This window comes from Piliocolobus tephrosceles, chromosome 3, assembly GCF_002776525.5.
Source record: "Piliocolobus tephrosceles isolate RC106 chromosome 3, ASM277652v3, whole genome shotgun sequence".
In the NCBI taxonomy this organism is placed as follows: domain Eukaryota; kingdom Metazoa; phylum Chordata; class Mammalia; order Primates; family Cercopithecidae; genus Piliocolobus; species Piliocolobus tephrosceles.
In genome coordinates, this window is record NC_045436.1 from 161181274 (window position 1) to 161301849 (window position 120576).

At 39.7% G+C, this 120576-nt stretch overlaps 1 protein-coding gene across 1 annotated transcript; it reads left to right on the plus strand.

Annotated features, from left to right (window-relative positions):
* Nucleotides 1–35962: 35962 nt before the first annotated feature.
* DHX15 (DEAH-box helicase 15) lies at nt 35963–94079 on the plus strand. Its single transcript, XM_023223020.1, has 14 exons — nt 35963–36238; nt 43860–44295; nt 49679–49872; nt 64694–64853; nt 66177–66395; nt 71745–71912; nt 78848–78934; nt 79866–80015; nt 80945–81053; nt 81599–81790; nt 84718–84840; nt 88800–88990; nt 91812–91981; nt 93513–94079. The coding sequence occupies exons 1-14, from the start codon at nt 36168–36170 to the stop codon at nt 93628–93630; spliced, it is 2388 nt and encodes a 795-aa protein (XP_023078788.1). The 5' UTR covers nt 35963–36167; the 3' UTR covers nt 93631–94079.
* Nucleotides 94080–120576: the final 26497 nt, after the last annotated feature.

Sequence of the window (120576 nt, forward strand, 5' to 3'; positions counted from 1 at the left end):
GCATCTTCAAATGAAAAACAAAAACAAAACAAACAAACAAAAACAACAATGCAAGATCCTAATGTAATTGAAAAATCAAGGGCTGGGCACAGTGGTTCACACCTGTAATCCCAGCACTTTGGGAGGCCGAGGTGGGCAGATCACAAGGTCAGGAGACTGAGACTATCCTGGCTAACACGGTGAAACCCCGTCTCTACTGAAAATGCAAAAAATTAGCTGGGCGTGGTGGTGGGCACCTGTAGTCCCAGCTACTCAGGAGGCTGAGGCAGGAGAATGGCGTGAACCTGGGAGGTGGAGCTTGCAGTGAGCCGAGATTGCACCACTGCACTCTAGCCTGGGTGACAGAGCAAGACTCTGTCTCAAAAAAAAAAAAAGAGAAAAAAGAAGCAAGGAAAGACAAATCAAGGAAACATGATACTAACAGAGGAGACCACCCCTCCTATTGTCTTATCCCCAATTTCTACATCCAAAAAAAGAAGAAGTAAAAACTAAAAGGCAGAAATGAAATCCACAGGCAGAGAGCCCAGCACTGCTGGTGCCACGCCCTAGGCCTGGTAGTTAAAGATCAACCCCTGACCTAACCAGTTATGTTATCTGTAGATTCCAGACATTGTATGGAAAAGCATTGTGAAAATCCCTGTCCTGTTCTGTTCTGTTCCGATTACGAATGCATGCAGCCCCCAGTCACGTACCCCCTGCTTGCTCAATCGATCACAGCCCTCTCACGCGGAACCCCTTAGAGTTTAAGCCCTTAAAAGGAACAGGAATTTCTCACTCAGGGAGCTCAGCTTTTGAGACGCAAGTCTGCTGAAATTCCCGGCTGAACAAAGTTCCTTCCTAATTTAACCCGGCGTCTGAGTTTTGTCTATGGCTCATCCTGCTACATTTCTTGGTTCCCTGACTGGGAAGCGAGGTGATTGGCAGACGGTCGAGGCAGCCCCTTAGGCAACTTAGTTAGGCCTGCCCTGTGGAGCATCCCTGCAAGGGACTCCGACCAGCCTGAGTGATGTGGATCCAAAGAGTGCTCCCAGGTAGGCAATTGCCCCGGTAGGACGCCTCGTCAGAGCAGTGTATGGCAGGCCCCCGTGAGGATCAACACAGTTGCTGAACACCGGGAAGGAGTTGACACTTGGAGTCCGGACATCTGCAACTTGGTAAGTCTGGCCTTTGGAACTTGCCTACTCCATTGGAGTGGAAGCGTGGCCTGATCACCCACGGTGTGTCTATACCGGCACTTTGGTTTTTGTTTTTGACTTGACTTGGATTGCTTGATACTTTGGTTTTGGTGTTGACCTGGTTTGGATTTCTTGATACTCTGATTTGGGTTTTGATTCTGGTTTGGTGTAAACTGCAAAAGTGTGTGTGTGCCCTTTTTACCCGTTCTTTGTTTTGTGGTGTGTGTGTGGTGTTAGTGTGGTGTTTTTTCTCAAGGAAGCATGGGTCAGTCATGAAGTAAGCCCACCCCACTAGGAACTATGTTGAAAATTTCAAGAAAGGATTTAAGGGAGATTACAGTGTTACTATGACATCAGGAAAACTTAGAACTTTGTGTGAAATAGACTGGCCAGCATTAGAGGTGGGTTGGCCATCAGAAGGAAGCCTGGACAGGTATCTTGTTTCAAAGGTATGACACAAGGTAACCTGTAAGCCAGGGCATGTAGACCAGTTCCTGTACATAGATACTTAGTTACAGCTGGTTTTAGATCCCCCCCACCCCCGCTTGAGAGAACAGCAGCATACGTGGCTGGCAGAGGCAAGGAAGGACCAGCAGAGAGAGAGAAGAAGAGACAGAGAGGAAGAGACAGAGAGACAAAAAGGGAATCAAGGAGCGAGAAAGAGAGAGAGAAGCCAGATGTGGTGACTCACATCTGTAATCCTAGCATTTTGGGAGGCCGAGGTGGGCAGATCACCTGAGGTCAGGAGTTTGAGACCAGCCTGGCCTACATGGCGAAACCCCATCTCTATTAAAAATACAAAAATTAGCTGTGCGTGATGGCAAGTGCCTATAATCCCAGCTACTTGGGAGGCTGAGGTGGGAGAATTGCTTGAACCTGGAAGGCGGTGGTTGTAGTGAGCCGAGATCATGCCACTGCACTCCAGCCTGGGCGACAGAGCAAGACTCTGCCTCACAAAAAAAAAAAAAGAGAGAGAGAAAGAGAGAGGCAGAGAGAGAAGAGACAGAGTCACAAGGAAATTCAAAAAGAGAGACTGAAAGTCAAAGAGAGAAAGAAAGAAAGCAAGAGAGAGATATACAAGTAGTTAAGAAAAAAAAACAGTGTACTCTATTCCTTTGAAAGCCAAGGTAAATTTAAAACCCATAATTGATAACTAAAGGTATTCTCTGTAAGCCCGTAACACCCTAATACCACTTTGTTGTCACTGTAAATAACGGCGTATCCCAAAAGCACTGAGGTCACGGATAACCAATAGCCTTCCTATCAAAAATCCTTAACCCAGTAACCCGTGGATGGCCCAAATGCATTCAATCTATAGCAGCAACTGCTTTGCTAACAGAAGAAAGTAGAAAAATAACTTTTAGAGGAAACCTCATTGTGAACACACCTCACCAGTTCAAAAACATCCTAAGTAAAAAACAAAGACAAACAAACAAACAAAAAAGGCAAAAAGGTAGCTTACTAACTTAAAAATCTTAAAATATAGGGTTATTCTGTTAAAAAAAAAAAAAAAAAGATGATTTAACATTAACCACTGAAAATTCCCTTAACCCAGCAGGTTTCTTAACAGGGGATCTAAATCTTAATTACCATACAAAGATCTGACCAGACCTAGGAGAAACTCCCTTCAGGACAGAACAATAGATGGTTCCTCCTGGGTAATTGAAAGAGGTGGGGGTGGGGGGAAAGCCATCTATACCAATTCTAAGTTAATTTGAACTAAACAAGATCTTATTAATAGCAAAGGATAATTGAAATCCCAAACTTACAAGGTTTTTAACAAAAGTAAAGTTTGCTAAAGTTAACAGTGTAACATGTATTACAGTAACTTCTAATCTTGTGGCCTTAGACAATCTCTAGTCCACAGACATAAAGGAAGTTTGCTTTGGAAAAGAATGATTATCGTCTTCAGAAAAAGGAAAAAAAAGGTGGGGGCAGAATTTATGTTAAAAGAATGTTATATGGTAAATTCTTGTTCTGAAATAAATTAACTGGTTGTTTAAAGAAAGAAATATTTGTAATAAGGAAGTTGAGGCATGTCGAGGAATTGTCTGCGAAAGTCGTGAAAAAAACTTATAAAAAAAGAATTTATGCAAGAAATATTGTATGATTTAAAAGTAATTAGGTCTCCTGAATGTAAAACTATTGTTTTACATACACAGCTTATGTACAAGGTGTATAAGGAAAGTAAAACATACCTCTGGTAAAAGGATTATAAGGAGGCATAACAATGTGGATTTTTACCTACATTAAAACATAAAAAAATGGCCCGGCGCGGTGGCTCAAGCCTGTAATCCCAGCACTTTGGGAGGCCGAGATGGGCGAATCACGAGGTCAGGAGATCGAGACCATCCTGGCAAACACGGTGAAACCGCACCTCTACTAAAAAATACAAAAAACTAGCCAGGTGAGGTGGCGGGCGCCTGTAGTCCCAGCTACTCGGGAGGCTGAGGCAGGAGAATGGCGTAAACCCGGGAGGCGGAGCTTGCAGTGAGCTGAGATCGGGCCACTGCACTCCAGCCTGGGCTACAGAGCGAGACTGTCTCAAAAAAAAAAAAAAAAAAAAGTAAAAAAAAAAAGATTTTTTTTGTTTTGAAGGTTTAAGCAAGTTTTGTTTTGTTTTGTTTCTTTTAAGGAGTCTTGCTCTATCACTCAGGCTAGAGTGCAGTGGTGTGATCTTGGGCTCACTGCAAGCTCTGTGTCCTGGATTCAAGCCATTCTCCTGCCTCAGCCTCCCGAATAGCTGGGACTACAGGCACCCGCCACCACGCCTGGCTAATTTTTTTTTTGTATTTTTAGTAGAGATGGAGTTTCACTGTGGTAGCCAGGATGGAGTTTAAGCAAGTTTTAAAACATTAATTGTAAAGGAAATTCTGTGTGTAAACATACTGGCTAAAGTTAAAGGGGTATCATCCAGTTTTTCTGTGAACTGAACATTAAAATAAAAACACAATGGGTTTTTCTTAAAGCACTAACCTGCTCTTTAACAAAAATTATAAAAGGTTAAAAAGAGTCTGTAAAAATCTTACTTTATGGTCCGACATTAAAAATTGAATACATATGTCTACAAGATTTTATTAAAACGAAGTTTAACATTAATAACACACTAATATAAAGGTGAAATTTAGCTTATCTGGTATAAAAATCATACAGAAAGCACTGTAAAATATAAAATGGTGCTTGGATTTCTTTGGTCTAAAAACTAATAAAAATAGGTGCTAAAGGAAATTATTCAGTAAAAAGGCATCAATGACTATAAAGTCCACTGCTGATGTCCCCACATTTAAAACAAAAGGTCAGTTTCTTAAAAATTATAAACTTGGTTTAGCACATGTACCACCCCTAGAATTTCCAGTAAACCAGCACCAGTGTGAAGGTCACACTCTCATCAAAGGGTGGAAAGAAGGAAAATTCGAGCCAACCTCGGAAAGACCCTACCTTGTGCTGCTAACCACCGAGACTGCTGTTAACACAGTGGAAAGGGGATGGACTCATCACACCCGAGTCAAGAAAGCACCACCCCCTCCAGAGTCATGTGCCATAGTCCCAGGGGAAAACCCTACCAAACTAAAGCTAAGAAAAATTTAACTCCTTCATCTATTCTATTACTCTTTCTTCTTTCCTTGCTCTATTGCTGACCATCTAGTCATTAACATAACCAAGTCAACTTCTCCTCAAACTATTGCATTTAATGCTTGCCTTGTTATACCCTGTGGGGACTTGCCAAGTCAAAGACAGCTCTCTGCTTCAGAAAAGTACCTCTGTCCTTCCTGTCTCCTTAGAGTGGGCATTAGTAAATTGGGACCGTTTAATCCAGGGAGATTTCGATAAAGACCCCAGTGACAACCAGTATTCTTGCCCCCCGATGTAAAACTTTTATGCTGTAGTTGGTCCAACATTCTGTGGACCACTAAAGAGCAAGGATGGAATGCCCCAACCTGTTTTTGTAATTTCCTAAAATCATACATTCGTTTTACTAGAGGATCATAGAAGTTAAAGATTTAAAACAAATGTTGTCAATTAAGACAGGATACCAAGATGCAAATGCCTGGTTGGAATGGATCAAATACTCCATATGCATATTAAACAAAAGCAAGTGTTATGCTTGTGCACATGGCAGTTCCAGAGGCCTACAGTTGACCAGGTGTGAGCTGCATGGTAGCTGTTTTCCAGGATTCTACAGCCTGGAGTAATAAGTCATACCAAGCTCTCTCTGCTATATCCTGAAGTCTGGCCCCTTGCAAGTCAGCCCCCGAGGGTCATCCAGCTTCAGTCTCCCAAAACTCAGTTCACCTTGTGTCTCTCACGACAGGGAGAAAACTTAACGTTCCTTGGAGACCTGAAGGGATGCAGTGAGCTTAAGAATTTTCAAGAGCTTATCAGTCAGTCAGCCCTTGTTTATCCCTGAGTGGATGTGTGGTGATATTGTGGTGGACCTTTACTGGGTGCTCTGCTGAATAACTGGAGTGGCACTTGTGCTTTAGTCCAGTTGGCTGTCCCTTTCACCCTGGCATTTCATCAACCAGAGGGAGGAAAAATAAGGCATCATAAAGTGAGAGAAGCCCCTAATGGATCTTTCAACTCTCACATCTATTTACATGCAATTGGAGTCCCATGGGGAATACCAGATCAATTTAAAGCCCAAAATCAAATAATTTTGGTAGGTGACAGTTAATAAAAATGTAAATTTTTTTTTTTTTTGAGACTGAGTCTCACTCTGTCGCCCAGGCTGGAGTGCAGTGGCCCGATCTCAGCTCACTGCAAGCTCCGCCTCCCGGGTTTACGCCATTCTCCTGCCTCAGCCTCCTGAGTAGCTGGGACTACAGGCGCCCACCACCTCGCCTGGCTAGTTTTTTGTATTTTTTAGTAGAGACGGGGTTTCACCGTGTTAGCCAGGATGGTCTCGATCTCCTGACCTCGTGATCCGCCTGTCTCGGCCTCCCAAAGTGCTGGGATTACAGGCTTGAGCCACCGCGCCTGGCAAAAATGTAAATTAAATAAACTACATCTGTTACAACCAACAGCAACAAGCTTTTCGTGAGTTAAAAGAAAATGCTACTGATTTTTGTATGTTGATTTTGTATCCTGCAACTTTACTGACTTATTTATCAGTTTTTGACTAAAAGTCTATTTTGTCTGATACAAGTATAGTATTATCCGATGGTTTAAAAGTGTGGCACTTCTGCCCTTGCTCAGTCTCTCTCCTGTTACCATGTCAGACATGGCTTGCTTCCCCTTTGCCTTCCACCATGATTTTAAGTTTCCTGAGGCCTCCTCAGTCATGCAAAGCTGTGGGTCAATTAAACCTCTTTTCTTTATAAATTATCCAATCTGAGGTAGTTCTTTATAGAAGTAAGAAAATGACTAATGTAATTGCTTTGGGTAATATGGGTATTTTAATAATATTAATTCTTCCAATTCATTGATACAGGATATATTTCCATTTATTTGTCTTCAATTTCTTTCACTAATGTTTTAAAGTTTTCATAAATAGTTCAACAGTATATATAGTTCACTTCCTTGATTACATTTATACTTAATTGTTTCATCCTTTTTGTTACTATTATAAATGGGATTGTTTTTAATATCTCTTTTTCTAACAGGACATTTTAAGGACATTATCTGTATCTCTTTTTTGATCCTTTATTGTCAGTATGTGAAATTCCAGGGAAGAATCTTGTTTTTTTGCTCATTCAGATTGTTGACAAAATTTGGTTTCTTGTGGTTGTAGGACTGTTTCCTTGTTGGCTATCAGCTAAAGGTCATTCCCAGTTTCTAGAGGTCGTGCTCATTTCTTTGCTCATGGCTCCTTCCTTGATCTTCAAAGCCAGCAGTGCTGGGTTGGGCCAATCTCTTGCTTTGAATCTTTCCTACCTCCTCATCAATCACATCTCCCTGACTGACTATTCTGCCTTCTTCCATTTTTCTAGGTCCATGTGATTACATGTGCCCACCAGCATAATCTGGGAAAACCTCTCTATCTCAGAGTTTGTGACATGTGACATCAATTCCTTTTTTTTGTTTGTTTGTTTTTTGAGATGAAGTCTCACTCTGTTGCCCAGGGTGGAGCACGGTGATGCAATCTCAGCTCACTGGAACCTCTGTCTCCTAGGCTCAAGTGATCCTCCCACCTCAGCCTCCTGAGCAGCTGGGACTACAGGCATGCACCACCATGCCCAATTTTGTTTTTTTTTAATTTTTATTTTTTGTAGAGACAGGGTTTCATCATGTTGCCCAGGCTGGTCTCTAGCTCATGGACTCAAGTGATCCTCCCACTTCAGCCTCCCAAAGTGCTGAGATCATAGGCATGAGCCACTGTGCCCGGCCCTGTGACATCAATTTCATCTGCAATTATAACATAGTATTACAGGTAAAACACTAGGGGATGAAGATCATAGGCCACAATCTTGCCTAACACACCTGGCTTCTTAGAAACATTTAAGATTTTTTTTTTCTTGAGACATTGATTTTTCTTGACTTAAAGGACGTGGTTTGGATGGTTGGTTCTTCTGTCATTTTTGCTGGTTTTGGTGGTTAACACTTCTCAGCTGTCTGTACTGGCAAATGAAAGAATACAAGAACACCAGGGTTGGTTCTCACTCTACTTCTCTATGTGGATAAAGTCATCTCACCTACTTGCATATTTTTAAATACATCTTTATGCTGATGACTTCCAAATTTACATCTCCAACCCTAAGATTAAACACAGCTGAGTCCTTGATATCTACTTTTGGATGTCTAATAAGCATCTCAAATTTAGTATGGCCAAAGTAGAGTCATGATTCATTCACTTCAACCCCACTCACCACAATCCTCCCCATCTCAGTAAATAGTTACATGATCCACCCAGTTGATCAGACATCCTGTATTCTTCTCCTTTCCTTCTATTCTCAAACCTTCTGCTGAGACAATACATTGCCATGTCCTATTGTCTCTTCCTCTAAAGTATATCCCAAGTGCAACCACATCTTACCTGTTTAATTGCTACCATCTTAGGTTTAGTCACTGATTTAGTCTACTCAGGCTGCTATAACAAAATATCATAGACTGAATAGCTTGTAAACAACAGAAATTTATTTCTCACAGTTCTGGAGGCTGAAAAGTCTAAGATTAAGGCATTGGCAGATTCAATATCTGGTGAGAGCTTGCTTTCTGGTTTACAGATGATGCCTTCCTCCCATGGTAGAAAAGGTGATGAATCTCTCTTAGGCTTTTCTATAAGGGCATTCATGTAGGCTCCATCTGCATGATCTAATGACCTCCCAAAGGCCCCACCTCCTAACACCGTCATGTTGGGGATTAGGTTTCAACAAAGGAATTTTGGGGGCACAAAAACATTCAGACCATAGCTATCACCATCATTTCTCATCTGGATACTTCAGTAGCTTCCACTTTTTCATTCTTTCCTCATAGTTGACTCTCTAATGCCAGCTGAAGTGACTTACGGAAAAATAAAACAGATAATATTGCTCCCTTATTTTAAATCCTCCAATGGATTCCAATTGAAATTAGAACAAATCTGAAATCCTTACAATGACCCATGAAATCCAACACTATCTGGCTCCTGCCTCCCTCACTGACCTCCTCTCAGTTTACTTCATCTTGTTCACTACCTCCATTCATTACAACCTTTTTCATATATTTCATAGGTAGAGATGAGGTTTTGCCATGTTGTCCAGGCTGGTCTTGAACTGTTGGCCTCAAGTGATCCTCCCATCTTGGCCTCCCAAAGTGCTGGAATTACAGGAATAAGCCACTGTATGCCACCTATATTTTACACACTCACACTCCTTTTCCTCTTTATGCTTGCTTTTTTGTCTGCCTGGAGTTTCTTCCCCAGTTTTTAAAAAAACCTGATTTCATTTTGTCTTAGCTCAATGCCATCTTCTAAGAGAATCCCTCCCTAAACCCACTTTCAGTGCAGTCCTTCACACCACCAGCACCTCCAATCACTTTCTATCATACTGCCCTATATTATTTTTATAGCACTCATTAATATATTAAATTATCCTATTTGTTTATTTACTTGCTTATTGTTTGTTACCCTCTACTAGAATTTAAACTCCATGAGCCCAGGAATCTTCTTTATCTTTTTCATCATTATAGCCTTAGCACCTGGAACTGTGCTTAATATATAATAGGTGCAAAGTAAGTATTTCTTGAATGAATGACTGAAAACATAAGCCTTTCTCTTTTTTTACTTTTTTATTTTTGAAACAGAGTCTCACTCTGTCACCCAGGTTGGAGTACAGTGGTGCAATTTCGGCCCACTGCAACCTCTGCCTCTGAGGTTCAAGCGATTCTCCTGCCTCAGCCTGCGGAGTAGCTGGGATTACAGGCATGCACTACCATGCCCAGCTACATTTTGTATTTTCAGTAGAGACGGTTTTGCCATGTTGGCCAGGCTGGTCTCAAACTCCTGATCTCAAGTGATCCGCCGGCCCTGCCTCCCAAATTGCTGGGATTACAGGCGTGAACTACCACACCCAGCTGAAAACATAAACCTTTCAAACTCTCTGACAACTCATCCAGAATTTGTTAGGAGGTTATTCAAATTGAAAATGAAGAAACCAACCCCAGTATTTTAAGTTGGGCTTCTTGGGAAGCAGTCTTGGAAACTGAGGTTAGCACACAGAAAGTTTATTGTGAAAGACTCCCAGGATTCACACCAAAGAAAAAGTCAATAAAACGGTATTGGGCGGAGGATAAAGTTTGGGTGTGATGCAGAGTCTCACTCTGTCACTCAGGTTGGAGTGTAATGGCGCGATCTTGGCTCACCGCAACCTCTGCCTCCCAGGTTCAAGCGATTCTTCTGCCTCAGCTTCCTGAGTAGCTGGGATTACAGGCATGCACCACCACGCCCAGCTAATTTTGTATTTTAAGTAGAGAGAGGGTTTTTCCATGTTGGTCAGGCTGGTCTCAAACTCCAGACCTCAGGTGATCTGTCCACCTCGGCCTCCCAAAATGCTGGGATTACAGGCATGAGCCACCGTGCCTGGCCAATGCAGTTATTTTTAAAAAGCCTAAGCTGATTCCAAAGGGAACTCTAAAGCTGGGATAGCCCTCTCAATTTGGCCCAGATTATGAAGGGAGGGGCCCGGGCATATATTCCCATAATGATCAGTCATTAGACACAGGCTGACCTGGGGAGGGGATGTGTCCTAGAGTGAGGTAGCTCTCTCCAAATGAGGAAATTCTTGGAGAGGCTGACAACTGAGGGCTGTCTGCTGACAGCACTCCCTGCAAATATGAGGAAATCAGTCCTTCATTCTTGAAGGAGGTCTGGGTGGCACATTCCAGGATCTATTACAGTCCAATCTTTGCATTGCCTAGAGTCACTTCTTCTCCTTCTTGCTGCTTCTTCATTTTATTTTTTGAGATGGAGTTTCACTCTTGATGCTTAGGCTGGGCTAGAGTGCAATGGCTCCATCTCAGCTCACTGCAACCTCCGCCTCTCAGGTTCGAGCAATGTCTCAGCCTCCTGAGTAGCTGGGATTACAGGCACGCACCACCACGGCCAACTAATTTTGTATTTTTAGTAGAGACGGGGTTTCACCATGTTGGTCAGGCTGGTCTGGAACTCCTGACCTCAGGTGATCCACCCACCTTGGCCTCCTAAAGTGCTGGGATTACAGGTGTGAGCCACCGTAACTGGCCTAGAGCCACTTCTTTGTATAAGTTTTAGGAACAGCTTCTCCAGAATGCTGGAGCACCTTTTCCCTGGGGAAACCTAAGAGAATGAAGGTGAGTGGGATCATCCACAGATAGCACTGCTACAGTAGATTTCAGTGCTGCAGTTAATACTCATTGTCTCCCTGTACTACTAGTCATCTATTTGACTCCTTAAACCTGGCTAGCACCTCTGCTGGTCCTGGTGGCTTATTTGTAAGTATGACTCAGACCATCAACTCCTAAGGATCTGAGTCCCTGGTCACCTATGTCTTTGTCAGGCTGTGGCTGCTACACTTGTCTGCTTACTATCAACATTGCTCCACAGAATACCAAGGTACTCAAATAGATCACCTGGTGGAAAACATGTTTTTCCTTCTTGCCCTTATTGTGTATCAGCAGCTTTACCTCCTCCTGGTGACGGGGGCCATTTGCTTCTGCCAGAATGGTAACTCTTCTTCTTGTCCTGGCCTTTTGGTGTGAGAAACTTCAAGAACTCAGGTCACAATCTTTGTGGATGTATTCCTTAAGAACTTGGACTCTTAATTGTTAAAAACTCAGAGTTTTGGCCAGGTGCAGTGGCGCATGCCTGTAATCCCAGGACATTGGGAGGCTGAGGCGGGTGGATCACAAGGTCAAGAGACAGAGACCATCCTGGCCAACATGGTGAAATCCCATTTCTACTAAAAATACAGAAATTAGCTGGGCATAGTGGCATGTGCCTGTAGTCCCAGCTGCTCAGGAGGCTGAGGCAGGAGAATCACTTGAACCCAGGAGGTGGAGGTTGCAGTGAGCCAAGATCGCACCTTTGCTCTCCAACCTGGCAACGGAGCAGGACTGCGTCTCAAACAAACAAACAAACAAACAAACTCGGAGTTTCAAGAATGGAAAGCACAAATTCCTGAAATGAATCATTGGGAGTGAAGGAAAATAAGGGTATTCTCACTTTTACTCCTCGATTCCTAGACCTATGTGTTCTACCTACAGGGGAAATAGCACCATGTAAAGGTCATTCCTTTAGAAAGTGCACTGCATTCTGAGGGATGGCAAGCCATCTCGTAAGGCACTGTCTCTGATCTGGTGCTTCTGTCAGGACCAGTTTCTTGCTATGTGATACGAATATTGAATCTCGTGGTCATGTTCCTGTTTCTGTGCCTCCTTTAATACTAAATGAGTCCCTTTGTGACACAATAGTATGTGGGATCTCATATTGATGACGGAGGCTGGCTGCTACCAGTTGAATGACATGTAGTTTTTTTGGTTTGATTTTGTTTTTGTTTTTTTAGTGCCTCTTATGTCATGGATGCTCTGATGGGCCTTAACATCTGAATAAAGATTTTTACACTTTGTGCTCACTTCCATAAGTTCATTTACTTCCATATGTTCATAGGCCTTGTTGCCTGCCAATCTTCCAAGTGTTCACCTTCCAAGACCTTCCAAGACCCTAGTCAAGCTGTATCATAGTGCCCATGAGTCCCTGAGTGTCTATTTAACTGCAGGGCCACTTTTCTTTTCACACAAAATGACTGACCAGGTGGACTTCCTGGAATACTACTCACTGGGAGGATTTTCCCTTGCCACTACCTTTCAAGACTATCCTGAGTGGGGCTGTTGTACAGCCATCATCTATATCTAGCTTGTACCAATATACCAAGTTGAGCCATTTGTGAATCAAGCTCTTACATCAACTTGTCATTGTAGACCCTCATGTAGTCACGGATGTGAGCTGAGCAGTGATGTGGTGGTGAATATTTAGCAAGTAGCCTTCTGAAAAGGAGAAAAAAAGACCCAATTTGTAGTATTAACTACTTTCCATTCTGTAAGTACTTATGGTGAATTTCAGCCTACCAACGTGGCATCAACAGGCTTGCAAGATTCCTGAAAATTTAACAAGAAACTCTTATGAACTGGTACAAAGCTGCTCCCACATATTCCCAGAGCTGGGGAAGACGTACTGTGTAACAGTGGTGGATGACATGAGCTACCTGCATGCTACCTGCTCACTCGGCTTGCTTGTGCCCTCTGGTTTTATTGATGTTGAATCCTAGATGTTCCTCTTCCATCTAGACCCATCCTAATTTATCGCTTGGTGGGTGTGATAAAGCCTAGCTCATGAGAGGTAGTTTTGGTGTCTCCATAGTGAGGCACTTGTCTCTATTAGGGCCCAGTTGTATTCCAACATTTATTTTTTGGAAGGTGTATAATTCTCTGTTGCCATGATATGGCTTTTATGCAGGATCTATGTTGTGATTCTTCCATTAGGGCTTGTCATAAAATCCACATGTCATCTTTTCACAATACTGACATTCCTCATAGCATAGGGTCTGCTGGATTATGTAGTCCAAGAGGCCAGCTGCTTGCCCTGAAGCTTGGACTTGATGTGGAATCCTTTCCTGCCATGGGTCCCATTGAAAAATAGCAACCATTATGTCATCCAGTATGTGAGCTGGAAGTGTACTTCTGGGAATACATTGCCTACAGAATCTGAAGAGGCCTACCTAGCACACAATGTGCTTCCATTCTTGTGATGGGAACTACAAGATGTAGTAATTTCTCCTTTACTTTGTAGGGGATGTCCTAACATATCCCAGACAGTTCTCCAGACTTTTCAAAATTTACCTATGCAGTGTGCTTCTGAATCTTTAAGGTTTATTTCCATCAAGAGTGCCTGTGAATTATCAAGGCCTTCAACGTCCTGGCCACTCTTGTTTATTTGGTCCAACTAACATGATGTCATCAATTTCCTGGACCAGTGTGCTATTTATTCTGCAGCACCTCCAGCTGGTCCATGTCTCTTCAGATTATGTTATGACAGAGGACAGCAGAGTTAACATAGCTCTGGGACAAAGCTGTAAATGAACATTGTTGTGCATTCCAAAGAAACATGAATCATTTCTGATTCTATGTTTTATAGGAATAGAGAAAGAATGGATTTGCCAAATCATTGGCCACATATCATGTACCTGACTCCATGCTTACCTGTTCTAACAAAGATAGATCTAGAACAGAAACTGTAATTGGAGATACTGTTAAAATAATAGGTCAGGTCTTTGATAATCCACTGCCATTCTCCACGATCTGTCTGAATTTTGCAGAGGCCAGATGGTTAATCTAAATGGAGATATAATGGGAACCATAGACTATTTGTCTTTTAGGTCTTTAAGGAGGCAACCATTTTAATATTTTTTCCCAAGATGCTTTATCATGGTAAAATATACACAAATAATAAAATTACCATTTTAACCATTTTTAAATGTACAGTTCAGTGGCATCAAGTACATTCACATTGTTGTGTAACTGTCACCACCATCCATCTCCAGAACTTTTTCACTCTTCCTTAACTGAAAATCTGTGCCCATTAAACAATGATGCCCCATTCCCCCTTTCTCCTCAGCCCCTGGCAACTACCATTCTACTTTCCGCCTATGAATCTGACTACTTTAGGTAGTTCAAAGAAGTGAACTCATATAATATTTGTTCTTTTGTGTGTAGTTTATTTCACTTAGCATAATGTTTTCAGGATCCATGTATGTTGCAGCACAAGCTTGATCAACCTGTAGTCTGTGGCCCACATAAGGCCCAGGACAACTTTGAATGCGGCCCAATACAAATTCGTAAACTTTCTTAAAACATTATGAGATTTGTGCATGAACCTTTTTTTTTTCCCAGCTCACCAGCTACTGTTAGCGTTAGTGCATTTTATGTGTGGCCCAGGGCAATTCTTCTTCTTCCAATGTGGCCCAGGAAAGCCTAAAGATTGGACACCCCTGTTGTAGCATGTGTCAGAATTTCATTCCTTTCTAAGGCTAAATAATACTCCATTTATGCCTATAGGACATTTTGTTTATTCATTCATCTGCCAGTGGACACTTTGATTGTTTCTCCCTTTTGGCTGCTGTAAATAATGCTGCTATAAACATTCTTGTACAAGTATCTGTTTTTTGAGTCCTTGCTTTCAATTATCTTGCATATATACCCAAATATAGAATTTCTGGATCACATGGTGCTATGGTTTGAATGCCCCCTCCAAAATTCATGTTGAAATGTAGTTGCCATTGTAACAGTATTTGGAGGTGGGGCCTTTAAGAGGTGTTTAGATCACGAGGGCATTACTCTCATGAATAAACTAATGCTGTTAGTGCCAAAGTGAGTTACTGTGGGAGTTCAGCCCCTTTTTCTTTCTGTCTCATGCCCTTGTTTCTGCCTTTAGTCTTCCAATGTGGGATGACCCTTGCCAGATGATGATGCCATGTTCTTCAGCTTTCCAGCCTCTAAAACTGTAAGTCAAATAAACTTCTGTTCTTTGTAAATTACCCAATCTGTGATATTCTGTTCTAGCAGCAGAAAATGGACTAAGACATAAAGTAATTCTATTTTTTAATATTTGAGGAATCTCTATACTCTATATATTTCCACAGTGGTCAGACCATTTTACATTGCCCCCAGCAATGCACAGGTTTCCAATTTCTCCACACCCCTTACAACAGTTGTTGATTTCTTTCTTAAAAGAATAATAGGCGTCCTAATGGGTGTAAAGTGGTTTCTCATTGTGGTTTTGATTTGCATTTCCCTACTGATTAGTGATGTTGAGCATCATTTTATGTATTTATTTGGATATCTTCTCTGCAGAAATGTTTGTTCAAGTCCTTTGTCCATTTCCAAATCAGGTTTTTTGTTATTTTGTTGCTGAATTGTAGGGGTTCCCTATATATTCTGGACATTAATCCCCTATCAGAGCTATGATTTGTGAATATTTACTCCCATTCTGTAGGTTGCCTTTTTACTCTGTTGATAATGTCTTTTGTCTCTTCATGAAGAGACTTTCATGAAGTACAGTTTGGGAAGTTTACAGACTTTATTCCTTGAAATATTCTCTCTTCCCTTTTCTTTCTCTCTTCTCCTTCTGGAACTCCCATAATGTGTATATTGGTCTACTTGATGGTGTGGCAGGCAGACCAGGTTTCCATTAGCAACAAGAACAGTAAGTTTCCACTAACCCTTTACTAGAGTTTTTGATGAATGCTGAAGTTAAACGTTAAAGAACTAGAGAAACTGGCGCCTCAGTATGAGGCTGGAATGAGAAAACAAACACATTAATACCCTGCCTGGGTTTTCTGATACCCTAAAGAGTAATAATAGCATTCTTATACATACACCTCACACCAGGACCCACTTAAGATTAAGAAACTTTCCAAGACTCTAGAGAAAGCTTTTCAGACCTGCGACCCTAGTTAAAGATTAGGTATAGATTGAATGAAACACTCCTGTTTGTAGTTGCAATTCCATGCATAGTATGGAGGAAGTTAATATTAAGATAAGTTCATATTTAACTTGTGCACTCATCAAAATTATAGTAAAGGTTGCTAATGGAAACCTAGTTCATCACAATCCCCACTGTCAATTTTTACATGATTTCTATCATGTTAGTTAATTTTCCCAAGCACTGATTTGTTAAAAGATTAGTACAAGAGTACAAACTATGACGTGACAAACTAAGAGAAAGTCAGCAATGTATTCTCTCTGGCTACTTCCTGCTGGAGAGGGTCATTGTCGGGGGCACTGGAATAGAAGATGTTTATTTGGCATCAGTAATGTTCTCAACTTCGGGGACTCAAAGGCAGTGCTTGTTGAAACATGATCTTATGAGCTCAAGGAATGCTTTGGAACAGTATACAACAATATACAACAATACAATGGCCAGGCGCAGTGGCTCACGCCTGTAATCCCAGCACTTTGAGAGGCCAAGGCGGGTGGATCACAAGGTCAGGAGATCGAGACCATCCTGGCTAACATGGTGAAACCCCATCTCTACTAAAAATACAAAAAATTAGCTGGGCGTGGTGGCAGGTGAGTGTAGTCCCAGCTACTTGGGAGGCTGAGTCAGGAGAATGGTGTGAACCCAGGAGGCGGAGCTTGCAGTGAGCCAAGATCGTGCCAACGTACTCCAGCCTGGGCGACAGAGCGAGACTCCATCTCAAAAATAAACAAACAAACAAAAAATGTAGTCCACAACATAGTGTTATACTTATGCCCAGGAGGAGGACACCTAAGACAACAAGAATTTTCTGCCACAGGAAGGTCCCCATCAAATCAAGATGCTATCAGTTCATTGAGAGACAGTGCAGGACTAGAGATTGCCTTGATCTGTTGGTGCATATCCTTAAAAGCTAAAACAATGTTTCCTGAGTTATCAGGAATCAGTTTTAACTGCAGCTCAAGGAGGAACCTGTGATCATTTGAAGTTTTCTTTATAGGCCATTCTGAAATATTTTTTCTAGTTTCCCCAGCCATCTGCAACCCTGTCCATGGTTTAAGACCTATAAAGAAACCTAATCTCTTCATTGTATGGGGGAGACCCACCAAAGCAGTGCCTTGGTGCTAGAGAGGGGTAATAGACCACAGACCCAGCATGAGTCTTGCTGTAATCTATTTGCATAGTCTTATGCCTGTTTGATATGGTTTGGCTCAGTGTCCTCACCCAAATCTCATCTCCAATTGAAATCACCATGTGTCGAGAGAGGGACCTGATGGGAGGTGATTAGATCATGGGGGTGATTTTCTCCATGCTGTTCTCATGATAGTGAGTGAGTTCTCACAAGAGCCGAGGGTTTTAAAGTGTGGGAATTGCTCGCTCTCTTTCTCCTGCCACCTTGTGAAGAACATGCTTGCTTCCCCTTCACCTTCCGCCATGATTGTAAGTTTCCCGAGGCCTCCCCAGCCATACAGAACTGTGAGTCAATTAAACATCTTTCCTTTGTAAATTACCTAGTCTCAGGTAGTATCTTTATAGCAGTGTGAGTCCGAACTAATACACCATTGTAGGAAAAGGTTAGGAGTATAGAAAGAAACAACAAAAGATGAAGTAAGAAAAAATACTATAAAGAAAAATCCTATCATTTTTTGAACAGAAATCTTAGGCCTCCAAGGGGTTCTGCCTCCTATTTGGCTATCTTGGGGTCCTCTGTTGTGAATGTTTCTTTTGGCAGGAACTTCTTTACCGTGTGTAGTGGATCCATGGCTTGATGCCTGCCAGTTTCAGTGCTGAACTGGCGGTTAGCAGCACCATTAGGGCCCTTTCCATTTCTCCTGTAGCTGCTGGGTTGGGCCTGTTCCCATCTATTCTTTAGCAGTACTTGATCACAGGACTGGAATGAGTGGTGTGGCTCTGCTGAGTTCATAATGCTGTTGCTGAAAGCAGGCTTATGTAAAACGTTAAGAAGTTGTCCCAAGTGAGTAACACAATGTTTAATGGCTGACTTTTTATTAAGGGGCACCCTAGTAACCCAAGATGGATTAGCAGTAAAGGGTCTCTCATATATCATTTCATAGGACTTAACCTAATCCCACATCTGGGGAGGGCATTCTTACCCAGAGCAATGCAATGCCAAGTACCTGAATTCATTTTGGTTGAGTTTCCTGGCACAGTGTGGCAATAACTGTTTCTAGTGTTGGATTTTCCTTTCAGTCTGTCCAGAAGACTGTGGTCTCCATGCTGAGTGTAGTTGCCAATTTATTCCAAGTGCCTTTTTTACTTGGAACAAATGCAGGGCTCTTGTAAGGATGATCAGTTCCGCCTCTGTGCATAGGTTCCTAGTGGTAAAGTACTGGCTTCTGTGACCTCTGAAAAGGTTACCATGATATATATAGCATTTCTTTTTCTGTTGGTTACCAGGCTGCTCCCATCCATGAACAATGTCCAGTCTGCATATGGCAGGGCTGTGTCCTTTAAATTAGGGTGACTGGAAAACACCTTAGTCAATAATTTGTAAACATTATGCATAAGTTCTTTTGGCTCTTCGGTAGAGGGAAGTAAAGTAGCTGGGTTCAAGGCTCTGGTAATCTGCAATTTTACTGTGGGTTCATCTAGGAGTGTGGCCTGGTATTTGCTCAATCTGCCCACTATCAGCCGGTAGCCTCCCTTTTGTTCTACTAACACTAGTACTTGGTGAGGCACATAGACAGTGACAGGCTACCCCAAGTCAACTTTAATAGTAGGCAGGTGGCAGTGACCCCCCTTGAACAGGGGCCAGTCTTTGGCTACATTATTCAGTTGTTTAAGAAACTGAGCCTACTGATAGCAATATGTCTCCTAATTTCTGTGTAAGGATCCTCAGTGTTAGACCCAGTCTCTCATGCATGTACAGTTGAAAGGGCTTATGAGGATTTGGGAGCCCCAGGAATAGGGTAGAGGTTAACTTACATTTCAGTTGTCCAAATGGGTGCTGGTGTTTTGCTCCCAGTCAAAGGCATCATTGTTAGCTCCCTTAACAGACTGTATAGTGGCTTCATTGGTAGTTCATAGTTAGGAATCCAGATCTAACAAAACCCGGCCATGCCTAGAAATCCTCTCAGCTACCTTCTGGTAGTGGGTGCTGCAATGGAAGCAATTGCATTTTACCTTTCCACTGTTAGAGCTCTGGTTCCCTTCTGTAAGAGAAAACCTAAGTATGCCACAGTTTGTTGGCATATTTGAGGCTTTTTGCTTGAAACCTTATACCCACAGGTTGCTAGGTGGTTCAGAGTTTTAATGGTATTATTCCGACATTCCCATTCAGGGAGGCTAGGTATTAGTAAATCACCCACCTACTGTAACAACACACCATTTTCCAATTTTTAATTCTTTAAATTTCAAGCCAAGTCTTCCCCAAATATATTTGGAGAGTTTTTAAATCCCAATGGGAGCACGGTCCAATGATACTGAAACCATGTTGCGACTTCAAGATCTGTCCATTCAAAGACAAACAACAGTTGACTTTCTGTGTCTATGGGTATGCAAAAGAAAGCATCTTTTAAATCCAATACTGTAAACCATTTATAATCTCCAGGAAGAGAAATGAACGTAGTATATGGGTTAGCTACAGTGGGATGTATGTCCTCTACAATATCCCAATTAGGGTCCCTGTGGGGAATTGCTCCATCAGGATCTGTGTTGTCTGAATTTTCATCATGAAGTCATTGCGCCTCTTGCTTCACTTTATTTAAAACCAGCTGCTGCTCATCTGCAGCGAGCATAATGTTTAGGAGAGCCTGCACATCTGCCCAGGTGGGCACTGGGTAGCAAATACAGTGGTATTACAGGCCCAATAATGTTGACTGGAGCTCCTTGCTGATTGACTCCTACTGAATATTGTTATAGTGGGAACTGCCCTGCTCCAGACTCAGTGACTCCCTGGCCAAAATTAGTACCTTGCCTAGTCTTAGAGGGAGACCCTAGCCCTGCTGCCTTCCTATACTCTAGGGGTGGCATTCCCTCTCTTTCCTGAGCTGCAGCAGTAGCTACTGTGGGGTTTAGGGTATTCATTAACTACTCACTAAGTTGGGTTTCAGAGGTTTTTCTCTTCCTCCCCTTGTGAGTCAGGACAGACTTAGCAGTGCATTGCACCATTAGTTTTTTTCCCTTTTCAATAGCATCACTAATGCCCAGAAATAAGGTATTTCACCTCATTTGCCTGACCTCTGGCAGAACAATTCTGATTGATAAATGGTATGAAAATTTAAAGATCCAAAAACTGGCTACCATTTCTCAGACCCCAAAACATGTTGGCCAAGATGTGTTAAAACAGAATATTAAGTCTCTTGTCATTGGTGGATAACCAATGTGCTTCCAATCTGACAAAACTCTTCCGGGACGACTATTTGTAGGGATAGATGCAGTGTTGCCCATACTGAGTACTCTAAACTTCATATCAGACCAACAGAACGAATGAATTTCCACGAACAAATGCAAATAGGTCCTCTAACTTTGTAAAGTAGGTGTATTAATCAGGGTTCTCTAGAGGGACAGAACTCATGGAATATATATATATATAGGGGAGTTTATTAAGTATTAACTCACATGATCACAAGATCCCACAATAGGCTATCTGCAGGCTGAGGAGCAAGGAGAGCCAGTCCGAGTTCCAAAACTGAAGAACTTGAAGTCCGATGTTCACGGGCAGGAAGCATCCAGCACAGGAGAAAGATGTAGACTGGGAGGCTAGGCCAGTTTCTCTTTTCACATTTTCCTGCCTGCTTGTATTCTAATCTCGCTGGCAGCTGATTAGATTGTGCCCACCCAGATTAAGAGTAGGTCTGCCTTTCCCAGCCCACTAACTCAAATGCTAATCTCCTTTGCCAATACCTTCATAGACACACACAGAATCAATACTTTGTATCCTTCAATCCAATCAAGTTGACACTCAGTATTAATCATGACCAGGTATACAAAGGAGTCCTATTGTTTCCTCAACAGTACTGAAAAAAATGGCTACATGAGTTCAAACAGAGAAAACAATAGACTCCCAGGTTTCGATCAGGTTTTACTTAACCCTTTCAGCAGCTTCACTCCCAGCCTCTGTTGTTCCCCAGTAATAGAGAGACAGGGGGTCTTTGCATCCCGGAAGGTCCTTGGGAGACTCCCCAGGACAAACCTTACCTGGCAGCTGTTGGGAGTCTCCCGATGACTCTCGACTTACAAGCCACTGGCCACTGAGCACAGATCCATCCCTGTGGAGTCGCCAGATTTGTTCCTGGACAGAACAAGTTCTGGCTGCTTGTTTCTGTGATCCAATAACAAGATGCAGACAGGCTGAGAAAGTAGGGAGTTTATTTCTGCAACTAGTTACAGGGAGAAGGTCGGAGTAACTCACCAGACCAACTCAAAGTTACAAGTTTTTTCCTAGTGCTGATACACATTTTAAGCTCCATGCTACATGTGGAATTGCATCTACAAGCAGGAGTGTTTCATTCACTCTATATCTAATCTTTAACTAGGGTCTAGGGTCTGGGAAGCTTTCTCTGAAGTCTTGGAAAGTTTCTTAATCTGTTCTTTGTTTGTTTGTTTGTTTGTTTGAGATGGAGTTACGCTCTTGTCTCTCAGGCTAGAGTGCAATGGTGCACTCAGCTCACTGCAGCCTCTGCCTCCTGGGTTCAAGCGATTCTCCTGCCTCAGCCTCCTGAGTAGCTGGGATTACAGGCACGTGCCACCACACCCGGCTAATTTTTATATTTTTAGTAGAGATGGGTTTCACCATGTTGGCAGGGCTAGTCTTGAATTCCTGACCTCAGGTGATCCGCCCGCCTTGGCCTCCCAAAGTGCTAGGACCACGGGCGTGAGCCACCGTGCCCAGCTGAAAGTTTCTTAATCTTAAGTGGGCCCTGGTACAAGGTGTATGTGTAAGAATGCTTTTATTATTCGTTCAGACTTTAGGGTCTGAGAAAAACCAGGCTGGATCTTAATGGGTTTGTTTTCTTATTCCAACCCTAATACTCAGGCACCAGTTTCTCCAGTTCTTTAATGTTTAACTTATGGCTTCATCATAATTATAGTAAACAGTGGAAACTGTTCTGGTTGCTAATGGAAACCTGGCCTGCTACAATGGTGTCCCATAAGTCTCTTAGGATCTGTTTACTTTTCTTAAGTTGTTTTCCTTTCTATTTCTCAGAATCAATAATTTCCATTATTTTATCTTCAAATTTGCTCATTCTTTCTTCTACTTGTTCAAATCTCCCTTTGAATACTTCCAGTGAAATTTTCGTTTTAGTTACTGGGTTTTTCAGCTCCAGACTTTCTTTTAGGTTTCTTTCTGGCTCTTCTACCTTTTTATTGATATTTCCGTTTTGTTCATACACTACTTTTGACTTTCTTCATCTTTTCTTTTAGGATTTTTTTTTTTTTTTTTTTTTTTTGGCATGTTTAAGACAATTTAGTAGATCCACCATCAAGTCTGTTTCAGGGACAGTTTCTGTTTACTGTTTTTCCTTTGACTAGGCCATATTTTCCTGTTTCCTTATATGCTTTATGATTTTTTTTTTTGTCGTTGAAAACCGAACATTTGAATTCAATAATGTGATAACTCTGGAAATGAGATTCTCCTTCTTCCCAGGGTTTGCTGGTTTTTCTTATTGTTTTTGTTTATTTATTTTTAATTATTGTAGTTTGTCTCTGGGCCAAGAGTCTTAAGGTCTTCTCAGGTCTTTTCTGGGTCCTACCCTGGGCATGTTTAGTCACTTTCTATTTTTTCTTATATGTGTTGTTTTTAATGTCATTTTTTTAAATCTCTGGGTCCAGAAGAGAGAAAAAGAAAAAAATGAAGTAGGGAGGGAAAGGTGCTGTCTTTTTAAATTCCCCAAAGTCACTTGAGCTGGGAGAGTTTGCAACAAATCGGGGTAGGTGCAACAATAATGGCCACTCACCTCTTTGTATCTCTATGAACTTTTGTGTTCAGAAGTGACATTCAGGGCCAGGCCTGGTGGCTGACGCCTGTAATCCTGGCACTTTCTAGATGGATCACTTGAGGCCAGCAGTTCAAGACCAGCCTGGGCCAACATGGTGAAACTCCATCTCTACTAAAAATACAAAAATTAGTTGGGTGTGGTGGCAGGCGCCTGTAATCCCAGCTACTCGGGAGGCTAAGGCAGGAGAATCACTTGAACCTAGGAGGCAGAGGCTGCCGTGAGCTGAGATCACACTAATGCACTCCAGCCTGGATGACAGAGCGAGACTCTGTCAAAAACAAAAAACAAAAAAAATTGATATTCAGCGATTGAGCACAGAGTACTGATATTTGAAGGACAGAGTCCTTTTTGCTCAACCCCCCAAACTGTAAACTGTTTCAGGAACCTATGCACTGCTGCCTGCCTTGCAGATGTGTAGTGAGAGATAGGTAGTTGCTACTGTGCTAAGTGCTGAAATTGACAGAAATTAACCACAACTTACATTTCAAATCTTCCTCTAGAAGTTTCAAGCCTTCAATAGACTCCAGAAGTAGTTAGGTAAGACAGATTCTGCCAGTGCAATTGTTGCCTGCATGGAGAGACAGATTACTTTTGCTTCCTGCTCCACTATCTTCCCCAACCTGACCTCCTAGAGTTTTCAATATACATTTTAACCTAATCTTTGTCCATCCTCAAATAACATTATACTGCTCCACATGTAGTGTAGGTAACTTACACCAACAGAATAACTCCACTTTCTCCCATCCCTCATTACATTGGTGCCATTCATTTCACTTGTCTCTATGCTCTAATCTCCCAAGACATTGTTACTCATACTTTAAACAAACTGTTATCTGTCAGATCAATTAAGAATGAAAAACTAAGAGATTTTATTTTACCTTCATTTATTCCTTCTCCAATGCTCTCCCTTTATGTAGGTCTAAGTTTCTGACTTATGTCATTTCTTTTTCCTTGAAGAACTTCTTTTAATATTCTTTGCATGCAGTTCTGCTTGCAATGAATTCTCTCATTTTTTGTTGACTAAAAATTTCTCTTTCACTTTTGAAGGACAATTTTTCTGTACCTAAAATTATAGCTTGGTGCATTTTAAATACTTTACTACATTCTTTTCTTGCTTGGTTTCTTTTTTTTTTTTTTCTTTTCTTTCTTTCTTTTTTTTTTTTCCATGTAGAGATGGGGTCTTGCTATGTTGCCCAAGCTGCTCTTGAACTACCGTGGAGGGCTCAAGTGGTCCCCAACCCTCAGCCTCCCAAAGTGTTGGAATTATAGACGTGAGTCACTATGCCTGGAAGATTTCTGATGAGAAGTCCACTGTGATTATTATCTTTGTTCCTATGTAGGCAAAAATTTTTTTTCTCTCACTTCTTTAAATATTTTCTCTTTGTCTTTGCTTTGTTGCAGTTTGAGTATGATATGCCTAGTCATATGTGTTTTGGTATTTATCCTGTTTGATCCATCCTCAGCTTCCTGGATTGTGGTTGTATGTCTGTCATTAATTTTGAAAAAATTTTTACCATTATTATTTCAAATATTTCTTCTGCTCTGTTTTGTCTTTATTCTTCTTCTGGTACCAATTACACATAGTTACACTTTTGAAATGTCCCAAAGTTCTTGTATGTTCTGTTCCGGTTTCAATTATTTCTTCTCTTTGCATATCAGTTTGGGAAGTTTCTGTTGAACTATTTTCAAGCTCATGGGTTCTTTCCTTGGCCACGTCCAATCTATTAATGAGCCCATCAAAGGCAATCTTCATTTATATTTTAATATTTTTTATTCCTAGCATTTCTTTACTATTCTTTCATCTATCTTATATTACTCATTTGCTCTTGCATGTTGTCTACTTTTTTCATCAGAGTCCTTAGCACATTAATCATAGTGATTTTAAATTTTCTGTCTGATAACTCCAAAATCTATGTCGTATCTCAGTCTGACTCCAATGCTTGCTTTGTCTCTTCAGACTGTGTTTTCTCTTGTCTTTTAGTATGCCTTGCAATTTTTTGTTGAAATCTAGTGTGATGCATTGAGTAATAGGAACCGAAGTAAATAGACATTTAATGTTAGGTTTTATGTTAATCTGGCTAGAAGTTGGACTGTGTTTAATGTTTGCTATAGCTAGAGGGGCTAGAGGTTTCAAATTCCGTTAGTGTTCTCTAGTCTCCCCTGTTGATTTTGGGATTCTCTGGGAACGCCTCCTCAGTTAGAGTCTGTGTCTTGCGGCTTTTCCAGCCGCAATCCACTGCTATTATACTAGAGTTATGTTGGTGTGGTAGAAAGGAGTGGGAAGGGAAAGTGTTTTGTAATTTTTTTTTTTTTGAGACAGGGTCTCACTGTCACCCAGGCTGGAGTGCTGCGGTGCGATCTCGGCTGACTGCATCCTCTGCCTCCCAGGCTTGAGCAATTGGGCTCACACCCACCCCTGCTTCTCTGCTGAGTAGTTGGAACTACAGGCGCCTGCCACCACGCCAGCTAATTTTTGTATTTTTTGTAGCGATTGGGTTTCACCATGTTGCCCAGGCTGCTCTTGAACTCCTTGGCTCAAGTGATGTGCCCATCTTGGCTTTCCAAAGTGCTGGAATTATAGGTGTGAGGCATTGTGCCTGGGCTGTTTTGTAATCCTGTAATTAAATCTTAGTCTTTTAATAGGCCTATGTCCCTAAGCTGTGACCTTCACAAATGTTTGTTAGCTTTTTAAAATTTCCTTAGGTAGACAAAAAGGCTAGAGGGCTGGGTGTAGGTGAAACGCCCATTTCCAAGTTGGGATAAGGCTCCCATAAAGTCTTTTCCCTGGAAAGTAGGACTTCTATGTGGACAATGTTCTGGTCATGCTTCACAATGGTTACTCTTCCTCTTTCTCTGCCCGAGCCACAGGGACATCTTTCTTGGCTTTTCATTGTGCAAACTGAGTGGGTTTCTGGAGGAAAACCCATTAAAGTCTGGGGGTCTCTCTAACGTTAAAATACCCAGGAGTTTCTCATCATCTAGACAGTTCATCTAGACAGTTCGGCCTCTATAAATTTGTCAAAGTAACCACTTAAGTGTTTCTACCAATTTATGGTTCTGGTTGCTTCTGCTCAAAGTAAGCAGATCTCTGCTGTGACTCTTTGAACTTGCATGTCTCTTCAGATGTCAGCATGGTAATTTACCCTGCAACCTGGTTCTCTAATGGCTCTAAGAAAAGCCATTGGTTTTCAGCTTTTCTTCTTGTAAGAATGGGAGCAGTAACTTCCAAGCTCTTTACATGCCAGAGTTGAAACTGGTAATTCCATCCTGGGCTGTTTTTTATTTAGTATCTTGACTGAGTTTTCAGGGGATAGGAAGTGTGTGCAATTTCCTAAACTTCCACTTGGAATTCCCCAGTATGATAGCTCTTACCCCTTACAGATCCAGAATTTAATATCGGGGTTGCACAAACTACTAAGGATGTATATTCTATGTGTATGTTTGTATACTTGGGGCATAGCAAGTAGTTTGAGAATGCTGTAGATTTACCATGAGCTAGACCTGGGCCAGACATCCAGTCTTGACTTCCATATATCTCCATGCTAAGAAACGGCCAATAATGAAACTCTGAGTCTCTTGGTATCAGTGTCATTTTACACACTGTGTCCATGATGTCCTTGAAATATTTGGATATTCCCTTTTCCCCAGTGTATGACTATCTAAGTAAATGGCTATGGATCACCTGAGGGAAGGACTTGGGGAATTATTACTGTGTACACTTGTTCTGATGCTGCAGAGTTCTTTCTTCTGGGGACAGTCCCTCTCCCTCCAATTAAATATATTCTAGGTCCAAAAACTGGTTCAAGTCCAGAAACTGGGCTTGTGATCATGACCTTGTATCACAACATCAGCCTTTAACCTCTTGATCATTCATTCTTGGTTTAATTGGGTTGTTCAGATTGAAGACTTTCTTTGATGGTTGCCCATTTATTTTGCTCCAGATGGCTTATTTGTCATCTCCAAAACATCTGTGGGTAAAGCCCCTTGAACTGCCACTCTTGCCTTGCAGTGTCCATTTGGCTTTTGAAGTTTGAATGCCATCATGTCACTTCAATGTCACAAGGTTCTATCATCTCTACTGCTCTCAGTGCACCCAGTTTTGAAATGGTTTCTTCTGCCTTCACCCTGGACTACAGAGAGAACCACTGCTGAGTCTTAGAGTGATGCTGATTCCTCTCTAACCAGATCATTCCTTACTGATTTGGTAAGAGGTATATTCTCTGAAGTTTCCTTTGAAATATATTGATCTGTTGGGTTTTCCATTTTTATATAAGTATATTCACTCTAGCATGCTCACTTCTTTGAGCCATTTAGTCCCTCCTTACAATGTAAACCAAAGCAGTTTTGGCATCTCTATGTAACCTGGTGTACTGTGAGCCATTGATTTCTCTGTGCTTCTAGATGACATCCTAAGTGTGTTTACACTATCACCAGGATCCTTGCATGAGTGTTAAATCCTGTATGCTAGGAGAGTATTACCAACTTGATAAATTCTCCCTTATCTAACTGTATGCTCCACTTCCCCACCCTGCCATTCATAACTTTCAGAATTCGGTCGTTGGCCAGATATGGTGGCTCACGCCTGTAATCTCAGCACTTTGGGAGGCTGAGGCAGGCAGATCACCTGAGGTTGGGAGTTCAAGACCAGCCTGACCAACATGGAGAAATCCCATCTCTACTAAAAATACAAAATTAGCTGGGCATGGTGACACACGCCTGTAATCCCAGCTACTCAGGAGGCTGAGGCAGGAGAAACGCTTGAACCCAGGAGGTGGAGGTTGCAGTGATCCAAGATCGCACCATTGCACTCCAGTCTGGGCAACAAGAGCGAAGCTCTGTCTCAAAAAAAAAAAAAAAAAAAAAAAGAATTTGGTCCTGTGCCTACTCTCCTGGTTCCTGCTGGTACCTGTTGGCTGGGCCCTACAGCTTCTTTGAGTAGGATTACATGCCAATATTATGAGTCCTCTGATGTTGTATTAGTCTGTTCCCATGCTGCTAATAAAGACATTCCTAAGACTGGGTAATTTTTAAAGGAAAGAGGTTTAATGGACTCACAATTCTACATGGCTGGGGGCGCCTCACAATCATGGCAGAAGGCAAAGGAAGAGCAAAGGTACGTCTTACATGGTGGCAGGCAAGAGAGCATGTGCAGGGGAACTCCCCTTTATAAAAACATCAGCTCTCCTGAGACTTATTCACTATCACTAGAACAGAATGGGAAAGACTCACCCCCATGATTCAGTAGCCCCCCACCAGGTTTCTCCCATGACACATGGAAATTATGGGAGCATCAATTCAAGATGAGATTTGGGTTAGGACACAGCCACACCATATCAGATGTCCTTGGAATATCATATGTAGTGATATGACTTTGTATCATGTGATACTTATATCATATACTTTTTTCTGCCTTCCCCCTGTAAGAAATGGCAGTCAAAGGAGCTTTACTCACGGAGGTTTTGGAGACAATAAATTAAATAAGGCATCTGGAAGAAATTAAATGGGCAACCATCAAAGGAAGTGCTCAATCTGAACAGCCAAATTAAGCCAAAGATGGATGTTTATGATACACTTTTATCATATGTAGTGATGTCCCTGGAATATCATATGCAGTGACTTCCTGGTTTATGTATCCTGAAAAGGGTGGTAGATGTTATTCTGCAGAGAGGAAACTTCTGCATCATTTTATAAGAGAGGAACATGAGCTTTTAATATGGAAAGGTAGGGTACTTTGGCAGACTCAGTGGGTTGAGGGGAATCTAGGGATTCAAAATTTTTCAGGTACATCTACCCAAATGTCCCCACCCATGTGTCAGAGTCCCACTCTTTCCCATCCAGGGTTGTAACCTTGGTATATCACAATTGCCTAAGTGGAGAGTTGAATCTTCTTTGGAAGTTTCCACTTAATTTTCTGCTACTATTATGTTTGAGTCCTGGAACTGCTTTTCAGTTTTCTCTGCCTTCCCACTGCAAGAAATGAAAACTTTTTTATATGCTCCCTCATAGGATTTCTGGTTTTCATGCTTAGTTTTGGACTGCAGATAAATCACTTCCAGCCTTTCATTATCTCTCCCCAAAACATTAATTCTACTTAGCAAGTAGCCATCAAATTCTAGGGAGCTTATAGTTATTAGTTCCCCCATATGTAAGAACTGAATGCCTTTTGCAGTACACCACATGCTTTTTTCCCAGTAAGCTACAGGTGAAAGTTTTAACAACTGCCCTGCTTCCTTGTGTCCTACCTCCACCACAGATTCATTGCCAACCAGCAATGGGTGACCAACTCCAAAATCCAATCATAATGTCTGCTTTCCTTCTGGCACCACTTCTGGCACCAAATCTTTTAGGTCAGCTTCCATGAAAACCAGACTCTGAGGCAAAGATGAGCATTTAGGAAATTTATTAAGAAGTACACTTGGGATCACTATCAGTGGAAAGAAAAGATAAAAGTAGAATCAGATAAGGAAAAGTTGACTGTGATGCTGTTACATAACAATGAATTTTACTGGCCTTTGTCCCTGATTCATGGGATTGGTTCATTTTACGTCCTTGGGGCCTCCTAAGTCCTAAGAGTATCTTTGTTGCTCTCTTTAGGGAATATGCAGTGACTTCCTGGTTTATGTATCCCGGTTTTTGTATTCCCTTTATTCTCGTTATGTATTCTCTTTAGGTTTATGTATTCCCTTTATTCCCTAAAGAGAGTTACTCTCTTTATGCTGGGCCCTTGGACCACATCTGAATTAGTGCTAAGGAGATAACTCAGGATGGAGACTGGTCATCCCAGAAAGAGCAACCAAGTGATTAAAGGGCTGAAGCTTTGAGCCACATGTTATCAGCCCAATCTCTTGACCTTTAAGCAGGGAAAGGAGGCTGGAAATTGAGTTGAATCATGAAGCCAGTGAATCAGTCAATCAATCATGGCTACATAATGAAACCCCAGTGAAAACTGCAGACACTGAAGCTCAGTGGAACACCCTGGTTTGTGAGGACATGGATGTGAGGGAGGTCACATGTTCTAATTCCATGGGGAGAGGACACAAAAGCTCTGATTTGTTCCCTTTATAATAAAACAGCAACCATAAGTATAGTGCTTTCCTGAGTTTTGTAAGTTATTCTAGCAAATTATCAAATATGATGGAGTTGTGAGAAACTCTGAATTTGTAGTCAGTCGGGCAGAAGTGCTGGTGGCCTGCAGACCCCTGAACTTATGGATGGTGTCTGGAGTGGGGACATCTTCAGTCATGTTTGGGACTGTGTCCTTAACTTATGGGATTGGAGGTAACTCTGGATTGTTACTGGCCAAATTGCTTTGGGGTACATCAGATGCCATTATAACAAAGGCTTCAGCTGATCCCACAGAGGGTTCAGATGCTCTGAAGCTCACAGTTGTCCTGAGTCGGTAGACAGACCAGGCCTTTATACCTGTGGATTGTATTCAGGCTGCCCCTGCGCATGGCAGGTTTCTTTAGCCACAGAAGTTCCGGAAGAGGGCTGACATGAGGATTGTGTGCAGGTGGCAAGCACTCCCAGAGCTGAGGGATGTCTCATTATGGAAGTGAGACTGTGATGGCAAGCCATAGCGCCACTATCATTTGTAACTATTTCTGTCTCTTACATACTAAAGAGAGGATAAGGTGATTAAAAATAGTACTGAAAATTCTTTGGCCGGGCGCGGTGGCTCAAGCCTGTAATCCCAGCATTTTGGGAGGCCGAGACGGGCGGATCACGAGGTCAGGAGATCGAGACCATCCTGGCTAACACGGTGAAACCCCGTCTCTACTAAAAATACAAAAACTAGCCGGGCGAGGTGGCGGGCGCCTGTAGTCCCAGCTACTCCGGAGGCTGAGGCAGGAGAATGGCATAAACCCGGGAGGCAGAGCTTGCAGTGAGCTGAGATCCGGCCACTGCACTCCAGTCCGGGCGACAGAGCGAGACTCCGCCTCAAAAAAAAAAAAAAAAATTTGTAAGCATTTTGTCACTAAAGAGGATTCAAAGAGGGAGACAGGTGGATTGATCCTGGCAAATCCTCATGAGTGATCATATTGTCTTCCCACTTAAATCTCATTTCTGTTTTCCTCTTGTTTTAGGAAGGATAAAGGCTTACCTCCTCAGCGGGACTCCTCAGATGGGGCATGGTTTGCCCTGTTCTTGCATCTGCAGGATCACAGATGACAACTTCCTCATCTCAACACATCCATGTCATTTTCTCTGTCTGTGGGTCGCACCTGACTTTTTAAAGCTTTCTGCTCTCTCTGCCTGGACAATTTGCATTTTTTTTTTTTTTTTTTTTTGAGATGGAGTTTCACTCCTGTTGCTCAGACTGGAGAGCAAGGGCATGATCCTGGCTCACCACAACCTCCGCCTCCTGGGTTTAAGCCATTCTCCCGCCTTAGTCTCCCGAGTAGCTGGGATTACAGGTATGCACCACCACGCCCAGATAATTTTGTAATTTTAAGGGAGACGGGGTTTCTCCATATTGGTCAGGCTGGTCTTGAACTCCCGACCTCAGGGAATCTGCCTGCCTTGGCCTCCCAAAGTGCTGGGATTGCATTCATTTTTAAGGTTTTTGTCTAAATGTTTCTTTCTCAGAGAGGCATTCCCTAACCCTCAATCTAGATCAAGGCGACTTGTTTTATGCTCTCACAACGCCTGTCCTCTGTAGCAGGCCTTTTCAGCACTTATCATAGTGATAACAACATAGTTATTTATGTGTTTAGCTGTTCAGTGCCTGTCTTTCTCCCTCTGCCAAGTTTTATGAAGGCAAGAACTATGGCTATTTTCTTCTTTCCTCTTTCCCCAGCACTTAACTCAATGCCTGACATGCGAGCTTAATACGTATTTGTTGAGGGAATAAATAAATGGTAATAGTGATACTGTACAATGGTCAATAGTGCAGCTCTGGAGTTGGACTGGGTTCAAATCATCCAAATCCCCACTTGTCCACTGAGAGTTCTGTAAACTAGTTCTCTACATGGACAGTGCAGAAATTTTATCAGTTCATGTTCATCTTGTCAGACTGGGAGAACTCATCCTCAGTAACCACACCTTAGACAGATAAAGTAGAATGAGAATATCTATTTATCAGCCGTAGCAGAACATAGCAATTAAGCATACACACTGTCTGGGCTGACTCTCAGAACTGTCATCTTGGCCAAAATACCTGCCTCTTTGAGTAACAGTTTCCTCAGCTGTTGGACTAAACTTGAAGTTGCTGTAAGTCTCAATTAGGCTCAAATGTGTGAGGAACAGCATCTGGCTCATAGTGCTTTGTATGCGTTTGCTATTAGCAATTATTTTTTATTGATTTAGGTTGGCTTGAGACCTGCAGCTGGTTAGCTGCATAAGTCATTTCCTCCAGGTGAGAAAGTCCATGCCATAGACCAGAGGGTTGTCTGGTATAGAAAGAGGAAGAGTAAGGGAAATAGGATATTCTCTGGAAATATTTCCAGCCAAGTTGTGGAGGGCCTGGTTGGTGCCCTTTCTCTACTCTAGGGATAATGATGTCTGAAAATCCAGGGTGGATCATTTAGAATTCTGCCCTTCTTCCCAAGGAGTGTGCACAACCTGGCAGCTTCTGGCCACTTGTTCTCCTTATTCTAGATTCCACAGAGGCCACTATCCTTTGATAAGTAGGGCCTTTCTCTTTCCTTCCTTTCTTCCTTTCCTTCTTGATAAGTAGGACCCTTCTCTTCCCTTCCCTTCCCTTCCCTTCCCCTCCCCTCCCCTCCCTTCCCCTCCCCTCCCCTCCACTTCCCTTCCCTTCCCTTCCCCTCTCTCTCGCATTCTCTTTCTCTCTTTCTCCATCTTTCTGATGGAGTCTTGCTCACTCTGTTGCCCAGACTGGAGTGCAATGGCACAATCTTGGCTCACTGCAAACCTCCACCTCCCAGGTTCAAGCGATTCTCCTGCCTTCAGCCTCCCGAGTTGCTGGGATTACAGGCATGTGCCACCATGCCTGGCTAATTTTTGTATTTTTAGTAGAGACGGGGTTTCACCATGTTGGTCAGGCTGGTCTCGAACTCCTGACCTCGTGATCTGCCTGTCTCGGCCTCCCAAAGTACTGGAATTACAGGTGTGAACCACTGCGCCTGCCCAGGGCCTTTCTTTAATCGTTCAGGTCACAACACAACTGATGAGGCTATGGTTTTTTTTTAGCTATACTCTAGGCCCAAGGGAAAAGTCTCATCACCTTGATTTCAGTTCCTCTTTTACCATTTATGAGAGGCTGACATCTCTTAGAGTGGAGCACTTCTGCAGGTGGAATTCTAACTTTTTTCCCTGATTGTTTCTCCAAAATTTTAGAGCACTTTATGGTAGTCATCAAACTGGAAACGTGAACACTGGGATTTTAATACTTGAAGTGAAATCTGTATTTTATTCTGACTTCGATACCAACTGTTTGTGTGAACTTTGATAAGACCTAGGGGTTCAGGTTCCCTCATTTGTAAAATTAAGCAAAAAGAGAAAAATCAGATGGAAATTCTTGCAGGTTTACAATCCAGTGATTATACATCATGATCTGAAGAAAGTCAATATAATCGTCCCTCAGTATCCACTGGGGATTGGTTCCAGGAGAAACTGCCAACACTAATGTCCGTGGATGTTCAAGTGTCTGATATAAAATAGCACAGTATTTGCATATAACCTACGCACAGTTTTCTGTATACTTAATCATCACTAGATCACTTATAATACCTAATACAATGTAATTGCTATGGAAATAGCTGTTACACTGTATTGTTTAAGAGAAAAGAGCAAGAAAAAGTCTGTACATGTTCAGTACAGATGCAACCATCCATTTTTAAAGAAAAATATATTTTTGATTTGCAATTGAATCCAGGGATAAGGAACCCACAGATAATAGGCCAACTCATCATTTTCAGATTTTTCCTATACATAATTATGATAAAGTGTAACTTATAAATTAGGCACATTAAGATATTAAAAACTAAAAATAAAACATTTATAACAATATACAGACAGTCCTGACTTACAATTGTTCGACAAGATTTTTTGACTTTACGATGGGTTTATCGGTATATGAACTGCATGTTCAACTTACCATGTTTTCAATTTACGATGGGTTTACGATGGACATCACCCCATCATAAGTCAAGGAGCATCTATACTGTAATAAAAGCAATGTGAATGTGGTCTCTCTCAGGATATCTTACTGTACTGTGAAAGCAAAATCAGGGACGAAGTGGGGACTACTGTACATTTACGATAGAAAGTTGTACTGAATATTTTACAAGTGAAAAAGATACTCATTTTTCTTTGTGTTGACTTTGCCATGTGGATTTGGTACAAACAAATAAAAACCCTCCTTATCAGTTGCTGGCTGGGCGCAGTGTCTCACTCCTGTAATCCCAGCACTTTGGGAGGCCGAGGTGGGCAGATCACTTGAGGTCTGGAGTTTGAGACCAGCCTGGCCAACATGGCGACACCTCTTCTCTACTAAAAATACCAAAATTAGCCGGGCGCGTAGCCAGGCGGGGTGGCGGGAGCTTGTAATCCCAGCTACGAGGGAGGCTGAGGCAGGAGAATGGCTTAAACCGGGGGTGGCGGAGGTTGCAGTGAGCTGAGATCGTGCCACTGTCCCCCAGCCTGGACGACAGAGCATGACTGTCTCAAAACAAACACACAAACCCCTCATCAGTTGCAATATTTAAGTTGTGTTTAATCCTAGCAATTGCAGTCCTGAGACTTTGGTAAGAACCAGAGTATGATCTCCCACGGCAGCCAAACCAAGTCATTCCATGAACAACAGAGATCACCCTGCTGCAGATAGTACACAGATCTTTTCTTGTGCATTTCTTCTGGGAATGAATGCAACTGAGGAAGCAGAGATATTTTAGGTGGAGAGATCCACAAAATTCCTTAGAGTCATCTTGCCCCACCTCCTTGTTATGGCTTTAGGTACAGCCCTTGTGGCCGTGAGATTTAACCTTCCGCAGCCTTTGCATCCACGTCTACAAAATAACAACTACCTTGCAGGTGCTATTTAACACTGTAAAAGTGCATTAATAGGCACAGAAAGAAAAACAACAAAAAAAAAACAAACAAAAAAGCAAATTGTGCCCTCACTGCGAATTCTCTGTATTCTAGCTAAAAACATCTATAGCTTGAGTGCATGGGTGTCCGTGCTGGGCAAGAAAAGGGTAAACTAGATCATGACAAGCCCTAACATTTTCTCACTTCAGTTTCCTCACTGCAATTGATTTTTTTTTCCCCCAAGTCGGAGTCTTGTTCTGTCGCCTAGGCTGGAGTGCACTGGTGTGATCTCGTCTCATCGCAATCTCTGCCTCCCAGGTTCAAGCGATTCTCCTGCCTCAGCCTACCGAGTAGCGCGGATTACAGGCGTGCGCCACCACGCCCGGCTAATTTTTGTATTTTTAGTAGAGACGGGGTTTCACTATGTTGGCCAGGCTGGTCTCGAACTCCTGACCTTGTGATCCGCCTGCCTCGATCTCCCAAAGTGTTGGGATTACAGGCGTGAACCACCGCGCGCGGCCCCTCACTGCAACTGAGAGTAGCGCAGTGGCCTCAAGTTCCAGATCTGGAGTTACTAAATAGCTAGGTTCCAATCCTGGCTCTGCCACTTATTAGTTGTACGATCTTCGTTTCTCAACCTCTCTGGGTCTGAGATTCCCTTAAAGCCGGGGTAATAGAGATGAATAGGATTTCTTAACTATGACTAGACTTCCTCACCTTCTCCACTCAGAGGGGCAAGCACAGAACTGAAGGCCTTCAGGCTGTACCTAACAGCCGCTCCTAGGAGGGGAAAGCTACGGGAAGAGGGAGGAGACCCAAGAAAGGTCGGACCAATGAGGCAGCGGGCGGGACAGGAGTTCCCGCCTTTGGGCGGCGTGCGCGCGCACCTCGCTCACACGCACACTCGCACGCACGCACGCTGCGGAAGCGCGCGCGCGCGCAGGCCCAGCCCTCGTCGCCGCCGCCATTTTAGCTCCTGGTTCCGGCCGCACCGTGTGGGCTGTAGTAGCGGGAGGGGTGGGGGGTCCTCCAGAGTTAAGTGGCTGTCCTCCACTGTGCCCATACAGCAGCCAGCTTTCTTCCTTAATAACCGCCCGTTCGAAGAGTGCGAGGATGTCCAAGCGGCACCGGTTGGACCTAGGGGAGGATTACCCCTCTGGCAAGAAGCGTGCGGGGACCGATGGGTAAGCCAGGCCGGGGGCGCGAGGCAGCAGCTCGGGCTTTGTTGGGGTCCTGGCAGGGAGCGGGCTGGGACTGGCCTGGCCGAGCGGGTCCTGGAGCCCGAGCCTTTGTTTCCTTCTGGGCTGGGTTCACCAGCGGCGGGTCGGAGAAGCGCGGCGCCCGTTCGGCCCGGCAAGGGCGCGGGGAGTTGCGTGCGGCGGGGCCGGTGCCCAACCCAGTCCGGAGGGTGGAGAGGCCTGCAGTGGCCATGAGGGCGCCTCCTCCCCCAGGCCGAACCGAGCAGGAATCACTTTCGAGGGCGTGGGGCGGGAGTGAACCGCGGACCTCGTGGCCTCGGTTCCCGAGGAAGGCCTGGAGCCGGAGGAGAGAGTGGGGGAGGGCGCGGCGGGAGTATTCGCTTCCAAGGGCACCAGGCACTTCCCAGGCAGAGGGGCCATGGGGAGGGCCTGAGTGGGGGCGCGGCCACGCACTCCAGACGGGAAAGGCGGAGGGCGGAAAGTGAGAGCAGCGCGTGGATCCTAATGTAGGCTGGGGTGGGGGTGGCGGGAGTTGAGAGAAGCCAGCAAATGGGGAGTTCTCTGGGGAAGTGGGAGTAGAGGACCTGCCGGGAGAAAGGAAAAGGTGGAGTAAAATACCTGATGGGCTGGAAGGCTGGTGTTTTGGGGCGACTGAGTGTATAGTTTGGCGGGAGAGAGCGTGCCTCGGTCCATTCAAACACTTCAAAGTAGATACTAGCAAACTTCCGCCCTCTGCCTACGCTCCCGCCATCTCCTTTATTTCCTGCTTTGGTTAAAACTGGTTACCGAACATCATCCCATGGGGAGGGATTAGAAAGCATTCTTTTTTTTTTTTCATCATTTATTTTCTATGCATGTCCCACTTCATAAGTAGCTTTTGAAATACAGGGATCATGTTCAAAATGTGTTTTTAGTATTTATGGCGAAACACCGCCCATGTGGAGGTTGAGAGTTGAAATACTTACACAAACTCATGGTGTTCCAGATTCCTTTCCTTAAAGATACAGAGGAATTTAGCAGTTAACAAGCAGTTTCATGAAAATCTATTTCTTGTCCCGTGTGTGTTTTCATTGCTGAAGTACAAAGACCTATTTGGATAATTCAGGCAAAACCCACAAAAACCCGAATATCCAAATACTTTGCATAATTTTATCGTTTTATTGTGTACTTGTGATACAGAATCACTGTGTCAAGTCCCCCTGTCTAGCTTTTTTGAAATTTTCAGCTGAAGTTCTTCATTGAAATTGATTTCTAGGGGTATGTTTAGTGTCATTGTAGAGTATAAGCCAGGATAGGGTGTACTTTCTGAGACCTTCCCATATGTTGAATTATTCAATACAAAGCAAAAGCATGTCACAATTTTTTGAGTTGTTTAGTTTGCGATATTAGGCATTGTAAAAAGACAATGACACTGTAAGACAGACTCTCTTTAGGCTATCACTGTCCGCCACCATTACCCCCCACAAAACGTTAATGCCTCTGAGCCGTATGTCACAGACTCTCAGAGCTGGGAGCAACTTAAAAAAGACTATACAGCTCCACTCAAGGAATGAGAAATGGAGAACAGTTAAGGTGGCTTGGGCAAGTTTACAGCAGGATCTGGAACCCTGCCTTTATCATTTTCACTCAGCAGCACACAGTTCAGTACTGTAGTTAAGACTCATTACAGCCTGTTTTAATGACATTTATAATGGGTTGGTAAAGTAGGGAACACTTAGTTCTTGATTTCTCTGAAGCAAAAATAAATTGCTGTCATCTGGAACTGATGTCTCTAACAGGAGGTCAGATTGGAACAAAATATTCTGGGAGGGAATGAATGAATTCATTTGTATTTGTGCATATGTGCACCATTTAAAATGCTTCTCTTGGGATTAGTGGTCCCACCATATGTATGTGCAGTTGTTTACTATCTCTTGCAAAAACAGATACCCTTAGTAAACATGTCGACTTTCGGGGTCTAATGGTAGCTTTATGATTCCCTTGTATATTATTTAGAATTTGCCTATGGATAAAGGAGAGTTCATCTTTGGAATAATGCTCAAGTTATAAGAAATTGTAGAGGGAAGTTTTAATACTCATTTCTATGTCATTTGAGTGCCATTTATCATAGAACTGGCTTTATTTAACAGTGGACTTACAGTGTTTATCAGCATCAGGATTTTTTTTTCATACTCCATAATTTTAAGTCACCTGTTGACTGCCATGCAATCCTGCAGATTATTTTTTTTTAATTTTTGCCCTGATAGTCAGCAAGTGGTTTTATCTGAGAGCATAAGCTTGTCAGGCTTACAAACTCCACTGCCAGATAGGATGTCTCCAATACTGAGAAGGTAATTCAGTGGGAGATTTCACTTACATTAATGCTCCCAAACTATATAAGGCTTTATTTTATTTCTGACATATTTTAACTTTGAAATCAGGTGAAGTTATTATAGGTTTCTGTTGTGTATTCTGGCCTCATTTCTTCTTTTTGTCAGCCCACAGTCTTCACTATACAATTATTACCAAGAGACAACTTACTGTTGAAGTATGGAAAAAAGTTTTCCACATTAGGGACGTTTTCATTTTGATGTTGGTTTTTGATATTACCACCTGATAAGACTTTTTCCTGTTACTTAGGGGAAAGTAATGCTAGTATGTTAATACTGTGATAACATTTGTAGAGCGTGCACATTTTCACTACAGTCCTATATGGTAGATGAGGTTAAATGAACTTACCACGGGAACATGAGAGATGTTTATACTCAAAGGTTTAAAAAAGGCATTCCCTAAAATCTTCATCTCCATCTTTGGAGAACATTTTTTAAGATCCCTGCGTATTGACTCAAAAATATGAGCTATAAAATTTAACATCAGTGGGATCAACACGTGTCATTTTGTACTTTGATTTTTTTTTTTTTCCACTCAGAAATGTCATTAACTCTAGGTATATATTATGCTTTTAAATTGGCTGCCATAGGCAGGGCGTGGTGGCTCACGCCTGTAATCCCAGCACTTTGGGAGGCCAGGGCGGGTGGATCACGAGGTCAGGAGATCGAGACTATCCTGGCTATCACGGTGAAACCCTGTTTCTACTAAAAATACAAAAAATTAGCCGGGTGTGGTGGTGGATACTTGTAGTCCCAGCTACTTGGGAGGCTGAGGCAGGAGAATGGTGTGAACCCGGGAGGCGGAGCTTGCAGTGAGCCAAGATTGCGCCACTGTATTCCAGCCTGGACAACAGAGTGAGACTCCGTCTCAAAAAAAATAAAACATAAAAAAAATTGGCTGCCATAGTACTCCAGTTGTAAAGGTATGATATCACTTAACCAATATTCTATTCATTGATGTTTAGGAAGTTTTCCACTTGTTGCTATTTTATAAATGAGAAGTATGATGAACATCCTTATACATACATATTTGCACACATCCTTGAGAAGTTCCTGGAAATAAGATTGACAGATAAAAAGCAACACTTACTGCCAGGTGCGATGGCTAAGCACCTGTAATCCCAGCACTTTGGGAGGCCTAGGTGAATGGATCACTTGAGGTCAGGAGTTCAAGACCAGCCTGGCCAGCATGGTAAAACGTATTTTTGTCCCTACTAAAAATAGAAAAATTAACTGGGTGTGGTGGCGCACCCCTATAATCCCAGCTACTCTGGAGGCTGAGGCAGGAGAATTGCTTGAACCTGGGAGGGAGAGGTTGCAGTGAGTCAAGATTGTGCCACTGCACTCCAGCCTGGGTAACAGAGTGAGATTCTGCCTTTTTAAGCAATGCTTATTTAAAATATCATGATTTTGATGACCAGTTTACATCTTCATTAGCAGTACTTCAGTGCCTGTTGTTATTCCATGTAGAATTTTTATGTTTTCATTTTTTAGATATAGGGTCCTCTGTATCCCAGGCTGGAGTGCTCTGGTGTGATCATGGCTCACTGCAATCTCAAACTCCTGGGCTCAAGTGATCTTCCCACCTCAGCCTCCCAGGTAGCTGGGACTACAGCTGTGCCACCACACCTGGCTAATTTTAAAGTTTTTTGTAGAGATGGGGTCTCAATATATTGCACAGGCTGGTCTCAAACTTTTGGCCTCCAGTGATCCTCCCACTTTGGCCTCCCAAAGCACTAGGATTACATGCGTGAGTCACCAGGTCTTGACTTCCATGTAGGATTATAACATGATCTTAGAACTTTAAAAAGATCTTTAATAATAGACAATATTGGCTGGGCATGGTGGCTCACGCCTGTAATCCCAGCACTTTGGGAGGCCGACGCAGTCAGATCATAAGGTCGAGAGATTGAAACCATCCTGGCCAACATGGTGAAACCCCGCCTCTACTAAAAATACAAAAATTAGTGGGGTGTGGTGGCACGCACCTGTAGTTCCAGCTACTCTGGAGACAGGCAGGAGAATCGCTTGAAACAAGGAGGCAGAGGTTGCAGTGAGCTGAGATTGCACCACTGCACTCCAGCTTGGTAACAGAGCAAGATTCTGTCTCAGTATAATAATAATAATAACCACCACCACCAATGTTGGGCATTTGCAATGTGCCAGACAACACATTTAAGCACATCACATACATTAACTCTTTTAGTCTTTTTGATACTCTACAAGACATTAATAGCCACATCTTATAGGTGAGGGAAGAAATAACTGTGATCCTATAGTTGGCTTAAGTCTTGAGCCAGGATTGAACTGAAACACAGTACAGAACAGTATGTTAAACAGCTGTGTCATATCATCTCTCTCCCTGCTAGTGTTGTGGCTGTGTCTGAAGCACTGACTTGATACCAGTTTTTAAAAACCCTTATACCTCAACTAGTAAACTTTTAAGAACAAAACTCCTTTATCATAAAAAATACCTGTTTAAAAAAGAAAACATTGCACAATAGTTGATAAATATTTATGAAGTGGAGGGTTTGATTTCCCCCCTTTACTGACCTTTCATTTGTATCCTCCCTCTTTCATCGAAGGTAGGTAGTTTGAGCCATAAGCAACATTTCTAGGTGGCTGAATTTGCCTCCTGCATCCTCCCTGTTTTCTTACCTTAATCTGAGACTAAAAGTATCTGAAAATGCTTATCATTTTGCAGGTCAGTAAATTGAGGTGGTGTCTTGCAACTGTGATTCCAGCATTCCTTTTATCTTTACCACAGCTGTCTCCATTGCTTGATCAGCAGCTAACCTTTTTATCTTTAGAATATATTTTATATATCCTATGTTTGGATTGGTAATGAAGCTTCTGATGAAGTGGGCCCCTGAAAAAAATCTTTGTTAGTATAGGTATTACTTTAACAAACTAAGGCAATATGTAATACATGATTTACTTTGTCACCGCTCTTCCCCCAAATTTTGTAACTCTTGAAAGGTGAGGTCCATGTCTTAATTGCCTAGTACTATGCTAGAAGTATAGAAATCATTAAACTAGGCTGGGCATGGTAGCTCACATCTGTAATCCCAGCACTTTGGGAGGCTGAAGCAAAAGATTGCTTGATCCCAGGAGTTCAGAACCATCCTGGGCAACATGATGAGACCCTCATCTCTACAAAAATAAAAAATTAGCCAGGCATGGTGGTGCATGCCTGTCTGTAGTCCCAGTTGCTCGGGAGGCTCAGGTAAGAGGACCACTTGAACCCGGAAGTTTGAGATTGCAGAGAGCCATGATCCAGTGAGCCACTGCACTCCAACCTGGGTGATGGAGCAAGATCTGATCTCAAAAAAAAAGAAAATTGTTTCAATTATTTTTTGTGATCTCCTCCTTCCCCCATGGTTGAGTGAGTACTAGAAACATGAATCCTTTTTGTATAGACCAGATGTGCTTTAAGAGTTCTTTTCTAGCTGTATGTTCCATGATCTTTAAGCTGTCTATTATTTGAACCATATTTGAGTACAATGCTTCTCACTTTAATGGGTACATATCTTCTCACTTTAATGAGTACAGTGCTTCTCACTTTAATGGGTACTCTTATTGTAAACTTCACCTCATTGGCATTTTGGAGCAATGTAAACACTTATTTAAGTAACAGTCACCTTAGACCAGAAACAGGAGAAGCAAAGATGGTTGATGGCATATTTCAGAAGGTAGGCCCAAACTCTCAAGTATTGAATTGTGAGACTTCATTTTATGTTTTTAAAGTTATCCATTGACTTTTCTTTCCCATTGATTTTCTTTCTGTTTATGCCAGGTGAGATGAGAGGCTTCATACAGTTCTGGCTTATGTGCTGTCTGAGTTTTGTAGGTGAACATTGGGATGGAAGAGGGGAAAATCACTTTTCATATTTATATATGCATATATCTGGCTTTTCCTCTCTTTGAGTAAATTTGTATATGGCACACAGCTGTACTTGCAGCACAGGGAATTTGCACTTTTGTGTGTTGTGGGTAAAGAAGAATGACATGTTTAGGGGCTTGTGTCATAGCTCCATCATTCCTCATTATTTTAAGTCTGGGTTTAAACATCTTGAGGCAAGTTTCTCTGCTGGAGTAGTTGGTCTGTAGTAAACTGGATTAGTAGAATGAACAAGCATAGATTATTTTATTTTGTTTCCACCACCAGTGTCCCAGAGGCTGCTTTCAGCCACAATGCATATGAACAACATGTAGCCCTTCTGCTTGTGAAGTTCTTAGCATAGATACTTTTAAAATGACTTATTAAGGTCAATCTCTAATAACTGGAAATAGATACCAGAATTGACTACTTAAAATTGACCCAAGTTTAATAGAGTGGCTACCTGTGTAATTTTAACATGTTAAACAACTTGATATTATTTATTGAAGCTTATTTTTAATTTGACTATGCTTCATTTTATGGTAGACCAAGGTACCTAGATTTATAGAATGCTTTCAGTTTCTTACTGTTGCTGTTAAGGTTAAAATGCAAGCGTAAACAAGGAAGAAGGAATAAAAGTGTTTTAATTTCAGTTTTTCTTATAAAGCAGTATACATTTACCTAACAAAATTGGGAAAGTGCTGGAAAGTATAACTAAGAAAACAAATTCTGCAGTCCTGTAATTCATATTTGTATTAGTTGAGATATTGATATGTATAACGTTGCATTACAACCAAACATTGTCCTATGGCAAAGAAAGAAATATTAAAATAATTTATTAAATGTGGATTATAAAAGTATTGAGCAAAACCCACCACTGTTGACTGTAATAATGTGAGGTGGAGTTGTCTTTATGTCCAGTAGCAGTGTTTGTGCTAACTTCTGAATATACTTGTAGTGCAAAAAATACCTCTTCACAAATTGGAGGAGAATTTGAGAAAGATTGAGATGCCATCTTCTTTTGCTCAATTTGGACCTATCTTTTCTTCATCCTACTCTCAATATCTGATTTCTGTTGTCTAAGTAGGAGGGGTTTTACTTGCAGCAGACTGAGTTCTTGTAACCTTATGTTAAAAGTTAAGGAAGGTGAGGCATCAGCAAGGAAGGGAAAGATGTTTGTGGTGGAGAATGAGAAGCCCTTGATTGTAGGGTATTTTTTATTATTTCTGATAGTTACATAATCCGTTGGCTTTTTTACTCATTTGAATTTTGGACATTTACTCTCTTTGTGATTATAACACTAACATGAACATTCTGCTTAAAATTCAGAATCTGAATTCTAAATTTTTGTTTTTAGGAAGGATCGAGATCGAGACCGGGATCGTGAAGATCGGTCTAAAGATCGAGACCGAGAACGTGATAGAGGAGATAGAGAGCGGGAGAGGGAGAAAGAAAAGGAGAAGGAGTTGCGAGCTTCAACGAATGCTATGCTTATCAGTGCTGGATTACCACCTTTAAAAGCTTCCCATTCAGCTCACTCAACCCACTCAGCGCATTCAACGCATTCGACACATTCTGCTCATTCAGCGCACGCCGGACATGCAGGTCACACGTCACTTCCACAGTGCATTAATCCATTCACCAACTTACCCCATACTCCTCGATACTATGATATTCTAAAGAAACGGCTTCAGCTCCCTGTTTGGGAATACAAGGATAGGTTTACAGATATTCTGGTTAGACATCAGTCCTTTGTACTGGTTGGTGAAACCGGGTCTGGTAAAACAACACAGGTGAGTTACTGTATACCATGGTACATATTTCATTTATGTTTAAGTTTAGCAAACGTAGCATATTTGATTCTGGTGGTCATTTCCCTTGTCTGTCCTATGGAACATCTTGAAGAATAGCTGCTTTGATGTTTCATTGGCACTCTGAATTTCAGAGTGGAAATCCTATAGAGAGTACCTCTCTCCCCTGAGTCTAGGGGAAAATAGTGGTGCTCGCTTTTCAAATTTTGTTAGCTTAAGTATGGCAGAGTGATGCTTTCCCACCCATTTTGACTCTAGGACGGTACAGATTTAGGGACACACAGTTTATTTTCTGGTGCTTGGGTGGAGAAATCAACCACTGGGGTAGATTTTTGTCATTTGTGTTTAATATAGTATCTTGAGCCATGCAAATATCTATTTTTCGAAAAAATGAAGTGCTAAAAGAATGTAAAGTCTATACTCATGACTTTTGTCCATCTAGTCGTCCCTCCCATAGAACTAAACACTGTTACTAATGTCTTATTTGTAATATATCTAGGATATTTTTTAAACACGGATGGGCTATTATTAACTAGACCCCTGTTGATAGACTTTTAGGCTGTTTCCCATGGTTGTTTTGCGTGGGCAAGTGTTTCTGTAGGAATCAGAAATTGCTGGATCAGAAGATCATTTGTAATTGTGATACAGAAAGCTGGATAGCCTTCCAGAGGGAGTGTATTAATCTACCTTTCCATGAGCATGTATGAGAACATATGTGGGAAACTATTAAAACGTATTATTGAACTTGAATTTTTACAAATCCAATAGGTGAAAAATTGCATTCTAGTGTACTTTTTAATTTGCATTTTCTTGCTGTGGGTGAGAAGTAAGTTTTTATACACTTAAGCCTGAACCATCAATTAAAAATTTCTTTTGGTTTCAAAAGTAGTAGTCCCTGATCATTGTAGAAAATTTGAAAAATTCAGAAAAGTATTGAAGCAAATTTAATAATTACCTGTCTTACCATGCAGAGATTGAACATACTGCATACACAATTTATCTTTTTCTAAAGTTACATGTGCATAGACATTTTGAAGGGACTGTAGCAACAAAAATAGGAAGCTTTTATTACAGACTGAGCCTTAGTACCTTTTTCTTTTCTTTTTAATTGTTGTTGTTGAGACAGAGTCTCTTTCACCCATGCTGGAGTGCAGTGATGTGAACGCAGCCTCAACCTCCTGGGCTGAAGGGATCCTCCTGCCTCAGCCTTCCAAGTAGCTGGGATCACAGGCATGTGCCACCAGTGCCTGGCTAAGTTTTAAATAAAATTTTTGTAGAGTTGAGGTTTTGAACTCCTGAGCTCAAGCAATCCTCCTGCCTTAGCCTTCCCAATTTTTCTTTTTTAATGAAGGAAAACTTAGAATTGATGTTAGGGTATTCAAAAATCACCTTACGGAAATTTAAAGAATTTTCAGAATACATGAAAGACTGCAACTCTGAACTTAATATTTAATTGACATTTGGGTAAAGCCAGACACTGTATACTTTACATGTATTAGCTTATTTACATTTTTCTATAATCCTGCAGGGAAGATATTCATCACCGCTTTACAGATGAGCAAAATGAGGTTTAGGTTTATGAGAAACTTAGGTTTAGCGGATTGTCCTGGGTTGGGTTGTGGATTTTGGTGGGCTCAACGTTTAAAACTTTGTACCTTTGTCTTTATATCTAAAGTTATATTTCATACTGCTATTCTGTGGTCTGATATAGGTAGCCTCATTTCAGAGATGAGTTTATTACTGGTTAGTGTAGAAGGAGGTCAGGTCAACTCAAGATGAGGTTTGTGATTATTTGGATTAATATTTGACTTTTAGAGGGGTAAAGATACTTGAATACTTAGGATTGCAGCACATCAGGGAGATTTGAAGGGAAACCAAACAGTTTAAAAAGTGAATTTCATTCAAATGTTTCTTAACATACTCTTATTAAACTTTGACTCAAACCATTAAAGCCAGTCTTTTTTTGGTGATTTGTTCTTGTCAGAAACATTCTCTAAACAAAATCTAAAGTAAGGACTTTAACTTTTTTTTTATTATTATTTTGAGACAAAGTGTCGCTCTTGTTAACCCAAGCTGAAGTGCAGTGATGTAATCTTGGCTTCCTGCAACCTCTTCCTCCTGGGTTCAAGTGATTCTGCTGCCTCAGCCTCCTGAGTAGCTGGGACTACAAGTGTGTGCTACCATGCCTGGCTAATTGTTTTTGTTTTTTTAATAGAAACGGGGTTTCACCTTGTTGGCCAGGCTGTTCTCTAAATCCTGACCTCAGGTGATTGGCCTGTCTCGGCCTCCCATGTGCTGGGATTACAGGCCTGAGCCACTGCACCGGACCATGACTTTTACTTTTGACAGACCTACAGTAAAGATGTTTCACATTGCTGCTTAGTAGACATATAACTGCACATGAGTAAGGAATTGAAGCTAGGTCAGCCAAAGGGACAGTGTGAGCAAGGACACATGTTGAGCTAAGGGAATGCAGATATGCTCTGGCCAGAATACAGAGGGTTTGGGAAGGTGGAGGTGGGGCAGGTGAGACTGCAGCTGTAAGTTGAGCCTTAATATAGCTTACATAGATTAGAAGCCATCAGAGCTCTTGAACTGAAGAGGAATGATGAGGATTTTTTTTAAAAAAATGTCCTATCTAGTGAACTTATTGATGATAGACCATGTAAGAGGTCATAACAAAAGTTTTTATTCTGTGAAGGGCCATGGGAATAGAAAATAAAGAATGGATTGGAGTCAGGATATTAGGAATTAACAAGTATTTTGGAGGAAGGTGAGAAATGGTTTTGCTTTTGAATGTGTGAATTTGAGATACTAACTAGGTGGAAATGACCGTTAGCTCTAAGATGGAAGCTAGAGTTAGGATTGGCATTGATGAATTATAGGTAATATTAGAAGTTAGAACATATAAAACTTCACAGGATATTGTGTAAAACAAGAAGACTAGAACACTGAGGATCAATTTGTAAGATGACCTCAAATGGAGGAAGAGAAGAAGCTGAAAAGGAGGAATGGCTTTAAAATAACTTAGTCCTGGCTGGGTGCAGTGGCCCATGCCTGTAATCCTGGCACTTTGGAAGGTTGAGGCGGGCGGATCACCTGAGGTCAGGGGTTTGAGACCAGCCTGGCCAATATGGTGAGACCCTGTCTCTACTAAAAATACAAAAATTAGCTGGGCATAGTGGCGCATGCCTGTAATCCCAGCTATTTGGGAGGCTGAGGCAGGAGAATCACTTGAACCCTGGAGATAGAGGTTGCAGTAAGCCCAGATTGCGCCCCTGCATTCCAGCCTGGGCAACAGAGTGAGACTCCGTCTTAAAAAAAATAGAACTGATCCCTGGCTTGAATACACCAGTAGCCTACATATTTCAGGACCTCCTTCTCTTCTTAATGCTATTTTCCTTAGAAATGTGAACAGATGCATTACTGACTGGTTCTCCAGCTATTGCCTGGGAGTTCTTAAAAGTCATTGAAACGATTTCAGGGGTCCTAGAATTTGTAAAAATATAAGGAAATGCACTCTTCTAGCTAAGTTTTTTGTTTGAAAAGTAATCATTTTTATAGAAAGTGTTATTTTGTATTAAAACAGAATGAGGTTTTATTGTTAGCAATTAATAAATATTTTAGCAATTTTTCAGTTTTAATTTCTTAACACAGTGAATTTATTAGTAGTTTGGCATCCTTGGTCATTTTCAGAGTGAGTGTACAGGGGTCCTGAGAACTGCTGGTTAACTTGTTGGTCTTGTTTTTCAAGTGGAGGTAAGCTGTCGATTTTAGCGGAGTGAATTTAAAAATCTGAAAATTCTTGGCCAGGCATGGTGGCTCATGCCTATAATCCCAGCACTTTGGAAGGCCGAGGCAGGTGCATCATCTGAGGTCAGGAGTTCGAGACCAGCCTGCCCAATATGGTGAAACCCCGTCTTTACTAAAAATACAAAAAATTAGCCAGACGTGGTGGCATGAACCTGTAGTCGCAGTTACTTGGGAGGCTGAGACAGGAGAATCACTTGAACCTGGGAGGCAGTGGTTGCAGTTAGCCGAGATTGTGCCACTGCACTCCAGCCTGGGCAACAGACTAAGACTGCATCTCAAAAAACAAACAAACAAACAAAAGATCTGAACGTTCTTACCTTGAGAATTTTGAATTAATTTTAAATATCTTTAGTTCACCAGTGAGTGGTTTTTGAATTTCACTTTCTAGATCTTTGAAAGTACATTTTGCCCTTGTGAAAGGGTTGCCGAATTGAGGATATGTATAGGTCTGTGGATTTACAGAACCCGACAGATACCACTCCTTTAGTTATTTTTGTTCATTTAAAGTGTTTTAAAGATATATATGATGTTTTTAGAGAATCAGCGTAATTAACCCTCCTTTTCAGATACTTGTCAGTGACAAGTTACCCCCAAATTGCAGAAGCAACCTAACTAAAATGTAATAATAGTGCAGCTACCAATATTCTTCATCAGTTTTACTGTACTGATATTGTGCAGAAAAATCCATGTTTCCTGTAGCGTTAGAGTCTGATAGGCTTCTGGAAGCTTTGATGTAAACCAATTATGCTCTTCCAGCAGTGGATTTCCATTTAATGTGAGCACTTACATTTTCCCCATGGTTCTTTTCCAGTTAAGTGCCTGGAAAACTGTAAAACTGGGGAATCCATTAGCTATGTTGATAATGGAACTGGGGGGAAAATGTACTACTATCAAGGCACCAACTTAACTTGTGCTTGGAGGTCCCCCGCCCCTTTGGCCACCCTTAACAAAGTGGTACTGCTCTAGGTCCTGTTAAATTTGAGACTGGCAGTTCTTAAAATTGACTTTAAGATGGTACCTAAGGTGCTGCCATTGTGCATACTGCTCCTGAGGGGAAAAGGATAGGATTACCAAAGAGTGGGGTGCTAAGAGTTAGGTTCTGCTGGCTTATCAACCAAATTTGTATTGAATTAAATACAAGTACAGCTTCAGAGTTACAAGGGGATATGATTTCTACTTGATTTTGCAACTCAAATTATATAAGAATTTAAAAGTTACACTTTCTTAGAAACGTTATAAAGTAGAATTTGTAGTAAGTTGGAGTTTTTAAAATTGCATAGGGAAATACTTCATGATGGGATAGTTCACCCTGTCGAGTACATCTCTGACTCTGTATACCCAGCTCAGGGGTATGTGTCATATCAGTATTATACATGACTGTTCCTTGGTTTAGAGAGCTTGTGTTGTTACAAGTTTTGAGTCACAAATCTTTTTGTCATTTGCCTAATTGAATTTGTTTTTAAATCATTGGAATGAGATAAAGTGTTTTATGTTACATATGCTTGATATGCAGGCAGAATAGAATTAATTTAAATGTGAAATTATTTGATAGATTCCGCAGTGGTGTGTGGAGTACATGCGATCATTACCAGGACCCAAGAGAGGAGTTGCCTGTACCCAACCCAGGAGAGTGGCTGCAATGAGTGTGGCTCAGAGAGTTGCTGATGAAATGGATGTAATGTTGGGCCAGGAAGTTGGTTACTCCATTCGATTTGAAGACTGCAGTAGTGCGAAAACCATTCTTAAGTAAGTACTATATCTTTAAAGATGCTTTTCTTTCTCTGCTTGCCATTTTCTGCCATTAGATAGAAGACTTTGCTAGTGCAGGCTTATGTCATCCAAATTTAGAATTGTCCAAAGTAGGCCTTCTTAGACTTACCACATGACCTTATTTTAATTATAGATTATTGGTAATATATAGCTATTTGGTAGAAATTGAAGTTCAAAGGTCAGATTTTAGTTACTTGGTTCTGCATTTTAGGTGAAATGTTACTGATACTGTAAAATGTGTGGTTTTAGTAGACACAATGGCGTATGACTTAATTGTGAAAGAAAAGGAAAGTGGCATGTCTTAGTAAAAGATAACTACTTTTAGAAGAATGTGTAGGATGGGATATGATTTATTTAGAGGAGAGGGGACTGTTAATGTTAATTATGCACTTATTACCGTGTATCTGTTATAAGCTAAAAAGAGGAGTCTTGTTCCGTAACACACTCTTAGAGCTGCCTCTAGGACCTCATTCCTCTGTTGCTGTGGTGCAGGTGATTGACTACCATATTGAGCTTTCTAATGTTTTAACTCTACCAACTTTTTATTGTCTTACACTTGCATTCTGCATAGGTTGAGATATATGCTACCTGATAATGATTCTTTCTCAAGTCTTACTTCCCTCTGGTTGCTTCTGCTTATTCTGTATTTATGTGACATTTAAGTCCTTTTAAACGTGACTTGTTTGAGTGGGGCATGTGCCCCATGCCTCAGTGGCATATGCCTGTTTATTCCTAGCCACTTGGTAGGCTGAAGCAGGAGGATTGCTTGAGGCCAAGAGTTCAAGGCTACAGTGCACTCTGATCATGCCGTGATAGCTACTGCATTTGAACCTGAGCAACATAGCAAGACCACATTTCTTTAAAAAAATAAAAATAAAAAATCATATCTATGTAATCTTCTCCCTGAGGTTTTTAAAAAACCATTTTGGAGCATTGTGTAGGCAGTGATATGAGTCTTTGTTGTCAGAGAGATACATAGTGTTAATGGAATAAATGAAACAAGAGTCTCCCTTTTTTTTTTTTTTTTGAGATGGAGTCTCAGTCTGTTGCCCAGGCTGGAGTGCAGTGGCGCCAGCAATTCTCCTGCCTCAGCCTCTTGGGTAGCTGGGACGTAGGCATGTGCCACCACGCCTGGCTAACTTTTTGTATTTTTATTAGAGATGGGGTTTCACTATGTTGGCCAGGCTGGTCTCGAACTCTTGACCTCGTGATCCGACCGCCTCAGCCTCCCACAGTGCTGGTATTCCAGGCGTGAGCTACCACACCCGGCCGCAGAAATTGAATGGAATAATAAACTGCATGTGTTTATCACCGATTTTTAACTATTTCAATCTTATTTAATTCATATCCCCAAACCCTTTGCCTGTCCCATGTTATTTTGAAGCAATCCTAGATACCAAATAATTATATATATAAATATTTCAGTGTGTATCTCTGAGATAGTTTCTTAAAACAGAGCTGTCATAACTTAAAACAATTTATTTGATCAGAATATCCAGTCTTCATTCAATAGTTGTGTCAGTTTTTTCTAATTCTTTGGTTTATCTAATTTTATTAGAACTTTTTATTCAGTGTGATATTTAATAGCAGTTGAACTTTAAAATACTTAAATAAGCTTATCCTTATGACTTTATGGGGCATATTTTTTACTTAAACCTTAATCTTCACTGAATAAATTCTTGTAGTTTGGTGATACCATGTTATTGATCACTGGTAATTATAGTATAATTAACAATAATTACATAAGCAAAATCATAGCTTATTATGTTATATTACTTTAAAACGCAGATAATGTCAAGGACTTAAGGATAATAAGGGGGAGATTTTACTCATCTTTAGGAGGAATATCATTATTCTGACTTGATTCACATTGCATTGAATTCTTCTTGGTAAGCCACAGTTGAGAACAGAATTTGGAAATTGAAATGCAAGAAAGTTATGCAATATTGGTGCTGTGTGTATGTGTAGTAGGAAGTGGATGGAGGATAGGCTTTCAAAAGATGAGTACTTCTGAAAGATTTTGGTTCACTTCATAGGGAATGACAAGTAACAGATTTTATAGTTCGAACAAAGTATTTTTGGCATAGTAATTTTTTTTTATGGAGCAGTTTCTAGAGGTTATAACTACTTTTAAAAGCTTTCTTAAGACAGGGTAAGCTTATTGGGGTTTCTTTTAGGAGCTCACCTGGTGTTGCCTTTAAGTAATGTAAGTAAAGGAGTGTATTATTACAGTAAGCTTAAAATTTAAAAATTTCAAATGTAACTCTTTGCTGTTTAATAGGAAGAACTTAACTAATGGGAATGTTTCATTAAATGTAGTTCTTTTCATGTATAGATATAAAATGCTTATATATCCATTGTGTAGCCAGGGCGAACTTTTTCACTCTAGGATGGTAAAGAGGCTAACTTAGGCAGATTCTGCTTGAGGAGCACAGAATTTAACCATAGTTTGAGAGCATTTTAGCTAAATAATACATCTTTAAATTGTCCCCATATAGATTAAGGGTCCATAAGATAGTTTCTTTAGTGTTTGGGATACCTGTTCATCAATTTTAGGGTGTAGATCTGATACTGTGCTCTTTTCAGAAGATTGGATCTAGTATAACTTAGTGCATACTCTGTTAGTCTAGCCTTAAGTGGCTACCCCGCCTCAGTGGACAAGTAAGTTTACAAAACTGCCACTCCTAAATGGTTTTTATATTTCCATTTTTATGTGTTTGCTTGTCCCCATCCTTTTCTTCTGAAACATTCTTTTTGCAGAATACTTTCCTGTTGTCTTGGAGTGGAAATTATGAAGAAAAAACCCAATGAAATACCTAAATAGCTGACCTATCAGGGAACAATATATTGCCGTATCTGTGACTAGTCAGTGTAAAAGAACCTGATTCATTTTGACATAAGGAAGGAGAGGTTGTTGGCTTCTGGTGTAGCCCTTTTGCAGTGGATTTTAAGAAGCATTTTTCTGTAGTTGTAACTTTTTTTTTTTTTTTTTTGAGAGGGCGTCTTGCTCTGTCGCCCAGACTGGAGTGCAGTGGCATGATCTCAGCTCACTGCAACCTCCGCCTCCCAGGTTCAAGCAATTCTCCTGCCTCAGCCTCCCAAGTAGCTGAGATTACAGGCACCCACCACCACGCCCAACTAATATTTGTATTTTTAGTAGAGATGGGATTTCACCATATTGGCCAGGCTGGTCTCAAACTCGTGACCTTGTGATTGCCCGCCTCGGCCTCCCCAGGTGCAGGGATTACAGGCACCCAACCACATGCAGCCTGGTTGTAACATATTTTAATTCAGGAAATCACCTTCTGTTTTTTGAAGGAGCTGGTAATTTTTTAGAGAAGAAAACAATTTAATAATCTTGTATGTGTAGGAAAACATAATGGTTGAAGTTAATTTGGTAGGTAATTTTACTGTTATTTTAGGTGATACGCTTCCTTTTATTTTTTCCTACGCTATAAAATTAGAGATTTTTATGTTGAAGGAATCTAATAATTTATACATGTAATGATTCGTCAGTCAGCTAATAATTAAGTACCTTCTATGTGTTGGGCAGTTCTAGGTATAATAATGAAAAGTGAATCTAGTCCCTGTCCTTGTTAAAGCAAATAAAAATGTAATAAAAAGTTTGACAATGTAATTAACCTTCTGAAGCAGAATATGGGTGTTTATATGAAAGAATGATTTGAGAATAAGTTTAGGTGGGAAGACATTGGATTTATTTCTTTATTTTTGAGACAGAGTCTCATCTCATCTGTCACCCAGGCTAGAGTGCAGTGGTGCCATCTCGGCTCACTGCAACCTCCGCCTGCCGGATTCAAGCAATTCTCGTGCCTCACCCTTCCGAGTAGCTGGAATTACAGGCGCGTGCCACCATGCCTGGCTACTTTTTTTATTTTTAATAGAGATGGGGTTTCACCATGTTGGTCAGGCTGGTCTCAAACTCCTGACCTCAAGTGATCCACCCACCTCAGTCTCCCAAAGTGCTGGGATTACAGGCGTGAGCCACTGCTCCCAGCCAAGAAGTTGGAATTTAAGTCAAGGGTTGAATTTAAAGTAATGGTTAGGCAGAACAGGGGTTATGGGATAGGGAATTACAGGGCATTGCCATAGCAGATTCTTTGGTGCCTCTGGAAACAGCTGACTGAAGCACTAACTGTATAAAGACTACTTATGCAGATTCCAGAGTGGGTTTCCAACAAGACAGCTTCGTTTAAAAATACGAAGCTTGAGGCCAGGAGCAGTGACTCACACCTGTAGTCCCATCACTTTGGGAGTCTGAGGCAGGAGGATCACTTGAGTCCAGGATGGGTAACATAGTGAGACCCTGGCTCTACAAAAAGATTTACATATAAATAAATTAGTCGGGTGTGGTGGTATGTACCTGTAGTCCCAGCTACTTGGATAAGGTTGAGTGGATCACTTGGACCCAAGAGTTTGAGACTGAGGTGAGCTAGGATTGTGTCACTGCACTCTAGCCTGAGTGACAGAGCAAGACTCCATCTCTCTCTAAGAAAAAAAAAAAAAAAGGTGGCTTGTGAAGAGAACCAAAAGGAAATAGATCCTAGAGCATAGCCTCTAGGGTCAGTGTCTGAGTTGTCCTAGCTCTGCCCACTTATTAGCTGTGACATTAACTATATGTTAAGTAGCCCTCATGTGCTTACTTCTTTTTCAGAAGATGGAACTGGTACCAACTACCTGATACAGTTGTTCTGAGATCAGATATAGTAGTCCGCGTACAACTCTTCGTCATTTATGACACTCTGTTTAGGGGTGCGTCAGTCAGCATTGCTGATTCTTGCTGCTGTTGGTGATGATGGTAGATTTCCAGTTGGAGAAATTATTGGATCTTTTTAACCAGTTGACCCAGTTAGAGAGGGACTTAGAAAACCAATTTAATAAAGTTCCTTTTAGCACAATAATTGAATTACAATTGGGGATGTAAACTTAAACCTTGACATGTTACTGGAATGAATCAATTCAAGTATGCTCTTAGGGCTGGAGGTAAAGGTGAAACAGATGTGGCACTTTAAGGACCGTTAATTATACAAACAATTATAAACTAATTTATTGAACATCTGTTATGTGGCAGTCTTGGTTCTAATTCATGTGTAGCACGTAAGTTAGGTAAGGGTAATTTTATTGGACTCTTAAAAAGAGGTGGGAATAAAGGATAAATGTGGTTATTTAACAGTTAGGCAGTTTCTACAAGAGGACTAAAAAGTTACTGTGGTCACCCTAGAAGTAGAATTCTCTTGGCTTTTGCTGATTCCTAGAAAGCTAACTTGGTTTACAGAGGCTCTACATATTTTGTTAAATTTGACCTTTGTACTTAGGATTAGATAGAGAAGGTTCTCTTTGTTTATACAGTGCCAATATCTTACAAAATACTAAGTGGAACCTACACATTCATTCTAGCTTTCTGTGAGTTCTGTTGAGGATGAAAGAATATTCCCTTTTGTGAAAATTTGAGGAATAGGCAGTGTATCTTTATTTAGTTGTCTTTATTTTCCATTGTTAACTTAGGCATTTTTTCTTGATTAGGTATCTAGCTCTGAAACACATACTAAATGTATTTTAGCTGTTTACACTAACAAAGCTGTATGTTTTGATTGTGGTCTCAAACATTTCAGCTCTTTTTTAAGAATCCAGGGTTTGATGTTTCCTTTTTGCCCTGTTTGATGTATTGAACATTGAAACACTGTAGATTCTAAGTTATTCAAAATATATTCCCTTTCCTTGTGAACATTTACATCTAGTAGTTTGTCATTGTAACCAGTATTTTGCTATATGTAGTGCTGTTGGGATTACAGTAAGTTAGTGTTGCTCATATTGTGTAATATGGTTGCTAAGAACATAACAGATTGAACTAGAGCCTATCTTTGTTTATTCCTTCACCAATAAAAGAAACATTATGTAAGGACTCTGTTAATATCACTGGCTCTTCACTGACTTGGTTGGGAAGGGTAAGCTAAGCTGTCAAACCAATAAGAAGGTAATTTGAATGTATAGAGATTTCACAGAGGAGGAGGTGTTTCATCTGAGTTGAGAAGGATGGAGAGACTTTGATAGGCAGATGGACTAGCCAGTAGCAAATAGTATCAATCATTTCCTGATACTCTAGGTAGATGAGCTGGTTTCCAGTAAGGTTGAAGTTCCCACACTGTCTTAATTGACAGCACGCTTAATGTCTCAATAATTTTGTCATAGTATCCCAGGCCTGAAGAACTATTTCAGAGTTCCATTTACAAAGTAGTTGGGTCCTAATAACCTAACTATTTATATTTCTTTTAAAAAATAATATACATACATTGAAAGAAAAGTTATTTCATTCTTAAATAACCACTATTATTTACTAAGTGTGTTAATGCTATTTGATCACTCACAGTTTCTCAAACCTTGATACCAGATTGAACACTACCTCTTTTATTTCCTGTTCTATACTGATGTTTGCCTCATACTTTTTAAAACAGCAACTCTCAAAAGTCCAGCTTCACAAATATGACATCAAAAGGATTTATGGTCTACTTTTGAAACTCTGAACTACCAAAAACTTGTAGTTCCTGGGATGTCCTACATGTTGAACATGGAAAATAGTAAAAAATTATGTTCTAAATCATTAAAATAAGAACATGTATATTCTAGGTGATCATTTAATGCATTTAACAGATGGAATCAACAACTTACTCTACCATTTGAGTGACCTGTTTTTACCCAAAAAAGTAGTTTAATCTTCTTTTGGCTGCATAGACATTAAGGTTGTAAACAAGTCCAGGTGCTCATGCAAAGTACAGGCTCATGCCTGTAATCCCAATACTCTGGGAGGCTGAGACAGGAGGATTACATGAGTCCAAGAGTTCTGGGATGTAGCGTGCTAGTTTGGCATCCATATGGTAGCTCCTTTGAGCGTGGGGGACTAACAGGTTGCCCCAGGAAGTGTGAACCAGCCCAGGTTGGAAAATGAGCAGGTCACAGCTGATCAGTAGTGGGGTTGTATCTGTGAGTAGCCACTGCTTTCCAGCCTGGGCAACATAGCAAGGCCTTGTCTCTTTAAAATATATACCTATATATATATATATATATATATATATTTATATATAAAGAAATTACTACACATAAACCTATTTAGGCATATTAATGCTGATAAGCTTTTTTTTAAATAGAGGCACTCATTTGGGTTGACTAGATTTCAGTGGGTTAATCTAAAAAATCAGTTGTAAATAGAAAAATTATACCTGGACATTTAAACAGAAGACCTATAGATTCATTTATTGTTAACATTAACCAACACCATTTTGTTGAGTATGGGTCATTTGGAATTCCATTTAATTCTAAAGCTGGAATTTAAAGTCAAACATTTAGAAAATACACAAGTTTTTCTGGAATTTAAGATAATTCAGTCTTTTGGAAGGCTTGATTTTTAGGCTTTTAAGTCTTTCAGAGTTGTCTCACAGATTTGATAGTTTTGTGTGTGTGAGGTTCATCTTGTTCTAAACTTCTGAAACATACGACTTTGCGTTCATCTATATGACTCTCTTTTCTTTGCTTGGGGTTTATCATTTCATGTCAGCTGTAATTCCCTTGACTCAACTGATGGAGACAGGATTATGTATATATTCATTATGTTTCATAAAGTATATGGTTATCCCAAGGATTTATGAATTACGTGGAGGCTAGTTTATACAAGTGTGGTATATAACTCTGTTTATTGAATATTTCCCAAGTGCCAGGCAGTTAGTGTCCTGAGGACTTTATATATGTACATTGTTTTGTTTATTTTAAACAAGTTTTACCCTGTTCACTTTTTTTTTTTTTTTTTTTTTTTTTTGAGGCGGAGTCTTGCTCTGTCGCCCGGACTGGAGTGCAGTGGCCGGATCTCAGCTCACTGCAAGCTCCGCCTCCCGGGTTTACGCCATTCTCCTGCCTCAGCCTCCCGAGTAGCTGAGACTACAGGCGCCCGCCACCTCGCCCAGCTAGTTTTTGTATTTTTAGTAGAGACGGGGTTTCACCGTGTTAGCCAGGATGGTCTCGATCTCCTGACCTCGTGATCCGCCAGTCTCGGCCTCCCAAAGTGCTGGGATTACAGGCTTGAGCCACCGCGCCCGGCCCACATTTTTACAAAGGGAACATTACAGAAGAAATTGTCCAAGATCAGACAATAATAGGAAAACAGGGACTTAAACCCAGTTTTGTCTTGCAGCAAGTATGTATTCTTAACCTCTGTGTGTTTTATTTCCTTCATCATCGTTCCTCATCGCTCCATGTAATTCTCTGAGTGTATTGTAAAGCTTTCCTAGGTAATATGGAAAACAGTAAATCTAATTACTTGGATAGATGCCTTTTTCAAGTTGCTTTATGTATGCTTTTTTAACTTTTATGTTCAGGGGTATGTGTGCAGATTTGCTGTATAGGTAAATTGCATGTTGTAGGAGTTTGGTGTACAGATTTTTTTTTTTTTCTTGGAGACAGTGTCTCACTCTGTCCCAGGCTGGAGTGCATTGACACAATCTCAGCTCGCTGCAACCTGTGCCTCCTGGGTTCAAGCGATTCGATTCTCTTGCCTCAGCCTCCCGAGTAGCTGGGGTTACAGGTGCACACCACCACACCTTGCTAATTTTTGTATTTTTTGGTAGAGATGGGATTTCCCCATGTTGGCAGACTGGTCTTGAACTTTGACCTCAAGTGATTCACCTGCTTCGGCCTCCCAAAGTGCTGAGATTACAGGCTGGTGTACAGATTACTTTGTCACTCAGGTAATAAGCAGTTACCTGACAGGTGGTTTTTCCGATCCTCTTTCTCTTCCCACCCTCCACCCTCTGGTAGGCCCTGGTGTTTGTTGTTCCCTTTGTGTCCGTATTTACTCAAAGTTGAGCTCCCACTTAGAACTGAGAACATGAGGTATTTGGTTTTCTGTTCTTTTGTTAGTTTGCTTAGGATAATGGCCTTCAGCTTCATATATGTTACCACAAGAACATACTCTCATGTTTTTATGGCTGCATAGTATTCCATTGTGTATATGTGCTACTTTTAAAAACGAATTCTACTTTTGATGAACATTTAAGTTGATTCTTTGTCTTTGCTATTGTGAATAGTACTGCAGTGAATATACACATGCCTGTGTCATTATGGTAGAAGGGTTTATATTCTGTATACCCAGTAACAGAATTGCTAGGTCAACTGGTAATTCTATTTTAAATCTTTGAGAAGTTGCCAAACTGCTTTTCACAATGGCTGAACTAATACAGTCCCACCAGCAGTGGATAAGCATTCCCTTTTCTCTACAACCTTGTTATTTTTTGACTTTTTAGTAGCCATGCTGACTGGTATAAGATGGTATCTCATTGTGGTTTTAAGTTGCTTTATTTTATTTTTTTTGAGATGGAATCTCGCTCTGTCGCCCAGGCTGGAGTGCAGTGGCCAGATCTCAGCTCACTGCAAGCTCTGCCTCCTGGGTTCACACCATTCTCCTGCCTCAGCCTCCCGAGTAGCTGGGACTACAGGCGCCCGCCACCTCACCCGGCTAGTTTTTTGTATTTTTAGTAGAGACGGGGTTTCACCGGGTTAGTCAGGATGGTCTCGATCTCCTGACCTCGTGATCCTCCCGTCTCGGCCTCCCAAAGTGCTGGGATTACAGGCTTGAGCCACCACGCCTGGCCAAGTTGCTTTATTTTTAATGGCTGCATAGCATTTATGATTGTACCTTATTTAACAAGTTCTATTGATGGAAACTCTTATTTGCAGTTTTTGCTATTAGAAACATTTGCTGTCCTCAGTATCCTCTTACAAACTTGCACACACATTTTTTTCACACACACACTTCTGTGAAATAAATTCCTTACAAGGGAAATTGTTTGGGTCATAGAGTATATTTGAATTTTATCAGCTTTTGGCAGATTGCCCTCCATAGAGATTTTTATGTACTCCTACCAGTAAGGAATGAGCAAATGAGCATCTGTTTCTTTACCCTTGCCAACTCAGCATTATAAAACTTTTTATCTTTGTCAATCTTGTAAGTGAAAAATGGGATCTCTTTATGGTTTTAATTTGCATTTATTTTCTGTGAAATTGAACATCTTTGTATATTAGCCATTTGTATTTCTTTTTGGAATCGGAGACTGGTGCTTTTTTCATCTTCTCAGGATTTCTATGTAGTTGACAGCTGTTTTTAAGGTGCTATTTTAAAATGCATCTCAGTTTCAGAGAATTTAAATTTGACCAAATGTGCAGTATTATCAAATTGATAGAATTAGGTGTCTCCTCGTGCTTTGCCCATCTTTCTGTAGTGGGTTGGCCTTTTTCTTATTGATTTGTAGGAGCTTATAACGGAGTTAGCACTTGGGATATAAGTTGTAATTTTTGCCCAGTTTGTCATCTGTTTCTTTGCTTTATAACACTTCATAAAACACAGAGACTTGAATTTTGTACACGTATTGAATTAACCATCTTTATTATGTCCAGGTTTTGCATCATACCCTGCCCAGTATTGTTTTAAATAATTTAATCCATGTATTTTACTATTTTGTTTTTGTTTTAAACATTCAACCAAGCTGGAATTTTGCTGGGAGGGATCATAAGGTTTGAGGTAGGGATTTCTGGTTTTCATTTTAGAAAAATGATTTTTTGCCTTTCTGAGGCTTAGTTTATAATTTTTTGCAATGTTTCATAAAATATATATATACACACACACACATATATATACACATACATGTGTAAATACAAAAATATAAATAAGTAATATATTTGCAGGATGTAGTGTTTTACCATGGTTTGTTCAAATCAGAATTAGTGATGTGTTAGGTGTTGTCATCTTGCCGAGATCATAGTTGGCAGTTGGCTTGTAGTTATACTACACCATCTGCATGTATCTGTTGCAAAAAAGTACGTAAGCTGGGTTGATACTATACAGTACATTGGGTTTTTGGTATATTTTATTAGGCAGTCACAATTGAAAAGCTGAACTGTTACATACTCCAAGGATGTTTTGCTACTTTAGGCATCTACTTTAGGTAATCTGCTTCTTGTTCGATTTAGACTAGTGTTTCTTAAACTTTAGCAATCATCAGAGTCACTTGAAAACTTGTTAGAACACAGATTGCTATGCCCCACCTTCAAAATTGCTGATTGAGTAGATCTGAGGTGAGACTCAAGTTTTGTAGTTCTTATTAGTTCCCAGGTGATGCTAGTAACTTTTTAAGGGAGTCTCTGCCCTAAAACAGTCGGAAAACACTGTAGATGGTAAGGCACCCAGTAAAGTGTAGAGTTTGACTATCCTGTGGCATTTTTATTAATTCGTTATTGAAACTTCAAACTTAAAATTTTACTCTTGTGACTCACTCCTTAGCCTGGATAAAGATTTCATTACTACTAAGAAAGGTAGTAGAACTTGACTCTTACATAAAGGAAAATGGACTATAGTTTTTTTTTTTTTTTGAGACGGAGTCTCGTTCTGTCACCCAGGCTGGAGTGCAGTGGCCGGATCTCAGCTCACTGCAAGCTCCGCCTCCCGGGTTTACGCCATTCTCCTGCCTCAGCCTCCTGAGTAGCTGGAACTACAGGCCCTGGTCACTTTGCCCGGCTAGTGTTTTGTATTTTTTAGTAGAGACGGGGCTTCACCGTGTTAGCCAGGATGGTCTCGATCTCCTGACCTCGTCATCTGCCCGTCTCGGCCTCCCAAAGTGCTTGGGATTACAGGCTTGAGCTACTGCGCACGGCCAAGGACTATAGTTTTTATCTCCAGTACCTGGTTCTGCCTTTCCTGAGTTCTGTGTCAAGCTAGTTTTTTGTTGTTAAGCAGAGGGTTTCATGCATTTAACAATACAGCAAATCATCAGGTACTGTTTCTATTTTTTTTTTTAAGTGGCTTAAAATTAACATTCATTCTCTCACAATTCTGAAGGGCAGAAGTTCAAAAACAGCATGTTGGCAGGCTAGTTCCAAGTGGAGGCTCTAAGGGGCAACAGTCTTTCATGATTCTCTCCTAGCTTTTGGTGGTGGCTAACAGTCTTTGGCATTCCTTGGCTTGTAGCTTTATAACCACAGTCTCTGTCTTCATCTTCACATGGCTTTCCCTTTGTATTCAAATCTCCCTCTCTACATTTTATAAGGATACTGATCATTGGATTTAGGGCCCACTCTAAATTCGGGGTGATCTTTTCTGAAATTCATAACTTAATTACTTCTGCAAAGACCGTATTTCTGAATAATGTCACATTGGTAAGTAACAGAGGTTAGGACCTGGGCATATCTTTCAAATACCTTTTTTTGCTATTACATTTGTATATACAGTGTATTCCTTTATCTGGGACTTTGTGGAGAGTGTGTTAATGTAGTAGAGACTTAGGACTGAGAATCAGTACAGTGATACCAAGTCTTAGTAACTGGTTTTGGGAATCTGTAAAAGTTAACTATGATTTTTTCGTTTTCTTCACTGGGAAAGAAGTAAGTTTGACTGTATTCTTGAGACTTTCCAAATTTTAAAATTTCATTTTTCTTGAAGTTCTTCATTGCACAAACAGCAATATCCCATATTAACTGGTGATGCAAGAAGTAATTAAGTGCAGCACCTCATGGAATGGCATCACTGGGTGATGGTCAGTGGTGAGGAACCATTAAGAATTGTCTGTGGATGACAGAAGTTTTGGCCATTTAACTTAGTACTTGCAATATGCATAGTTAATAAAGCACAATAAAATATTTCCATTAATCTAACTTATAGTATTTTTAGTCTGCCATCTGTAACATTTCTTCCCTTAGAAAAATAAAAAGGAATGTCTGTTGGTTAGCTCTGCTCCATATCGTTGTGATTGGTTAGAGCTTGAGGAATGTGAGGAGAAAAAGGATCAAAATAAAGAAGGTGACTTTTAAAACCACTTTTAAGAAGTTTTCAACTTAAAGTCATATTTTGTCATTTCTGTGACTTTGTTCTCAAGTTTTTATTGTCTGAAGTTACAATGTATCTTACAATCTACTGAGGTCTTATAGTTGGTGGCAGTTTGGTAATTATTGCCTGTGAATGCTTGAACTTGATCTAGCTGTATGTATTTTCACCTCAAAGAATGTGAATTGTTGGGTCTGTATATACTGAGAGGATTTGCTAATTTAAATGCCTTCAAAAATATTAAATATTACACTATAATTCCATGTTGAAATGAGTACTGAGTATCAAGAGACTGGGAAATGGAGCAATAGGGTGTGAATATGCTAGTATTTGAGCAAATGTTGGAAGAGTAACCAATCCATTTTGTTTTGCCCTGCAAATCAACAGACAGCTCTATTGAAGCTAAGAGAGTTAACTCAAAATAGAGGAAGCTGTAATGTTCTGCTACTAAGATCATGTACAAGAGTATTGCCTATCTCATGTCTGTGATATATCGAAAGACAGGAAAAATTACCAAATGTCCTCAGATCAAAGAAATTTCAAAGCAGCTACTGGCTATAGTGTTGCTGATTCATACACTATGCTTTACTGTCTTTAAGGCACTGAGTCATAGTTTAATTGGCAGTTTTTTCTTTCCTGGTCTTACATAAAATAACCTTATAGTTAATGCTGTTTGTCCCTCCCAGGAATGTGGTACGTTATTTTTAAAAATATGACCAAGGACAAGAAGCATAAAGCATATAAATGAGTTAAGATGGATTTGTTTGCCAAAAGCTTATTAAATTTAGAATAAAGTTTAGGTGAAATAAAGAGAATTCACTTCTTTTTGTGGTATACTATCAGTTTGCTGAACTTAATGCTCCAACAGATGGCATTAGCTAAAAATATCCAGTTGGTCCATGAAAGATTCGGTTAGACTAATCATAAAAAGAGCCAAAATGGTGAAATCATAAATGATGGCTTCAGATTTTTAATACCATTTTAAAATCTGTAAATAAAATAATGAGTTTTTAATCTAACTGAATGAGCTGTGACTTAAGCATCTAAAGGCATACTGTGTTTTTGTCCAGGTGCCAAAAGGAAAATAGATTTTTTTCATAGTAACAGCAGTAACCAGAGTGGAATGGACAGGAGATAGCTGACCCCTACAAAGTTATACAACCTTGACCCTTGATCTCATTGCCTTCATTCTTACGTGGCACCTCTCTTGTGATAACTGGAGTCCATCCCTAACTAAGCCTGGTTTCCCTGTTTGGTTCATTGATCAATCTGACATCATTTGTTTTTTATCTTCCATTTAGGTATCAGCATTTCTTTAGTGTAGATGCTGCCCCTCAGTCTCACTTCTTTTATTAATAAATTCCTTTTGTGCGTTAAGATTATTTCTTTGGGGTGGGAGGAGGATGGCAGACTCACGCGCTGTCAGCCCTTTTGAACCGAGAGCCTGTTGTTAGCTTATTAAGTGAGGAATTGTTAAGGCTTAACAAAAAATGTTTATTTGCATGTGGTAACATTTTAGTAGTGTGACATGAAGCAACTTAAAATGGTTTATTAGTTTGTTTTGTATGTTGAATATTTGTATATTTTTAAAAGGTTTAAGAAATTGAAAATGATGAATTTTGCCTTGGCATTTGTGTGAAACCGTGTGATCGTTATGTTCCATAATCGGTCATATCAAGTCTTCCCAGTACATTTCAGTATTATATTTTTCAAGAATTGATAATGCGTATCGTGTTTGGTTGTATACTCTTAAAAAAGATTTTCTTGAAACTTAATTTTGCAATTGATCATGAAACAGTAGCACATTTGTTTGGGGCAGAAGTTTATTTTTTACCTAATGTCTTTGCATTTCATTTTTGTCACGAAGTTTGGTTTTAAAATGACCTAAAGGAACCTTTAACCAACATGTTCTTTGGAATATAGGTATATGACTGATGGGATGTTACTTCGTGAAGCTATGAATGATCCCCTCCTGGAGCGTTATGGTGTAATAATTCTTGATGAGGCTCATGAGAGGACACTGGCTACAGATATTCTAATGGGTGTTCTGAAGGAAGTTGTAAGACAGAGATCAGATTTAAAGGTGAAGTAATTTCTTCTCTCCATTTAATTATATATGTGTGTACGTGGGCATAAAAATGGGGAATACATATTGATCAATAACCAACTGTAAGAAATCACCTGTAAAAGAAGGAACTAGTAAGTACCTTCTTGTTTTGTTTCTGCTTTGCTATGTCTTCATTTTAGACTTTAAGTATATTTCTCCCCCTTTTTAGTAATGCATTTTTAAGCCAAATCTCCTCAATTTCTTACCCACCTAGTTCTTTTATAATCTCATAACATATATGTGTAACTGCGCTACTCACTCTACCCTTCATTAAGTACAGAGGCCCCCTTAAGGATCAAATCTTTGTCCCTCAGATCCATGTCCTTGTCTCATCACAAACACCCATTGTAACTTATAGTGTTGGAGAATGGAAATAACTATACATAGGACAGGCAGCTCCTTAGAAATGTAGTCGCTTACCTTAGTGAATTACTTCTTTTCTCCATACCACATGTACCTTGGCCACTGTTACTATGTTGATTAAGGGCCTAAAACTATTTTCTGACATTTTTGTCCCCCAAAGTCTATGAAGTTCACCTTTTTGCTGTGTTGTGTGTGTTTACTATTCATTAGAATGTAGACTCATCGCTTGTTGATATGTGTGTTATAGAAGGGTTCGTAGCCTGGCAACAGAGTGAGACTCTATCTCAGAAACAAACAAACAAACAAGGGTTCAGCACTGGCAAGAAAGATTCTGGGTCTTTAGAAAAAAAATTGAGGCCTGAGCATGTTTTTGTTTATAAAAATTAGATCAATGCTTTAAAAAATATATTTAAAGCATAATGTGAGTACTGTCATTATTTATTAAACTTACTGTGCTACCGAGGTTTTAGTGAGAACCTGAAAGTAGAAATTAAGAACTCTAGTGAAACATTTTATGGAGGAACCTTCTTTTTATATCTGGTCCACTGAGGTTTTTTTTTTTTTTTGGCATTTTCTTTCTGTTTTTCCCTATTTGCGAAGTTTTAATAATGGTAGCAGTAATTATCCTATGTATTAATGTTTTCTTTTACCAATCTGAATTACATATAATTTTATAAAATCTGATTTTTAAGATATTTTATGAAGAAATACTGTAGTTTATGCATTTATTGTTTTCTTTCTAAATTTTTAAAAATGTAAATGACTTTTACTATAGTTCAGCCATTATGTATTTGATTTTTCATTTACAGTTTATTTGAAGGTTTTCATGGGCTTTTTAATAGCTGATATATACGTAGAATAGTGAATATTGCTATACTTTAAGACCACATAAGAACCCTTGAAGACAGTTTCAAGTAATTTACTGTTTTCTTTCAGGTTATAGTTATGAGCGCTACTCTAGATGCAGGAAAATTCCAGATTTACTTTGATAACTGTCCTCTCTTAACTATTCCTGGGCGTACACATCCTGTTGAGATCTTTTATACTCCAGAGCCAGAGAGAGATTATCTTGAAGCAGCAATTCGAACAGTTATCCAGATTCATATGTGTGAAGAGGAGGAGGGAGATCTTCTTCTTTTCTTAACTGGTCAAGAGGTATTGTTTTAATTTTCTTCATTATTTAACTTTTGACATACTGTTTCTAATATGCAGCAACTTTAATCATAAGAACGTGGCATGTTAATCATTTTATTTCAATGTTCTTCAACCTGATTATATTAATATGTAAAATACATAACCCCCTTTATCTGTATACTATAGGAATACTTTTATATACTACTAGAGTTTGTGTTATAGTTAATTATTTTAAGAGTGTTAAATGCCTTTGGAATTTTAAGATTTTGCAATTGCAGGTTAGGAGATCCCTGGGATACAAGTGGTATTATGCTGAGGCATGAATTTGCATCATAGCTGCTTTGAAATCAGGTTATCCTCATACAGTTATTTAGCTTGTGAGTGAACTTGGGTGCCTATTCATCATCAAGACACTTCAGTTTGGTTTTGTCTTCCCATATGCTCATGAAGGTTGGGAAGGATGACTAAAAGTTCTTAGTTAGAATTTACTTCATTTAAAATTGTATTCTCAGATGTAGCATTTCTAAGCTTATTTTCAATAGGGTGTTTATAGGTGTGCTTTGGAATTCTTGAATGGCTAAATAAATTCAGAAGCTATTTGGATAATACCAAGTTTTAAAAAGGCTTTCACGAAAGGGTTTTTCTTTTTCTTTTTTGGGGTGGAGAGGGAGGACAGAGTCTCTCTCTGTCACCCAGGCTGGGGTGCAGTGGCATGATTATCGGCTCACTGCAACCTCTGCCTCCCGGGTTCAAATGATTCTCTTGCCTCAGCCTCCCAAGTAGCTGGGATCACAAGTGCCCACCATCACGCCTGGCTAATTTTTTTATTTTCAATAGAGACAGGGTTTCACTATGTTGGCCAGGCTAGTCTTGAACCCTGGACCTCAGGTGATCTGCCCTTCTTAGGCTCCCAAAGTGCTGGGATCATAGGTGCAAGCCACCACACCCGGCCCCAAAATGCTTTTCTGATGGCATATAAACAGCATTTGTGCTGTAATGGTGGTATTGAGACTGTTGGGATAATCATTTTGTCCTCCTGTGTCTGGTCTCTCTAGTTTCTCACTTCCTCCAAAGTGCATAGTATATTTTTATTTTTATTGTTTTTGACATGGAGTTTTGCTCTTGTTGTCCAGGCTGGAGTGCAGTGGCACGATCTCGGTTCACCACAACCACCGCCTCCCAGGTTTAAGTGATTCTCCTGCCTCAGCCTTATAAGTAGCTGGGATTACAGACATGCGCCACCATGCCTGGCTAATTTTGTATTTTTAGTAGAGATAGGGTTTCTCCATGTTGGTCAGGCTGGTCTCGAACTCCTGACCTCAGGTAATCCACCTGCCTCGGCCTCCCAAAGTGCTGGTATTACAGGCGTGAACCACTGTGCCCAGCCATATTTTTACTTTTTAAATCAGTATTTAAAGTTGTCATCATACTCAGATAACATAAGCTTATTGAGATTCTATCAGAAATATCAAATGGCCTCATGGTTAAGGACCTGAAAGGTTTTTCTCTGAGACAGCTTTGTGCAGTATTTTTTAACTGTGAATCCCACAGCTGGGGAAAGGAAGGGAGTAAGCCGAAGGGTTTTCAGATGCGTGCTAGAGTGTAAGTCTTTCATGAAATAAAATGCCACTCTAGTTGTCAACTGTTTATATGCATACCATTGCTTCTTTAAATTATCTTTAGGTTCCCAGTCTTGAATTTGTAGAGTTGTGGGGAGAAGGTAGCAGAAAACCTAACGTTTTGTTTACATTTCATTTGTTGTGTTTAGTAGTAGAGCTGGTCTAAAGTAAATATTACCTTCTCATTTTTGTGAACCTTTGTTATTTTTATTTGGTAAGTTAAATGGTACTGTGAAATCAGTACTCCTTTCTTCATAAATCTGAATAGCCTCCACGAAATAGAGTAATCTTATAAAATTTCAAAACCGGTTTTTAAGAACATATTCTGACCACCTAAATAAAAGTGCTTCTATAGTCACCTAAGTTAATTTGGGAGGGAGAGAGAACAGTTTAAAGTGTTGCCTAGATAGGAATTAGATAAGAGTGATTGTAATTAAATAATTTTTTATTTTTAATTTTGCTTAGTAAAATTCTTTTTCAACATGCAGTGAGTTAATTGGTAAGGTCCAGATTAATTTACTAACATACTGCTGCTTTTGGAGTTAAAAATCTTTCCTCAAATAAAGAACTCCTGAACTCTATTTATTCTTAGTATTGCTGATGACTAAGCAGATGGCTGCTGTTGGGACAGTGAAACTTCCTTTTCCTCCTCTACCTATTTGTGTTTATATTCTGATGAATGCAGATAAGTTTTGTGGCATTCTCAGCTGATAGTGTTGACTTTTTGTAAGTTTGGCAAACCTCAGGGAAAATTTTTATTGCAAGTTTTAAAACTGTTTAGGACTTTATCTAAAAACGTAAGTGTTACGGGATTTCTTCCACATTTTAGAGATGCCTTTATATCCTACATAGTCATCATTTTGTTTTAGCTCCATGCATTCCTAGCAGATTGGGTAATCTAATTTCCAGCAAAGTTGGAACTGTCATTTTAAAATACTGGAATCACAAAGCAAATGTCTAATTTAAGCACTTAATTTTTAATGTGTGAAATCTGGATATTTTGTGATTTCTGACCATTTATTTTTCATATATATACAGTAAAATTAAAATTGCAGATACTCTTAAATGTTGGAAGCCTAGTTTTGTAGTATGTTAAAATATTTTTGAAGTTGGAGAACTCTTAATTTTTTATTTGCATGCCAGCAGGGGGCATTCTAATCTAGATACAACATTTGAAAGCAGTATTTTCAGAAAATATTTATTCGCTTTGTTATGTTTTTTATTTAGATGAGTAGCATCTACTTTCATTAGAAACTTAAGATTTCAAAGGGGGATCTGTTAACATTGAATCTTTAATAGTAATTTTCTGTGTTGATTTTTGAGATAGATAACCTTTCAGAAAACTGGTGTGTTTGAAATAAGTGAAAAGTAATTTATTTGTTCTTACTGTGTTAAGGAACTTTGTGGTTTTTGATACAGAAACACAGTTGGACATTAAAAAAATATAAAGTAAACGTCCTAAAATTCTTCCTCACCCTTTAGTATCATTGTCCTTTGGGGGGAAAACGCGATTTGTTGACAAGGGTAGCTTCTGATTGGGTCATTTATTGGAGAGGCTGCCTAGTATATAGTGAGCGTTTTACATACTTCTGGGTTTAATTGAATTAATACTTCAATAAAATTTGGAATACATTTGTCTGCAGTGCTGCCTTCCATTTTTAAGTTCCTTTGCCTCTCCCAGAGCTGTCATACATAATCTGTCTCTCTCTTTTCTTCTGTCTTGATATTCATTGTGTCTCCTCTTGAATGCAAATGCCTTAGAATATAGTCATGTGCAACATAACAACATTTTGGTCAAGACAAAGTTCTCAGATAGCCATGGTGCTGGTCCCATAAGATTATAATGGAGCTGAACGTAACCTTGCAACATCATAGCACAACACATTACTCACTGCTTTGTGGTGATGCTAGTTCAAACAAACCTACTTTGCTACCAGTTGTTTAAAAGTACTATATAGCATGTATAATTATGTACAGTACATAATGATAATAGGACATTGTTAGTGGTTTATGTATTTACTACATGTTTTATCATTATTTTAGAGTGTTCTCCTTCGACTTAAAAATGTTAACCGTAAAACAGGCTTAGGCAGGTCCTTCAGGAGATATTCTAGGAGAAGACATTGTTATCACAGGAGATGACAGCTCTATGTGTGTTACTGGCCTTTGAAGACCTGCCAGTGGGTTAATATGTAAAGTTGGAAGATAGTGATATTGATGATCCTGACCCTGTGGGGGTCTAGGTTAAGTATGTGTTTGGGTCTTTTAACCAAAAAGTTTAAGAAGTTGAAAAAGTAAAAAATTTTAAATTAGAATAAAGCTTATAGAGTAAGGATATAAAGAGAAAATACTTTTGCACAGCTGTACAGCGTGTTTGTGTTTTAAGCTAAGTGTTACTACAAAAGAGTCAGTTAAAAAAATTAAAGTTCATAAAGTTAAAAAGTTGCAGTAAGCTAAGGTTAATTTATTGAAGAAAGAAAAATATATCAAAAGAAAATACATTTTTAATAAATTTTGTGTAGCCAAAATGTACAGCGTTTATAAAGTCTACAATTGTGTACAGAATGTCCTAGGCCATCACATTCACTGAGTACTCACTCACAGCAGTTTTCAGTCCTGCAGACTTCATTCATGGCAGATACCCTATACGGGTGTACTGATTTTTACCCTTTTTTTTTTTTTGAGAAGGAGTTTCGCTCTTGTTGCCTAGGATGGAGTGCAATGGCACAATCTCGCCTCACCGCAGCCTCTGCCTACCTGGTTCAAGTGATTCTCCCACCTCAGCCTCCCAAGTAACTGGGATTACAGGCATGTGCCACCACACCCAACTAATTTTGTGTTTTTAGTAGACATGGAGTTTCTCCATGTTGGTCAGGCTGGTCTCAAACTCTCAACCTCAGGTGATCCGCCTGCCTCGGCCTCCTAAAGTGCTGGGATTACAGGCGTGAGCCACCATGCCTGGCAGTTTTTATCTTTTATACCATATTTTTACCATGCCTTTTCTTTGTTTAGATGAACAAATACTTCCCATTGTGTTACAGTTGCCTACTGTATTCACTTAAGTAACATGCTCCTCAGGTTTGTAGCCTAGGAGCAATAGGCTATACCATCTAGGTTCGTGAATACACTAGAATGTTTACACAACAACAGAGTCGCTTAACAGATTTCTCAGAACATATTCCTGTCATTAAGCAATGTGTGATGTAGTTTTCTGAGAAAAAAAAATGTAGCTGCTCTAAGACATTTGGGTTAGCCTAGTTCTTAAATATCTGTGTTGATACTGTAAAGGTGTTTGTTCTCATTAGGCACAATGAAGCAAATCTTCCATATAATTGCATTAGTGATACGTGACATTAAAGCCTAATTGGCTTATTTAAAATGTCTAGCACATCAATTTCTTTTAGATTGTGAAAATTGAAAAGGTCATAAGTGCATTTAAATATTCCTGGGTGAGAAATTTCAATTTTAGTACAATTTGTTGAGAATTAATTAGGAAATCTGACTCTAAGAAAAGGGGTGTGGAATGCAAATAAGGCAGTTATATATTCATTTGAATACAAAAATGAAAGTTTCTTAGATTGTTTTGGAAATCTCGTTGAAATGTGCTAAATTAGTTTTGGTTACTAAATTGAAAATATGGTATCCATGAAGTGAAAGAAGATGGCATACATAAAATAGACTGCGTAGAACTGTGATTATAGTAAATAAAAATGTTTCAGTATTCGTTTTTAGACTCACTTTTATTTTGTAGGAAATTGATGAAGCCTGTAAGAGAATAAAGCGTGAGGTTGATGATTTGGGCCCTGAAGTTGGCGACATTAAAATCATTCCATTGTATTCTACACTTCCACCTCAGCAGCAGCAACGCATTTTTGAGCCTCCACCTCCCAAAAAACAGAATGGAGCAATTGGAAGAAAGGTAACATTAGAAATGTTCTTTATAAACATTTCACTTAATAATGAAAGAATTGGCCAGGCGCGGTGGCTCAAGCCTGTAATTCCAGCACTTTGGGAGGCCGAGACGGGCGGATCACGAGGTCAGGAGATCAAGACCATCCTGGCTAACACCGTGAAACCCCATCTCTACTAAAAAATACAAAAACTAGCCGGGCGAGGTGGCGGGCGCCTGTACTCCCAGCTACTCGGGAGGCTGAGGCAGGAGAATGGCGTAAACCCGGGAGGCGGAGCTTGCAGTGAGCTGAGATCCGGCCACTGCACTCCAGCCTGGGCCACAGAGCGAGACTCCGTCTCAAAAAAAAAATAAATAAATAATGAAAGAATTATTTATGAGATACAAACTTCATTCAGTTATAAAGGACTAAGTTGTGGGTGATTATGATCTAGGTTTGTACAACAAAATAATATCCATTTGTAGGGTTCTGCATATCTCTTGACCCTAAAGTAAGAATGAGTACTGCTTCTCCTAGGTAGTCCCTCCTTAGCAAATGGAAGATTCGCTAGAATGGGTTAAGAAAAGAGGATGTTGGCCAAGTACTGTCTTTTCTCCTATTAAATCACTTGGTATAAAGTAAGCACTTTTTCTTTGGTGCCTTGGCCTTCTGCCCGTAATTTTCTTTAAGGCTTCACCAAGTAATGTCTATAGGTGGGAAATGTTGACTCTGTGCAGACCTCTAATAACAGTAGCACTGTTGTGGCCGGGCGTGGCGGCTCATGCCTGTAATCCCAGCACTTTTGGGAGACCAAGGCAGGCAGATCACGAGGTCAGGAGTTTGAGACCAGCCTGACCAACATGGTGAAGCTCTGTCTGTATTGAAAATTTAAAAAAATTAGCTGGTCATGGTAGCGCATACCTGTAATCCCAGCTACTCAGGAGGCAGAGGCAGGAGAATCGCTTGAACCTGGGAGGCAGAGATTGCAGTGAGCTGCGACCATACCACTGCACTCCAGCCTGGGCAACAGAGCGAGACTCCATCTCAGAAAAAAAAAAAGGTGGCACATCACACTGCATAACTCCGTGAGTTCCTTAAAGGCAGAAGCTTCATCTAGATCCTGTCACACAGACAGGAACAAGATTATTTCAGCCCTATTTCTGAGATACTTTGTTGAGGGGTTGGGAAGACATCCTGGTTCCAGTTTGAAACAGCAGCTAGGCTTTTATTTATTTTTTAAGATTTGGGAGTCCTAATAGAGTCTTTGAAAATAAGATTGCGCAGTTTTATTAAAAGGTTTAAATCACCTGGACAGTGGAGTCAACTAGACTTTTAAACCTAGCCGTGTATTAGGTTACATAATAGCTGCATGTGAATTTTGGTAAGATTTTCTTAATTTATGATCCTAGTTTTTCATTTTTTAAAGCTGTTACTTTGATCCCTTAGGGGGACGATTGTCAAGGATTAAGTTTGACGTATACAAGATACTTATGTACAAGGCTTTTGTGGCAGCTGCTATTAAGTTTCTTCAGTTTATTTATATTGAAGAAAGTCTTACCTGAACTTTTTCCTCACCTCATTTACTTGTTAGTCAGAATCGGAATTTGTTGCTTTCTTATTTCTGTATTGAGGACTAATACACCCACAATTTCTTTTGTGATTTTTCCCCTAGTATCTTTGCTAATTTTTTGATGATTACTGAAAAATTACAAATCATAAAGAAACACAGTTGTGATTATTTTTTACATGGCCAGATAAAACTTAAATGAACAAAATATGTTTCTCAAATTGAAAGAATTCACTGAGTGGATGTGCAGTTACCAGCCTAGTGTAATGTAAATAAACAAGGATTGATAGAAATATTTAAAAAAAAAAACCACTTTTGAGTTTTTCATAGATCATCAAGTGTAATAAATTTGACTTTTAGAAAATAGTCTAATCATAGCTTCATAGTGTTGAACTTTTAATTATTTTTTGCCCGTCTCTAGAACATGTTAAAATATTTTTTTCATGTTACCTTACGTGTATTCTGAACTTTGGGGAAAACTTGTCATTTTAAGTGATAGTTTTAATATATAATTTTGAGGCTGATTTGTGGACTGGAAAGTGCTTTATTCTCTGTGGGCCTAATTTTAGCTTGATTCCTCATCAGAAATTATCTATCTATCTATCTATCTATCTATCTATCTATCTATCTATCTATAGAGAAATATATGTCTTAAATATTTATATAATAAACAGAAGTTAATGCACCCTCCAGACAGAGCCTTAATTTTTTTTTTTTTTTTAAACAGCATGGGTTCTCACTATGTTGCCAGGGCTGGTCTTAAACTCCTGGGTTCAATCAGTCCCCACTCCTGGGCCTCCCAAAGTGCTGGGACTACAGGCGTGAGCCACCAAGCCCGGCCCTCAGCCTGCCTGGTTTTCATTTGTCTTGAAATCATGTGTACTTTGTATATCTGTATTTGTTTTATTTTTAAAATGTTGTGTGTGTTTGCCATTGAGTGAAATTGGTGTACAACAAAGATGTCCCGTTTGTGCATCCTTTTGTGTACTTCTCATTTCATTGAGTTCTACTTTGAGAAATATGGGCCCATATTTACTACAATTACACATCTGAGCTCTTGCTGTCTTAAGCCTATGAAGTAAATTAAGGTTTTTGTTTCTGTTTTGCTTTTTGTGTTTTAAATCCTTAGGATGCTGAGGAGAATTTTGTCTTATTGAAAAGAGTGACTCAGTAATGGCTGGATATGTGATGATGGCCACAGTTGGTGATAGGCTCACTCTGAGGACTGATCATGAGCTTGTATTTCAAAACTAAGAGCTATAATGCCACTTTGCCATCCAGTGATGGTGTTTCAGCCAAAGCTGTAGGACCTCTTGCTGGGAAATCATGTTATCCTTACCTTGAGTCAATTTCATCTTAGAGATTGAGATGAGCACTGATGTAGCTTCCCTGGACAGGCCTAGGGAGAGTAAAGGAAGACTTCCTTGGCAGTTGCTGCATCATTTTCATTATGAGGAAGAACATTCTGAGGTGCAGCAGGTTAAGCACAAGTTTAAAGTTTTCATACAAGGCTAGCTTTATAGAGGAGGGATCTATACAAGTTTTACTGTTCATATGTAATTTTAAACTTACTGTTTGCATCTAATTGTGAAAAACAAAGTATTTGATTTTTTTTTTTGTTAAACTGTTTATTCTAATATAAGGATAGTAGCTAGCATAAAGCAAATATATAAAAGTATTGAAAGTTTTTGAACAAATAAAATATTTAAAGTGATATTTTAATTTCCATCAAATTGTGATTCTGTATAACTTTATATTTGAGTACCTTTTATAAGGCAGTGCCATTTATTTCTCACTCTATTAGTTTATGCAAAATAGATTTTATAATTTGTGATACTGATAAAACAGAGTAGCCTTTTAAACATGTTACAGTACTAATGGTGAACGATTTCAAGTTTTTAGCAATCAAGAAAGGTTGAGAATGCAACATATATTAATACGAGAGTAGATATTTTTACCTCTTGATAATTTTTGAAGTTTATTCAAGTATTTGACTAAGTTAAAAGTTACAGTAATTCTTTACATGCATTCAAGTTTACTCTTCAGTAGATAACTTCTCTGCATTTCTTGACTGAGACATACAATTGTTATTTTATGGATTTGATTGTTACTAAAATACCACTATAATTATTTTGTAAATATTTAGTTTTCACAAATTTTGTTCATACAAATAGCTGACTTTTCTATAGTTTATCCTGCATTTTGCTAATTAATACGATTCAGAGCATCAATTGCTCAGTAAAAAAGAGAAATGACCCTTATGGAGATGGTTCTATAGTTTTAAAGAGAGACTTGATGATCCAGGGTCTGAAGATAGCTTACTGTGGTGCTGCTGGGACGTTTATAAGCAAATAAGCTGATGTCCTTGTATTGGACACCCCCACAGAGTTCCCTGGGGACTAAAAATTCAAATTAGTTTAAACTAAATGCATTATTGTGTCCAGACAGTATTCAGGTAGGGCAAATGAAGTACTGCGAATTCTACTCCTGAAGTGGAGTTATTGGGGGTGAGGTGGGGGGTGGGAAAGTGGTTCTATTAGAAAAAAAAGTAAGTTCTATTAGAAGGCAGGTTATTGAGGGGGAAAATTTACTCTTAGCATGTCCTGACAGTGATGCCAAGCTTTTCACCATAGAGTCTGTTCCATATTAGTCAATGAAATTTGAACACTTTTTAAGGCTCTTTGAACACTTACTGCAGTGTTGCAGTCTAGAAAGCATGTAACAATTATATTGATTCTTACAGGTCATAATGTAAATCCCTCGACAAATTCAAGGTCATTTTGTCTCCTGATGGGTTCCTGATTGTATGGTGTGCCATTTACAATTAGAACATGCTTAGGGCTTGCCTCACTCAATTGCTGAGGTTCCAAAGAAGCTTTTATCTTGTCATATATTAGTTTGCTTTTGCACTTTGTGTGTGTGTGTGTGTGTGTGTGTATTTAGCCTTAGCTATTTTTAGTCCTTGAGAAAGGCCTAAAACTTGTGCTTTTTTATAAGGACTCAATTTAACACTTGTATTTTAGGGTTTGACTTTTGGCTGGCAATAGGCTCTTATTAATATCAATAATGACATGGGTTTGCCAAGTTGGCATAAATCATTTGATTCTTAAACACGTGCAGAATCGTGCATCCGTCTCTTGTTAAGTATTACAGAATTTAATACACACACACCCAGACAAAAGACATACAGGATGAAATTATTTTGTGGAGAAAAATTAAGTGTTTTTTTTAATAATAGTAACTCTTTAAAGAATTGGTCACATCAGAAATTTTTATCACATTGTATTCTGTTCTAGGAGAAATATGTGACATGTATTTTTTGCCAGAACAACTTTTTTAAAAGTGATTTTCTTCATAAATATATTCAGAACCATGGTTTTCACCCCAGAATTCCAGAAAGCCAGAAGACGTCTTCTGTATTTACAGGCATGTAGTTGGTTCTGTATAGATTTGAGATAGGGTGTCAGTCTGTTGCCTAGGGTGGAGTTCTGTGCCATGATCGTAGCTTACTGCAGATTCAATCTCCTGGACTCAACCAGTCCTCCCATCTTAGCCTCCTAGGTAGCTGGGACTACAAGCATGTGCCACCATGCGTGGCTAATTTCTTTTAATTTTATAGAGTATTTCCACATCCTTACATAATTTATTCCCTACAACCCTGTGTTACATAGACTAAGTAATATGTAAGTTATAAAAGGAGTACAAGCTTGGGGGTGTTAAAACCTTTCCACAGTTACTTAGCCACTCAGGTTTGATTGCTGTGTCTGCCAGTTATCTCTAAGTTCATCACTTCTTTAACTACAACAAATGGACTTTCTAGAAGAATATTAAATGCAGGTTATGCTTATTCAAGTTTCACCTGTTAACTTTATGTGTGTTGTTGTTTGCTTCAGTTCTAGTTGCTGATTATTCATCTAAATGTCCTGAAGAACGTATTTCAGCAACATCATCAAACCACTTGTTCCTTATTCCTTTGCTAGTTGTCAGTCTTTTCAACTGACAAATAAAAGGAAACATTTTGGTTTTTTACTTGTAAATTATTCTGAAATACCCTGATGGTAGATTGCTATTATGTTTTTAAATCCCTGAGGTTTCCTGCCAGTATTTTGGGAAGTCTACTACTTAGTAAATATGAAATCAGAAAATGAAACTGTTAATATTATTTTAAGTAAAATAGTGAATGCAGCAAACGCATATGATTTTTTAAAGCTATTTGATTTATAAAATTAAGTGGTTTTTAAAATAAAATAGGGATAAATATAAATCTTTTCATTTTTTGTATGTGTCCATAGGCATTCCTGCCCACATGTGTTTTTTAAGATGGAACTTTAAGTGTTGTTTCCTTCTCTAATGAGTAGATCTTAACTTTACCTTCAAGGACTATCCTAAATGCTGTTATTTTTCAGTAAAGCTTTTCTTGTCTTTGCTATGGAAGTAAACCTTTTTAAATTTCACAGTGTATCTTTGGTGCCACTCACACTTTCTATCCATGTCTAATCTTCCCTTACAAATGGTAAAAGCAGACTCTATTTGATTCATCTTCTATATCAATTGCTTGCGTATACAGACATCTTCAACTTAATATCAGTAACCTGTTCCTGAAAATCAGATGTACTGAGTTAAAATGCTAATGAGGAATCCCCATTTCCCATTGTTTTAAAAGGAAAAAATTACATGTAACATCTTTCCCAAGTCCTTAACTAATTTTCTAAAACATGTAATTTATAGTAAAACACGCACATATACAAAACAAGCTATCATATTCGTATGTAAATGCTTTAAACGTTTTCTGTCAATAAAAACATTACGGTTCTTAACAGTTGCTTTGTATTATTTAGTAGCATATTATATGTCATCCCTTTGAGATCATGCACTTACCAAAATATTTACATTTGATTCTGCTGATCTGTCAGTTCTTACTGGATTATAACTTGAGGTTTTTCCCATGTGGCATTTTGTTTAAAATGTTGAGTTGAATTTTGGTGATATAAATAACGAAGTTTTCATTTTGAAAGATACACTTGTGGAAATTTGAATACTAATTATAAGGGCTGTTTTATCAGACATTTTGTAAGGCATGTTATATTGCTTTATCAGTATTTTTTTATGCTGTCAATTAATTTGATTAAGCAAAATGTAGCACAGTTGAGTGATAACCTGAAGTAATTAATAGCTTTGTTGAGAAAGAAGTTGCTGTTGTGACGTAAACAAAATTTTGGTTTCTTAAATTTTAATTTACCTTTTTAAAGCATTGGCCATTGAAGAGCAAATGATATTTCTAGTTTATTTGCTGGTTTGAAATTCCTTGTGTTAGTGAAAGTTTGTGGCTGATCTTTTAACAGTCCTGTTAATTTTATCTGATATGTAATATAATTTATATACTCTATTTCTTAACAGGTAGTTGTGTCAACTAACATAGCAGAGACATCTTTGACAATAGATGGTGTGGTGTTTGTGATTGATCCTGGATTTGCGAAACAGAAGGTACATATTTAGTGAATACTTTATAAATTAGAGTTGGTTTAACAGTACTTACTACCCATTCATTTAATGGCTAAAATTTACCTTTCAGAATTATTTTCTTTTGTTTGATTTTCAGATTTCTGCTGTATGTTCTGGGTGGCTCTCAGAAATTAAGACACTGTTTAATATGTAATTCTAGGCTTTTTTTTCTTTTAGAGTTGCTTTGATTTCTTTGTTTCAGTGTAGTGATGGTGGGTGTTTTGGCTTGTATATTCATTTAACAGTATGGGTTTAGTAGTAAAGTACAGGATTTCCATCCCTGCAGTTCAGTCACTTATCCAACATTAGAGTTACTGCTGTCAACTAGGCACACTATTTGAAAACAGTACTATGTTACTCCTCTAGTTTAACAGTGCTGTGTACTAAATGAAATGAAGTGCAAGTGAACTGGCTATTTAATAAATACATGTTTTATTTTTCAAGTATCTTTTGGATAAATTGATTACGTTTTGTAGGCATATCATGTTATTGCTGGAAATTTTTTTCCTTAAACAGTATCAGAGTCATAGTACCCAGAACATTGAGTTTTGAAAGTGAAGGTTTCTTTTTGGGCAGAATCCTTGACTGCCCAGCATATAAAAAGCAAGGAAAAAGGTCAGCCTGATAGAACTGAAATTATCTGAAATTAGGAGGAGTAAGGATTATATAAGCTGTCTGTGTGTTTGACAAGAAGTTTTTCATGTTAGTTTGAGTCTTTCAGACGATCAAATTAGAGTATCTAAAAGAACTTGAAGGTTCAGGATGATGGGTTGTCTATTGTAGCAGCATGATTTATGTCTATCAATATTTCTTTGTTTATTTTGGAATTAACTGTAGGCTTTGGATACTTCTGTTGGATCACAAGTTTGTGTTTGACTGAAGAAAGACTCTTGTGTTATTTCAATTCCAATAGGTCTACAATCCTCGAATCAGAGTTGAGTCCCTTTTGGTGACAGCTATTAGTAAAGCGTCAGCTCAACAAAGGGCTGGTCGAGCTGGACGTACCAGACCTGGAAAATGCTTCAGACTTTACACAGAGAAAGCTTATAAAACAGAAATGCAGGTATGGGGTATTGTTATTTGCTACTGATGTGTTTAAAATGTTAAGTTGAATTTCTAACCAGAAGAAAATTGCCTTATTTACTTAATCTTGCCCTTTAGGATTAAAAGCTCCTTAGCTTTTCCAGGAGTGAAATGTATGGTGTAATTAACTCAGGTAGTTGCACACCCCCTTATCCCAGGCTGATTCATTCCAAGACCCCCCCCCCCCACCATGCCTGAAAACTAGAATATGCTGAACCTTATATATACTATGTATAAATATCTTTCTTCACAATTTCACTGATAGAAGATACATTCTTACTTTAGATGTGTTTGGTTTGTTTTTTTTTTTTTTCTTTCCTTACTAGGTTTCACCTTTTTTTCTTTCCTTGCTTTCAACTTTTCACTTAAAGGAAGCACTTCAGGGCATATCCAAATTGCCAGCATCACTATTCTTGGTGCTTTGGGGCCATTATTAAGTAAAAGGTTACTTGAGCACAAGCACTGTGATACTGCAAAAGTTGATCTCATAACAGATGGTTGTTAAGTGACAAATGGGCATATAGTGTATATAGCATACTACTAAGAATGGTGCACAATTTAAAATTGATGAATTGTTTATTTCTGGACTCTTTAAAATTTTTTCTGGTGACAGTGGTTAACTGAAACCATGGAAATCGAAAACACAGATGAGTGAAGGCTACTATACAAATTTCTTTCTGCAGTTTCCAGTTTTATGGACAGTAGCAAACACTTCGAATACTATAAAGATAGTTGGAGAAAAATGGTTTCTCTCTAGTCTAGTCTGCAAGTATTTATCTCTTCTGAGACAGTAGTGTAGAAGTAATGCCAAAACAAATAGCTCAGGAGGCAGTGAACAGATTTTTGTTTTCTTGAACAGAGACTGAGGCATGTTTAACATAACAAATACATGTTTTTGTTTTTTGCTAGGATAACACCTATCCTGAGATTTTGCGTTCTAATTTAGGATCAGTTGTGTTACAATTGAAGAAACTTGGTATTGATGATTTGGTACATTTTGATTTTATGGATCCACCAGGTATGACTTACCAAAACACATTTTTATCAGATCTTTTAACCAAAATTGACTCTTAAGTGTTTTTCTGCATCCTATTTAATATATGTATTAAATACATTTTGCCTTTTCCATCCAGTGTGCATCAAGATTAAGTCTTACGTGATAGCATTAAAACTAAAAAAGGTGACAGTTATATGAGCACATTCTTTTTTTTTCTTCAAAAGTTATTATTGGGGTGGGGGTTAGGTAAATTGAATTATCCTCTGGGCATGAAAATGTGAGAATTCCTAATTTTTCTTTGGGGAAGAAACAGTCTGATAAACACATTGATGAATTAGCAGTTATTTAATGTATTTTGGAAGAAGACAGTTTTGCCTACAGGAGAATTTTGCAATGTTTTTGTGATTCATTGTTTGCTAGATCTGTATAATTGAATTGGATGACAGTTTGAGTTTGAGTTTGGTCCACTGCAGAATGAAAAATGAGATTGCTTATAATAGTTTGTACTTTGTCACATTTTTGCTTGCTTAAGGCACCGTGTCTAATAGATTGTCTTTTACCCCTAGCTCCTGAAACTCTGATGAGAGCCCTGGAACTTTTGAATTATCTGGCTGCTTTAAATGATGATGGAGATCTGACTGAATTGGGATCCATGATGGCAGAGTTTCCTCTAGATCCACAGCTCGCAAAAATGGTTATTGCAAGTTGTGACTACAACTGTTCTAATGAGGTCCTATCTATTACTGCTATGTTGTCAGGTAATAGAGGGAAAGGAACAAAAAAAAGCCCAGCTCTTCAAAGTTTGGGTGGACTTCACTTTTCTTTTTGTTTTTTAATTTTTAGTATGATAGTGGATTTTATAGATGGTTTTAAGGAATTAATTTTGTTTCCTAAATACCTTGTAAATAGCTTCCTAATGACATAGTACTTACAAAAGTAAAGTAGTCATTGTGCACAAAAGATAGTAAAACGTGGCTGTCTTGAGTGCTAATAAAAATTGCAGTTAGTTTGAGCACAGTTGTAACTGAATTCTTTGGTTAAAGGTCCATCACTGCTATCTTTGTGGGGTTTTTTTTGTTTTTTTTTTTTTTTTACTGCAAGTACCAGAAGAACTTTGCTCTAGTACTTGGCTCTATTAAATGTGCCTGTGGCAAACTTAAAGCTATACATTAAGTTGAGCCTTTTCTATATATGTACTCCAGTGGCACCCAAACAAACATGAATTTCAAACTTGATATCAAGTAAATAGAAATAGTAATATATAATTTTAGGCTTAAAATCTAATCTGATAATGACATTCTTTTACAATGGTAGAAAAACTTGGTAAAAGAAACATACCTAATATATAAAATTGCCAATTTTGTAAAATTGGACCATTAAGCTAAGGAAATAATGCTGTTTTTAGTAACAAAATGTAAACCACAAATGAATAGTAACTTGGAAATTAGATTTTTCCTAACGGAAAAGAAATATTGTTAAGAAACAAATGAATGGCTGTTCTTACAGCTAAAAATAGAAAGTAAGTTCTTAGTGACAATCAAAATATTCTCTGCTACTAGTTTTAGCACTGGAGAGAACTGACTCCCTATTGCTGAGTGGTTTATTGATCTTAATGCTGCAAATATTTCAAAATATTCTGTGGAATTAAAGGATAAATTGAAAAAAATTTAAATATAAAATAATATGGCTTAGTTTAGATGTATGGTATATTCTAATGATGTGAATTTTTTTATTTAAGAAGTAGCTAAAATGTTTTCTTGCAGAGTTATGACCGATCAGACTCAGAGCAGATGGGCAGGGCAGTATTGAGTCACTTTAATTAAATTGTAGCTTCATTTGCGGAGGTGGTGGTAGGTTGTTGTCTGCCTTTCTTATATGTTTTATAGATTCTTCCAGTTGTACTTCTCCCAAGATTTTAGTTTTTAGAGAAAGCGTGGGGCAAGAACTAATGGATTGTGTACTTATTTGTCTATCTACCTAGTTTTTATTTCTCTAGGTTCTCTTATCAGATATATGATTACCGTTGTTTGAGTTAAGAATATTAGCTATTTAAAAAGTTTGTTGTTGTGATGCAGTTGTAATCTTCCAACTATATCTCAGTTTTATTTGTAATTTTAAAAAACCCTTATTTTTATTTATTACAAATAAAAACCTTTAGTTTATCAGGAGAATGAGCATTTATGTGCAGCAATGTAAATGGACTGTTTTTAAACGGTCCATTTGTAGGAAAAGTGTTCAAATAAGAGGCGAGGAAGAAGTCATGGAACAAAAAACAGTTTGCTAAGCTTGTAATGCTTTGTTTGACATTAAAATAGTTTTTGAAGTTTTGAGGTCCTGATATTAACAGTGCAAATCTATAGAGGCCTTTCAGAGCACTACTTATTTATTTCCACTTAACTCTAGTGGCTAGTTCACATTAACATTCACAGCTGTGAGAAGTTTGTGTACTTTTATGATTACCTTGCTTCAGTTACATTAAGCAAGAGTTTTAATATTTATTATGATCATGTTTTGTTGTCACTATTTGGCTATTTTGGCATCTTTTTAAAGGGGAAACTGTGTGGGAAAGAGTAATATGATACTGTATTTTATCTTGTTGATTATTCCCATTATCTTCTATCGGAACCGATAATTTATGAAGTTTTTCATTGATAAGGTTTTAAGAGCTTTTAAAATGTGTTGAAAAAGTCCCAAGCTGTTAAGTATTTTTATTTTCATATTGCTTTTATGACTATGGAATTGCTAAACTGAATTAAGGAAAGTTGTATTTCAAAAAATGTAGTACATGCTTTGTAACAATTTAAAGTTTTATGTGAATTAATATTGAGGCTCTAAACAAATAACTGTAGTTACATATTTTGGTGACCCTTGATATGACTGTTTCAGACTAATTGTCAACTTTTGAAATATTGGACTTTGCTTTATATTGAGGTTTTGATACAAATAAGTTTGTTTTTTTCTTTTTTAAAATTGGGACTTTATTTTCTAATCCTTTTGTTAAAATGCTGAAACACTAGGCTGAATATCCCAGCCTTTTTGAATTTTCTTAATTCAGAGGCGGTTTAACCTTCCACCACTACTGCTATCATCCAAACCCAAGAATTCTTGATATTTTTATGTTTACATATGCTTCTGCTCACCGGTGCTAATAGTGATACCCACCAGTTGGTAATAGCCACAGTATTAGGGAAAAAATTCTGATAGAAACATGGCAGTAGACTGGTTTCAAAGTTGTTGTTAGCTCTGCAGTGGGCAAGTGTAGCTTTCTAACTTTCACAGCCATTCAATAGATTTAGTGGATGTCCTTTTGAAAAATTACAGTTAGCTGAAAGGCAATTGATACCATTATTCTGGTTATTGGTAGAGCTATCAGCACTGGTTTTTTTTTAATAAGTTGAGCTTTTTAGTATCCTGATGGCCTTCAGAATAGCTGTTTTGATGCCTACTTTTAGATCTAGTTAAAATAATCAGGTACTCTGTAGCTTTGAAATCCTCTTGTCTTACAGATGTGGTTAGGTGTTGATGTACCAAATCAAGGTAGTAAACAGTCCAAGATGCAGTTGGAGGCCATCCTGCCCTGCCCTATGCTCTGTGAACTGACCTAGCTAGGCCTTGTTCCTCTATCTGTGAATGCGTGACTCATCGATATGGGCGTTTGTGTTGGGCCCATACCAACCTTGTTTAGTCCCACAGTGTTTTGTTCGCCCCACGGAGGCCAAGAAAGCCGCAGATGAGGCCAAGATGAGATTTGCCCACATAGATGGAGATCATCTGACACTGCTGAACGTCTACCATGCTTTTAAACAAAGTAAGTGTAAATTTGATTGGGGACATTCTTTTGTCTAAATGTCACTTGCAGTGTATAAGATGTTTCTTTGTCCCACTTTCATTTATTATCTGTGACAACTTACATTAGAAACCCAGAGGTACTTTAGAAAAACTCCTGACTAGCATTTAAAATAGAAATTGCCAGTCTTTTCCAAAGTTGTTTATGTTTATAATCAGGGAATAAAGCACCAGTTGTAGAAAACCTGAAAAATATAGTGATAAAAATCACAGACTTGTATGACATTTATTGCTAATATGCAAGTTTTTATATACTTTTATTTCTGTGCATGTTACATTTTAAGAGTAGTTTTATATTGTTTATACAATTCATTACTCTAACATTTTTACTAATAAAGAACTTTTTACACCAAAATAAAGCTAATAGAAAACAATGGACAAGTATGAATGATGGTTCTCAGGCTACCAGTTTCTTGTAAACAAGATATGGAAAAGTTCAGCAGTACTGTTAGCTGAAGAAATGCATTATTATTGATAATGAAAGGCATTACCATTTTCTCACCTATAAAATTTGCAGATATTGAAGAAAAATATTCCTTAGCTGTATGGGAGTGGGGTTATGTGGTCTTTATGTGATTTTATGTTACCAGGAACTTTAACAACTTTATACTCTTTGACCCAGCAATAATTTAAAAAGTTATTTTTTGGTATTCTATTGACACTGATTTAATTAAAGAATTTCATCCCATCATTATTTATGGTGGTAAAACAAAATTGGCTACCCAAATGCTCACCAGTGGAAAAATTGTGAGTTATGCTGTAGACATATGAAGTAATTGTTCTAGCTTTAAATTATCTTATCAGAGAATATTTAGTGATCTGAAAAACATTTGCCAATGACTTGTAAATGAGGAAACATAATAATAATGAAGTTATTACTAGCTGCTGTTGTTGGAATGTACCATTTACAAAAATTGAGAGGAAACCTTAATAAATTCAAAGGAGAAAAAGAATACAGCAATTGAGTGCAACCGGATTTGACAGTTTTTTTTTTAACTGATAGCCCTACATCATCACCCCGTGCCAAAAATGTGGAATTCCGTCACTAAGTTTGTAGTTTCTTCTCATGAGAAATTGGTTTCCTAATTTATAAAGTTGATATTCCAATTTTGTATGTCTGGTTTTATTTATAACTCATTTTTATTATCTCATAAAAGTCTCATACTCTTAAAATGGGGAGCCTGTTGACTTTGGCACATCTCTGTGGGGGTGATGGTGAATTTATTTGTCTTGGGGTCCACAAGTGCTAGAGGGCCAGTGTGTGCACCAGACGTAGTACCTAACTTGCTTTACGTCTGTTGCTTACTCCAGAACCCTGATAAGAGTTGAATAGAATTCATGACTAGCAGAGAGAAAGAATGGAGCCCTTCTCTGCCCAGGCCCAAAACAACTTGGGCAGATATGAAAGTTAAGGGAAATGTGGTTATGAAACCAAAGGCTCAAGACCAGTGCATGGTTTACCTTAGAACAGTTAATCTTTCTTGTATCCAAATACTGGTATTACCTAGTGTTAAAGACTTACCCCTGATTAGACAGAAATACTCAAAAAACCTACCGTATTCATCTTGTATGCAAAACATACAGGGTGACCAAGAGATACATAACCTATTAAAGCCTTGAGAAGGAACAGATTTACAGTCAGAGGGAATGTAGTAAGTTAGAGTGGTGTTGTCTACTCACCAGATGTGTGAGCTATTTCTGATAAACACATCAAAATACTACTTTGTACATCAAAATACAACTAATAAAATAGAAAAAACAGAAGTATGAATGATGGTTCTCAGGCTACAAGTGGCCTGTAAACAAGAGTTGGAAAAGTTCAAGTCTACTGTTTGCTCAAGAAAGGAATTATTAGTGAGAGGTACTATGAGCTCTCACTGCCAGAGGAATGGTTAGTCATTGGTGATTTTTAGGGGTTTGCAGTATGTGATGACTTGACATTTATTAGAACCGTCCTTATTAGTTAAAGATGAGGATTTATGCTTTAATCACTGATTGCCACCTTTTCAAATAAGAGAAGCCCTTTAAAAAAAAAAAAAGCAAAAAACTTTGCCAGATCCCTATGCATTATTTCAATATATGCATATATATGGATATGAAAATATTTGAAATATTTGTTTTCATGAAAGCTTTTTAAATGGTTGTATATTATTAATTGAATCATTCAGTATATTTGAAAAAAAAGCGTGTTTCAGATACTGGTCAAGATGTTTTACGTTACAGACAATAGTTGATTACATAGTGAAACTAAAATGTCATGTCAATTAAAATGTTGTCTTAATACTATTTATGTAAATACCCTTTGAAATCCAAAACTAGATTTAAGTTATTTTGCAGTACCTTACTCTGTCTGGGGAGGGGAGATTACTCTCTGAAAATTAGACAGTGATTTGGCTTTAGATCTTAGGGGTAGTTTTCTGTATTGGTGAGAGAGAAACAGCTAAAGTTATATTAATAAAATGTTCCCAGTTTTAGATTTACTTTTCCCATGTATTATTTCTCACAAGTTTAGAAATACAGTAGAACCATCAGATGTTAGTTATTAGTCATTTGTTCTTAACAAATAACTTAGAATTGCCATTTTTCCATCTGTAGTACATGAATTCTAAAAATTGAGAACCACACAAAAAAACTATATTTCAAGCCATAGTCTGCAAATCAACAACCCTTTCAAAAATTTGCCTTTTTATTGTCCAGCGTGGGCATTTTCCTGCCTTTCAGCTTGTTATAGAGCATCAGCGTAAGTAAAATTACCTCCACGGTGTGCTGTTTCAGTTCCCAAAGATATTCAGTGCTTTGGTTTAAATGTCAATAGCTTCAGATGGGTACCTTTTATTTCTCATTCCAGATGAATTAATTAATGGGTGTTCTAATATGTTACTGTATTCTTTAATTCAAAGATCTATTTCCTATCTCCACCCCACCCACTCTTAATTTCTGAAATGGGGATGCATTTTGTAATGGATAAAAATGTACTTATGTATTTGTTATGTCTCTAAAAAACATTAAGGCAAAGTTATGCACTATAACTAGAATCCTAGAACCAAAGAGAAAAGAATATGCTGAAGGTAAGCATACATCACAGTAGCAAGAGAAGGATCAACAGTTTTAATTTTTGTTTTCTCTCTCCCATTTCACAATAACCCTCTTAGTTCTATTTATCAAAGGTCCTCTAAAATAAATAATGCAGTTCTTTGCCATGACTGTCTTTGGTACATAAAAGATGTCACTGTAAAATTTTTTTCATGATGCTACAGGTTGAGCTCTTTAAATGAGCAACACTAGGCTAGTTGGAAGCTTATCAAGGATTCATCAGAGAAATATCCTTTTGATAATACATGTAGTAAAATTACTTGAAGTTCTTAGACTTAGGTTTTGTTTATTAAACGTGAATGGAGGTTTCAGGCATCCTTGTAAACTTCAGTTTCAGGACTTGCTGGTAAATTGCTTAGAGGCACGTGTGTCGCGATAAAACTGACATCTTTAAGTCTGGGGTGCTCTAGCTCAGGCATAAGGAACAGTACACAACAGTTGTTTGCAGTTATCTTAATGGCTGTAGTTTCATTGAAAATGAACAGGCCGTGACTTTTACCTAATACACCCAGCCTTCCCTTATCTGATACTGTCTTTTGGAAACAGCCAGGTGGATGTTAATGGGTGAAATAATTCACTAAAAACAGTTAATTCAAAATCATTGTTTTGGCATCCAAATCCAAAAGCCTTGTTACTGTTTCTAATGTTGAATCACACTACAGATCTTTGAGAAAGTTGGTAACATTACAGTTTTAAAGAAAATGTTGTGGGTAAATCTCCTTTCTGGTTTATTTAGCTTATTCTTTATAACAATTTTTTTAATTAGAGAATATTCCTGTGTGGATGATTCATGGTCCCCTCTTTTCTCCCCGCCTTCCACCTTTTTAGATCATGAATCGGTTCAGTGGTGTTATGACAACTTCATTAACTACAGGTCCCTGATGTCTGCAGACAATGTACGCCAGCAGCTATCTCGAATTATGGACAGATTTAATTTGCCTCGTCGAAGTACTGACTTTACAAGCAGGGACTATTATATTAATATAAGAAAAGCTTTGGTTACTGGGTATTTTATGCAGGTATGTAGATAATATGGGAATGAATAATTAAGTATTCACATGACACTGATTTCTATTAACAGTCCTTTGAATCCACTCGAAAGCAAAAGTGAGTTTATGCATGCCCTTAAAAATTAATCATAAATGTTGTTACATCCAGTTTCTTTGAGTGAATTAATATACTAAGAAATCTGAAGTATTTAATGAGTAACAAATTAATGCACTAAATGGCTAAGGTAGTCTAGTTATACAGGAATCAGTTTTAGAATTATTTTATTAATAGAGTCTTTGTACAAAATGGAAACCTTGGCTACTTTCAGATGTGATTAGGCACCTGTTTTTCAGGAATGTGAATATTAGTCAGTGCACAGTTTCTCTGAATCTAGGTCTTACTTGGAAATATATTGTCATAACAGAATACTAAAAAGAAGCAATTGAGCAGATCCAAAAGTACATACAGTTGGCTTTAGTCTTTATCTAAAAACTAAGCACCTCCAAATTCAAATATTCAAATATGTGGATTTCATTTACAGTCCTCTTACAGAGTGGATCATTGGTAATTATGTCCAAGACCCTTGCATACTGGAAAAGCCAAAAATGTCTGTTTAGTAGCAATAAAGATGAAACATAATTTAAAAGATTTTATTTAGTTTAAGTGTGCTGTATTAATGGCTATACAAACAGAAGTAAAACTTGTCAAGTAAATATTGCAAACAGGTATTTTAAGGTGTTTATAAAATAAGAGAAACTTTGAGAAAAATGCAAGAAAATTTTGTGGTGATAAAATTGAAAACAAATCACTTGATTTGGGATAGGTCTCTTCTGTCTGTTTCCTGTTTGTTCATTCTCTCTTTGGCTGTGTCTGTTAAGCAAGATGTGGCTTTACCCTTAAGGCCAGATGGGCTCAAAGCTAGAATATGAGCTTAAAGACAGTCTCAGAATGAAAAACCAAAGGAGATTGGGGAGATGTCTGTATTTGAATCTATGTAACAGTAAGAATGTTTATTGTGGCATCTTATTATATAATATCTTAGGCTTATTAGAGTTTGGTGAATAATAGGTATGAGCATTCTTTCTCGAAACTCTTAACTATATTCTTAATATTTAATATGTACTAGCTTCTTTTTGACATGTTCTTTTCTTTTTTAGGGGAAAGGGGTGGGGTGAGGGAGGCAAGGTCTCACTCCCAGGCTGGAGTGCAGTGGCGCAATCATGGCTCACCGCAGCTTTTACGTTCCTGGGCTCTGGTGATCCTCCCACCTCAGACTCCTGAGTTACTGGGACTACAGGCACGCACCATGATGCCTAGCTAATTTTTGCCTTTTTGTGTGTGTAGAGACAGGGCCTCGCCATGTTGTTCAGGCTTGTCTTGAACTCCTGGCTTCAAAGGATCCTCCTACCTCGACCTCCCAAAGTGCTGGGATTACAGACGTGAGCCACCAGGCCTGGCTTGTCATGTTCTTAAATTTCCTTTTTTTATTTCAAAAAAAAATTGATGAAATTATATTCAAGCATTATGCTTCTTAATTATGTAGATTAAAATTTGTTACAAACAGCTGGGCACCACAGAGTGTGCTTGCTAGTAGTGCTTCTCTAGTAGTCTTAGCTACTAGAGAAGTTGAGTAGGGAGTAAGGAGTGTTGAAGCCAGCCCAGGCAACATAGCAAAACCCTAGCTCTTAAAAACAACAAAAAATTTATTAGAAACAACATGCATTGTAATACCTGACACCTAATAGGTGTTTAGTAAATATTTTGAATGAAATTGAGTTTCTTTTCCATTATTCATGTTCATTCTTATGCACAGAATATTAGAATTGGAAAGGGAGAACTTGTCAATTTTGATGAGTATCACTAGTCAAGGCATTACCAAAAAAAGAAATGAAAGAGAAGCACGTGCAGGCTCTTTTTTTCATTTTTATTTTCCTGTCTTTGTAGGTTACCTTTTTCTTTTTCTCTTTGCCCTCTTTAGTTTTCTACCTTATATTTTATTTATTTATTTTCTTTTTTGAGATGAAGCGCCTCGCTCTGTCGCCCAGGCCTGGAGTGCAGTGATGTGATCTCAGCTCACTGCAACCTCCGCCTCCTGGATTCAGGTGATTCTCATTCTCCTGCCTTAGCTCCTGAGTAACTGGGATACAGGCACCCGCCATCACGTCTGGCTAATTTTTGTATTTTTAGTAGAGATGAGGTTTCACCATGTTGGCCAGGTTGGTCTAGAACTCCTGACCTCAGGTGATCTGCCTGTCTCGGCCTCTCAAAGTGCTGGGATTATAAGCATGAGCCACCACACCCAGCTTTAGTTTTCTACCTTAGACATGAATGTTCTGGTAATTGTTTGTCTACTCATAGTTGGCGCCCAGTGCTGAAGAACCTGCTCTCGATGGTCTAAGGCAGGAAAGATCAGATAATAATGTTGGGCTCTGTGGACCCGTGAGATCCCCGTCAGAACTACCTAACACTCACTGCCTGCCCTTGGAGCATAATAGGTATAGACAAATGGGCATGACTACGTTCTGATAAAACTTTCCTTATGAACACTGAAGCTTGAATTTTACATGCTACTCATGCTTCACGGAATGTTTTTTGTATGATATTTTTTCTTTCTAATTAAAGATGTATAAACCATTTTGGATTCACAGACCTTACAAATAGAGGCTGTGAGTTGGATTTGGCCCACAGGTGGCAGTTTGCTTATCTCTGCTTTTACAAGACAGTGATAAATAAGTATAGCCATAGAATGAAAAGTAAAAGGGAGGCCTGCCTTTTCCTAACTATATAGGTAGCTTTACAACTAGTATGTCAGAAGCATTGTGTTAATAATATACTGGGTTTTTGTTTCAGGTGGCACATTTAGAACGAACAGGGCATTACTTAACTGTGAAAGATAACCAGGTGGTTCAATTGCATCCCTCTACTGTTCTTGACCACAAACCTGAATGGGTGCTTTATAATGAGTTTGTTCTAACAACAAAGAATTACATCCGGACATGTACAGATATCAAGCCAGAATGGTAAGTACACCTTTTGTTTTAATAGTTTTTTGTTAATACTTCACTCAAAACGGAACCCGACTGTTGCTAGAGTCATGGCCTTGCATTCACTCATTGAGGATTTATATTTCATTGTGTAGGTATGAGGGTATTGACTGGATGGTGTGGTTAATCTTTCACACCCTTCCTTTGATAAGTGGAAAGTGGGATTGTTGATATTTATGGGCAGGATTTGAAGCCAAATGTAAAGTTACATTTGAATAGCATGAAAAGTTTCTTTAGGGGCTGGGCATGGTGGCTCACACCTGTAATCCCAGGACTCTGGGAGGCCAGGGTGGGAGGATCACTTGAAACCAGGGGTTCAAGATCAGCCTGTGCAATATAGCCAGACCCCATCTCTACTAAAATATATATAGGTGTGTACAAAAATTAGCTGGGCATGGTGGTGCTGCATGCCCGTAGTCCCAGCTACTGGGGAGGCTGAGGCAGGAGGATTGCTTGAGCCCAGGAGTTTGAGGTTGCAGTGAGCTGTGATCATGCCACTGTACTCCAGCCTGGGTGACAGACCCTGTCTCTCAAAAATACTTTTAAAAAGGGTTTTTAAACATTTTTTTAAAAGAGTTTCTTTGGAGCCATTCTTTTGCTGTTGTGATTAACTCAAGTCAGTACTGTTTCTTGCTTGCAGAAATTTTTTTTTTTTTACATTTTATTTCTCCCATTACAATTAGCTCTCAACTATTTATTATTTATATATTGGTTTTTAGGAATTGTGCAGGCATAAAAATGATAACTCTTTGTGTTTTAACATACTAGCTTTTACAAGATGTAGAGTGAGAACTGATTGTTTTATTTTAAGCAAAATAACCCTCATCTTCATGGTTTTTTTTATTTATGCCAGAATCTGTTCTATAACCTCTGATAGGAAATGTCAGCCAAAAGTAGTGGGACTGAAGGCATGTATTCTAGTTGCTGTCACCGCTTTATATTGTACAACTGCTTTCTTAATATAGATTTGGGACTTCTGACACTTAAATTGTGTAGGACATTACCATTTTATCTGAAATGCTTTGTTGAGAAAAAAGTTGTATAGCTAAACTTTATGAAATATTTCAGTCAGGTGTATTTTGGGGGTATAGAGTTATAGTTATTAAAAAAAAACACTGGAAATGAGAAGATCCAATCATTTGAATACCATGATGTTTCCTACACAGAACCTGTTACATTACTATATCCTTGGAGTGGCAAGTTAATAGTGTGCCAGAGTAAAGAAATCAGTGACGTTATCTGTTTTCCTTACATTAATATATCTTGAGGGTTTTGTTTGTTTGTTTATGGTAAGTTCAACACCAGAAAATTTACATCTTACTAAATAAAATAACACATTTCTAAAAGTGCCATTTGTAAGGACTAGTTATTTGTATTTTTATGAGACTTGAATTCATAGATTTGCCTTGGTTCATCAGTATATTAATGAATAATGCCTATCCTATTAACAACTCCAGTATTTCAATTAAATGTTAATTTGGAAATTTTTCTCCCCCCTTCTAAACAGGTTGGTGAAAATTGCCCCTCAATATTATGACATGAGCAATTTCCCACAGTGTGAAGCAAAAAGACAGTTGGACCGCATCATTGCCAAACTTCAATCCAAGGAATATTCACAGTACTGAATTCAGTGCTTAGAACTGAAGTTATTGAGAGGACAGCTTTAAAAGATGAATGAACTCAAAAGTTGGAGTTGTGCTCTTCACGTTGGTTCGATAATGGCCTTTATTTGAAAGCTTTTTAATTTTTCTTTACAGTAAATATTCCATTCTGATTTCATAAATTAAACATTTATGCCTCCCTTTTGTGTTGACACTGTAGCTCATACTGGAAAAGTCGATCAATGTTTTGCAGTTTATTGAAAGTAGTTCTATATATAACAATGTTATAAGCATTTCTTTAGAAATGGTTGAAAATGCTTCTAAAATGTGATTATCGACCATGGTATGCATGATCGTTGTAATTGTTGACATTCCTTTTAGAAGTTGTGAAATGTTACAACTTGTGCTTATGTAGACACAATCTTCTGTCTCAGTACAGAGGCACTGACTTCAATAAAGTCTATTTATACTAATTTTGGCCAAAGCCCTTTGGTATCTTTGTTCTAGTCTCTAAGTATAGCTGTTTTTCTTTTCAAGTGTGGAGCTTTTTTATTATTATAATTATACTCTCACTACATATTTGATGTCTTTCTACAAGGAGTACTCCTTAGGAAAAGTAGCTGTTAAAGCAATGTTTTTAAGAGCATGGCTTAGCGCTTTGTTAGGTTAATCAAGATGTGATCGATCTAAAAGGAGTAAAGTGTGTGTAGTGATATTTGAAATTGGACCCCAAAAGACAGAACAATGAAAGGAGAGCTCTCTACTTGTCTTAGAGTTCTTTCATAAGGCTCGTAATTTATTATCTTAACTACATTTTTGTCAGATGTTTTTATTATACTTCTAGCTTCTCAAACATGTTTATTAGTATTAGGTAAGAGGGAAGCGTATTTTACATCTGTTTTACAAATTCTTATAGTGTGTTAAAATGTACATTTGACCTTCCATTTTCTGTGACAGGCAGTAGACAAGTTGAAAACTTGTCTACATTCATTTTGGAATGAAAATTGAGGTGTTTTATGTGGCCCATAAAATGTTTTTTAATCAATTATTTTCATGTGAAGACTACTGTACTTATTAGTGTCTGGACTTCCTCTTCTTCCCCTCCTACCTTTATAAGTTTTTAAGTGTTAAAGGAAATATATAGATGTGTGCCTGGCATTTAAATATACTTGGTAACTAGCATGCGACTTAGGGAGTTGGGCAAGTTAACTCTTTGAAGCTAACAAATATGCTTTTTAGTGTAGGTAGGTGTTACTAAATGATGCCTAGTGGCTTGAAAAAGTTAATGTGCCTTGTATAAGTGCCTCATTTTGTTCCCATGAAATAATTTACATGATATAATAATACTTCAGGTTACATTTAAATATTAAATGTTAGATATTTATGCAACAGCATTTTGAAATGGTTAGATATTCATGCAACATTAAGCATTGGCAACATTGTCTGCCAGAATCTCTTAAAGTTATGTTGAAAAAATCTAAGCACTTGGTCAGACTGTTCTCACTGAAATGGCAGCTCTCACCAGAGGAATATTTTGCCTGTTAATTTAAGCTGCAAGTGTAGTTTGTGAGTTGTGTATCTTTATAATCTGACCATCCAGTTTTAAGTAGGTCTCCGTGGTGTAACGTATTATTTAATCTTGGACTGTGTAAAATGAGAAGTTAGACCATTAGGTTTTGTTACAGAGAAACTGTTAAGTGTTAGAGTTTTCAGATATCTAGAACAAAGTTTGGTATTTGGCAGAGCTTCTAGGACTGATGGGTGTGCATTGAGAATGGCCATGTAGAAAGAGCAAGCTGAGTTTTTATCATGATGTCTATCCCCCACCATCTCCAGTTGTTCTAGGCTACATCTAACCAAAGCTGAAAGTTCTTCTTCTTCTTCTTTTTGGAGACGGAGTCTTGCTCTGCTGTCCAGGCTGGAGTTCAGTGGCGTGATCTCAGCTCACTGCAAGCTCCGCCTCCTAGGTTCACGCCATTCTCCTGCCTCAGCCTCCAGAGTAGCTGGGACTACAGGCACCCGCCACCACGTCTGGCTAATTTTTTTGTATTTTTAGTAGAGACGGGGTTTCACCATGTTAGCCAGGATGGTCTCCAGCTCCTGACCTCGTGATCCGCCCGCCTCGGCCTCCCAAAGTGCTGGGATTGTAGGCGTGAGCCACTGTGCCCAGCCTAAAACAGAACATTCTTACCGTTGATGTTATTGACAAAGTTGTGGCTTTTAAAAATGGTCTTCTCTCAATCTCCTTATCTTACAGATTTGGCAGCTGGACACCAAAGTTGTTAGTTTCCTTTGTTCACATAGAGCTATGACTATCAAATAATTTATTTGTGCTATAGAAAAAGAAAATTAAAAAGTTTTTTGAAGATTACCTGAAGAGATCACCTTCCTTATCTGTCAACTTGGAATAGGTGAACTGCTTGTTGCGATATGGTATAAAGAAGGAAGGCCATCAGCAAGTAGAACCATTGACCCTGCAAATGTTCAGGAAATTAACACAACTTGTGAGAAATAGGACAAGATAAAAAATGCCCTACAATAAATCAATTTAACTGGAATCCAAAAGCACTCTATACTCAAGTTTTTTATATGGCATATGAGGTATTCTCATATACTTAGAAGTAATTTTAATGGCTATCCTCCCTAACCAGATACATTAAGAAAAACAGTTCATTACCCTTGAAGGCTGCCTAATAGCTCTTAGAAATGCTAAGCTAAAGCTCTTTCTGTGTAACACCTGATTCCAGTTTTTCCTTCTAGAACATAATTAAATAAGGCTGTTTGTTCTGCTACTCGGCCATTTAGATATTTGGAATTAACTGTCATCTTCCCTTATTTTTAATTTAGACTGAATAATTTGTATTTTTGTTTGTTTGTTTTCTTTCCTGTCAACATTTCTCTTTAACACTGTTTCCAGCTATTCTGAACATTCTTGGTTAACCTCTGCCAAGTGTTCTCTGGATTGCAGTCAGTACTATGGTCGAAGCTGGGCAGACTGCAGTTGAACTTGCTATTTCCCAGAGGACCAGGCCTACCATCACTTCTGTTACTACAATTTCAGATTACATTAACCTTTCAAGCAACCATAGCATACTTTTGTTTCATATTAATCTTAGTATAAATTTCGGGTGCCTAATTGCTACTTGAGAATTTTAATCTTTGTGGCTCAGGGCTGAGAAGGGACCTTTGCAGACTTTGGGTCGTGTTAATCTTTGGAGACTTCACCCTACATGTTCAAATATATCCACAGCTCATTAATGACATAAAAAATTAAAGGCAGGATAGGAATATCTTAAGCTAACAGTCTCAAGAGTTCTTGTAGTATGAAACCTACACATTATTTCAAATGCAGTTTTTATCAGTGTTACATTTAAAAATGAAGTTGACAGATTTAGTAAATAATTGTATGTAAACATTAATTTGAATTTTGCAGTTTCTTTTAATATTAGAGAATATGATGAGGTGCTTTTCTCGTCTTGTGCATTTTTAGTGGTCCCTTAAAAATTAGCTATAAGTATTTCTTAGATTAACAGCATTTCAGAGCAAGAGTCATGGTTCAGAGACAGTTTTTAAAGTTCTGCTTCATTGAGGTATAATTAGCATCAATTATATGCTTTTAGATCTATAGTTTGATAAAGTTTGACAAATGTATACAGGTGTGTAATTGTCACCACAGTACACAACATTTTCATCACCCCAAAAAGTTCCCCATGTGTCTTTCTAGCTGATATCCTTCCTTCTATTCCAAGTGTTTGGCTACTTGGAATCATACTGGGTGTAGTGTTTTGTGTCTAGATTCTCTCATTTGGCATAATCCTTTCAAGAGTCATCTATTTCATATATATCAGTGAGTTCTTTTTTTATTGCTGAGTAGTTTTCCATTGTCTACGTACCATATTTGTTTATGCGTTTTCCAGTTAGAAAGTCGGTTTTTTCCAGCTTTTGGCTGTGATGAGTAAAGCTATTTGCATGTAGATTTTTATATGGGCATGGATAAGTTTTTCTATTGGGTAAGTAACTAGGAATCAAGGTTGCTGAGTTGTGATAAATGTATGTTAAATTTTGTGAGAAACTGCTAGTTCTTCAAAATGCTGTATCATTTTGCTACCCCACCATCAGCATATAGGTGTTTTGATTGCCCTCTATCCTTGCCAACATTTCATAGTACCTATTTTATTTTAAATTTTAGCCATTTTAGTAGGTGTTGTACCTCGTTTGTTTGCATTTCTCTAATGACTAATCAGTAATGGTGTGGAATCTTTTCATGTCCATATTTACCATTTATATCTCTTAGGTGAAGTAACTTGTCATAACTTTTGCCCTTTTTATAATTAGTGTTTTTTAATTGTTGAGTTTGAGTTCTTTGTGTATACTGGATCTAACTTCTTTATGAGATAATCTGTTTTGTAAGTGTTTTTCTAACCTGTTAGCTTATACTGTTGTTTCCTTAAGAGTGTCTTTGGAAGAGTAGAACTTTTTTGAGACACAGTTTCGCTCTTGTTGCCCAGGCTGGAGTGCAATGGTGTGATCCCAGCTCACGACAACCTCCACCTCCCAGGTCCCAGGTTCAAGCGATTCTCCTGATGCCTCAGCCTCTGAAGTAGCTGGAATTACAGGCATGCGCCACCATGCCTGGCTACTTTTTTATTTTTAGTAGAGATGGGGTTTCTCCATGTTGGTCAGGCTGGTCTTGAACTCCCGACCTCAGGTGATCCGCCTGCGTCAGCCTCCCAAAGTGCTGGAATTACAGGTGTTAGCCACCACGCCCAACCAAGAAGAGTAGAACTTTTACAAATATTGATCAAGTCCAATATTTGGTTTTGGATTGGTTTTTGTTTGTTTTCTTAACTGGTTTAATGGTTTGTGCTTTTTGGTCAGGGTCAGTTTTGGTGGTATGCTAAGAGAATAGCAAAGAGCAGTCTGGTTTGAATGGAGCATGATCTATTTAGGTAAAAACAGAGGAGACTATGAATTTAGGTTGGGGTTGAGTTGTTGAGGAACTTGAAGGTTAGGCTAGGTGTGCATCTGAGTTCAATATAGAGGATAGATTGTCAGAAGAGGGTTCACTGAAGTCATTTAGAAAAAATACTACACAATAACCCAGGTAATGAGATTGAACTAGAAGAATCAGAATGAAAGGGGCAGAGATGAAGTGGTGGTCTAAAGCAAAAGAGCCATCAGAGATAGCTCGTGTAGGCTATATGAGATGCATGGCTTGGGGTGCCAGTCATGAATCTAGGCTGCAGATCAATCTGAAATCCTAGCTGCTGCTGAGAGAGAAAAAAATGGTGGAGATTACAAAGCACAGAACCTTTAATAAGAGGATGGGAGGGTGAAGGAGCAGCCAGAAAGTAAAATAGTTTATTTAGATAGTGGAGTTTCATGCTGCAGAGAGGTGTGTGGTGGATGGGAACTGTGAATCCTGAAAGCTGTGGGAATTGGTAGTTTGGTCTTTAGCTAGCTTACGTAAGTTTAAGGTAGAGGATACAAGCAGGTAGTCAAAAGGACCAGATGCAGCCTGCCCTCACGTGATCTTCATGAAATGTTTTAAAGAAATAGAGTACGTTTCTGTAAAAATAGATCCACATAAAGTTTTCAAAATATTCCTAAGTCTGGCAAGGGCGGGCCTACCTGAAGTTTCTCCTGACACACTATACGGCTGCTTTGTAGGCAGGCTTGTATTCTTCAGTTTGCATGCCTTCATTTAGTCTACCTGTAGGCATTGTTGGGTGAGAAAAGGTTTTGAAGTGGGAAAGCTTGCAAAGCCTGCTTTTAACAGAAAGTTTCATGGGCGGGGTTGAGACCAAGAGGAAAGAAACTTCAAGTTAACAGACAACCTTGAAATTTTAGGCAAAACCTGTACCTGTGTGTCATGGGAGAGACTGGGATTATGGCCACACTTAATCTGAAGTTGAGGTCAAACTTAGTGATGTTAGCTTTGAAAATAGGAGAGATTTTCATAGACCAGGATGAAGATAGGAGGGAAAGTTACAAGGGACTTCAACTTAAATTTAGTCTCTCTTATCTTGGCACAGAGGGATGTATCTGTTAATCTGAGGTGGATCAAGTTCCGGCTTGAGAGAGGGAGTAATGTGTGAGACTTTGAAAGTGGTTTGATTGTGAGTAAGCAAGAGATCATCAAAGAGATGCCTTAGATCATGGGCATACTTAGATCTTACAATTTTGATGATGAATTCACACTAGCCTGAGAACTGAAGTGGAAGGCTACCCCTGGTTGATGATGGGTAGCAGGGATGTAGAAAAGTGGTAAAGTCTTTTAAGATCTTGCCCTTTAAAAGAATCATCAGGTGGGGCAGATGAATAAAGATCATTACTTAGGGTTGAATGCATTCAGTGTGTTTGGATTTGCATGGCAGTTATAAACTCATCAAGAACCAGTGGATTTTCTGTATGTCTTGTTCTGTGGTTTTTGGTTAGTAACATTGATGAACATATTCTACACTCAATAATAAACATGAAGACTTTGCTGAGAGGTTTCTTCATTTCAGCTCATAGATTTGCAACTTATGTAAAGAATTGTTAGGCAGTTTAAAGTAGAAAATTTGGCTCAGCCAAATCTGAGGTAAGATTAAAATAAGACATGCTATCAATTTGAGAGACGGAGTTACTTAAAACCATGAATAGATAGAAATTCATTCTAATGGTTACACAGGTGTGTGTTTTTTATTTTAGATTATATTAAAAAGTACAGTTGCTAAGATGCTGGGAAATACTTCAACTATGGCACTAGCACCATTAGCTTTAGCAGAGAATCTAGTATTGGTTTGTTTTTTGTTTTTCTTTTTGAGACAGGGTCTCACTCTGTCTCTCAGGCTGGAGTGCAGTGGGTGCGATCTCGGCTCACTGCAACCTCCGCCTCACAGGTTCAAGCGAGTCGTATGCCTCAGCCTGCCAAATAATTGGGATTACATACACCCGCCACCACGCCCAGCTAATGTTTGTATTTTTAGTAGAGATGAGGTTTCACCATGTTGGTCAGGCTGGTCTCGAACTCCTGACCTCAAGTGATCTGCCCTCCTCAGCCACCTTAAGTGTTGGGATTACAGGTGTGAGCCACCATGCCCAGCCAATATTGAGTTCTTAAAAAGGGAAATACTTTGATTTTTAAGGAATTATAGATAAAACTTGTGCAGTAGATTAGAAATAAAAGGAATGATTAGAATTTCATCTCATTTGTGATGAATATGTTATTATTTTAGATATTTGTTTTTTAGTGTGCTGTCTTGGTTTTGCTTACTACAAAAACATACTGAAGACTGTTTTGTAAGATATTTACCTAAAAAATTTTAAAGTTTTATATTTGGCTGTTTTGTTGAATCATTGTTTCCCAAGATTATATTAATGAAATAGTCTTTTTTCTTATTATTTCCCTTTTTACACTTACAGAGGGCTGAACGGGTAACTTTTAAGGTATTGTCTTAAGTGTTAAATGTCTGAATCTATGCTTTCCTTGCCTCTCCAGAAGTATTTTAATAACCTTAGAGAAACATGTAGGATTTTCTACAAATAGTGCTGGCTAGTTTAGAGGTGTCTCCCTGAAGTGATGCATAACCCATCAGGATCTACTCATGTCAACTTTGGTAAAGTTACGTTGCTTGTCAGGGTGAGGAGAGTTTTTGAAATGCAAATTTTCCCGTTTTTATTTTATTACCATAGAGAAATGTAATAGTAGGTGTCTTTTGGTATAGATAACTTTTAAACAGTACAGGTGGCTCTTGGACAGTTACTGTTGTGTTTTAAACAAGCAGCAGTAAGGCAGACTGAAGACAGTAGGAAAAATGATAAGCATGGTGGAGGGAAAGAAAGCAGTCAGTAACAACTTATGTAATAATTTGCAGGAACTCTTAGAACTGAACCTTACAATTAAGTTGTAATCTCTGGGGTAGATTGTATTATTTCCTTATTTCAGAAGAACTGAGGCCCCAGGTCACATGGCTATTTATCTGCAGGGCTGGCATTCCACTCTGCTTAGCTAAGTGCTCCCTCAACCTTGATATTTTTCCGGAGCTGGGTACCAGGGGAGCTTGGATATGTAACGCTTGGTTGATGTCCTTGATAGGTGCATGGTTCTAAGATTGTGATTTTCATCCTAAGGTTCGGAAGTTACACACCTGCGTGGACAAGGTGTGTAATTTGGTCTAATTATTTTCCATTCTGGCTTAATGTTCATGAGAAAACAGGCATGGAAGAGGACTTTCCTGCACTCCTGGTCTTCCTTTTCCTTAAGTAGTGCTACAAGGGTCTGACAGGGAGATATTTTTACTGGTGGCTTGCTGCTTTATTGTAGTACAGGTTTTGAGTACAATCATTTCTTGGTATTGTTTTTAAAGTAGAGCAGTGATATGACTAGTCTGAAGTGAACATAGTCCAGAAGTCACTTGCTTGGTTTGGGGATTAGAAATATTTGCAAGGTGAACCACCCATTCTCCTCTGCTTATTTACACTAAACTGCTTTTCTCCATAACTTGGAGCCATCATTTAGATAGTCTTTTCTATCTCTGTCCTTGGAACCTGTTCAAGTATTTAAAGCTGTTTTCTTCTGCTAGACTTTGAGTTTCTTAAGGGCTGGAGCCGTATCATTATGTCCCTTTCTTCTGGTCCTGGTATGCAGTATCATTCTTTGAGCAAATACTTTTATTTTTATTTATTTATTTGAGGTGGAATCTCGCTCTGTTGCTCAGGCTGGAGTGCAGTGGCACGATCTGGCTCACTACAACCTCTGCCTCCTAGGTACAAGCGTTTCTCCTGCCTCAGCCTCCTGAGTAGCTGGGAATACAAGGGCCCACTATCACATCCAGCTAATTTTTGCATTTTTAGTAGAGATGGGATTTCACCATGTTGGCCAGGCTTGTCTTGAACTCCTGACCACCTCGGCCTCCCAAAGTGCTGGGATTACAGGCGTGAGCCACCGCGCCTGGCCAAGCTTCTTTCTTTATATGGACTTTGAAACATTTACTGTGACTCTTGGGGTTTTTATTTGATTCCCCCTGTAAATGTCCATATTGCATATTGCTGTGAATATGACTGGAGTTTGTAACTTACCTGAATGTTTCCCTTTTCTGATTACATGCCAGGTAATACTGAAAGGGAAATGTCCAGAAAGGATGTATTGGATGCTTTGAAAAGAATCACAACCTTTTCATGAATAGACCTCGTTTTATTTATGAATGGACATTGTGCTGTCTGTGACAATGTTTGTAAGTGCTGTAATCTGCTAAAATCAGTGTCTGATTACAAATAAATGACCAAAGTATTTGTCTCCAAGGGAAACTCAGGACATTGTGTACTTTCTAAGGATCCTGTTTCAGTATCCAGGGGAAGATTTTGAACTATTTGGCATATAACAGTTATTTTTCTCCTCTAACATCTTTTTTCCCCAGTCTCATAAGGAAGAGAGAAAAGTCAGAAAATAATACTTAAATGGTGTAAGGTAACTAGCTTATTATTTTCATATTAAAAACTGATAGCTTTTCTATAGGCATGAGATCAAGGGGATCATTTTTAGAAATCACTTTCATTGTAAAAAGTATATTAGATGTCTTTTGCCAAATTTTATCTAGCTAGTAATTATAAACAGTATCAGTCTTATTTTCATATTGTTTGTGAACAATATAAAGACCTCTTAGTAGTGATCTAAAAGTTTTCTGTTGTCATTGGGTTACCTTCAGAATTGCTAGGCCTGTTAGATTTATTTTTGTAGTTCGCATTTAAAGTTTTGCTCTGTATTAGAAAATAGAAAACTTAGAAAAACAGATAGTGGCAGTTCATCACTTCTCCCACTTTTATTTCCAAGTCATTATCTAGTTTCTCAGTGTGGCATTGCAACTCTGATTTTTTACTGTTCATGCACTAAAGCATTTGAGATAAGCCCTTAGTGTTGAGGAAATCCTAAATCCTACTGCTGGGGGGGTTAAAAGAAATACAGTGACAGGCTATGAAATAGTGTTGTCATAACTTATCAGTGGCTAGTAAATAGGGTAGTTGCCTTCTGACACCATTTTGAGTGAAGGCAGTTTAATTGCGTTGCCTCTGTTTAGATAAGCATTTGGAATCCACAGTCAAATGTCTGAATGCTGTGGTTAAAGTATTTCCATTATATGAGATTTGATTTCTTAAGTGATTTTTTTTTCTCAGGTTCCATTCTACATCAAAAGTTATTTGGAAAATGTCTTTCACTGTATGTGTACATGGAGAACCATAACCTATAATTGTATGTAAATCTAGTGATTGTGAAAAACAAGAAACTTGCAGACACATTAACAGTTGGTGGCTTACCGCCAGTTGGTGATTTATTTACCTACCGCTGCCTCTCAAAGCTTGTTAAAACAATTAAACAGTTCGTATTAAGACTTTCTAATTTTTTAGTTGTGTTATTTTTACTCGAAGAAGACTCTCCCTGTTGAATTAAGTTTCTAGTTTCTGGGCATAACACATTCAGGCTTTCAACCTCATTGCTTCTTGCAGCATAAACAATACACACTTAAACTCCTAAGCATTTACCAGGAGACTCATAGAAGGTGGTTGTGGTTACTTGAGCTAATTTTTGCATGCTTTGTCAATTCAGATTTTCTACTAGGTTGAAAATCCACTTTGGTTTGCAGTGGTGATGGGTTTTATTCTCTGATGATTCAACCTTTCTGATTTTTGAAAGAAAGGAGTTTTAACCTTAGCAGTCATGTAGCACTTTAAATTCAAAACAAGAATCTGACTCTGACTCCTGAAATGATACTGTGTGTTTTGTTTTTATGGAATAGGAGGGCCAAATGGGTAGTTAGTTTCTTTTGCAATTGGAATAACTGTCATAAAATCAGAAAGTGCTGAAAGAGACCCCAGAAGTCATTGATTTCAAATCCTCATACTCAAAGAAAACCAAGGCCCAAAGGTAACCAAGTTCTGTTCAAGGTCATTCAGTTTGTTATTTTGTCTCATCCTAAGCGAGAGCATTTCCTCTCTATGGAGTATATATCCTGTACCTGTGTTTTGTTTTTTTGTTTGTTTGAGACGGAGTCTCGCTCTGTCCACCAGGCTGGAGTGCCGTGGCAAGATCTTGGCTCACTGCAACCTCCGCCTCCCAGGTTCGAGCAATTCTCCTGCCTCAGCCTCCCCAGTAGCTGGCACTACTGGCGTGCACATCCACGCCTGGCCAATTTTTGTATTTTTGGTAGAGACAGGGTTTCACCACGTTGGCCAGGCTGGCCTTGAACTCCTGACCTCAGGTGACCCACCATCCTCGGCTTCCCACAGTGCTGGGATTACAGGCGTGAGGCACCATGCCTGGCCGTACCTGTGGTATTTTATAATCCTATTTGGTTTCTTGCTTTCCTGTTTTTGAACTGTGCCAGTGGCACTAAGGAAAGGAGGATATAAAACTTGATGATAGTTATCAAAAGAACATTTTCCCCCATTACTTTAGTGATATAACTATGGAGGAAATTTTAAGCCTTTGCTAATTTTAAACTTTTTTTTTTCTCATTTCTTTAGCATGTGATAAGGCTATGAAATCCTGGTCCTTTATAACTAAAGATGTTTATTTCTTTTTCATTAAATTGGCAGATAATGTATAACCATATCTTGACTTTCTTAAGGAAAAATCTTGATCTCTGGGAGAAAAACATTTCCACTTTTGATTTGCCCCTTCCATGCTTTTGTACACTTAGCACTTAATATACATGAAGTTTATTGGCTCTTCACAATACCACAACCGAGGCAAATGAGGTGCCATAAGGTTATGTAACCTGCCCAAGGTTTAGGACTAGTAGATGAGAACTGTGTTCCAAACCCCAGGCAGAGGGATGGGAAAGGTCCACAGAGCCCATTGACTTAAATCTGTAAAGCTGGTTATTTACCTTAGTATACCTTACACCACTTGCAGCCAGTGCAGAGAACTTCATTGTCCTATCTCTGTATCCCTTTAAAGGCCGAGACTTTACATGGAAATCTCAGTTCTACAGCACTTCACTCATTCCTCTTCGTGTCTCCAATGCATACCCACTCACATCACTCTTTACTGTTTTTCCAGTCCCTTCCTCCCATCCCAGAATAAACTCAGCTGTGCATATAAAAATACATATTTATTTCTTAAGCATATTTATTATATACATTTCTAGGTGTTTTGTTGCAGGGACGCCTTCAGATTATCTGTCTTCAGAAGTTGACCACTCCCTTTTAATCTTTAAATCAAGGAAAGGATTGAGGTCAGCATCGCTGTGTGCTAATGAATTATTTGTACAGATGTAGAAAAGATAAATATTTATTGGTGTAGTCAGATGAGTGAAAGTTTAGTAAGCTTCTTCAGACATATTGACATACTTAAGCCAGCCGATTTTCTGTCCTTTAGCAAATCTCACCTACATTCTCTGGCATAATTAAGTGGGGTTGATAAACCATCTCTATTTTCTTTCTCCCGAAGCCTGACACCCAGTGGTCAGACTTTGAAACCAAAACCTTCCTGAGGGGGTTAACAGAAAAGTGAAGACTTTGCTAGCCTCCTGCCTCACACTTTCCATCTTCATTGTGGAATAGGTCGCTGAAATACTGAGCTGGACGGGGAGAGCCGCAGCTAAGCTATTCCCTTGCAGGAGACTTGCCTTAAAGCGGTGGGAATTTTGAGCCACTTCCTTGCTCAGTGTCCTTGTTGACTGCTGAGACTTCGTTCATTTCTTCATTTTTTAGAGAATGATGAAGTGATGTCTTAGCTCTCATCCAGGGGCAGACTCTAAAGTCAGTTCTTAAGGCAGAAATCATGATATAGTCCAAATTGAGTCTCCCTAAGAAGGTGGTGTGATAGGGAAGCAGGCTGGATTACTTTGCAGGGGAAGAATGGCCTTTTTTCCCTCCAACATTGAAAGATTACATCTTTGGAGCTGAGAATCTTGGTTGGCCTTCATTCAGAGGCCAGGTACAAAAAAATGCCTTATTCAAAAGCAGAATCCCGCTCATAGGTGACACACACATGGAGAGGTGGACAAGTCTTGAGCAAGTAGCAGATTCATACTTCCCATTTGATGCACTCCAGGCACTTTCACTCACTAGTGGGCAGAGTTCCCTGAACTGTTTATATTGGGTTTTCTGTTTTTGTTGGTGCTTGCTGATGCCTTATAATTAAATGATCACATTTAATGATTAATTACCATCTTGGAATTGTGAGGATTAAGTTGGGTAATCATTGCGACAGATGCTTTGTAAACTAAGATCCCTGTGGTAGTCATTAATGCTGTTCTCCAAATATTTCTAATTTCAGGCATGTGGTAGGGTTTCACGGCCCCCTTGAAGTTACGTTTGGCCAGGTGAGACTTGCTTAGGTCAACAGGATTGAGCAGAAGTGATGGGGTCACATCTGTGTGCAGCTGTACAAGCACAATGTCATTCCACCATGCTCCCTCTCCCCCTGCTATGGCAACATTCCAGCATGAGGCATCGTAGAGCAAAGCTCCCAACAGACCCAAGATGGAGATGAGCAAGAAATCAATTGATGTTGTAGGAGCCACTGAGATTTGGGGACTGTTTGTTACTACTGTGTAACTTAGCCTATCCTGTCTAATGGGCAACATGCACAGGTCTCATGTGGTTTTGTGCCATTTGACCTAACCCCAGTAAGTGTGCCAGGAAATAAGGATAAGACCTTCTATTAGAAGGCTGGGAGAATACAACAATGAGGCTTATGGTGAAGGTACAGTTGTGGATTGTATTTAAAATGAAATCTTTTTAACTCTTACCAGAAGAAGATGGCACCAAGATCCTTTAAGGGTATGTCTGAGTCAAGCCCCATTTCCATTAACTGAACATAAGCATGACTAGAAAAGGGTGGAGATCTGATATTTAGTGAGCCCCTTCTCTGGCATTGTGCTAGACACACTGGCACAATGAGCTCATTCAATTCTAACAGCAATCCTAGGAAGAACCCAGGGTGTTATTCCTATTGCATAATATACGAAGTAAGGCTAAGAGATATTAACTGTCCCAGGTCACTTAGCAATAGGCAGATGAGATTATAAAGCACTAAGTGCCACAAAATGGTACTTCAATATACAGTGCCAGTTTCTGCTTAAACCTAGACATTTATAGTAATACCGAGTGGCAGAAGTGTGGTTTCCCAATTTAAGGATTAATTCGTCTTATGGGTATAAGAGAGAAGGTGCAGGTCACTCCAGTGTACCTTGACCTTACAAAAAGTTACCCTGATGTAAACCTCAGCCTAACAAAGCCCTTACTGCCAGTGAACCATCCTTAGCAATTTGGATGTTAACTTACTCCTGTTTGGGTGGGAGTGCTGGCTGGACTCTGTTTTACCAGAGCTCTTTATTGCTTGATTGATTTTTTCCTGATTTATATCTTCACTAAAAACAGAAAGAAAAAAACCCAGCATTCTAAAGTGATGTGCATTATCAGAATGCTACACCTTTCAAATTCAGATTTTTTTTTAATTGCAAAGCCAAATATATTAATTTGCATTTATTATAAAGTAATATAATAGCTGAGAGTTAGCATCAGTTAATTGCTTAAGAATATAATTGGCCACACATTATGAAGCTGTCTTAGTTTATTATACAGCTGTATTAATTCACCTTTGTACATTTCTATGCATGGATAGGAGAGAGAAACTGCTAGTTTTAAGGGTCCTGCTTTGTAACATGGTTGAAACAGTGGTTCTTAACTCAGCCCCCATCTCAGGTTAGTTAAATGAAGTTTGGGGCCCAAGCATTGGCGTTTTTTTAATGGGTCTTCATTTGCTTTTAATACACATCCAGGGTTGAGAACCACTGGGCTAAAATGGGCTCTGGTGTCAGAGTTGTTTTCAAATCCTGGGTCCACTGAGGAAATCAACCCTTTTTCAGTTTTGTCATCTGTAAAATGGGGATAGCCATCTATTTCCTATATTTGTATTCAAGTATAAAATTATGTAATGTATGCAAAACAGCATCCCCGGCTAAGTTTAAGTATTCAATAAATTGCCGGTCGCGGTGGCTCAAGCCTGTAATCCCAGCACTTTGGGAGGCCGAGACGGGCGGATCACGAGGTCAGGAGATCAAGACCATCCTGGCGAACAAGGTGAAACCCCGTCACGAACACGGTGAAACCCCGTCTCTACTAAAAAAATACAAAAAACTAGCCGGGCGAGGTGGCGGGCGCCTGTAGTCCCAGCTACTCATGAGGCTGAGGCAGGAGAATGGCGTAAACCCGGGAGGCGGAGCTTGCAGTGAGCTGAGATCCGGCCACTGCACTCCAGCCTGGGCGACAGAGTGAGACTCTGTCTCAAAAAAAAAAAAAAAGTATTCAGTAAATTATTAAGAGGACTGGACGCAGTGGCTCAAGCCTGTAATCCCAGCACTTTGGGAGGCCAAGGTGGGCAGATCACCTGAGGTCAAGAGTTCAAGACCAACTTGGCCAACATGGTGAAACCCCGTCTCTAAAAAATACAAAAAGTAGCGGGGCATGATGGTGGGTGTCTGTAATTCCAGTTACTCCAGAGGCTGAGGTGGAAGAATCGCTTGAATCCGGGAGGCGGAGGTTGCAGTGAGTGGAGATCACGCCATTGCACTCCAGCCTGGGCCACAGAGAGACTGTCTCAAAAAAAAAAAAAAAAAAAGTCTTGTTCTTAAATGAGTGGGAAGTATGTATCATTGTGGGAGCCGGAAAGAATGTCTCCATTTTCAGTGAAGCAAACCCAACCCTTTGCAAGGTTTGAGAAATGACTTGCCTAAGTTGTCATAGGCGGACCTGTGATCCTGTTTTCCTCCTCCAAACCTAATCTCATCATTGCGTGCTACCTCCCCTTTTCAATTTCAGCTTCTTAGCTACAGCAGACAGCGTTCCCTCAAATAAGCCAACAGAAATGAGCTGGGCGTCTTTACCAAGGGAATGTAAACACGGAGCTGCCTAAGCACCCACACAGTGATGCCTCCAGCTGCACCCAATCTGCATTTCCTTTCTAGGAATACTTTGCGGGATGACAAGGCTCAGGGCTCGGAGAGGTGAAGGGGCTTTTCTAGGAAATGATCGTTTGGGCTCAAGGAGGCATTATGATGCAGTAGTGAAAGGGTTGGACAATTGGAGTCAGCCAGTGTTTGGTTCAGGCCCTGGCTCCACACTCCCAGCTGAGTAACTTCATATCTCTGAGACAGTTTGTACCTCTAGTCACTGGTGATGGTAATACCTGTCATTTAGGGTTGTGAGTAGGGCTGACTCTACTGATTCTGCCACTTCCCACTTGGGTGACCTGGGGATAATTACTTAATCTTTGATGCCTCCTATTGCAATATTTGATACCTCAGTATGATTATCTGTAAGATGGGATAATAATAGTAATAACTATCTCATAGGGTACTTTGATGATTCAATAAGACGATTGTGAAATGTTGGGCATGTGCCTGGTACGTGCTCAATACCTGAGCCATGGCAGCTACACTTGCTGTATCCTGTTACAGGAAATCACCCATTTTTCCATCCCTCTGTCAGATGTGATGAGGTGACATTACCCTCATGAAGCCTGCTTCCTCTTCTAGGGCTGACGGGTAGTGGATACAAAGTCAGACTCATCATACTTACCTTCATGGAAAACCTATTCCCATTTGCCCTTGCTGGCTCCTCTGTGGCATTTCCAAGCTTGCCCCAGTTTGCTTCCAATTTGTGGATCCTGTTGGTCTGCGGTTTCCCTTGTCTTTGTTTTGCCTACTAATTACTTCCCTACCATTAGTTTCACCATAGAAAGTGGGCAAGAAAATAAAGGATAAGACATTCTATTAGAAGGCTGGGAGAACACTTTTGCAAAACCATTGCTGTCTCCTTGTTACCCTGATAATAAGAAACCTTTGCATTTGAAAGGCTGATTCTAATTCACAAGGCGCTTGCAGGTATATTATCTCTGAGATGGACGGTACCCTGTTTTTGTAATTGTGAAGACTGTAAAGACTGCAGCTCAAGCAGGAAAAGTGCCTTCCCAAGGCTCTATTAGTTATTGAAACTCAGCCTAAATTTTCTTACCTTCTTTTTTTAAAATTCGGGTGCAGAGGGTTGAGTGAATCCTATGTACCCTTTAGTATATGGCACATTATCATCGCTTGTTCACGTAACGTGCCTCTCACAATACATAGGGCGTGGCGGTGTTCCAATAAAATGTTACAAAAACAGGCTAAGGGTGGATTGCACCTGAGAGCCACAGTTTGCTGATCACTGCTTTCCGGTAACTCTTCTGTGTTTCATGTGAATTTTCTTGTTTATGTAGTCCTTCCAAATGAATATTTTGTTTTTGGGGGCTGTGTTTTGAATTTACATGTTTGACATCATTTTGTTTTTTGTTTGTTTTTCTCTCAGCTTAATGCCTTAAGGCCCATTCTTGCTATGGGGACATTTAATCTGTTGCTTCTGGTTATTCCATACTGTTTGCGGGTACAACCCCCACATCTTCCTGACCCACCCTCCCAGTGACTGACCCACAGCTTTGTGCTGCAGTAAATGAAGCTGCAGTGAGCCATTCTTGCACATTTTCCCTATGAGACTCTCTGTGCTATATGCCAGATCATAGAACAGGCTTATTCAAGCAAGTAGGACCATATTGCTCTTCACCATGCCTGTCCCGTGGACACGTCCACCTACATCTCTGCCAGCAACTGGTGTTATTCTACTTGCTCATTTTTGCCAAGTTAATATCTCTTTGTTTTAATTTGCATCTCTTTTGATTACTAGCGAGTTTGAATATGTCTTTATGTGCATATACATTTTCTAATTCAAAAGCCAGGTTCCTTCCCTTAACCCTCATTTGGTTCTTCCCAAAAGACTTCAGGTTTTTAATGAGATTTTTCAAACATGCACAAATATGTAGATGTTTTATGATGAACTTCCATGTATCCATACCCTGCATCAACAGTTAACATTTTGCCAACCTTGTTTCAGCTATTCCCCCCACTTTTTTTTTTAGTTGTTGTCACTGGAAGGTTTTAAAGTCAATTCCGGACCACAAGCTATCTCACTCAAAAGTCAGCTTGCAGCTCTGCCTAATCAGGATTTTTTTTAAGAAAGCATCACTTATGCCATTACGCCAACTAATAAAATGGGTAATTCTGCAATATCCATATTCAGGTTTTCTCAGTTGTCTGGATCTGGCCGGTTATTTCCTCATGCTGTCACTTGCCTTGTTCCTCGGCCTCCATGCCTGGCTTCTCACCTGGAGGCACATTTGTGGCCCTCCTGCCTTTGGGAGCCCCACCTATAGGACCCCGATGGACTAAGGCTGCCTGAACCTCACTCTGATTCTCTGTGCCCAGCCTCCCCAGTGCTTCACATGCCAGTCACCTGCTTCTGGGTCTGTTCCTGTCCATCCTCCGGCCCAGGCCAGCAGGCCCTGAAGACTGAAGGTCCCAGCATTCTGACTAGCCAACTGTTAGCCGAATGCTGGTGTGATAGGCTGAATAACAGCCCCCCAAAGTAGTACACATCCTAATCCCAGGAACCTTTGAATATATTACCTTCTGTTCCCAAAAGGACTTTGCAGATGTGGTTAGATAAAGGATCTTAAAATGGGAAGGTTGTCTTAGATTTTACAGTAGGATAAATGTCATCGTAGGATCTTTACAAGAGGGAGCAGGAGGGTCACCAAGTAGGAGGTATGATGACAGCAAAGTGATGCCTGGAAGGGGCCATGAGCCAAGAAATGCCGGCGGCTTCTGGAAGCTGGAAAAGGTGAGGGGACAGGTTCTCCCTGAGAACTTACAGAAGGAATGCAGATCTGTTGACGCCTTGATTTTGGCCTGCAAGGCCCGCTTTAGACTGCTGACCTCCAGAACTGTAAGCTTGTAAGTTTGTGGCATTTTAAGCCAATGAATTTGTAAATTGTTACAGCAGCCGTAGGTAACTAAAGCAACCAGTATCGCATGTTTATGCAAAAACTGTTAATCACCATGGTAATGCCTTCTGCTTCCCTCTTTCTAGAATAACCTTCCCCCCAGGTACCTGCATGGCCTCCATTTGCACTCCTTGCCCTTCTTGGGTGTCTCTAGTCAGATGCCACCTGCTCAGAGAGGCCTACTTCAAATAAAACACTCCCTGTCACAGGGTTCCCCCTTGCCCTGCTTGACTTTACTTTTCTTCATAGAAAAGTATGTATCTTTATTTATATATGAAAGCCAGGGCTTTGTTTTGCTCCCTACCCTGGCACAAAGCAGGGGCCCCATTAAATATTTGTTGGAAATTGAGGAAAGGAAAGTTCTTGCCTGTGGTAAGAACCCTCTAACTTAAGGGCTTCCTAAGTGAATAAATATTCCCACTTCACCGATATTCTTCGTGTGGTTTGTCTATTTCTTCCTCGAATCCTTTTCCATAAAACGAGGACAGTGCTTAAATCATGGAATGCTTCAAGTGCACCGCAGGTTGCCAACAAGAAATCGGCATTTATTTTGCACTGCAAATGAGAGAAACAAAAGTGCCTGGTCCTAGGCCAACAGCTTTTTTAAAACCGTAATTGTAGGGATTTGAGCTACTGTGCTGGGCCGAGGGCAAAGGTGAACCCGATGACTCTGAGCGAATGGCTTACCTGGGCTTCCCAGGAGGAGCAGAGTCATTTGGGGGCACCACTGAATCCTAATTCACCATCTGAGGTCAGCAGAGCTGGGAATGAACTGGGCAATTCTCTGGATTCAGTCCTTGCCTTTGGAGCGTGACTGTTGAAACATTCCTGGGGTCTGGGGTTAAAAAAAAAAAAATAGCCCTCACACTCCTGGGTGTTCCCTCTCCATTCCCTTGACTGGCCCCAAACTCCCCAGGCTGAGAATTGATGGGTTTGGGGGATACTGCTGTGGACAGAGAAATCCTTGTTCTCTTGGCTCCATGCAGAGGCCCTCAGGCGACTGGTGACAGTGGCACCCTCTGTGTGCCTAGCACTTCAGCCTGGCTGCCTGGGGCTCTTCCTGGTTTTCCAGCAGGGGGCAGGCTGGAAGAGTAAACGGCACCAGGAATAGCCTTGAGTCAGTGAGGGGCCAGGTTGTGTAGCCTCCTTCCTTTCAGGTTGGGGCAATCTTCAGGCACCATCCACACAGGGTCCTCCAGCAGGAGAGAGATCCAGTTGCCTTTCTGGGAACGGGCTTGATCAAGCCCCTTTTTATTGGCTTTCTTCCCTTCCCTGTCCACACTTCCCTACCAGGATTTCCAGGGATCATCTCAAGCTAAATAGCTACACTGAGTCCTTGACTGTGGGTCCGCTTCTGGGGAACCCAGATTGAGAAGCAGCCCTCGGCTCCTTCACTAAATGGTTCACACCATGGAAGCTACCCAGGCCTCGAGCATCCGTCCATGCCATTCCCACCCCCAGCATGCCACCTCTCTTCCCTCTGTCTGCCTCAGTCCTCCTCAGCCTTCAGTGGCATCTTACCCATCCTCCAAAACCCCTGCTTCCCTCCTCAAACTGCTCAGCCTAGTCCTTCCTCAGCAGTGAAGTGGGCATCCCTCTTCAAACTGGCACCTATTCACTGCCTGTGGTAATTCTAATATTGTTCAACTTTTGGTAGAGTCAGAGAGGGTGGGGTGGACGTGCCACTCCCAACAAGACCATAAATTCATAGTGACCATGACTTAGACTTTTTAATCTCCCTTAGAACCTACGGTTTTGGACCAGATACCTAATAGTGAGCTGTGATCACGCCATTGCACTCCAGCCTGGGTGACAGAATGAGACCCTGCCAAAAAAAGAAAATAAAGAAAATCTTTAGTTCCGAACAACCGAAAACCCAACTCAAAATAGGGTTATGCAAAAATGGGAATGCATTGATTTATATAGCAGAAAAGTTCAGGGGTAAATTGGCTTCAGGCAAGACTCATCAGGCCGGGCGTGGTGGCTCACGCTTTTAATCCCAGCACTTTGGGAGGTCAAAGTGAGCGGATCATGAGGTCAGGAGTTTGAGACCAGCCTGGCCAACACAGTGAAACCCCCGTCTCTATTAAAAATACAGAAATTAGCTGGGTGTGGTGGCGGGCACCTGTAATGTCAGCTGCTCGGGAGGCTGAGGCAGGAGAATCGCTTGAACCCAGGAGGCAGAGGTTGCAGTGAGCCAAGATTGCGACACTGCATTCCAACCTGGGCGACAGAGCTAGATTCTGTCTCAAAAAAAAAAAAAAAAAAAAAAAAAGACTCATCCAAGACTTCAACAAGGGCACTGAGACATAGTCCTTCTCCTCTTGCCTCTGCTTTCCTCTGTGTTGGCTTTGTTTTCAGGCTCCTCTTAGGGACCCCAGTAATCATCTACTTCATTGCCAGTTGTCTCAGCTGAAAAGGCAGAGAGGCTCTTCCTGGGAGCCCCGGTCCCAGGATGCATCAGCTGAGATCTGCACTCACCCCTGAGCCAAGCAGTTCAGCCAGGGAGCTGGAACTTTGCTGACTGCCAGGCTGGATCCTGCACCTCACTCTGGACAGGGGTAGAGCCCCACGTGACTCATGTGACCTGAGAGGAAGGGAGAAGGGGTTCCTTAAAGGAATCTGGAGTGCTGCTGTTTCTGGCTCTGGAGCCAGACAGTGGGACTTTGGGCAATTCATCTCACAATGCCAGTTTCCTCATGCATAAAATAGGAAGAACAATAATAATAGTATTCACCACACAGCGATGTTCTGAGCACTGGAAGTATCTTAGCCCATTCTGGCTGCTATAATAAGATACCATACACAGGTGGCTGATAAACAACAGAGATGTGTCCTAGTTCTGGGGGCTGGGAAGTTCAAGATTGAGTCACTGGCAGATTCAGTGCCTGCTTTCTGGTTCGTGCATGGCACCTTCTCACTGTGTCCTCATGTGGTAGAAGTGGCAAGCTAGCCCTCTGAGGCCACTTTTATTAGGGCACTAATCTCATGAATGTGGGCTCACCTGTCATGATCTAATTCACCTCCCAAAGGCTCCGCCTACCTCCTAATATTTAATACTATCACCTTGGGGGTTAGACTTTCAACATGCAAATTTTGGCAGGGGACACAAACATTCAGACCATGGCATAGAGTTAACACAGTGTGCTTAGAACATTCACCAATCCATGTAAAGTACTCCATAAATGTTTGCTATTAGGACAGCAAGCTCAATTTTTTTTTTTTTTTGAGACAGAATCTCAGTCTCACTCTGTCTCCCATGGTGGAGTCCAGTGGAATGATCTCAGCTCACTGCAACCTCCATCCCCCTGGTTTAAGCAATCCTCCCACCTCAGTCTCCCGAGTAGCTGGGATTACAAGCGTGTGCCACTACACCTGGCTAATTTTTATATGTTTTGTAGAGACCAGGGTTTCACCATGTTAGACAGGCTGGTCTCGAACTCCTGCCCTCAAGTGATCTGCCCACCTCAGTCTCCCAAAGTGCTGGGACTACAGGCGTGAGCCACCGCGCCTAGTCTCAATATTTTTGATACTGTAGAAGCTTTCCCTCCAACAGATTGGAACTGGTTGGTTAGTTAATAAAATGATGGATCTTTAAAAATGTTACACTCCTTCCATATTTGAGTTTAAAAGCATAAATAGGCCTGAGGCCATCTGGCAGGGCTGGGACTAGGGTGACGCAAGTCAGAAGTAAGAGCACAACATTCAATGAGGCGCTTGCTCTCAGGTGCTGAGGGCAGTGCCTTCTTCACCTTTGCACTCTAGGTGCCTCTCTTCTTGCCTTTCTGCTTTGCCATCTAGGTGTGTTGAGTGGCATTCCTTGTCTATCTTGTCTAAGCCGCACCCCAAAATAATTCATCTATAACCTCCAGTTTCAGTTTTTTAAAATTCCAGGAAGAACTTACAGACATTTGCAAAGCAGAATCTCAAATTCCTACCGTTTTCTCCAATGGTTGATGGTTGTCTGGCGCATGCCAAATTCAACAGCATTTGTTTGAAGCAACTTGCATCTATTCAGTCATGCCAAAACATTCGACTTGATTTTCATAGAAACAAGAACTTCTTTTCCCATTCTTTTTTTTTTTTTTTTTTCCCTTTTCTGAGACGGAGTTTCGTTCTTGTTGCCCAGGCTGGAGTGCAATGACGTGATCTCTGCTCACTGCAACCTCTGCCTACCTGGTTCAAGTGATTCTCCTACCTCAGCCTCCTGAATAGCTGGGATTACAGGCACCTGCCCCCACACCTGGCTAATTTTGTATTTTTAGTAGAGATGGGGTTTCGCCATGTTGGTTAGGCTAGTTTCGGACTCCTGACCTCAGGTGATCCACCTGTCTCAGCCTCCCAAAGTGCTGCGATTGCAGGCATGAGCCACCACGCCCAGCTTCCCATTCATTGTTAAATAGGTTTTACAACATGTAATTAAACCATAGAAGCATATAACTAGCATAGAAGCTCCTTGAGGGCAGGACTTCTCTGTCCTTTTTCACTGCATTGCCTCCAGAGCTTAGAACAGTGTGGGCCGGGCGCGGTGGCTCAGGCCTGTAATCCCAGCACTTTGGGAGGCCGAGACGGGCGGATCACGAGGTCAGGAGATCGAGACCATCCTGGCTAACCCGGTGAAACCCCGTCTCTACTAAAAATACAAAAAACTAGCCGGGCGAGGTGACAGGCGCCTGTAGTCCCAGCTACTCCAGAGGCTGAGGCAGGAGAATGGCGTGAACCCAGGAGGCAGAGCTTGCAGTGAGCTGAGATCCGGCCACTGCACTCCAGCCTGGGCGACAGAGCAAGACTCCGTCTCAAAAACAAAACAAAACAAAACAAAACAAAAAACAGTGTGTACGCATCGTAGGTGCTCAGATGTCTGTGCGTGAATGAATAAACTGGCTTTGACAGGTTTGGAGAACAAAGAGTTAATTCAATATGTGGGAATCCATGGACAAACTCAGGTGGAGCTGCCAGCTTCAGGTATTTCAGGGGCCATGGGAATCATCAACGTCGTTTACAGAAGTCTACATGGTTTACGGTGAATCCAACAGAGTAGTTAAGAGATGGTCAGTTGTGAAAGCCACTACCACATTATAAGTAAATATTTAGGGGAAGAATCAAGAAACATCTGTTTGTCTCTTTTGGTGAGCAGGTGTGTCTTGGAGGGAGGGTATGTTAAGGGGGATGGCATCTGCATTCCAGCAGGTGATAAGGAGCACGCATCGTTTGAAGAAACCTATTTAACATAATTATCATATTTTAAAAATATGATAAATGAAAAATACCTACTCCTTTCATAACACATAGAAAGCGAAGCTCAGGAAAATATAGTAGTGGGAACAGGCAGAAGCAGCAGCAATTCTAGACAGTAAGTCCCATGAAGGCAGCATATTATCGATGCCTGGCAAATGGTCCTGACTTAATCAATATTGTGGGAGAAAACAGATTCCCAATAAGAAGTGTATCTCTTAAGGGCAATGTAGCTATGACGGTGTAGGCTTGGAAAATGTCATTTCCCAATCAATATTTTAAAAGGCATCTTTTTAAAATATTGAAAAACCATGTTTTAAAAACATAGCAATGTTTTTGGCTAGGCGCAGTGGCTCACGCCTGTAATCCCAGCACTTTGGGAGGCTAAGGCAGGTGGATCTCCTGAGGTCAGGAGTTCAAGACCAGCCTGTCCAACATGGTGAAACCCCATCTCTAGTAAAAACACAAAACTTAGCCGGGTGTGGTGGTGGGTGCCTGTAATCTTAGCTAACTGGGAGGCCGAGGCAGGAGAATCCCTTGAACCTGGGAGGCAGAGGTTGCAGTGAGCCGAGATCGCATCACTGTACTCCAGCCTGGGTGACAAGAGGAAGACCCCATCTCAAAATAAATAAATAAAAATAAAAACATAGCAATGATTGTTCCAAATAAATCACAGCAGGATTCTGTTTGGGTACTTCCCCAATGTTATTTCCTCACTGGGATTTTGTGGTCAACTGATTCACCCATCGAGTAAAGCTGATTTTTAGACTAACCTCGGGGAATAGTTCCACAGGATGGAGTTGCATTAGCATTTTAGCTCATCGAAATAGATGCGTATAGTAAAGTTCATAGAGACTGCAGACTTTCACTGACCAAACAATTGATTGTATTTGTAGCCAATTTAAACTGGAGCATTTTCTGGAAGAGTCGAAGGCTGATGGTGCACCATCCATTGCACCAACATTAGCCACAAAACTGTGGAAGTCACTTGGTCTGGCCTCCCCAGGGAATCAGCCCTGGTCATCCCCCCTGGCTGCCTCGGGTGGAAGGGCATTCCACACACAGTTCCGTGGTATTGGAGCACAAGCCCAAGTCTGATTATCCTAGTGGGAATTTCAAGTTCTTTGTTTCCTACCCTCCTTTTTAAACCTACTTCTGCCTAATCAGTTCCCTGAGGATATGAAACCTATTCCTTACACAAACCAGTGGAGCTCAATTTTTCCTTATCCAGGCTAAACCCCATTTCTGTGACTTTCCAGAGATATTAAAATAAGCAATAACCACAAAACCAACAGCACCAAAACTAGCTGCATCTTTAGGATGGCGCTGTGTTCTTCCTAGTTTTTCTTTGCACATGCTATTCCCTCAAACCTGCATCTCCCTGGGCTAATCACCATGCTAACTCAACTCCTGCTCCTGCTTCAAGACTCACCTCAGCTAAAGAGTGATGCTCCAGACAACCGCCCTTGCTCCCCATGCCAACAGAGGGAATTATTTTTTTTTATTTATTTATTTTTGAGACAGAGTCTCGCTCTGTCACCCAGACTCAAGTGCAATGGCGCCATCTTGGCTCACTACAGCCCCTGCCTCCCAGGTTCGAGTGATTCTCGTGCCTCAGCCTCCTGAGTAGCTGAGATTTCAAGTGCATGCCACCGTGCCCATCTAGTTTTTGTATTTTTAGTAGAGAGGGGGCTTTGCCATGTTGGCCAGGCTGGTCTTGAACTCCTGAACTCAGATGATTCACCTGCCTCAGCCTCCCAAAGTGCTGGGATTACAGGCGTGAGCCACCGTGCCTGGCCATACACTTTTGAAATATATAAAAAATGTTGAGAAGATGCAGAGAAGAAAAATAAAATGCGGTCAAAGGACTGGACAATAAGACCTACCACTTACCCAGCCATCCAAACACCCAACTGTGAAATGCACATCAAGTCTTTGTGCCAAGTGCTGTGTGAAGTACGGAGACACACAGGGACGAAAACAGTGTTTTGTCAAATGAGAATCTCAACCTGTCAAATAATTACATCAATACTTAAGTACATCAACCTCTATCAAATAATTACATTGCGTGGTATGAGTCCTGTAATGGTTAATTTTTACATCTAAGCTTGGCTAGGCCCCAGTGCTCAGCTATATAGTCAAACATTATTCCAGATGTTTCTGTGAAGGTATATTTTAGATGAGATTTAACATTTAAATCAGTGGACTGTGAATAAGGAGATTACCCTCCATAATGTAGGTGAGCCTCATCTAACCAGGTGAAGGCCTTAAGAGAAAAAGACTGACCTCTCTGAGGGAGAAGGAATCCTGCTGGCTGATGGTCTTTGGACTTGAACTGCAATTCTTCCCTGGATCTCCAGGCTGCTGGCCTACCCTGCAGATTTTGGATTTCACACTTGCCAGCTTCCACAATCCTGTGAGCTAGTTCCTTAAAATCAGTGTTTCTCTCAATCTCTTTCCCTTCCTTCCTTCCTTCCTTCCTTCCTTCCTTCCTTCTTTCCTTCCTTTTCTTCTTCTTTGCCTTCGCCTTCTCCTTCTTCTTCTTCTCCCTTCCTCTCTTCCCTTTTGTTTCCTTTTTTCCTTCCCTCCCTCTCTCCCTTCCTTCTCCCTCTTCTTTCTTTCTCTCTCTCTTTCTTTCTTTCCTTTCTTTCTTTCCTTCTTTCCTTCTTTCCTTCCTTTCTTCCTTTCCCTTCCTTCCTTCCTTCCTTCCTTCCTTCCTTCCTTTCTTTCTTTCTTTCTTTCTTTCTTTCTTTCTTTCTTTCTTTCTTTCTTTCTCTCTTTCTCTCTTTCTCTCTTTCTCTCTTTCTCTCTTTCTTTCTTTCTTTCTTTCTTTCTTTCTTTCTTTCTTTCTTTCTTTCTTTCTTTCTCTCTTTCTT

Bases quoted from the DNA above. Each gene is read 5' to 3' on its own strand.
- DHX15 (XM_023223020.1), top strand. From the start codon at position 36,168: ATGTCCAAGCGGCACCGGTTGGACCTAGGGGAGGATTACCCCTCTGGC. The intron at 64,854-66,176 runs GTGAAGTAATTT...GTTTTCTTTCAG, and splicing joins GACAGAGATCAGATTTAAAG to GTTATAGTTATGAGCGCTAC. The intron at 66,396-71,744 runs GTATTGTTTTAA...TTTATTTTGTAG, and splicing joins TTTTCTTAACTGGTCAAGAG to GAAATTGATGAAGCCTGTAA.